Raw genomic sequence first — 102,515 nt, forward strand, 5'->3', positions numbered from 1 at the left:
TTCCGAAGGGGAAGGGGCGGGGCCTTTCGGAAGGGAAATGATTGGGGAGTTGTTGAAAAGGAGGCGTGTCCTAGTGGCAAGGTGGTGTGCTCTGAAGTGTTGTGCGGAGTCCGCGGGTAGGGGGAGGGGTCTGTTGTAAAGTGGGCGTGTTCTGTGGGATAGTACGCAAAGGCGGCTCTGGGGAAAGGGGCGTGTTCTCCGTGCAATGGACGGAATCTGACGGCAAATGGGCGGGACCTGAAGGTTAGCGACCGGGCAGCAAACAAGGGGAATGGATCTGAAACAAATGGGTGGAGCCTGAGCGCAAACGGGCGCGGCTTGAGGAATGTGGGCGGGGTCTTAGGGTCGGGGGAGGAGCCTGAGGAAGAGTCGGCTGAAACGGGCGTGGTGTCGACGTCTGCGCCTGCGCGCTGAGGGTGGAGGCGGGGCCGAACCGCCCACTTAACGGTCTCGTACCCCCGCCCCCTCCCGTCGCCTTCGCGATAAGGGGTGCAGGGGACGAAAAGGAAGAACCCCGTTTGCAATCGGGGAGATTTTTTTCCACTTTTCGGTGGTGGGAAAGAGAAGCTTGGTTGGGCGGGTGTTTGCCAGCACTTTACCTTCCTCCCCCTCCCTCATAACCCCCGTTCCGTCCTGTCCAAATCAAAGCGGAGGTGAGGACAGTAGAGAAAGTGAAGCGATCGAGAGAGAAAGTAACCGTCGTCTCTCGGCTGGTGGTGGGGGAGGGGAGGTCACGTGGGCCGGACGACAGGCCGCGCACGCTCCGTCGCAAAGGAGATCACGTGCTCTCGCTCGGTGCGCCGTCATCACCACCCCCCATCCCCACGAACAGCGTCGTGCGTGTGCCCCCCTCCCTCCGCCTCCCCGTTCCCCTTTTGGCGTCGCCTGTGCGTGCGCGCAGTCGCGTCTTGCGTCGCCGCGCACGTCACCTGCTTCGGTGGGGGCGGGGCAAACAGCGAGGGAGAGCGAGAGCGGAGGGAGCAAGATGGCGGCTGTCGCAGCAGCAGCAGCGGGAGGGCCGGCCGTGGCCGCTTCTTCTTCTTCTTCAGCAGCATCGTCTTCGTCGTCATCATCCACTACCTCCACCATTCCCAGCGGCTCGTCTTCCTCCCTGGCAGCTCTGGAGGCTGCGCTGGAGAAGAAGCTGCTGACGGTCACCAACACGATGGACGGCATCCAGGGCCTGTCGTCCTGGATCCTGGACAACAAGAAACACTACAGCTCCATCGTCAAGCACTGGATGAAGTGCATGAGGAAATGTGAGTGGCCTTGCTGGACATGCTGTCTACCTGCGCAGGGGCTCGTTGTCTTCTGTCACAAGCAGCGCCCATTTGTCCAGCCCAGCAAACTTTTATTTTTTTTTGCAATCCTCATTGGCGAGCATCTATCACGCTTGGGAGCAAGTGTTTTTATGGTATTCCATTCCTCTCCCAAATCCCCTTCCTCTCGCACTCCCCATCCCAGCCCCCAGTCAGTTTTTATTGCCCCTCAGCCACACAGTGACAATAAACCTAATTCTAATACTTCGCTCTGACTTGTAATTATTGCCCCCATTCAATTACTGCACCCACCCCCATTTAGTAATACACTCTCAAATTCAGTTATTATGCCTCCTTGTTTAGCTATTATGCTGCCAGAACCCCCCGCACACCAGTATGTGACCTCCCCAACCTGTTTCCCTCCTGCCTGATTACTCCCCTCCCTCTGAACCAGTGGTTATTTGCCCCCCCTCCCCATTACAGAGGTTATTCTTCACCCTGAACCAGTGGTTATTTGCCCCCCCTCCCCATTACAATGGTTATTCTTCACCCTGCCCCCCCCCTAACCAGTGGTTATTTGCCCCCCCCCATTACAGAGGTTATTCTTCACCCTGAACCAGTGGTTATTTGCCCCCCCCCCACCCCCCATTACAGAGGTTATTCTTCACCCTGAACCAGTGGTTATTTGCCCCCCCCACCCCCCATTACAGTGGTTATTCTTAACGCTGCCCCCCCCAACCAGTGGTTATTTGCCCCCCCCTCCACATCAAAATAGTTTGCAATTCTTACCACATCCACTCCTGAATTTAATAATCTGATTTCTGTAAGTACAGGCCAAAAGTACTTACCAGCCTATTCAAACCTACCTGAATTGATTTTGGGATGTTTGAGCTCTGGTCTCCCTGTTCCGTCCCCATTCTTCGCTCCACTCTCGGGCTTATTAAGTGGATGTGAAGGGACAGGTCAGGTTGAAAGACATCTCAATTTTCAGGAGTTATTTGAATTCTGCAATATTGATCATGTATGATGATATCGCGGGTGGTTAGCACTTCATGAAACTTTGTGTAGCTGTGTTTCAAGAAGGATGTGTCCTTGGTGTGCACAGGGTGAATAAATTGCAGTGGAAACAGTGCTTAGTAAGAAATCTGTTTCTGTGCTGGGATGTGCAGAACTCTCACTACAATGAGCACACTTGCAGTGTTGTTAGTTTGTAAACTGACTTGTGTTGCACAAGTACTTGCTGCCAAATAAGCTGTTTCTCAAGTTTTACAAGTTATATTGTTTTCTCCCTTTATATGAATTGTGTGTTGTGTTCTGTGAATATTGTGAGGCTGATCAACTCTAAGATGAAACTTGGAACTGTGGATGCTGAAGATCTGACAGAAAAACAAATTGGTGGAGCAACTCAGGCCTGGCAGTATAAGTGGAGAGGAAAAAATAGTTAGCGTTTTGAGTCCAGTTCTGAGGAACGGTCATTGGACCCAAAACGTCAACTGCGTTTTCTCCCCATGGATATGCCAGACGTACTGAGTTTCTCCTGCAATTTGCGTTTTGTTTTGTACTAGATGTACCAGGCTTGTGAAGTTGTGTGGGCGGGATGTCCTGTCGTTTATTTAACCGGGCATCACTGGCGCGTGACTTTAATGGTTTTGCTTTGTTGTTATGGCTGCAAGAGACCTGCATGTTGAGGGTTAAAAGCATTAAACCAGTTCAAAAGCACCTTCTAAGCTGTGCTCATGCTGCTATAAAATGATTTGCATGTTTGTAGGTTAGGGTGACATGTCCTCTGAGTCCCTATTCCCCGTGCAAGGTAGGCTAACCTTTTCGCTGCAACTTCAGACAGAGCAGCTCGATCTGATGTTACTCGTGTAGTATGTCAATCTTTCATGTACCTAGCCACACTGCAATTGAGGTGTTTTTAGCAGCTCTAGGCTGATTCTGTAATCTATCTTCGTTTCTTCAGAAGCAGCCCCATGTCAAAGACCGCAAGCTGCACACCCAGTTGAGAGTAGATGAAAACAGTTGAAGCTAAGATTTAAGGAAAACACAATGTGTTGTGAAACATTTGTGCTGGTGCCCTCTTTGGCACTTCGGAAACACCTGGTTTTAAAGTTGAAGAGTTGGTTGAAATTCACCTTTGGAGAGCACGTTTTGAGCTGGACCACCGGCACCGCTGGTGATGATGGGTGCGACTTGAGTTGAAAGAAGTTACTGTTCCATTGGTTTGATGTGTTACCAATGTGCTACGTGAGCCAATGTAAATATCAGTACGATGTAGTGCTGCAGATGGTTGCCATGGTTGTATACACAGAATTATGCACTATGGACAAATTGTAATGTGTAATGTGAGCACTTGGAGCAGAGTTCTCACTTGGGTCACTTTTTGTCACCTGAGGGAATTGAAGAAATCTCATTACAAGGATAGCGCAGTGGAAGGCTACAGTTGGCTTTAGTATCAAGGCTAAGGGAAGAGAAAAATTATTCAGTGATTACTGCTGATTAGGTGTCTGTGGGAACATTGTGCTCGGCTGTGATGCATCCCTTCATCTGAAGAGCATGTAAGCATTTCCTATCTAGGTGCATGTATCAAGTCCAGACTCTCGCTACTTATACCCCCAACTCGAAAGAGAGTCTTGCATTTCTGGAGCACCTCTTGCATCATTGGATGTCTGAAAGCACTTTACAGTGAATGAAGTACGGTTACTGTTAGAAATTTGAGGGGGATAAAGGGCAGCTGACTTGCGCACAGCAGATTCCAACAAACAATAGTGTGATAATCTGTTCATCAATATGTAATGTTAGTTGAGAGACAAATATCAGCCAGGACTCGAGGGAGCATTCCCTTGCACTCTTTGAAATAATGCTGTGGGACCTTTTACATCCAACTGAGGAGTTCTAATGCCTCATTTGAAACTGGCACCTCCAGCAAATCTGGCACTTGAGTCTTTGTCCTCAGGCCCTGGAGTGGGGCTTGATCCCACAACCCTGTAATTCCAAACTGTGTGCGCTACTGGCTGAGCCACAGCTGACACGTTGTGTCATTTGGGAGTAATGCAGGGGTCTGGAAGAACCCCAAGCCTTATCGAATAAATTGGGAATGTTCTCCGAAAAAGTAAAAGGAAGGAGACTCCTCTTTCTTTCAAAGAACACCCAGGTATGATGCACTATATGTCTTTTCTCTCTGATTTCTGTCCTTGGCTCCTGTTGTAGAAACTGGCTGCTGGCAATCTTTTTAACAAAGGTCGCAGTTGCCCTAAGCGCAAAGGAGTGTACGGCTGTTGTTAGGTTTGGATTGGCACCCTTCTCGTGCAGCCACACATCCCATTGCTAAACTAAAAGGACAAAGCTCTTTCCTGCAGAGAGTCTAATCTGTTTCGGTCCTTCCAAATGTAAAAAGCTTAGTGCGAGTGAGAACTCGGAGTTTGATTTCCAACAACTGGCAATTGTATCAGCTGTCAGCAAAATGCACGTTGGTACAAAACACAAAGATGACAGATTGGAAAGAATTTTTTTTCTTCAGTCATCACTATAATGTGTACACGACTGCACTGTGCAGCTCCAGAATGTGTGCAGAGCTTTTTTGCCAGTGTTAATGGAGAGAACTTTTGTTAAAATTGAACAATGTGGAGGAATCGGGGTGTGTAGGTTTCTTTTGAAGGTCTGACTCCACAGTCTTGTCTTCTAATTGACTTGGTTGTGTTTAATCTTTTTGAAACAGTGCATGCAGGTAGTGTGGCTACAAGTCATCTCTGCCTTTACTGATCTCTACAAGTTCCACGTTTGGTGGCATACTCGACTTTAAGGTCCTTGCTCTCATTTGCAAATTACTGCATACCTTCTCTCCAATGTATCTTTGCAGTCTTCTGTTCTAACTTGTCCTCAACCCATTAAACTCCATTACCAATGGCAAAACTTTGTCTTTGGATCTTAACTTTTTTTGCCAAACATGACTACGCATTGTCTCTTCAGCATCCTCAAAATTTATTCTTCCACTGCACGTTTGCCTATTCTACTCCTGCATTCGTGTAGTCAAATACTGACCCACCTTGTGATGAAAGCACAAAGTGCTGGAGAAACCAAGTTAAGATTTTACATACAATCTGACTGTTCTTCAGAATGGTTCTGAGACACAAGTTCGCGCACTGTGATTTCCTGCCATTGGCAGGGTTTGTATCCAACTTGAAAAGTTGACTCTTCCTTTCTCCATAGAAGTTTCTCCAGCATATTCTATCTTGTACCGTTCTTGTCCCGACCCAAAACGTCAGCTTTTCTGTTCCTCCAGCTCCACACTTTGTCCTCATTTCAGCTATCCATGTTATCACAAATCCCGTAAGCGAACGTATCAGTATGCCTGTCCGTCTGTGGAGAATTACTTGTATGGAAGTAGCCTGTTGTGCTCTTTGTTTGCACACTAATACTTGCTTTTTAAAAAATGTTATGCAGTTGGATTGAGACCAAATTGGTGTTTTGTTTGTCAGATTGGGCTTGATATTCTGGCCTTTTCTCCATGTGTGATTTCTGCTTTCAGGGGGGTGGTGCAAATTGAAAATATTGGGTGGAAAAGTATTCCGTAGCCTCGCCTTTCTCTTCAACTGTTTTGTTACAATGGCATTGTTTTTAGTTTGGGGTGGTTCTTAACTGTTTTGAGTTATTTTAAGTTCTTTGAGGAGATAACATGCAGGATATGAAGGAGAACTGGTGGATGTAACACATTTTGATTTCTGAAAGGCGTTCGATAAGGTGCTGTGCATAAGGCGGTCGGAAGTGGTACATTAGAATGGGTAGCAGACTGCCCAACTAATGGGAGCCAGAGAGGTGGATCATTTTCAGGATGGAAACCTGTAACTAGTGGAATGCCACTGGAATCTGTGCTAGAGTCACAGTCATTTGCATTTTACATTAATGACTTGGACAATGGAAGTAAATGTTCTATTGCCAAGTTTGCAGATGACAAAAATAGATGGGAAGGCAAGTAGTGAGGATGACATGGACTCTACAGAGAGATGAAATGAATGAGCAAAAACTTAGCAGATCAAAGTCAATATGCGAAATTAGAGGTTAGGCACTTTGGCAGGATTAGAATTGTCAGAATTGGCGGCACGGTGGCTCAATGGTTAGCACTGCTGCCTCACGGCGCCAGGGACCTGGGTTTGATTCCATCCTCGGGCAGCTGTTTGAGTGGAGTTTGCACATTCTCCCCATGTCTGTGGGTTTCCTGCGGGTGCTCTGGTTTCCCCCCACAGGTTAGGTGGATTGGCTGTGCTAAATTGCCCATGGTGTTCAGGGATGCGTAAATTAGGGGGTGGGATGCTCTTTGTGTCGGTGTGGACTTTTTGGGCCAAAGGGCCTGTTTCCACACTGTAGGGATTCTATGATAGAAGAGCTGAATACTTAAGTGTGGAAAAATTCCAGAAATCTGTTTTAGAGATGGATTTGGGAGCCCTCATGCTTGGACCACAAAAAGCTAGTATCAAAGTTCTGGTGATGGGAAAGGAAAATTCATTTCAAAGGAGAAAGAAAGGGAATAGAAACATAGAAAATAGATGCAGGAGTAGACTGTTCAGCCCATTGGTCCTGCACCACCATTCAACATGATCATGGCTGATCATGTATTTTTAGTATCCCATTTGTGCTTTCTGTCCAATACCTCTTGATCCCTTTAGCTGTAAGGGCCACTTTCAGCTCCCTAGTGAACTGGCCCCCAACACCTTCATGTGGGAAAGAATTCCACGGGTTCACAACTCTCCTGAATGGCTTAGATTGTGACCTCTAGTTCTGGACTTCGTTAGGGGCATTCTTTCTGCATCTAGCCTGTCCAGTCCCATCAGGATTTTCTATGCTTGTACATAGAGTAGAGAGGGCTTGATAAAACTATACAAGGCACTAGTTGGGTCACAGCTGGAATACTGTGAACGGTTTTGGCCCAATCATCTAAGGAAATGGGTGTTGGAGGTAGTCGAGACAAGGTCCTCTATATTGATTTCTGTTATGGAAGGATTTTCTTGTAAGTAGAGGTTGAATAAATTGGACCTGTGTTCATTAGAGTTTAGAAGAATGAGAGTTGACCTTATTGAAACATACAAGAACCTTTCGGGTGGGAATGCTGATAGTGTAGAGGTGGAAAGTCAAGAGTCTAGGACCAGACGTCATAATCTGTGTAAAGAGCCACTCCTTCAAGACGGATAAGAATTATGAATTTGTGGAATTCTTCTCTGCAATGGGCTGTAAAGGCTGGCTGGTTAATATATTCAAGGTTGCGATAGACATTGTCAATCATTAAAAGCACAAAGAATATGGGGAAGTGGCAGCAAAGTAGAGAATTATCAGATCAAACTTGCGTCCATTGAATAGGAGAGCAGACTGAATGGCTTCCTTCTGTTCCCGTGATGACCTTAAGGTCTTACAGATCTCATCCATAAACAAAATAGAATTTCATGGACAAGACAACCATTGTAGTTTTCCTTTCTAGTTTCTTCAAAGATGCCCAAATTGTTCAGATAGAAAATAGGAACAGGGGTAGGCCATTCAACTCTTTGAGCCTGCTTCACGTTTTCCATATATTTATGGTGTTACGCCAGAGGACATGTTGTATTGCATTATTCTGTCCCAAACAGCTCATTGCAAAATACTTTACTTCCACCACCCTGTAGACACACACCCAACCCCTCTCTCAACTGCTTGCACCTGTCCTTTTGCTTTTACGACCTGCAGTCTTTGAAACCTGAGTCTGATGTGCTTTGCTTCTGCCTTGTAGAAAAATACTGCCCTGTCAGTAAATATGTAGAACTTGAAGGAGACAACTGATTTTAATTGGTGAGGATACACAGAAAACGGGACATAATGCTTATTTTATGGAAAAACAGAATCCTTTTGCATCTATGCACCTAGAAATAGTGATAAAACAGCCGACAGTGTAGCAAGTTAATTTGATTTCTAGCTTGTTGCTGAGTTGCTCAGAGGATAAAAATGTAGGGTCGTGAGACTAATCATGTAATAAGGGGACAGAGGAAGATCAGTTGCCCCAATGTGCCTGTGTTGGAGGCAAGAGGATCTGAATATGAATAGGTAAGTCTTGCTTCGACTATACAAAACATTGGTTAAACTGCAGCTGGAGTACTGTGTGCAATTTTGGTTCCCTTGCCTCAAAAAAGGATATTATTGCCATAGAGAAAGTGTAATGAAGTTTCACCAGACTTGTCAAAAAGAAAGCAATGAACTGCAGTTGCTGGAAATCCAAATCAAAACAGAAATTGCTGGAGAAACTCAGAGTTTGGCAGCATCTGTTGGGAGAAAGGAGAGTTAATGCTTCTGGCCTAGTGACTCTTCTGAGTTTTCTCAGCAATTCCTGTTTTGCTTTCATCAGATTTAATACCTGGGACTGCAGGACTGACTGAAGAGAGATTGCGAAAACTGTCTTTGTATTCTGTAGAGTTTTGAAGAATGAGAGATGAACTCAGTGAAATGGGCAAAATACTTAAGGGTTGGACAGGGTAGTTGCAGGTAAGACTTTTCCCCTGACTTGGTCTCAAACTGGGGTCACAATCAAAAGGGGAGGCCACTGAGTACAGAGAAACCTTTTCTGCTGTTCCCAGAGGACTATTGTTTTAACCTACTATTCCATAATTTGTCTGACAACCTTATATATTTATCCTCTGAGCAACCCCACAACAATCTAGAAATTAACAAATCAACTTGCTGCGCTGTCTGCAGTTTCATCACTGTTTCCAGATACATAGGTGCAACAAAATCCTCTTATCCTATAAAAGAAGACAACAACTGTCTCGTCTCTTGATTATGTTTAGAGCAGAATTTCGAAATACCAGTGACATGAAGAAATAGGGGGACAGTGTGGAAGGATCACTTTGAGGAAGTTTTTGAGAATTCCTGAACTGGTTGCTAGGTTGAGGAGTGGCCTCTCGCTCAGGATTTGAAGGAAGATGCTGAGTTGGAAATTATGGGAAAGGATTACTTCCACTCTTATGGTGACTTTATATTGGCTGAAAGAACTGCGAATATTGCAAATCAGAGACAAAATCAGAAATTGGTGGAAAAGCAGGTCTGATGGTGTCTGTGGAGAGAATCAGAGTTAAACGTTCTTGGTTGACTGATCCTTCCTCAGAATGGTCACTCAACCTGAAACATTAATTCTGTTGACTTTTTATAATTGTGTGGTAATTTTATCATAGTTCTAGAAGTTTGTCACATCTAATAATTTTAAGAATGAGATGAGGAGGAATTTCTTCTGCGGGTTGAGTGTCTTTGGAATCCCGTGCTGCACCTGCAGAGATCTTGTACATATTTAAGGCTGAGATAGAATCTTGATTTGTAATGGAATTGAGGGTTATGGGAAAAAACACAAGAAATTGGCCATGAGTGTTTTAGATCAACCATGATCCTATTGAATGACGAACTGAACGGCCTACTCGATTTCCTATTTCCTATAGCTTTAACATCATCCTCGTTCCCAGGCCAGTTTTGAATACCCCCCTTCAAATAAAAAGCTACTTAGCTGACATGAGCTAACTGTAATTGGCTGAGAATTGAACTGGGGCTTACTCAGTTGCTGCTTTATCAACTGGGCCACTAGTGTTTATTTTCAGTTTTTTAAAAAAATACTTCTGACAAACTGTCTGGTGTAGGGACGGTCAGGTTCTTAACCTTGACCAACTTACTCAGAGCATCGTAAGTTTGAAAACTGGAGATGAGAGCTCAGACAAGTGTATTTAGCTCCAATATTGGAACATTTTCACCGTAATCTCTACCGTTCTTTCAAAAGATGAATAGGTAAATGAACTGTATGATGTTACACCCTCTATTGTAGATGAGAACTGTCCAGGCTTGACCCAGGGACTGTAGGAGATAGCTGACCTTATGATGAAAGTGTCTTGTTCTTGGACAAGATTTTGGGGGAAATTGAGGCTCCGCATTGCTGTTAGAAACTAGGTTAGTTAAACTGGGATCGGTATTGACCATAGTGCTCGCCATGGTAACCAAATGCATTGCCTACTACCCAGGTTCCAAAGTGAGGAATATCCACATGAAGATATGCTGTGTAGCAACTAATCACATGTAGTTGTGCTGACATGAGCCACCTGCCTCCAGGAAAATTGTGGGAAGGGCGAATTATGTGATGTGGTAACACAGTAAATGATGTCACAACATTTCCCTTTAGGGAAGGAAACTGCACTCCTTACTTGGCTTGGACTACATACAACTCCAGACCCACAGCAATGTGGATGATTCTTAATTGTCCTCTGGATGGGCAATAAATGCTGGCCTAGCTAGCAATGCCCTCACCCTGTGAATAAATTTATAAAAAGTAGTAGGCAGTGGGAAGTATTAAATACAGTTTAGGTGAGAAAATGAATCATGACCTCAGGATAAAGTTGATTTCTGAAAGCCATTCAGCATGTGTTCAATGTACGCCAATGGCATTTACCCATAAAAATGCACAAATTAGACCTGTGGTGGCTCTGGAGTCATCTAGACTCGCACCCACTCCATGGATTCTGCCTGACTTGCTGTGATTTCCAGCATTTTGTTTTTGTTTTAAATACGGATTCTAGTAACTGCAGTGATTTCCTCCTAGATATGTGGCAAAGTTGAGTCTGCCTTCACCTACACCTCTGCTGCTGTACTGTGGCTTACTGTGACATTTTGCAGATAAGTTGATATGGTGAAATAGACAATAGTTAAACCCAGTGAAGTTTATTTTGTCATATTCTGATGTTTCGTGAGAATTCTTTATTCTTTCCTAACTTCCTGAAGCCAGATCTCCCAAGGTATTGCATATTCTTTGACTTTCATGTGTGGGTGACTTTGCTGCTTAATTGTGCAGGTTTTTCAAAAAGTCTGATCCTGTGCTGAATGCACATCAATTTTCCAGCAGGTGTCACTGGAAAACTGTTATATTTTTGTTTCATTCACTATCAAGATTATTTGTACCACCCCAGTCACTGTCCTTGGGCATAACAAGGTGTAGAGCTGGATGAACACAGCAGGCCAGGCAGCATCAGAGGAGCAGGAAAGCTGACGTTTCAGGCCTAGACCCTTCTTCAGAAAATGAATCATAGACGTGAAGAAGTGTCTAGAAGCATCAGCTTTCCTGCTTCTCTGCTGCTTGGCCTGCTGTTCATCCAGCTCTACACATTGTTATCTCCGACTCTGCAGCATCACTGTTCTTGGGGAGGTGAAGTAAGATGGAATGGCTGTGATTGGAACTGAAACCTCCTGACTTGCGTAGTCCAATACCACATTGTGTGGTACTTTCACTTAGGTTAGAGCAGTGTTTCCTTGACTTTTGAAAGTTGTCATGACCCTTCTGAGAGTTGGAGGAGGTGCAGATGTTACAGAAAGAGAGAACTGTGGAAGTCAGCAGTAGGAAAGAACTGCTGGTGTGGGTGGAGCAAGTACTTACTCAAGCAAAAATGGATTTGTAACTTGATCAGAGCTCCAGCGTGGCTGTTGCTGACCCTACTCACTTGAGGTGCTGGACCCACACTTTGGGAAGCCCTGCTGTAGAGTTTGGGCAGTTACTGATAGTTAGTCTTGCACAGCAATTACATTTTTATTGTGACTGTATTTTTTCGACTAGTGAAAAGAGAATCCTGAAAATTTGTAGGACCTGGGAAGTGAGGGAGATGTTATGAGTATGTTAAAAGGCCAATGTCAAAAGTAGAATGAATTGCATTGTATCTGATGTTAGGTGTTCTGCATCAGCTGTTTGCACTCAAACAGCAACAGCATATTTTACATACCATTTCCTTCTCACATCTTTTGTTTCTCTGCAGTGTTCAGATACGAACAGACCATGCTATTTTTGGTGGTTTGTACTAAGACTTTTGCAGCTAGTAAATTTCCCTGGCTTAAGTGCTTCTCGGGTGTTGCCTACTTAAATTCCAGTTCCACTTTTAAAATTGGGGTGAATTTTCCAATTTCTTTCTGGTATGCCCTGAGGGAAATTTTATAGTCCATCCCTTGCCTGCTAGGCTGTTTCAAGATGCCACTGATGGCGAATATCCCAGGCTGAGGGCCTTGAAAACAATGGAGTATATGCATAATATTACATCTCCCCACCATGGACCACCCCCCCCACCGTCTCTCTCTCTCTCTCGCTTGCTCTCTCCACCCCACCCCCACACTCCATGATTCTTTTGCAGTTGTCCTTTGCTCCTTTCCTCTGCTGGGTAAGATCTCATAGTATTTAAGCACCCTTTGGTACCTCACTTCAGAAAGCTGTTTTCCTTGTGTGGGCCTGGACTGGCTGCTCAATGGCTGGGCAGGGTTGGAGTTTCCTGTTCAGTCTTGTCCTTTCTTCCTTCGCCCATGCATTCCTGTCTCCTGCAGGATAGTGAGTAGTTGGGAATGAACCAATTGTTCTTCCTTAAGCCAAGAGCAATAATGCTGATATCATGGCCTCGGGTGATATCAAGTAATTTGTCAAGACTGGTGGTTGAATCACGTCTTCCTGATCAAACAGACTGGGCCATTGGAAGAACGAGTATGATCATTTTCAAGTCTTTATAACCTGTTCTTGGTGTAATTGAAATTTTGAATTTCAGTTTGCCACATAACTGCATAAGCTGTGAATAGAATTGTTGATACTAAGTGTTGCTGATAGTGCTGTCTTACCGTAAAATGTTAAATTTCTGTTTTATTTATAAATAGAAACTGAAGGGTCCTTTTGTTCGATTGCGTTGGTAACAGTGATAGCGGTGGGAGAGCTCGAGTGAATATATTTAGCCATAGTTACAGAAGGGTAGTTAGTTGCAGTTAAATATATCTTCCAACTCAAAATCAGGAGCTTTTTATCTCGAGGAATGCACGTGGTCATTTGTTTTCAGCCACTTTGTGGTTGTTGAAGCCAATGTCTCTGCTCTGGGTTTCTGCGTCTACAAGCCCTATCTTTATTAAAATCAGCTGTAAGGAGTACTGAAGTGTTTTTCTTTCCCTCGTAAACGTTGACGTTCTGCATCTTTGAGGCAACAACATTGCTCTTTGGAACCTTAGCTTCCAATTGGAAAACCGACATATCATTGCTGTTTTTTAGTTTTAAGACATTGTGGATGGGTAACAATAAATTGGGGTTTGGATTATTTAAGAATCTGGATTTTGAACAAATTTAAAGCTAGAACAAAATTACTGAATTGGAGAAATTGTGATAGCAACTCTCTAATCCATGCTCATTGCTATTAAGTTTGAATGTATTTTAGGTATTGATTTGGGATTGCTATTACAGCCAGTATATCTCAGCAGTTCCATTGCTAGGATGAGGTTTCTCCCCGCCTGTTTGAACAGAATAGCTTACACAGCAGATTAGCTCAGAAAAGGAGGCAATTCCTTCAGTCTGCCAACAGTCCCAGTGCCAGTTTTGAGGGTGTGGGACTGTGAGCCTCTTTGTTATACTCCACCTTCTTGGTGGTGTTTTTGTCAGATCCTGGATGAAAAAGGAACTGACAGATCAGATGCTGAGTTCTGAAGCCCACAATAAAGTTGGAGGTCTCATTTGTGATTGGAACAAGGGAAGCCAGCGAGTTTACATTATTTGTTGCAGTTCCCAGTGGAAAAATTGCCATGTGAATGAAATCACCTAAAGACAGACTGAACTGCTAGCAGAATTTGTGAAGACTCACCATTTTAGTGCTTATCTATGAATTCAGAGCAGCAGTAGTCGACTGATCCTTAAAGCCCGTTTCATCATTCAGCAAAATCATAGCACATCTGATGAGTTGATAATCCTCAGATAACCTTTCACCCCTTTGTTTTCGCCCTTTCATCGTCTATCTACAGGTAGTTCTGCTATAACACATTTCATCTATGCAAATTGGCTGAATGCGATTGATGAATTGTGGACGCTGTTTGGATAGCGTGAACTTTCTGCTCTACTGGTATAGCGATTTCCCTATAACACAATTTTCTATGGTGATTTTCCCATGGTGTGATTTTCTGTAAACCTTCTCTGAATTGCTTCCAATGCACCGACACCCATCCTTGAATAATGAGACCAAACCACGCACAGTACTCTAGATGTGACCCTACCAATGCCTTGTGTAACGTAGGGATAACCACCTACTTTGGGTATTCAATTCCACTTGCAGTAAGCAATAACATTTCTCTTAGATTTCCAAATTGTTTGTTGTACTGTGTACTAGTCTTGTGAAACTCACGCACTTTGAGAAACAGATCTGAGTTATGGGACCTCTCACCGTTTAGCTAACATGTTTGGTTGTTTTTTGTCATTATTGCTGCTGATTCCCATTTGCCCACGTTATATTCCATTTGTCAAATTTTTCCCACTTAACATACCTGTATTCCTTCATGACCTTCTCATGTTGTCTTCACAACTTGCTTTCCTGACTCTGTCTCTCTCTGTATACGACCTGCCCCTTCGTCCAAGTCGTTTCTATAAATGGTAAAAAGTTGAGCCCCAGTTTTAATCCATGACATGACACTTTCTACATAGTCATAGAGACAGTAACAGACCTTTGGTTAAACCAGTCCATGCAGAACATAATCCCAAACTAGAAGGGTCCCACCTGCCTGCTCCTGACTTATATCCCTTCAACCTTTCCTATTCATGTATCTATCCAAATGTCTTTTAAATGTTGTAATTGTGCCCACGTCCATCATTTCCTCAGGAAGTTCATTATGCACACAATCTACTCTCTGTAAAACAAAAAAAAACTCGTGTCTTTTTTAAATCTCCTTCCACCTGAAAAATGTGCCTCCCCAATATTGAAATCCCCATCCAGGGAAAATGCACTCCTCATTATTTTATAATGTGAGCCATTTATGCCTGCTGTCCACTTCCTGTTACCTCAGCTAATCATTTTTCCATGCCAATATGTTAATCCTACACCATGAGTTTTATTTTGATTTTTTTTGGAAATCTAAATACAGTGCATCCATCGGTTCCCATTCATCCACACCTCAAGTTTCTTCAAAATACTCTTGCTTAAACACACTACCCCTATCACAAACCACGTTGACACTGCCTGATGACTTCTTTTTCTTCATGTCCTGCTGTGAGTTTTAAATAACTTCTAACATTTCCTCATGACCAATATTAAGCCAACTGGCTTGTTGTCCTAGTTATTGTCACCCTCTTTTTCTGAGTAAAGGAGTTGAATTCATTATTTCCCAATTTGATGGCACCTTCCCTGACTCTTGGGATTTTTGGAAACTTAGAACCAATACATCAACTATCTGTCAAACCACTTCTTTTCTATGCTGATGTCCATCAGGATTTTTTCACCTGCAGCTCCAACTGTTTGCTCAGTGTAACCTCCTTGGTAATTGTGATTTTAAGTTCTTCCCTCCCTTCTATTCCCTTATTTACACCTATTTCTAGAATGTCACTTGGATTCTTACAGTGGAGACCAATGTAAAATAACTGTTCAGTTCATCTGCCATCTCCTTATTTTCTATTATTAATTCCCCAGAATTGCTCTGACCAACATTCACTCTAACTTTTTTGTTTTTTAAATTTCTGTAGCAGTTTTGCCAATCTGTTTTTATCATTGTAGCTCGCTTTCGTTAATCCAATTTGTCTCTCCTTCCAGTCTTTTGATCATTCTTTATTTAAATAATCTATCCAATCTTCTGACCAACCTCCCATCTTTGTGCATCGTATGCTATTTCGTCTCTTCCTTGAACTCAAACTTGGTATTGCTTAATCGCACACTCAAGATTTATGTTCTGTTTTTGTCTTGTATTTTTCAAGGCTAATCATGGTGCCTTAGATTGTCAGGCTTGGTACTTTTTAATATTTTGCATCTATGGGGCAGTATGCATTCCTTGGAATTATCAACAAAGCCTTCAGCGTGGCTTTCTTTGTTCTACTCGGGGTCATGTTTTCTGATTCAGATATTAGTACCAGTTGTGACTCAGCTGTCTACCTGGCACTCTGCCAGGTGGCACACTGGTTTAGAAGGTCCAGAAACTAAATTTGGGTCTGTTTTTCCTGACGTCTACATGGGGTAATTTGAAATGTGGGTAATTAGTTGGGGGTTGGTCAGTTCAGGTGGTTGGGTGACTGGTTTACGATGCAGAGTGATGCCAGCACTGCAGGTTCAGTTTCATCCTGGCTGAGGTCACCAGGAAGATCCTGCCTTCTCAATCCTACCTGCGGTAACCCTCGGGTAAAACTCTCTGCCAGTTGTCTCTCGAATGAGAGAGCAGCCCTATGTCTGTTGGGACTTTGGTCACTAGTAATTGTGTAGTTGTCAAGATCGGAACCTTCCCCACCAACTTTGCTGCATCCTGTTAAGTGTAGAGTTGAATCTAGGATAACCCTATGATGGGTTCCCTAGAGTACTTTATCCCCCTGTCGTTACGGGCAATGAAATAATGGATATCTGGAATAAGACAACAGAGACTTAAGCAGATACTAGTGGTGCTGTGTTTGAAGTAGAGTGCAATGTCAAGGATTTTCTCTAAGTTTTAAACTAAAGTGGTAGGAATCGGATGAAAACATACCTTAAAGTATGGTCCTGCTGGAACTTTGCCCTGGATCATACCAAACTCCTCAAAACCCGAACTGCACTCATCCACAGTACTCTGTCACACTCCTGATTTGTAGATGGTTGAAAGACTTTGGTAAGTCAGGAAGTGAGACATTTGCTGCTGAGTACCCAGCCTCCAAGCTGCCCTTGTAGCCACAGTGCTTACATTCAGTTTAGCATCTGGTCAGTGGTAATCCCTTGTGGTGAGGCCATTGAGCAGATTCAATACAATTCAGTGTGAAGAGGAGGTGTTTAGCTTTTCTCTTATTGGGGATGGTCATTGCCCGGCACTTGTTCATATGACACTTATTTGCCGCTTATCAGAGCGAGTTTGAATGCTGACTTCCTGTGCCACTTGCTGTTACGGCCTGCTGAATTTAAAGTGTTACAAATGAAACTCACCAATGAATATCCTAACCTGTTTGTTGTGACGTTGCTTTTTTTTCTTAACGTTCTCGTGTTTACACTTTGTTATCTCCTCACCAGTTGTGATTTGTTGAACAATTTCCAGGTCTTGGAATTGCAGAAGACTTAATGTGACAGCATAAAGCTATATTGAAACATTAAAATCCCTTAAGATTCAAAAGATTGAAGACACAAGTCTCACTTCAAGAATTGAGTGTACTTCATTCTGGGCTGAGATTCTCATATTGTACTTAGGGGATGTTGAAATATCAGGGAAGTTCTCCTTTGGATTAGGTGGCTGTGTTGTGCTGGTTTATGTGGATCATGTAGCAATATTTTGAGCAGGACAGAGTTCTTCTCATCAGGAATGCAGTTCTCGTGGAGATTCACTAGATTGACTCCAAAGGTGATGGGTTTGTGTATTGAGGAGAGATTATTCATTTTGAAGAATGAGAGGAGATCTATTTGGGCAATTGGCAAAATAAAGCGTAGAGTGGATGTTGTCCCTTGTACACATTTTAGAGTGAGAGGTCATAGTTTTAAGCTTAAGGGAAAGCAGGTTAAGAGAAATTGCTTCCCTCAAAATGGTGTTCCTGATTGTGGTGGAAGCTGGGACACTGAATAACTTTGAGGAGATGGATTTTTGAGTGATGTGTTCATGATTGATGGGTTGATGCCTAGTTGAGATCAGCCACTATTGTGTGAAATAGTGGAGCAGGGCTGGGGACTAAATTGCCTACTCCTAGCTCTGATCCTGGATGGAATTTCTCTCTAAACTAAAAACCAATGAACTTATCCCTCTTTACTGTTATTTGTGAGATCTCACTTGAACTGCAGTAGTCTCTGCACTTCAGAGTAGTGATGTCAGGTACTTTGTAATAGTTCTGAAACGTGATAAAGTGCTGTGTAAATTTATGTTTGCTTTTTGTTGAATGAGCTACAGATTGGTGATATTTCTCTTTTGTAGTATGTAAACATAACGTACTTCATTGGCTGCAAAACACTTTGAAACATCCCGAGCTTGTGTCGCTGTATTCCTACCTGACCGAGGAGCTGTTCGCTCATTAGAGAGAGGTGACTGGTGGTGGTTTAAACTGACGGTTACCATGCCTCAGGCGAGGGGAGAGGTTGACAAGGAGAGTCCTTCACGGTAACCTCAGCCTTAGTACGTGAATTGCTGTTGGCATCACTCTGCATCACAAACCAACTGACTCCCTCACTTGTGAAGGAGCGCTGTCTAAATGCAGGACTTCCTTTTATGCCCTTGAAGATTATAAAATAAATTTTCTTAGAGCAGTTCTATGAAGGAAATCATTTTCGTGGCTCTAGGATCTAGTTTCAGAAAGAGAGAGGAAACCACAAGCTTGCACCCACTCCTCAACTTCAAATTTCCTGCCCCCTTCATTTTGTATTTTAAAATTTCTACATACCTTTCAAGGTGATTGTCCAAGTACATCAATAATCCACAGCTCTAAATGGCTTTGTTTGCTAGTGGATAGAATGGTTATCTCAGACTTTCGAACAGTTTTACAAGACCTTGATTTTGATATCAAAGTAGAAATTGTTGGAAAAGTACAGCATGTCTGGTAGCATCGGTGGCGAAAAAACAGTTAACATTTTGGATTCAGTGACCCTTCTTCAGAAACATTAAGTCTGCTTTCTTTCCACAGATACTGCTGAATTTTTCCAGCAAATTTGTGTTTCTAATTTCCAGTCTCCGCAGTTCTTTTCTGCTTTGGTATCATTCATCCATGCACTACCTTCAGAACACAGTTGCCAAATAAGATTGATTTTGAGTTGTGGGTTGCTGGCTTTACTTTGTATCTAGTTAATATTAATTTTTAAAACAATGGCATGTGCAGAAGGCTATTCTGTGGAACACCATCTGTATTGGAAAAGGAGGAGATATATCTGAATATAGTTATTTGGTGATGTTAAGCTTGGTCGTTATAAACGTTTAGGCCTAGGAAAAAATTGAGTTGAATAATTTTGGGCCAGGGAAAGGATAAAAGCGCTCTGGGCCAGAAACATGATTTTGGGAAGCAGACACGTGTTGGGTGAGAGACGGAATTAAAAGTGATGAAAGACAGGCAGAGGAATGTGAATGACGAGATTCAAGAGTAACCTTACATTGGAAATCCCTGTGGAGCTTGTCGCAAAGATAAATAATTTTGTTCTGTAGATGGGGCACTTCAAACTATTGATGTCACTTCTTGGTAAACAGAACCAGTGTTAGTGGGAAACGGAGAAATTTTATGGAGCTCACAGAATCACACTCGAATGAGTTTCAGTTTTGCTTCTGTGGGGTCCAGATCATGTGTGGAATGAACTTCCTGAGGAACTCGTGGATGCAAGTGCAATTGTGAAGTTTGAGACATTTGGATAAGTACTTAAATAGATAAAGTAAAACAGTAATGTGAATATTCATTGCATAGCATTCTATGACACATAGCCCGCACTATGAGCAGGAATATTTCAGCTTCACTGTATTTTCACAAGAGCTCACTTTCACAGTATATTTTAATATATTTCTATATGTTTGCTTGTATAATGATTCCAGTTGATGGGATTACTGGACAAATCAGATCCCAGAATGAAACCTGGCTTGATTGACCATAAGTTTTCATTTTTGCAGCTATTTACTGTTATGGTTAGTTGCTTTACACAAAGCTGACGGTGTTCTTTGACAAAGAACACAAGTTTGTTACACAAAAGGAAAAAAAGCAAAGCTATGTATAATACCGTTTAGAAAGATCCAACTAAAATTAGTAAAACAAGTTTGAACTTGCTTCCCAGCAATGTCCTTTTGTAGATGGTCAATCCTGGAGAAATATTATTCCAATTGCAGATCTTAAATTTCTCACTTAATTCTCTTGGTCCATTTGGCCCTTCGAATTGCTGCAACAGTTTTATGACCTCTTTCCAGCCCTGAAGCTGCTTTTCAGTTGTGTCAGCTTGAAAACTTCTATACAACTTCTCACAGCTTGGAGACTTCACAAACTAAACCTGTTCATTAGAACTGAATACTTGATTCTTCTCGACTGAGTTCCTAATTCTACTAAACCAAAGTCAAACTGAACTAATGGCCCCCTGGTCTATTTTATCGGAATGTTGTAAACTCGGCAGTCCTAATATTTAATCAGTTAACACCATCCACCAGGCACGGAACTGAATACAGTGCTTTCTTGGAATTTGTCTTTAGATCACTTCTGTAACTGACTTCCTAATCTTTCTTTTGGTGCAAAATGTTATATTTCACAACTGAAATAAAAATCCAAATTTCCAAATGGTGATACATATTACACACCATTATCACACTTTGATCTATCACTATTATATGGTGCCATGCGCTAAGAAGAGGGAAGATCAGCCTGGTTTCTTGCCCTTTTTATAATCTTGATTTAGTTGTAGATGTTGGATGAAGACAGAATCATGTCTGAAATAAGAGTAAATTAGATGTTAAGTTCCCTCGTGAAACAAAATAATCACTTCACTTTTACTTGGGTGCATTGACACTCAATGGAGATCGTAAGAATTTATTTAAAAGAAAATCGTGATCAGTAAGGTGAATTTTGCTCTGGTGTTTCTTTCATGAAAGACTTTTAAGAAATGTGACAAAGTGATGTTTATGTTTCCATAGCCATGGAAAGGGAAAGGAGCAGTTACCAGGGGAAGATATTTAGCTGGGGTAAAGGAATCTATGATGCTATCAGGCAGGAGTTGGCAAGTACAGATTGGGAGCAATTGTTCCACAGAAAGGGCACAGCAAACATGTGGAGGCTGTTTAAGGAGCAGTTGTTGCGAGTGATGTATAAATTTGTTCCTCTGAGACAGGTAAGAAGGGGTAAGATTAAGAAGCCTTGGGTGATGGGAACAGAGGTGCTTCTTGTTAAAAAGAAAAAGGCAACGTACGTCAGGTGGAGGAAGCAAGAGTCTCGCACAGCTTTAGAGGATTACAGGCTTGTTCGGAAGGAGCTCAGAAGTGGACTGAGGAGGGCCAGGAGGGGGCATGAAAAAGGCTTGGCAGGAAGGATTAGGGAGAACCTGAAGGCATTTTACTCATACATGAGGAATAAGAGAATGATCAGGGAGAAGGTAGGGCCGATCAGGGATAGCGTAGGGAACTTATGCGTGGAGTCTGAGCAGGTAGGGGAAGCCCTAAATGAGTTTTTTGCTTCGGTTTTCACTAAGGAAAGGGACCTTGTTGTGAACGAGAACTTTGAGGAGCAGAAAAACAGGCTTGAACAGATCAAGATTGAGGAAGTTGATGTGCTGAAAATTTTGGCAAACATTAAGAATGATAAGTCCCCAGGGCCAGACCAGATTTATCCTAGGTTGCTCCAGGAAGCGAGAAAGGAGGTTGCTAAGCCACTGGCGAAGATCTTTGCTTCCTCACTCTCCACGGGAGTCGTACTGGAAGATTGGAGGGAGGCAAATGTTGTTCCTCTTTTCAAGAAAGGGAATAGGGAAATCCCTGGAAATTACAGACCAGTCAGTCTTACATCTGTGGTCAGCAAGGTTTTGGAAAGAATTCTGAGGGATAGGATTTATGACTATGTGGAAAAGCATAGCGTGATTAAAGGGAGTCAGCATGGCTTTGTGAGGGGCAGGTCATGCCTTACAAATCTTATTGAGTTCTTTGTGGAGGTCACGAGACAGGTTGACGAGGGTCGAGCAGTGGATGTGGTGTACATGGACTTCAGCAAGGCATTTGATAAGGTTCCCCATGGCAGGCTCATTCATAAAGTCAGGAGGTATGGGATACAGGGTGATTTGGCTGTCTGGATTCAGAATTGGTTGGCTGACAGGAGGCAGAGAGTGGCTGTAGATGGTAAGTATTCTGCCTGGAGGTCAGTGCTGAGTGGTGTCCCACAGGGCTCTGTTCTTGGGCCTCTGCTCTTTGTAGTTTTTATAAATGACTTGGATGAGGAGGTTGAGGGGTGGGTTAGTATGTTTGCTGATGACACAAAGGTTGGAGGTGCCGTTGATAGTATCGAGGGCTATTGCTGGTTTCAGCGAGACATTGACAGTATGCAGAGCTGCCACCCAGGTTGATAGTGCTATTAAAGGGGCTTACGGTGTGTTAGGTTTTATTGGTAGGAGGAATTGAGTTCCAGAGCCGTGATGTCATGCTGCAACTGTACAAAACGTTCGTGCGGCCTCGTTTGGAATACTGCGTGCAGTTCTGATCACCCCATTATAGGAAGGATGTGGAAGCATTGGAAAAGGTGGAGACGAAATTTACCAGGATGTTGCCTGGTCTGGAGCGCAGGCCCTATTAAGAAAGGCTGAGGGACTTGGGTCTGTTCTCTTTGGAGAGGAGGACGCTAAGAGGGGATTTAACAGAGACATATAAGATGATCAGAGGATTAGATAGGGTGGACAGTGAGAGTCTTTTTCTGAGGATGATGACTTCAGCTTGTACAAGGGGGCATAGCTACAAATTGAGGGCTGATAGAGAGTGGTAAGGGTGTGGAATGCCCTGCCTGCCAATGTAGTTAACTCAGCCACATTAGGGACATTTAAACAGTCCTTGGATAAGCATATGGATAATGATGGGATAGTGTAGGGGTAGGGGCTTAGATTAGTTCTCAGGTCGGCGCAACATCGAGGGCCAAGGGCCTGTTCTGCGCTGTATTGTTCTATGTTCCTTTAGCGAATGAGGAAAACTGAACCCACAAGAAACTGGCCAACACATAGAACATAGAAAAGTACAGCACAGTACAGGCCCTTCGGCCCACGATGTTGTGCCGTGGAATAATCCTAATCCAAAAATAAAATAACCTAACCTACATTCCCCTCAATTCGCTGCTGTCCATCTGCATGTCCAGCAGTCGCTTAAATGTCACTAATGACTCTGCTTCCACGACTACCACTGGCAAACTATTCCATGCGCTCACAACTCTCTGGGTGAAGAACCTCCCTCTGACGTCTCCTCTATACCTTCCTCCTAACACCTTAAACTATGACCTCCCCGTGGCAGTCAGTCCTGCCCTGGGTAAAAGTCTCTGGCTATCGACTCTATCCATGCCTCTCATTACCTAGTACACTTCGATCAGGTCACCTCTCTTCCTCCTTCTCTCCAGAGTGAAAAGTCCAAGCTCAGTCAACCTCTCCTCGTAAGACAAGCCCTCCAGTCCAGGCAGCATCCTGGTAAACCTCCTTTCAACCTCTCCAAAGCCTCCACATCTTTCCTATAATAGGGCAACCAGAACTGGACTCAATATTCCAAGTGTGGTCTCACCAGGGTTTTGTAGAGCTGCAGCATAACCTCGCAGCTCTTTTAAACTCGATCCCCCTGTTAATGAAAGCCAAAACACCACATGCTTTCTTGACAACCTTATCCACTTGGGCGGCAACTTTGAGGGAACTATGCACTTGAACACCAAGATCCCGCTGTTCCTCCACACTGCCGAGAATCCTGCCTTTAATCCTATATTCAGCATTTAATTTCGACCTTCCAAAATGCATCATTTCACATTTATCCAAGTTGAACTCCATCTGCTATGTAAGCCCCTTTAATAGCACTATCAACCTGGGTGGCAACTTTCAGGGATCAATGTACATGGACACCAAGATCCCTCTGCACATCCACACTACCAAGAATCTTTCCATTGACCCGGTGTTCTGCCTTCCTGTTATTCCTCCCAAAGTGAATCACCTCACGTTTATCCGTATTAAACTCCACTTGCCACCTTTCAGCCCAGTTCTGCAGTTTATCCAAGTCTCCCTGCAACATTCTTCCACACTGTCCACCACTCCACTGACTTTAGTGTCATCTGCAAACTTACTAACCCATCCACCAATGCCTGCGTCCAAGTCATTTTATAAAAATGACAAACGGCAGTGATCCCAAAACAGCTCTTTGAGGCACACCACTAGTGACCTGACTCCAGGCTGAATATTTTCCATCAACCACCACTCGTTGCCTTCTTACAGAAAGTCAGTTTCTAATCCAAACTGCTAAATCTCCCTCAATCCCGTGCCTCGGTATTTTTCTCCAATAGCCTACCATGTGGGACCTTATCAAAGTCTTTACTGAAGTCCGTGTACACCACGTCAACTGCCCTACCCTCATCCACATGCTTGGTCACCTTCTCAAAAAGCTGAGGTTTGTGAGACACGACCTGCCCTTGACGAATCCATGCTGACTATCTCCAATCAAATTGTTGCTTGCTAGATGATTTTAAATCCTATCTCTTGTAATCCTTTCCAATTGGTAGATTCATATTCTTACAGCACCTAAAAAGGCCTTTTGCCCATCATGAGAGTGTTGCTCGTTAGCACTTGGTGTTAGAGCTGTACAGCATGGAAACAGGCCCTTCAGCCCAACTCGTCCACGCCGAGCAGATACCCTAAATTAATCTTGTCCCATTTGCCAGCAATTGGCCCATATCCCCCTCACACCCTTGCTGTTCATAAACCCATTCAGATACCTTTTAGAGCTTATAAATTCTCTACAAAAGGCTCACCTTTCTGCATTTAGCCCTTAGCCTTGTATCCTCCCATGGTTCAGATGGTCATCTAAATACCCCTTGTATGTTGTGATGGTTCCCACCTCTACCACATTATTAAGCAGTGAGTTCCAGACATGTCTCACCTTATGTATGAAAAACCACTTCCTTTTTAATCCTGTCAAAACCTGCATCCCTGGTCATACACTGCACCCCCCCCCCACCACACGCACGCACGCACACACACAATATAACATGTGGAATGGTTTCTTCGTAGCTACCCTATCTATGCCCCTCATAAATTTGTGCACCATAACAAGATACTGCCCCCCCCCCTGCCAAAGCTATCTTTGCTCTAAGAAAGTAACCATAATACTGTAAGACATAGGAGAAATTAGGCTATTCGTTCCCTTCAGTCTGCACCACCATTCAACCATGGCTGATGTGTTTCTCAACCCCTTTCTGCCTGTAACCTTTCATCCCCTTGACAATCAAGAATCCTAGTCACTCTGCATACTGAAACTTCCCGACCTGGACAACATCCTGATGGATCTCCTTTACACCCTTTCCAGTGCAATCTCATCCTTCCTACTATGCTTGGACCAGATCTACATGCAGTATTTCAGCTGTGGTCCAACTGATCTGGCATTGAACTTAAGACCAGTTCTGTTCTACGGTTGTGTTAAAATTAAACAAGATACTACGGATGCTGCGGATCTGAACCTGCTGGTCGGGTGTTAAGTGGCCTAGCAGTCGCAGCATCTTCTAGTAAATTGAGTTAATGGCCCAGAACCTACAACTCTACTAACTGCCCCTTCAAACTTGTGACATGAGAGGGTTGAAGTTGAATTAAATTATCGCACATTATTACTCAGCACAAAACATTTGTGTTGTTTCCATACAGCAAGTGACTTCTTTATGACAAGCTGTTGACAAATGAAAGAGAATGTATTTTTGCTTAACACCCTTGGTAGACCATTAAGTGGTGAAATATTTTAAATGCAAATGTACTGTTTTCCAAACACGACCTAAAATTCGTTCGTCAAGAGCATCAATTCAGATCTTTAGCACCAAGCAAGTAGCTTTCTTCAGCCATGTTCACTGATCTCACCAAACATAGCCTCTGGTTGAATGAGAATTCGGGCTGAAAACAAATACTAGAAACCACAATGGGTCAGGGAGACAAAGCAAACTAATGTTTCGAGTCGAGATGATTGTTCAGAATTCTGATGAAGAGCCACCTAGACTCGAAACGTTTTCAGTGTGGATTGCAGTGTTTTTCAGTAATTTACTTCTAGAATAAGAATTCAGATTGTGCCATAAATTGCTATTTTTTTTATATAGGCGAGTCATTCTCATGGCCTGACAATGCGTTAGGGTGTCGTCCTACAGGAGCTGATAGGATCTTTGTGACTGTGCTCAGCATTTTTACGTCTTTTTTGCTCACCTTGACTGAGTTCTGACATCATCTAGTTTGACTTAACTTAAAGCCTTGAACTCCATTTACCCACTGCATCACTAAGTGTTCTACTGTGTGAATAACAAAAAGCTTATTCAGGTACACCAAGTAATTAACGAGGCTAATGGGATGCTGTCCATAATGAGCAGAATTGAACAATAAAGGTGTAATGCTTTAACTTTGTAGGGCTTGTCATCTTGAAATGAGTGTGGAGCTTGGCCATCTTTATTGAACAGTGAAGGCAGCTCAGAAGGTTTACAAGATTGATGCTTCGAATGAGTAGGTCATCTTGTGAGGAAAAGTTGAACGGACTGGACTTCTTTGTACTGGAGTTCCGGAGAATGAAGGGTGACAATTGAAAATGATCAGTTCCTGACCAGTCTTCACAAGATAGGCATGAAAAGCATGTTTTCTGCTGTTGGTGAACCCTGAACTAAGGTGGATGGTTTTTAAAAGTAAAATAAAATTAAAGATCGCCTTTTTAAGGCAGATAGGACTCTTTCTGTTAAATGGCTGTGCAACATTTGAACACTCTGCCTCCAAAGGTAGTGGAGACAGTTGTTGAAGGTTCTTGAGACAGAAATAAATCATTTCTTGAAAGGTAGAAGAATTGCATTATCGAGCGGTGGACAGCGATGTGAAATTCAAAACGCTAACAGGGGAGCCATGGTGAAGCAGCCTCAAGGAGCTGAATGGCCTCTTCTTGCTTCTAATTTCTGTTTGCATGGGTCATCAATACAAAACAGTGACTAACAAACCTAATCTGGAATCCTAGTTGGGAATGTGGCATTCGGAGCACAAACAAATCAACTTGACCTTTATTGAATAGCAGAACAGGCTTGAGGGGCCAGTTAGACCCCTCTTTCTCCTAATTGAAATGTTCGATTTGGAGTTTCTTCGTTGACCGTTGATTTGCTGATCAAAGTATGTGTTATGGTGGAAAATATTATCCTTGCAAAGTATTGGGATGCAGTTTTCAGTGTCAAAAAAAAAGCTGGCTTTTGGATCTGAGAACTAGAATTCGTCACAATGCAAACATGGTATGAAAGGTCTGCTGATTGACTAATAACCCTCCATTTTACATGTATTTTAGATAACTGAGGTTTTGCACATAAAGCCTGATAAGTGAGCATCTCTGCTTTGGCAATCACTGCCTGACGAAAATACACAGGCTGCTGCAGTATTGAACATACACAGCAAGATACAAATTCAGTCTGTACATTGAGTTAATAGGTGTCACCTTGAACAGCGGTACAGGTTATATGTAGCTTTTGTTTATCTGCGCTTTTGGAGTAGAAAATTCAGCTTGCATTCCTCCTGTTGTGTTTCCAGTGGGAATGTGAGCGTATGTACCTCTAGGTTTTGGTGCAGGGCAGGGATTGGTCTGAAAAGAAGTGTACTTTGTGGTAAAGCGGCCAGGTGGCACTGGCCCTGCAGGTTACTTGGGTGAGATTACCACTGGGTGACCTGTATCTGCATGTCCATGTGGTTTGGCAGAAGGAGAGGAGAAACTGAGCAGAGAAAACCTTTTACTGCTTAAAAACAAAGGGTCTCCCATTTAAAATAAGTCAGGAAAAAATCTCATGTCTCTGGAGCTGTCTTCCTTGAAAGGCAGTGAGAACAGAGCCTTTCAGTACTTATAACACAGAGGTGGGTGGATTCTTGCTGTGCAAGAGGGTACCCAGGAGTGTGGAGCAGTCAGATCAACCATGACATTATTGAATGGCTGACATCTTCCAGGGGCTAAATAGCCTGCTAATCCTTTCATTTGTGGCTGGTTTCCAGGTTGAATTTCACAAAGTTGATTCAGGATTTTTCATTATAATGTCAAGGGGAATCTAGTTTGTTTGGATTACATCATTTTGACACCTATATGGTTTGAGCAGCAAGTGCACACAAAAGTCATGTTTTGTATTTAACACAACCTTGTCTCCTGCAGAACTGATATGAATGAGTAATTTGTCGTCACTGAGTCAACAAAATGATAGTTTAATTGGAGAGAACATGCTTGGAACATAAAGCAATTATTGCCATTGTAAAATAAATTGTTTCCTGACTGCAGACCCATTGTTGCATTTACAGATTCTCAAGCAAAGTGAATGGTTTCTTCCCTGGCCAAAAGCATGAAATTATTTAAGGTGGATGAAGCAGGGAATAATTGTCCTGGAACTGATGTGCATTTGCGTTTCAGCCTACTGTAGTTGTTTAGCATTCTGTATGTTCAGTATAAATTTATTTGCCATGTTAGTGTAACACAACTGTCCTTCAACTTGCCTTGTGTGGTATGCGTCTTTCTAATGCTTGTGAATTAATCACAATAAGTTGATTTGCCCCTGTAAATCCTCTAAATTGTTGCTGCTTGGATCAAAATGCTGTCTTTGAACACGATCCTGCTTTGGGAGAATACAGTTTAAATCTTCTGGTATGTCATCAGTTCAAGTTGTGAGAAAATACAAGTCTCACTTCAGTAAAAACTGACAATTAAGTGACAACATTAACGTTCGCATTTTGAGGTTGTTTGGTGTATTAATTGGACCCTCTGGTTCCCCCCACCGGATCCCCTATTGGTGTTGGTCTTAATTTTGCTGTCTGGCTAAGCTAATGAAATTAATTAAGACCGGGGGGCGGGGGGGTCCTTGTGTGGGGCAGTGGTTAGTGGTGTCCCTTACCCTGGACAGGGAGGCCCGGATTCATTTCCCACCTGCTCCAGAGGTGCGTAATAACATCTCTGAACAGGTTGATTTAGGAAAAAGACTGTAGTTGTTAACTCCACAGTTCCTACTACACTGGCTAGCTCTCGAAACCAATTACGTGGTGTCTGGGCATGAGATAAACCAGGAGATTATAGCCAGTAGAGGAGCCAAAGCAGTGAATGAGTTTTAAAAATCTTTTAGCGATTTAAGAGAAAGTGATAATAATGCAATAAAGTTATTTTTGGCACGTGGAAGATGTTCTTGTGGTTTTTCCTCTGACTGTCCAGTTGACGCTGTTTGGACTGTAGGTATTGCTTTGGAGGGGGGTTTGTAGCATTTTCAGATGAAGGCAACTGTTAGAGATGTGGTTAATGAGGTCTTGTGGCAGTGCATTTGTGACTGAGTGTAAGCATCGCGGACTCCTAAGCAAAATGCAGCTCGTATTGGTGGGAATCTTACTCTGCACTTGAGCACTCCCAAATTGCCCGTAATCTAAAGCTGTCTTTTAACCCACTAACGCCCAAGGCGTGGACCCGGGGCATATGCTGCCTATAATTTCCAACAAGTGTGTCAATCTTGACTGCCACTGCTTTGAGGCGGAGTGACAACAGCCGCTGCCCATCACAGATGTGGTGCTGCTGGTGTGTTCACACTGATTATACCCACTGCTTCTCATTATACATGCTTCTGAGGAACCTTGGGTCAGTGAGGATTTCCTTCCTACTCAGCAACCACTTTTACTCGTACCACTGCCCGGACTGAATCAGTGTGAGAAGCTGCAGGGTGTTGGCTGTCCCTTTGTACACTAAAAGGTGGAACAGTCAGCATAGGGAGCCTGGTGACATGGGCTGCATGTACTCTTGATAATTCCTGAAGCCTGTTATGGCTGGCTGATATCACCTGGAGCCGTCTCCTCCTGCACCAGTCACCATTTTGCTGTTTAGAGTAACCCTGCCAATCTAACAAACTTGCTGACCTAAACTGAAAACCCCATTCTGTTCACATCCTTCACCTATTTCATCCTGATTTGGATATTGCAGTCCTAGAGGAAGGGTGTGTTTATTGCTTTTAATTTGCAGTGTAAAAAATTCTAAACCAGATCTCTGAATACGCACAACTTGCAAGACGTATGTGATCGTTGGAACATTGATTTGCGTGTGGTCTGACGTGAGACTGAAATTCTGTTTAACAGGAAGTGAAAAGTTTGTGCTATGAGGAGAGATTGAGCACATTATGCTTGTACTTGCTAGAGTTTAGAAGAATGCGAGGCGATCTAGTTGAGGTATACAGGTGGCTAAACAGGGTTGACAAACTAGACATGGGGTGGATGATCCCCGTGGGGCACTGTAAAACACGAAGTCATTAAATTTAGAATAAGAGGTAGCAGAATTAAAACAGATGAGTTTTTCTGCTGAAGGGCTGTGTGTCTGTGGAATTCGCTAGCCTTGAGCATGGTGGATGCTGGAACACTGAATAAATTTAAGCAGGGGATTGGCAGATTTTTAATGAGTAATGGGTTGAAGGGTTATAGAGAGTGGGCAGGAAAGTGGAGATAAGGCCAAGATGAAATCAGCTGTGATTGTATCAAATGGCAGGGCAGGCAAGGGAGGCAGACAAAAGATGGGGAATTATAGACCGGTTGGCTTAACCTCTGTAGTGGGGAAAAATGCTCGAGTCTGTCAGCGAACAAGTAGCAAGGCATCTGTTTAGAAATTGCTCCGTTGGGCAGACGCAGCATGGGTTCATGAAGGGCAGGTCATGCTTGACAAATCTTTTGGAATTCTGTGAAGACATTACATAGAATGGTGCACAAGGTGGACAATGGGGACCCAGTGGATGTGGTGTACCTAGACTTCCAAGAGGCCTTCGACAAGAGGCTGCTGCATAAGGTAAGGATCCATGCTCTCCTTACTTGAGAAAGGATGTACTGAGCACTGGAAGGAGTACAGAGGAGGTTCACTAGGTTGATTCCAGAGTTGAGGGGGCTGGCTAATGAGGAGAGACTGAGTGGGTTGGGATTATATTCATTGGAATTCAGAAGATTGAGGGGGGAAATCTTATAGAAACATATAAAATTATGAAGGAATAGATAAGATCGAAGTAGCGAGGATGTTTCCACTGGCAGGTGAAGCTAGGACAAGAGGGCATGGCCTTAAGATTAGAGGGAGCAGATTTAGGAATGAATTGAGAAGGAACTTCTTCACCCAGCGGATTGTTAATCTGTAGAATTCCTTGCCCAGTGAAGTAGTTGATGTTACTTCAGTCAACTTTTTTAAAGCTAAGGTATTTTTCTTTTTGAATAATAAAGGAATTAAAGGATACGGTGAGAGCGAGGGTAAGTGGATCTGAGTCCACAGAAAGATCAGCCATGATCTTAGTGAATGGCGGAGCAGGCTCGAGGGCCTGGACGGCCTACTCCTGCTCCTAGTTCTTATGTTCTTAGGAAGTGCTGGAAATGCAGCAGATCAGACAGTACTCTGTGGAAATGCTGGGTAAATTCATGTCTCAAAAAAATCTCTTGACATTCACTCCATGACGTTCTTTTTTTTTCTTTATGCTTACTTTTTAACTTTGCTTTAATTCCCTCATGGGGCTTGGCCAGCATTTATTGCCCATCCCTTGTTGCTCTTGTGAAGGTGGTGGTGAATTACCTCTTTGAAATGCTGAGGTCCATGCACTGTAGGTAGGCTTACAATACCGTTGGGGAGGGAGTTCCAGGATTTTGAGCCAGCAGCAGTTAAGGAGCAGTGATATATTTCCAAGTCAGGATGGTGAGTAGCTTGAAGGGAACTTACAAGTGGTTGGAGTTCTCACTGACCTGCTGCCCTTGCTCCTCTAGATGGAAGAGGATGTGGTTTTGTAAGGTGCTGTCTGAGAGTCTTGGGTGAATTCCTGCAGCTGCATCTTCTAAGATTGTACACACTGCAGTACTGCGAGTAAGTAGTGGAGGGAGTGGATGTGAATGTGGTGCCAATCAAGTGGGCTGCTTTGTTCTGAATGGTGTCAAACTTCTTGTGTTGTTGGAGCTAGTGTCTTCCAGGCATGTGAAAAGCAGTTTTTCTTATAAACAGTATGTGTAAACAAATTCAGTTCTATCAAAAGGCAATCTGAAATGTTAATTTTATCCTTATCTGTAGAGAGAGTGTGTCCAGTATTCTAGAGAACAAAGTGTGGAGCTGGATGAACACAGCAGGCCAAGCAGCATCTCAGGAGCACACAAGCTGACGTTTCGGGCCAAGACCCTTCATCAGAGAGGGTCTTGGCCCGAAACGTCAGCTTTTGTGCTCCTGAGATGCTGCTTGGCCTGCTGTGTTCATCCAGCTCCACACTTGGTTCTCTCGGATTCTCCAGCATCCGCAGTTCCCATTATCTGTGTCCAGTATTCTGTTTGTATTTCAAGACTTGTAGCATCTGCCTTAGGTCATTTTACATAAACATAAACTGAAGGCAATAAGCATTCTACAGTTGTATTCTAACTTGCCATAAGTAGTTTTGCCTTGCTTGGTGGATCATAGCTTGATTTCAAAGCCCTATCTTTAGTTATGTATAGTTAAGTTTTCATATGTATGGTGCAGCCTGGTGAAATTGCGGGTTTGTTTCTGCATGTGGGCCTACCCAGGTGTGATAATAAGCCTTTTTTCCCCTGCACCCCACCTGAGCAGTGTACTTATGTGGGTCTTAGTCAGGTTTAACCAGAGCACAATGTGCTGTTTGTTCCAACAGTATAACTACTGGTTGAAGTTGGAGATGAAGCATTACACCAACTGTGCTTCACCATCATTGATGTTAAATAGTTTCCAGCTGATGATTGCCTGGAGCTGTCATGGTCAGTGATATATATATCACCATTTGCATGCCACTTTGCATCCGTATTTCTTTGAACTCCTGTTCATGACTGTAGGTTCCTATCTACTGGAATTATGTGCTTCCTTCTGCCTGACAAGAGAAAGCAAGGTAAATGCTGAAGGAGGCAAGACTTCCATGTAAACAAAAGGCCTCCATTAAGATCAAAGTCTAATAACATTACTTTGCTGTCATTCGTTCCTTGTAAGAGCTGATTCGCAGCTGCCCAAGATAATGTGATATAAATCAGGAACTCGTGGTGAAGTGTAATATCACATCTGAATGGGCCTTGATCCAAGATGGTGCTTATTTGGTTTACATTGGAAAAATTTGAGTATGGTGTAATGTCGAAACAACAAGCAGTCTGGGAATATTTGGGTCATTGGCTTAATATGACACTAAATAAATCAATTATTTATTGAACTATCGAACAAGTTTTTAAATCCCCTTCTAAGTCTTCAAGCAATACCATAAATCACTGTTCACCAGCTACTTTCTAGAACTTTACTTGTACTGACCTATATCCTGCTGTTAAGTGCACATTAATGGCTTAATGAGTTCCTGCTCTGTCATGGATTCAGTACAGGACTTTAGTTTCCAGATACCACTTCCACAAATGTCTTTGCTAAATTTGAGTTTTTCACCTTGTAAACTCTTGTGTGTAAATCTGCATCTGGTGTATTTCTACATGACATGTTTCAGGATGCTACAAATCTTACCACAGGCAACTCCTTTGCACTGGTTTCTGCAATTAGTGTGTACCACCCAAACAATGTGGCTTTAATTTTAGAAACAGATTACAATTTGAAGTGAGCAAAAATGATTTGCAGTTTGTTTTGTTCTGAATTTCTGATGGGCAAATCCAGTTTTGTAATAACCGACCTGCAGTGTTCCTCCAGCTCTATAATGTGTTGTCTGTGACTCCAGCATCTGCAGTTCTTGCTCTCTCTGATGTTTTGAAATTAATCAGTTAAGGGATTACAACTTGTTCTTCATCTCCATTTTTTTTAAAGCTGCATTTTGACTTAAACATATAACGCAATAGATAAAATCGTTACATCTCAGCCCCACTATTCCTGGTGTTGTCACAAAAGTTTAAATTTTTTAAGAAACAAAATTTCTCCAACTTTGCCCTTTTGATCCAGGTTGACAGCATGAGCCAGTTTTCTGTATTTAACAATAATTCCTATTTATTGCAAATAAATAGACTGTAGCTCCAGGTAACAATGATGAACCATTGGCATATAACTCTACTGGTTAAAACTGTAACCCCTTTTATAAACTGTCTATATATACATGCCGACAGACGGGGAAAAATATGGATGCTTTGGACAGACGGAAAACTGGGATAGCAGTTCAGTGGTCGCTGAGATGATTCTTCTATAGAATAGAACACTGCTTCTCAGTTTTCCTTCTCCAGATGCTTTAACTGGTTTGCAGCAGGCACAGGGTGACTGGTTCACACTTACAAGTCAGAGACCTTTCGTTACTTAGAAGCCACAGCTCACAGCAACTGCGGAAGGAAGAATCATCTGGTTATCTTCAGGCTTGAAGTCGGTTTTGATGCAGAGAACAGAGCGCTCCTGAGCTAGTGAAGATCTGAAGGCTGCTCACAGCCCCAAGTTGTTCAGCTACCCAGGAATTAAACACTCAGTTGCTGGTAAACAGAAGACCTTTGTCATTGATAAGTGTTCACTAGTCGAGAAACGCATCAGCTACTCATTTGCAGCTGAATCTCTCTTTGTATATACCCTTTGGTTCCTGTTCATCTGCAAACTACACTTCAGTTACTGCTTGGGCAACAGCTATGTAAATGGCACTTACAATCAGCATCAGGTTAAGGTGCTTTTAAAACATGCAGTAATCCTTCAACAACCCTTGTTTTTAAAATTTTTCCATTTCAATCTACAATCAAAAACGCAGAAAAATAGGCACAATTTACAATAGCAGGCGCAGGTTTAGAAATTTAGGCCATCCCTTGCGTGAGGTGGTGGGTGTTGGGGTAGTGTGAAAATCGTTTTGGCAGTGTATACTGTGTTTCACCCTGGGAAACTCTGAGCCTGCACTGGTCTGGTTTTACTTTCAGAAAGAAAGGAGGAGAACGCTCCTCCCATCTATATTAACAGAGCTGAGTCGAGAGGGAGGACAGCATTGGGTTCCTTGGAGTGACGATAGCTGACCACCTGTCTTGGACTTTCCCCAGAGTCACGATGATCAAGAAGGCACAGCAACGCCTCTTCTTCCTCAGGAAGCTCAGGAAATTTGGCATGTCCATAAGGATCCTCACCAACAACTGTAGATGCGCCCCTGAAAATATACTGTAGGGTGTGCAATGGCTTGGTATGGCACCTGCTCTGCCCAGGACCGTAAGAAACTACAGAAGGTTACATGCATGGCCCAGACCATCAGAGAAGCCAACCTCTCGTCAATGGACTCCATTTACGCTGCTTGGTGTTGCGGAAAGGCGGCCACATTATCAAAGGACCATTGTGCCTCGGTAATGATCTTGTAAGCTTCAGGCAGAAGATCCAGAAGCCCGAGTGCACATGTCCAGCAGGATCAGGAACAGCTTCTTCCTGGCCATTATTAGACTGATGAATGGGCTCTCTCTTGCTAACGTTGATCTCGCCTAGTACTCACCCTGTGTAATGTAACTTGCATCCCTTTAAGTTTGCTTACAACCTATGATCTGCCTATACTGCTCGTAAACAGCTTTTCACTGCACGTCAGTACACGTAACATTAATCAATCAACTTTCCTGAATTCTGCCATAACTCCGTATTATGTCCCACCCACCCCTGTCCTGTGGAAAAAGTTGTTGCGTGTTAATATATTTTTCACTCTTCTTGCATTTACTGTTGGATCACAGAATTTTGAGGTTGTGATTTGCATAATGGTGTTAGAAATAGCAATCCCCACATGCCCCAAACTCTCCTGTGACCTCCAGGTCTCCATTTTAGATTTTTAAATGTTGACGTTTTAAAATAAAACTCTTTTTTTCTGTGTCCCTTTTAGCCCACTTTTCTTCTTCACATCTCAACTACCCAGGCAAGAAGCTGCTTATTGTATGCTAAACAGCAGCTTAAAGGGCTGTAAAACCATTTAAAATCATTTGGGGAAACAATAATAGCAATAATTATATATTAGTAATAACTCACAACCATTCAGCCAGCATCAAAGAGCTAATTATAACTAGAGATAATGGCAACTGCAGATGCTGGAGATTCCAAGTTAATAAAATGTGAGGCTGGATGAACACAGCAGGCCCAGCAGCATCTCAGGAGCACAAAAGCTGACGTTTCGGGCCTAGACCCTTTTAGCTTGAGTTACAGTGATCACTACTCCTACAGTTAGCGTGGCCCATCCACCCTAAACTGCACATCTTTGGACTGTGCGGGAGGAAACCAGAGCACCCTACAGGAGCCCACACAGACATGGGGCGAATATGCAAACTCTACACACAGTCACCTGAGCTGGAATTGAACCTGTGTCCCTGGCACTGTGAGGCAGCAGTGCTAAACACTGAGTCACCGTGCCTTCCAGTTCACACTGTAATTTGAGCGACTGTTCCATGTCTTGAAGCTGGTAGATTTTGAGTTCAAAGCTGCTGTCAAAACAGGTACCTGTAAGTTCTTGCCTCTAAGTGTGCTCATTATGGCAGAGCTGTCACAAGTGACTTTGTGCCCCTTTCACATGGTGCAGACTATCTAATTTTTTTAATCTAGAAAAGCAGCCTTTATGTTTTGTTCTTGTTTTACGCAGGGTTCCAAACCTTCATTTTGATGCAATATTCCTTTTTCTTCTTCTAGATATTGGTGATCAGGGCACCTTTTTTGCAGTGTTTAAAATAAGCAGTGATCTATGAAGAGTGATCATGCCTAAAGTCAGTGGTGTATTTTAATGTTGTCATAACTGGGGATACACTGAAAGGACGTTGGAAGTAGGTTCAGCAATAGCATTTCAGAGGAAATTGGGTGGCAACTTGAAGAGAAAACATTCTCAGAGCTATGAGGAAAGAAAGGGAGTGGGCTTTATTGGACACTTCTTTACAACAGCATACGCCAGCCTGTGTGCTGCATGGCTCTTTGGAATGTGTTCTGGGTTTTTGAAGCATTAGGTGAAAAGCTTCGTGATGCAATCCATAATCATGTGAACCCAAAACAAAAATAGGAATTTGGCAACACTTGGAAATTTAAGGGAATAAATAACTACCTGAGGACCACTTGCAAGGAATGCAATAAGAACAGCTGAGCAGCTTGCATAGTCACCATATTGACTGCAGTTATTGCCGTGGGATTGCTCTTTTTTAGTAAGCCATTTCCACGGGAGGCTCAAGTTAGAATCATGTGCAAAGATAAACTGTAATCAGTTATTATTGGGAGCAGTAGGAATAAGGTGTGAAACAAGTATGTCAGGGTAATGAAGTAAAGTCACCATAGTTCCAGTCTCTAATTAGAGAGTAGTGACTGGTGTTGAATTTAACCTGAGGGTGAAGCGGGAGGCAGAGAAGCCAGGACCTTCATTTAAAGGAGTGGTGTTGGAGTATGAGTGGGGAAGCCTGACTGCAACTGTACAAGGTGCTGAGGAGAACACATCTGGAAGAACATCAGAGCAGGTTCACTAATGTTCCTTGGTAAGGAGGGATTATTTTACGGACAAAAGCTAAACAGGTTGGGACTCTGTTCACTTGAGTTTGGAAAATGAGAGATGATCTCATTGAAACATGAGATTCTTAAGGGGCTTGACAGAGTAAATGCTGAGATATTTCCCCTGATGGAACAATCTAGGACCAGAGGGCATTGTCTCAGTACAGGTGTGCCAATTTAAGACTGAGATGAGAGGAATTTCTTCTCCGAGTTGTGTGTTTGGAACTCCTTGCCATAGAGCTATGGTGGCAGCGTCCTTCTGTAAATTTAAGGCTGAGATAGATGATTCTTGTTCAGTTGGGAATCGGTGTTTCTGGGGAGAATTCAGCAAAGTGGACGGAACGAGTACCAGATCAGCTGTGATCCGATTGAATGGTGGAGCAGGCTCGAGAGGCTAATCAGCCTACTCCCATTCCTACATCATATGGTCTTATGGTAACCTCAGTCAGTGTGAATTGAACCCATGCTGTTGATGTCACTTGGCATCGTAAACCAGTTACCTAGTCAAATTCTGCCAGAGTTTTTATATGGCTCTGTAAACTGTTAGTTTGAAAACAATAGCAAAACTTGCTTTAGATCTAAACATAATAAATTTTGTACATCTAATCCAGGGTTCTGAAAACTCCAGATCTTTATTACCTGTGCCATCGGCCATTTGTGTTTTGCACTGCTGCTGATTTTCTTCAATGTAAGAGCTTTTGGTTTTGGTAATTTAGGATCCTGTTGTCTGCTGCTCAACTTAACAGGGTATTTTCACAAATTAACTAGGCTTTCTGTTTTCTCTTTAGCCTCAATTCCTCATCGACTGAATCTTTTCTATGTTGCCAATGATGTTATTCAAAACTGCAAAAGGAAGAACGCAATTATTTTTCGAGATGCGTTTTCAGAGGTTCTGATTGAAGCCGGCACTTTGGTGAGGTAGGTCACGCAACTCTTTCCAAAGGGTAACTTTTAATATCAACATTATTGACCTAGAAGTGTCTGCCCATGAGGGTGTGGAAGTGGATTCCAAAAGAATATTGGACTGGCACTTGAAGAAAACCAGGTCTGCAGTGCTCCATGGATTGAGCAGGGGAGCAAGAGTAATTATGCTACTCGTCTGAGTACCAACATGGACTCAGCAGAACAACCAGCTCCTGTGCCATCTATCACTCATTTTGCTTGATTGAGTGTGCTGTGTACTCCGTTCCTCCTTGTTTTTTGTGTGAACAGCTGCCTGCAGTTTTAAGAAATAATTTTGTAATGAGATTTATCCGCTTTTCTATTATCCTGTAAGTGTTGAGTATGACCTGGATGTAATTTTGGGGAAAACTAACCAACCTTCACCTCAATCATCCATCCACCTTCCCTCTGCACTTCACATCATCTCTATTTATACATCCCCCATGTGTAAGTTTCTAAGCAGTGATAGGGAGGTGCTTCATAGGCTGTGGTTATTTTCCTTGGAGTGTCAACGGGAGTGGAGGGTGCATGGACAAGTTGAATAGCCAAGGTCTTTTCCCTAGGATAGGGGTGTTCGTAACTAGAGAGCCTCGGAGTAAGGTGACAGGGGAAAGATTTAAGAGAGACCCAAAGGCAACTTTTTCAGGCAGCAGATGGTGTGTGTATGGAATGAGCTGCCAGAGGAAGTGGTGGAGGCTGATACAATTACAACATTTAAAAGGCATCTGGATGGAGATATAAATAGGAAGGGTTTACAGGCATATGTGCCAAATATCTGGTCAACATGGACGAGTTGGACCGAAGATTGTTTCTGTGCTGTATATCTCTCTGGCTGTGTAATGTTGGTAAGCTGCGTAACTGTTGGGGGCATCATCAGGAAATCGACTTCAAGTGATACATGACTTCTATATGTGCTCACTTTCACTTTGTGTCACTGTATAGGAATTAGTAAGAGAAAGCTTGAATACTCAGTCTTCCTTCTGCATGATGCTATCCCCACGCCAGTACTTAGTATCTGCCTGTCTCACCAGCACACTGTTGCAGTCTTTACTATTCACAATCGTAGAGTCATACAGCACAGAAACAGACCCTTTGGTTCAAATCACACATGCTGACCATAATCCCAAACTAAACCAGTCCCACCTGCCTGCTCCTGGCCCATATCCCTCTAAATCTTTCCTATTCGTATATCCAACCAAATGTCTTTTAAATGTTGTAATTGTACCTGCATCAACCACCTCATCAAGTTCATTCTGCACACGAACCACCCTCTGGTTAAAAAAAATTGCCTCATGTCTTTTAAAGATCTCTCTTCTCACCATAAAAGTGTGTCCCCTAGCCTTGAAATTCCCCATCTTGGGGAATAGACAACTACCATCAACTCTATCTGTACTTCTAATAGGCCACCTCTCAACCTCCTATGTTCCAGTGGGAAAAAAGCTCCAGCCTATCCAGCCCTTCTTAATAACTCAAACCTTCCATACCCAGCAACATCCTGGTAAAGCTCTTCTGAACCGTCTCCAGCTTGATAATATCTTTGCTATAATAGGGCAACCAGAACTGGACACAGCAGTTGCTATCTGCAATATGCTCAGCAGCAGCATGCCAAACATGCCTCGCTGGCATTTCCCTGCACTCCAGTTAATGTGACAGATCTGTGGGAGAATCATGAATTCCATGTTTCACACTGCACTACTCTGGACCGAACTGTGCCATTCCTTCAGTGTGAAAGAGTCATACATAGTTTTCCTGCTGGACAAGGAGTACAGTGGGCTCACAAACAGCTCAGGGCTATAGGGAATAAACGAGGTCTTGCCCATGTGTCCCAGAATCAGTGAAAATACAGAAGCACTGATGTCAGTGCCCAACTGCCTCATAATCTGCTAACTCAGCAGTGATGGGAGATTGCTCCTTCTTGGTTTATATGGCTTAGCATAGCCCTGGACCGTGTTGTTATTTGCTGAGAGAACCAAAGAGAACTCTGTGGTTTTATTTGGAATTAAATCGCCTTGGGAAAAGAGAAATTATTGTTTTAAAAAAAAAGTAATTGTTCTGAACGTTTTGTTTTGAAGTTTCAGTTGGGAACGGTTTCCAATATTTCAAAGTAAATTTTCTAATTATGTTAGCAGCTCATGCTTAAAATTTTAAGTCAGCTGAGCAAGAACAAAGTGGGACATTATAAACAGTAAATTGTTTCAGTGTTTGAAGTTTTCATAATCCCCTGCAATGACTGCTTGTTGATTTGACATTATTTTGTGTCCTGTGGGCAAGCTTTAAGCTTCTGTACCCTTGGCAGACAATGGTAACGTTACGAGGTGGCATTGTAATGAAATACTTTCACCCTGAAGGTGTTGAATTGTGATGTGCAATTTCCTTTCGTACCATTGCTGAATGGCTACTTGGTCAAGTCGTATTTAGGCTGCTGTTTTCTGTACACTTGTAGCTTGCACCCTTAAGGAGAGAAAAGTGGAGTGCAGCAAGATTTGAACTATTTACCATAATGCAGCTGTATCTCAGTTAAACTTGGTAGCATTGCATTTGGGTGAATTTCTAAACATTTTAAGCCAGTGAGTTTTGAGAAGATTTGTAGCTCAGGTTGAGGTTCCAGATGCGAGTTTGCTCGCTGAGCTGGAAGGTTCATTTTCAGACGTTTCGTCACCATTCTAGGTAACATCATCAGTGAGCCTCCGACGAAGCGCTGGTGTTATGTCCTGCTTGCTATTTATCTGGTTAGGTTTTCTTGGGTTGGTGATGTTATTTCCTGCGTTGATGTCATTTCCTGTTCTTTTAAGCCAGTCTGGTTGAATATGCATTTTCTGTAATTGCTATCTTTTGCCCTTAGTGATGGTAGCTTTGCTTTTCCTCCAGTAAGCTCAGTATTTTTCAGTTGAACTTCATAAATCCAAATAGCAATCATATTGTATTACGACAGGGAGAAAAAAAAATCACTATCTCAAGGAGTTTAAGGCAGAATGGGATTTATCAATTAGTTTAAAATTGGAATCCCAGTTGTTTGGGAGGCCAAGTATCATGAGAATGGGAGTATTTTGTGGAGGAGCTGAACTTGTTAAAATTAGGCTGGCTTTCTTCGACATGACAAGTTGAAATGTGTTTTGAGTATTAGTGTTGTCACTGAAATTTCAAGGAGATGTAATGACTGTGTGAGAAAATATCCTACAATAGCTATCAACTTTTCAGGCATTATGTCTGCAAAGGGCATTTAAAGCTGGACATCATAACTTGTGTATTACTGCGACGTCTGAAACCTGGGCATATGCCACCAACCATTTTGTGTGACTGGGTTAAGCTGCCATGCAGACACAAGCAGCCAACCCCTGTCCTGAAATAAACAGCACCCCACATGTCTGAATGTGCTTGTATGATCCTTTTAGCAGTAGAAATGCATTGCTGTGGTCCTGATTATTCATCCTCCCATTTGTTCAGCTCATGCAGCCACTGAAGCACTCTGGCGGTGGTGAGATTTGAACTCGTACATCGAGAGAGATTGGAGCCTCAATCCAGTGTGTTAGTCTGCTTGGGCACACTACCTGATGTTTGCTCATCTTGTGTATATATGGTCTTGTGTCGTAACGTAATCAGTTAATGCATTGAATGGTCCAGCATCAAGAAAGAAAAAGGTGTCTCTATCACTCCCTATGGCGTTACAGCTTGTGAAATGTCTACCAAGTGGAGACACAGTTCAAACGAAGGCTTTTGGAGTTCTAATAAATCAGAATACCACGTCATTATATTAAATGTTCACTCAAAGTAAAGCTATTGTGTTGATCATGAGGTGAATGATATACAATCTGTAAAAGGGCCATTAGCAATTTAATTTACTTTACATTTTCTAATAACATGATGTTTGGTGTATGTTTAAATGTTGTCACAGTAAGCCATCTTTGGTTAAATTACAATTGAGACATATGTTTACTTTTGCGTGTCATTATAAATGTGGTTGAAAGCTGGCAATGGTGTGATTAAAGTTTAGGATTTCCTGTGTAAAAGCTACCACTGTCCTGTCATATGATAGGTGTCATACCTTGAGCTGAATGATCTTCTTAATTTGTTGTGATGTCAATGATTCAAAGCAAGAAGGGTCAGCTTAAATCCTGTAACAGAGTAGAAATGGATCATGGAAACACCTTTTTTTATTTCTATATTGAACTGGTAAATGCATTGTGAAGTTTCATACCTGAATTCTTATCCTGTATTGAACTGGTGTGATTGGATAAACTTCTGCCCACTAATGCTAAACTGTTAGGTTGATTTTCAGGGGTTTGTGATCTCATTTACCGAATGCAGGCGGTCAACAAATTATTGTAATTTTCTAATCGTTTATTGAGAAGCAGCAGTTTGGATATGGTCCGTTAGTTAATTAAGCGAAGAAAGGAAATGCATGACCTGTGTCAGATGAGAACACTAGACTGGAACTTGATTCCCCTGGAATGTAGGAGGCTGACGGGTGACCTTTGTAGAGGTTTGTAAAATTATGAGGGCCATAGATAAGATGAATGACCAAGGTCTTTTTCCCAGGGTAGGGGAGTCTAAAACTAGAGAGCTTAGGTTTAAGATGAGTGGGGAAAGATTTAAAAGGGACCTGAGGGGCAACAGCTTCACACAGAGGGTTGTGTGTGTATGGAATAAGCTGCCAGAGGAAGTGGTGGAAGCTGCTACAATTACACCATTGAAAGGCATTTGGGCAGGTACATTAATAGTAAAAATGTAGAGGAATACGGGCGAAACCCAGGCAAATGGGTCTAGTCCAGTTCAGGAAACCTGGTTGGCATGAGTGAGTTGGGCTGAAGGGCCTGTTTCCATGCTGTATGATTTTACTGATCCAGGAGCCATTCTGTAGGATGGAGGACTGAAGGCAGCACTCTGCCGTGCACACCACCACCACTTACACACCCACCCACCCACCAGGTTTAGTTGTCTTCGCTGGTGGCCTCTGGTAGTTTTTGGTTTTGATAACAACAGCTTTTGTTCTTTCCTCAGGCTGACGAGGAGGAACTCCTAGCCTTCCCGCTAGGAGATGGTGTGGCTTGCCTCCTTGGATGGTCGTGTCCCTGTTAATAAAGTTTATTTTGAGTCCAGCCGTCAATGCTGTGTCAGTCTCCTGTATTTCCCCTCTGCCATGTGGAATAGCTACTGATAAGTCACATGTTGTGCATTTACCTGCCTCCACCTAAAGATTAGTTTTCATTTCTTCAAAGATCAAAAGCCACCTTAATTTTATTACACTGTTGATAATAGAATAGAAGACACCTGATAAACCTTTGTGAGTTAAGACCCTGATTGACCACCCCAGTGTTTTCATCTAGATTTGTTTATATTTGCAGAAGGCTTGTTATTAATTTGACACAGATGGGGGTCTCATGCTACACCGGAAATACCAAATATGGAACGTTGAGTTAACACAGGTTTTAAGGAGGCCCCTAATTCTCAGTTCTTCTTTATTGTTAACCAGCTACTCCATCACCCCCTCTTTCTGTCTGTGTCCAACTTGCATGTGGAGACCAGCAACCAGAAAGTCTCAACATGTGGTGTGCCATGTCTGCCCCCGACTCCTCCTTTCTGCTGAAAGGTCATCAAGCTAGTATAGTTGACCCTGTCTGTTCACTGCTGCCTGACCAGAGATTTCTCAGCGTTTGTTGTTGTAAAACATGCGTTAGATTAGGGAATGTCTCTGACTTTCCCACTCACGCTAGAGAATGAATTCTCCAGGTGACACAGCTGTCCTTGTTCTGGCTGACTCCAGCTACATGCTGTGATTGATTTATTACTGTCACATGTACTGAGATGTGGTGAAATGTGGTGTTTTACATGCTGTAAGGGCAGAGCATATTGTGCAAAGTGCATCGGCGTTGCAGAACACAGTGTTACAGCTGCAGAGAAGGTGCAGAGAGTGAGATCAGAATTAACATTTGAGAGGTCTTCTCCAAAATCTTTAACAGTGGGGAAGAAGCTGTTTGTACACATATTCAAACTTTTATATCTTCTGATTGACGTGAGGGTGGAAGAGAGTATAACCAGGGTGGGAGGGCTCTTTGATTATATTGGTTGTTTTGCTGGGGCAGTGGGAGGTATAAATGGAAGGTTGGTTTTCAAGCGGGACTGGGCTGCATTCACAACTCTCTGTAGTTTCTTGTGGTCTTGGGAAGTGCAGTTGCTGTAGCATGCTGTGATGCATCCGGATAGACTGCTTTCTGTGACGCAGCTCTAAAATTTGGTAGGAGTCCTTGTGGACGTGCCAGATTTCCTTACCATCTGAAGGAAGCAGAGATGTTGTGCTTGCTCGACTATTGTGTCGATGTGGATGGACCATGACTGACTGTTGTTGTCGTCAATTCCATACCATTTCTGCTGATTTTCCAAAATAAAATTGATGCTCTCGACATTTCCACCTCAGTACCATTGATGCAGACAGGGGCAATATGCAGAGATTGTTGTCTTTACACCATGCCATAAACATTCTCTTTCCTGTATTCTGTGTTGCTGTTTGAGATTCAACCTACAACAGTAGCATTGCCAACCTTGTAAATGGTTTCAGAGTAGAATTTGGGGCTGAATTATGCAGCCTTGTGGGGCATCAGTGTGAAGGAGGTGTTATCTTACTCATTGTCTATGGGTATTGTCAGGCAATTGGATCTAGTTACGGAGGGGAGCCAAGACCTAGGTCTCAGTTTGGAGATGAGTTTGTTTGGAGCTATGGCGGAACTGTGGTCAATAAGTAGCAATGTGATGTAGGTTTCCTTATTATCCAGATGTACCAGAGATGTGTGTAGGGCCAGGGAGATAGCATCTGCTGTTGCACTGGCAGGTCAATTACAAAGGATCAAGACAATTTGGGAGGCTGGAGTTGATGTGAGTCATGACTTATCTCTCGAAACAGTTCATAACTCTGGAGGTCAGAGCCACCAGGTGGTAGTTATTGAGGCAAGCCGCATGATTTTCCTTTGGCATTGGGATGATGGTCTTCTTGGAGCAAGTGGGCACTTTAGATCGTGGTGTTGGCAGATGTGCATGTGTGTCACTCAGTGCTACGTTTCATACTAAAGCAAATAAACACAACTTCTCGAGGAAACCTTTGTTCCCTTCTCCTGTAGAACATTGGCAAATGTTTGTAGGTGCAGGTTTCTTGGTCATTTTTTTTAGTCAGCAATGGGCATTGACTTGCAGAGTTCCTTTCAGAGGAAACGGGGGAGAATCCAACTAGTTTTGATCCTCGAGATAATAAGAACTGCAGATGCTGGAGTCAGAGATACCACAGTGTGGAGCTGGAGGAACACAACAGGCCAGACAGCGTCGGAGGAGCAGGAAAGTTGACGTTTCAGGTCGGGGCCCTTCTTCTCAGATGCTGCCTGGCTTGCTGTGTTCCTCCAGCTCCACACTGTTATCTCTAGTTTTGTTCCTGTCTTTGATTTTCTTTTTATAAAAGGTGAAGCAAGAAATTTGTGCCTTGATGTGTAGTTTTCTTAGTGTTACCTAAAATAGGGTCAAGTACCTACTGAAATTGGACCAAAAAGGTGTTAGCAATGCAAGCATGATTTGATTTGATTTTTAATTTGATTTACTATTGTCAGATGTACCTAGGTATAGTGAAAAGTTTTGCATGCAGTACAGGGCGACCATATCTTGCCAAGAGCATAAGAGTAATAGAATAGAACGAGGAATACATACTAGGCAACATCGAAAGAAAAAAAAACAAACTATTGTGTCTGGGTGGGTGTGTACCCTTGAACAGCACTGTAGCCTGAAGATAAAACAAGCCTTTAAGGATGATTTTAGGATGGTGAGACGCTGTTAGGAGGGAGGGGAAATAGTGAAAAGCCAGAGAATTGATCAGATAAGGCACTCTCTGTATTGATGTGTGATATGTTTCGGAGTTAATTTTATATGAATGATCATTAGGTGCAGTAATGTTAAAATAGACCAGAATGAGGAAACAAGGAGTAATCCATTTTTTGAAAAAAAAACCATGTACATTCTGGGGCTCCTGTTAGAGAGGAAAAACGTGCACCATTGGAGGAACACAGCAGGCCAAGCAGCATCAGAGGAGCAGGAAGGCTGACGTTTCGTGCCTAGACCCTTCTTCTGAAGGGTTAAGGCACGAAACGTCAGCCTTCCTGCTCCTCTGCTGCTTGGCCTGCTGTGTTCATTCAGCTCTGCACCTTGTTATCTCAGATTCTCCAGCATCTGTAATTCCTGTTATCTCTGAAACCATTGGAGGAAGCAGTGTCAAATAACAAACTTTACACCTTAATCAACTGCTAAGTGTAAAAAGCTAAAACACTCTGTGGTCCAAAGCCAGCAGCAATTCACAAAATTCCTCTTTTTGACTTTCCCTAGGGACCCTTCCATTCGGAAATCTGTGGAGCGAATATTCACGATATGGGAGCAGAGGAGTGTCTACCCAGAGGAGTTGATTGTGGATCTGCGAGCTGCTCTTGGTGAGGATAGTTTGTGTAATGGATAAAGACTGTGTACACAGTATTGATTGTAGGAATTGAGAGACTTTCTTTAAGCTGGAGCACACCAAGGTTATTGAGGTCCCTACAGCTGGTGTGTCTTAACAAAATACGTGTACTCCCTTTGTGCTGCTCCATCCCTCACCATGTCCCAGTCAAGGTTCCTGAAAAGTGACAGTGGAAGGCACGAGCTAGCTCAGGACATTGGCAAAGCAAGTATCTGATCAAGAAAGAAAGAAGCAACATACTACTGAACACCTGAACTCTCCTCTAGTTAACTGCGTACGCAGATGCTTTGCTTGGGCATGGTTCCAGCATGATCTGTACTTTGAGGATGTCCTAGTCCAAAGTTCCTTGCCTTTCGGGAATGACATGGTAGAATTGTAACACAGGGCTTTTGTCACTTGGAATTCATTCTACGTTAAAATTTCTAACCCTTCGGTTCCTGTTTGTTTGGAATGTGGGCTATCGGACTTGTGTCTGGAATGTAGATGGCAGTTTAAAGGCTGTATATGCCCCAGCTGATCTGTTGCTAGCTTGCCTGCAGTGCTCCTGTTAAAATGCATTAAAGTTCTCAAAGATCAGTACATGGAAATCTCTCTAATAATCTTGGGGATATTATAATCTGCCATTATTCTGAAACATTTCCTACCTCACTCTCAGCCCATCTGTGACTGAAAATATCACCAATGCCTTTTTTAACTCAACATTACACCCTTGCTCTCCAGCTGGGCTGTCATCCTCAACCCTTTGTAAACTTCGCCCTACCTTTGTAGCTTTATCATGGCCTGCCGCTTGCTTCCCTCCTCTAAGCTCTCCACTACTTTGACTGTGGCTTTTGGAAATTCCTCTCCTCCTCCTGTCCACTTCAGATGGTTACTAAAGTCTGTTCCCATGACTTTTAATTTAGGGGAAAATCCAAGCTATTGCAAGTTGCATATCTTCCCCAAAATACTGTTCTGTGAATTGCAAAATGCCTCCATTACCCTGGTACCTGCATATCTCATCACCCTTTTAGTGGACATGTATAATTTTTCCCTGAATTCCCTACCAATAAAAGGGCAGCCACAACTCTGGAGCAATTTCAACTATTTTTGTTTCATCCTCGAGGTGCAGATTCTGGCTGGGTAATGGTGCCACGACCCCTAACAACCCTTGAGTATCCCCAAGGGGCCATTCTTGCCTGAGCCCTGGAATATGGAGGTCTCCTTATCGTGGACCATTCTCATGTCCACATGTACGGCTTCCTGTTTGGGGCAAGTTTTCTCCCCTCTTCCTTGCGCGCACACACCCTGAAGGCAGCTTTAATCTGCAATTATCAATGAAATTGCCTACGTCAACCCTGAGCAGGGATCAGACCTGTGAGACAGACTTGGTTGGTCCTGCCCTCAGTCTCTTCAACCCATCCCTTGTCAAGACACCGTTGTTTTTGACAACGTTTGTAGTTTTGAAATTTTGAGAGAAAGGAGATATTGAGCACTGTGTATTTGTAGGACAGCAGAGGGCTTTCAGCTGAACAGAATCACCTGGACTCAGTTTGCATCGAGCACCACTTTGGCCAAATGATGTGCACCATGACCCACAGACTGGACAATCTCAGCTCCCTGAATTTCCCAGTGTGACAATCAGTCGATCTTGTTCAGGGAAAGTGCTGAGCAGAGACAAAGCATACTTCCCACCCAACAAAGAGGAGCAGTTGAAGACCACCGTGTGCAGCTTTTGCCCATCAGCAGGGGAGTAGGCTTAATTTACAGGTGAATGGATATGGGTGGCCAGGAGAATGGACTCCTAATTTTACCAATCTTCAGTTAAAACCGTTTAATGAGGCCAGATGCTTTACACCAAATGCTTTTATTAGTTGGCACTTCCCTTATGAACAAATGCAAATAAACCATATCACCGTGCAGTCTGGAGCAATTGTTGCAAAGGCTTCAGACAAAGCAATCTGGAAATTCACTATTTTTCACTTGTTTCCATTCATTTTAGTGGGACGAAAGCCAGCTGAATTTGCAAAAGTGAAAACAGGTATGGAACAAATTTTGGGCAGTGGGGAAGGTGTGTTCAGAATTATTCACTTAATCTTTTGTGACTATCAAACGATATCCTGCTTGTCCTGTCCTCAGTTTTACTGCTGATGAACAGAAGTGTGTTAAAATCAGCGTACTGCTGATCATGTGCTTCTGTTTGTGACAGTGGTAGGGTTAGTGAAGGATCTGTTTAAATCTATTCGATCCTTTGGCTGTGAATAGGGAGTCAAGTATTTAGGTCTGATATTCATGCCCCGTGCTTGTCCAATGGGGTGGGTTATCAAGCTTTGTAAAGACGTGGATGTACTCTTGGAATCCATTGCACTAATGCCTGAAAGACGTGGTTAGCTGGCGAAGGAAAGCGTTTACCTCCATGTTTTATTTTGGAAAATCAGCAGAAATGGTATGGAATTGACAGCTCTAAACTCGGTGCTTATTATTGACAACCCCCAAGACCAGAGCCCCTCTGGCTTTTGGGTGCCTCTGGGTACCATTCTTGAATACATAGCGTTGTATATGGTTTTGAGGAATGTAGGATGGGGGTTGACGGGCGTGTTGTAAGTGCGGAGGGCTGGGGGTTGCTTGCACATGAAGAGAGACACAACCTCTTCCTCTTGGGTCAGGTTTGCTCGGCACTGGAGCAGGGAAGCTGGTTTAACACTGTTCCTCCTCCATCATAATTTGGACCTAATTGCAACGCAGCCATTGTTTCCTTGGGTTTAGACCAGGAATCTTGAATCTGAATCCCTCTGTGAAACTGTGGCTATTTTTGGCACTTTGCTAATGCCAAGAAAAGTGTGTCATTGCCAAAGCTGTGCTATAGATGTAGCTTCAGGTAGCTATCGTAGACAATTTACAGGCACTTTGGAGCCCTGAGACAAAACCCACTATCTGTTACTTCCATCAAAAGTTTGCATTGTGACTTCTTTCTCGTGATTTTTGGTTGTCAGTGTTTCTTACTGCAGACACGATGTGATGGACAGTGTGTGACCTGCGTACTAAACGATAAAGGCTTGTAATGTTAGACGTGCCCATCTTTTGGATTAGCTGAGATCATAGTGGTGGCCCTGCAGAGTTGTGCACTGGTCACACTGATTCCGTTTTCTGTTCCTTTTCAGTGAGCGATAAGACACGTGTCGTGGTGAAATCCAAGATACTTGCTGAATTTAGGGTGAGTGCTTCAGCTTTTCATTTTCTTCCCCCTCCTACCCCTTGTCTCCCAGCTGCTGGTATACAGGTTCCATGCAGGGTGCTTGCCACTGATGCTGCATGTTCCCAATGTGCAAACCCAGATAGCCTGTGCCAGGGAGAGGGGCATTACAGCTGAGCCCTGATCAGAAACCCTCCCAATATACTTGGCTGTTGTGGTGTGGGGTTTCTGAGCAATCACTGGGGGAGCAGTCGGAGTGACCTGGTTTATTTATCCTGTCCCCCTGTCCAGTGGTGAAGAGCTGGACTCGGGGTCCTTCCCACTGCTCAGCCTCACGCTCGTTTTCAGAGTTGGAACGTGGCACTATCCTGGTCTGTCTAGTTCAGTGTATCTCCCGGAATAGCACAATTATTCACTTGGTCAAGTGTTTTTAAGTGTCTTGCAAGGGAATTTGTTCTTTTAATTTTAGTTTTATTTTCTTTTCTGTTTTAAGCATTGGACACTGACACCTCTCACCTTGATGTGAGTTCAACAGAGCCTTTAGTTTTCAAGAAAATAGTTACAAGTAGAAACTAACAGTGGATTTTATACTTGTACTTCTACTCGATCATTGAAGTGCATTCTTACTGATGGTGAAATTACTACTTTGTTGTAAAGACTTTAGGAGGAGACCTGACCTGTACATTACTCCACACCCACTGCTATGCATGACTTCCCCCTGAAATGGCCACTCAGTTGTGATTGACTTGCCCACATCTGATCAAGGACAAGTTAGGAATGATCAATAAGTGCTGGTCTTGCTAATGATGCTCACAAACCAGGGTGATTACTTTTTTAAATACTTCCCTGCTTCTTCCCATATCCTTGATAACAGAAATAAATTGATTGAAATTGTGCCTTGGAGGGTTGGTGGCAAGTGCTCATGTGTTCCTCACTCTCTCTCTCTCTCTCCCCTCAACCCCCTTCTCCTCCGGAACTACAACTTGACTCAGCTTCGTGGGTGCCAACAGCTTCTTAGTCTTAACTTACGTTGACACGTGAGCCCAGACAATGTTTACAGGCTGTTCACAACTACAAATTTTTCCTGCCTTTATCCCATGGTGCTCATGAGCATTGTTCTAACAAGAACAAAAACTGTCTGACCTGTCTGACAGTTCACCGAGACAAGTTATTGAACTCTGTTTCTTGCATTGGCTGAGTGGAAGTAGTTTAAGGGAGAGCCTTTTAACCTGCATTGCGCAGGACCAATCGTACTGGCCGCTGAATCAAAAAAAAGTGCCACAGTTATTGTAGCTTGTTGGCAGGACTGTTTTATCCCTCTGCACCATCAGTGTCATTATCCTTACATGGAAGCCAGGATCATTCGCAAAACCTCCTGCTCATCCTGAGTGATTTGGTGGATCGTTTCAGAGAGTTAAGAGGCAACCATATTGCTGAGAGCCTGCAGCCACAGGTAGGCTAGGCAGGGTAGGGGGGCAAGATTCCTTTCCCCAAAGGACATATCCTAGGTGGATTTCTCCCCCCAGTCGATGCTGGTTGTCATGGTCACTATCCCTGAAACTAGCTTTCAAGTCCAGATTTATCGATTGAATTCAAATTCCAGCAGCTGCCATACTGGGATGTGAACCCATGCCCTGGAATTTTAGCTCTGGTGTCTGGATTACTTGTCCAGTGATGATGACAAAACAGGGAAGCAAAACGGTCAGAAACAAATTGAACTTGTATAGCATCTTTTCAAAATGTTCCAAAGTGTTTTACAGCCATTGCAGTATATACGTTGTAATGTAGCAGATACAGTCACTGAACTGTGCAGCCACTTTACGCTGCGTAGAGTTTCTTTAAGTATATACAATCTTTTAAAAGGCAGCACTGGCCTTATTGGTGAAGAATTTTGTTTGCCATTCTGCACACAACTTGTTCCCACAATAAGCGACATGATGGAGTCATATTGCCCAGAAACAGACCCTTCAGTCCAACTAATCCATTCTGACCATATTCCCAAACTAAACTAGTCTCACTTGCCTGCTCCTGGCCCACGTCTCTGCAAGCCTTTCCTCGTCTCAAAATTATCCAGATGTCTTCTAAATATTGTAATTGTGTACCCACACCTACCACTTCTTCAGGAAGTACATTCCACATGCAAGCTACGCTTTTTTTTTATATTGCCCCTTAGGCCATTTTCAAATCTCGCTCTCACCTTCAAAATGTGCCCTTTAATCTTGAAATTCCCCCCTATCCTAGGGAAAAGACAACTATCATTAACCCTATTGATACCTCTCTTTGTTTTATAAACTTCTATCAGGTTGCCTCTCAACCTCCTGTGCTCTGGTAAATGATGTCCCAGCCTATCCAACATTTCTTCATAACTCTAGCCTTCCATACCCAGCAACATCCTGGTAAATCTCTTCTGAACTATCTCTGTCTTAACAATATCCTTCCTATTACTGGGCGACCAGAACTGAACACAGTGCTCTAGTAGAGGCTGTACAACTTCAACATGATGTCCCAACTCCTGAATTCAAAGGGCTGAGCAGTGAAGCCAAGCATGCCAAATGCCTTTTTAACTACCCTTTCTGTGTTGAAATTGGTGGGTGTTTGAGGGGTATTTACCCCTGCACCGTGGAGAGAACTCCCCCGCCAGTGTTACGACCTTGTTCCTGCCTGTTGGAGGGTACGCATGGCCGTGGTTTATCATTGTCATTATCCCCTGCAGAGCAGCTGTGGCGCAGTCTGGATTTTACAGTCAAATTTGAACCTGCAACTTTGGCTTAGAAATGAGTGCTGCCGTCAGCTATAGCTGCCATACGTGGGGAGAAAAATACAAACTTGGTGTCTTGTTTTCATCAGCAGCTTGCATTTACCTTTGCAGTTTGTTTCGCTGTTGTATTGTAGTATTTAGTGTTAATTACTAGAGGGGCTTGTTTTGGGAACCACCATCTTCACAGAATCTGACTTGCACGCCTCTTTCTTTTTTTTCCTGCTACAGCCACAGGCACTCATTGACCAGCTGGGGTCCTACAAGCAGGCGGAGGATGAGAGAGAGTTCAAGGAGAAGCAGCTTGGGACCCTCCGCGTTGACGTCTGCAGCACAGAGACATTGAAGCGGTTGAAAGGTAGAGTGCAGAAATGGACATGCAGTAAATGAATGTAATGCATACTTGTTGGACACTGGAGAGGGGTTTTGAGCCTTACTTTTATCACCAGCTTACATGCATGCCCTTCTTTTGATTTTACGTAAGTAGGAGTAGGACCTTGGTCCCTGTAGCCTGCCACGCCGTTCAATAAAATCATGGCCGATTTTACCCAGGGCACAATTCCTCTTGTGTGCCAACTCCTCATTGCCCTCAACTCCCTAATATTTCAATAATCTCATCTTTCAGTGCATTCTGGGATAGAGAATTCCAGCTGTTCACAACAGCCAATGGAAGAAGAAACTTCTTTGTCCCTCATGTATTTTATAAATTTTCTCCTCCCACCTTAAAATATGCCTTCTAGTCTTGAAAGCCCCCACCCTAGCTTAAAGACACATGTCATTCACCTTATCAGTACTACTCATGATTTTATAAAACTCTATAAGGGCACCCCTCAACCTCCTGTGTGCCAGTGGAAAATGCCCCGGGCTGTCCAGTCTCTCCTTATAACTCAAACCGTCCATTCCTGGCAAATCCTTTCTGAACCGTCTCCAGTTTAACAGTATCCATCCTATAACAGGGTGACCAGAATTGGATACAGTCCTCCAGAAGAGGCCTCAGCCATGTTCTGTACAACCTCAGCATGAAGTTCTCAACTCTAATGAATAAAGCCTAATCTGTTCAGCCATTCTTTAGAAGTCAGCTGCTTCATTTCAAGAATCAACCTAGTGGACCTCTTTTGAACGGGCTCTAATGTCAGCATATTCTTTCTTAAATCCAGAGACCAAAACTGTACCTAGTACTCTAGGTGCGTTGTCATCGACACCCCTACTGTAATATCAAGACTTCCCTATTTATAAAATCCAATCCCTGAGAAAAAGGCCAAAATCCCATTTGCTTTCTCATAACTTTCTGCACACACATGCTAACATGTTGTTTTCATCCATTAGAACACCCAGATCCGTCCATGTTTCACTATTTAGAAGTCTCTCTCTGTATGTAAATAATAATCTGCCTTTTGATTATTGCTACTTGAGTGCATGACATCACATTTTCCTCCCTTAAACTGCATATGTTCAGTGATACAGCCTGTATAACATTCTGGGAAGAGAATTCCAGCCATTCACAACAGACTATGGGAGAAGAAACTCCTTTATCCCTCATGTCTTTTATAAATTTTCTCCTCTCACCTTAAAAATATCCCCCTAGTCTTGAAATCCCTGATCCTAGGAAAAGAAGCACACTGCCATTGTGTGCAGTTCTGGTCAGCAGGGTAACAAAGGGATGTGGATACTTTGGACAGGGTGCAGCAGGATGTTGCCTGATATGGGGTATTTTAGCAAAGAAAGGTTCAATAAACTGGGTTTGTTTTCACTGGTATGCAGGAGGTTGAGGAGTGACCTGATAGAAGTTTATAACATTGTGAATGTCATGGACAGTGTTGAAAATATAAGGCTTTCTTCTCTCCTCCTCCACCGCCCCCCCCAAAAAAAAACAGGATGGGGAGGTCAGTTACTAGGGGCACAGGTTCAGTGTGCAAGGTGGGGGGCGGGAGCGGTGGCAGCATTAAAAAGAGATGTACGAGGCAAGTTTTTCCACACAAAGGGTGGCAAGTGCCTGGAATGCATTGCTAGAGGTGGTGGTGGAAGCAGACACATAGCAGCATACAAGAAGCACCTGGACAAATATGTGACTAGGAAGGGAATGGAGGGATACAGATCCTGTAAGTGAAGACAGCTTTAGTATGAAAGGGCAAAATGTGCTGGTGCAGGCTTGGAGGGCCACAGGACCTGTTCCTGTGCTGGATTGTTCCTTGTTCATGAGCAACAAATCTATATCTCCTTGCAGATTGCTTGTGTCCTCCTCATAACATCTTTTTGTAATGCTAACAAATATAGACATTAGACTCTGCCCTCGTTTTCAAATCCTAAATGTATAGTTGATAGTAGAGGCCCTAGGACAGAGCCTTATGACATTCCACAAATGTCATCATTCTAACCCGAAAAAGCCCAATCATGCATAAAGCGCCCACATACTGCAGCTGCAACGCATCGCTGATCCAGCTGTCTCTATTCAATTTAATGAATATATACGTTAAACATTTTAAAAGTAATTTTTCTCACTATACTCTTCAGCTGTAATAACATATCATGACTTAAACCACTTGGCTCATCTAAAAGACCACCAGACACCTACCTGTGATATTGGAGTTCAGCTCTGACACGTGAAAACTGATTGGGGTGGTTCTCTGTCTCTTTTTTTTTCCCCCCTGGCCTCCTGCCAGTTTCACGTAGGTCTGCTCTCGCAGTAATCTTCACAAGTGATGCTGACCTACTGCATGCTCCTCCGAGTCTGTCCAATGGATTGTCTCCTTTCACATTTCTCATGGTGTTGAGTGCAGTGGGATATGGTGCTACCCAGTGGTTGCAACCTGCAATTACAGTGCCGCTCAGAACTCCTTTTGAAGAATTGCAGTGATGCTATGTTTAATATTACTTCAGGACTACAGAATGATTCACAGTCTGTGTAGTATTGTGGAGTGAAGACTGTGTTAGAATGACAGTAAGTACAGGCCCTGCTAATAGTGCACATCCCATAATTGAATTTTTTTTCAAAATGGCACTAGCTGAGGAAGGCTGCTTCGCCAACAGTATCTAACCCTGTAAACTCGGCAAGGTACATTGGGAACACCTCCCGTTGCCAGTTTCCCTCCAAGCCACACACCGTTCTGACTTGGAAATAACAGGAAATTCTGAAGAACGGTCACAGAATTCTGCCTTCTGCCCACAGATGCTGCCAGTTTTTCCAGCATCTGCAGTTTTTTTGGAAATTATTCAGCTGTTCCTTCAATGTCACTGGATCAAAATCTTGGAATTTCCTCCCAAGTGATACTGTGGGTCTACCAACAACAAATGAGCTGCAGAGTTGTGAGAACAGAACCTATTGTTTTCTTTCCCAAGGTCAATCTGATGAGCAATATGTGCTGGCCTGGCCAATGATGCCCACGCCCTTTGAACAAATTTTTAAAAAAAGGCAAGACTATTGATAGTTTAGTAAACAACATGACCAAAAGTCACAACAGTACATAGTTTAGGGACAGCAAAATAGACATCTGTGATATTTTAATGCTACTTTCTACAGCTTTTTAAAATATACGTAGGTACTTGGGATTTGTTTGCTCTCATCCTCTCTTGTGTGTTGTTGGGATTGTCTTGAACCCATCAGTGAGATTTTCTGACATAGCTTTGGCAAGAGAAAGTGCTCATTCGTTACGTTCCCCCCCTTCGATCCAGATTTGATAACTGTATCTCCGCTTCATAATAGTTTGTCCAACCTGCTTTTGTTAAATCTCGCTGGGGTTTCCTTGCTCCAGGCCTCCCCACTACTGATAACTTGTTAAGATACAGGAAGACTTCATTCTTTCAATTTCTGTAGATCGTGCAGGTGGCAAGCGCTTTTCCAAAGACTTTGAAGAATCCAGCTCCAAGTTGGAAGACTTCTGCGCCGAGCTCGAGAGGGAGGTGAAGAAGACCCCACCCTTAATCGAAGCACTTGAAAATGCAGAGATCTTTTATGAAGCTCAGTACAAGGAGGTGAAGATTGTAGCAAATGTAAGTGTGTTACAGACTGGGGATAGACACTGCATTTCTAACTGTGTTACCAGAGAGTTCCCTGCAAACATTTCTCCTGACACCTATATAATTTCCCACTTAGGCTATTTCTTTTCCATCGTTTTTGCCCCTGCTAGTTTATCCTGTAACTCTTCGCGTCTTCTGTGCAAATGTTAGCTCTGCCTTACTTCAAAGGTTTGTACTTTTAATTTGAAAGCCAAATGCTGCAGATCTGAGAGAAACAGAAGATACTGGAAATACTCAGCAGGTCAGGCAGCCTCAGTTCTTTTATTTATTCATTAATGGGATGAGGACGTCGCTGGCTGGCCAGCATTTATTGCCCATCCTGAATTGCCAGGCCAGTTAAGAGTCAACCACATTGCAGTGGGTTTGGCTTAGGGTTAGGATTACATGTAGGGCAGATCCAGTAAGGATGGCAGTTTCCTTCCCAAAAGGAGATTAGTGAACAGGTGGGTTTTTCGTGTCAATTGACAGTGGATTCATGATCATGATTAGATTGTTAATTCCAGATATTTTCCTGAAGTCGAAGTTGAGCACGAGAGAAACAGGGCTAACATTCTGGGTCAGAGGCAGGTGTGAATGAGAGTGAAAAGAGTGCACACAAGTGGGGCCACTGATTAGGGCGAAATGTAGAAGAGTTGACATAAGCACAGAAGGTTGTAAGGTACCTTACCAAATGAAGTGTTGAACTTTGTCAGAATGCTACAGGAGGCCTCAGACAGGGAGGTCATTGGAAGAGAGTAAGGGGAGAGTTGAAATGCCAGGCAAACTGAAACTTGGAACTAAGAAGCTGGAGGTGTTGGAACTGGCAAAGGATGGCCACATACACGCTAATTCTGACACCTTCCCCACTCCCTCTATTGCACAACCATGGTACTGTTCCCCTTGTCCTCCCCTTGTGTCCCACTAGCATGGACTGATTTGTAATTCTGAGTATCTCCAGTTTTAGTCACTGTTGCCTTCCGCTGCATTCTCACAGGCGTACAAGACATTTGCAAACAGAGTTAACAACCTGAAGAAGAAGCTGGACCAGCTGAAGACCACACTGCCAGATCCGGATGAGTCTCCCATTCCGTCTCCCAGCATGGATGCTCCATCGCCGACTGGCTCGGAGTCTCCCGTGCGGCCGGTTGAGGAGCCTGTGGTGGAGCTGAAGAAGCTGGAGGAGAGCCCGGGGCCTCTGACTCCAGATGCCTCAGGTGATAACTGTGACGTGGAGGACATGGAACTCTCAGATGACGAAGCTGTGGGAGCAGCGAACATCATAGGTACCAGGCTTGGAAAGGAGCAGTCAGTTGTGCTTCCTAACGCAGGGGATTACAGAGCCACCATACATGACTTGGGGGCTTTTGGCCCCAACCAGACAGCCCTAGTGTTCGTACCCCACGGGATCCTCCTCCCATCCCATCTCCTGCCTCTTAATCACATCTTTTTCTCTTTCTTTTTTATTCCTATGTAGTGTCCTTTTAGAAACATTTGAGCTTTTTACCTCCTGCGATGGTAAACTCCGCGTACTAACCGCTCTTTCAGTCAGAGATTTTCTTTATTCACCCTCTGCCTGGGTCACATCTTATCAATAAGGATGAGGTACCTGGTTTTATATTTCCACAGGTAGAAAGACACACTTTCATCTATTCTCTACCCATTCAGGATTTTAAAGCTGCCTGTTGGGCTAACTTGCAGTTTTCTCTTTTCTGAAGCGAGATCACCACCCGACCTGTTTACTCTTTCCCAGTAGCTGCAATAGAATCGGCATAGAAAGAGGCCATTCAGCCCATTGAGCCTGCACTGACTGTCCGAAAAGCATCCCACCCCGACCCAGGCCCCTACACCCTCAATTTCCCATGGCTAACCCATTTAGCCGGTACATACCAAGTCACTACAGACAATTTAGCACTTCTAAATTCTCCCTGACCCGCATGCCTTTGGACTGTAGTAGGAAACCGGAGCACCTGGGGGAAACCTGGAGGCAGACAGGGGGAGAATGTCTGTGTAGAGTTTGCGCAGCCACCTGAGGGTGGAATGGGCCCCGGACTTGGCACTACAAAGCAGGTATAGTAGCCACTGTGCCACAGTACTCCCACGCTCTCCCCCCCCCCCCCCCCCCCCCCCCCCCGCCCCAACCAAAAGTCCTGGAATATTTCAATTCAGGTGCATTCTTGTAAATCATCTTTATTGGACTGAATCCAGCACTGCTGGAATCTTCTCGAAGCATGGGAACAGGAACTGTGCACAGTTATCAAAGGGCAATCTGACCAGGGTCCTGTGCAAGTTTACAAGAACCTGAATTAAGTACCATAACCCCACAAAAGAAATCTGCACTTTGTCAGCATTTTCAGCTGCTTTTATTAACCATCATCACTTCTTTTTTTTCTAATTTTCTCATGGGATGTTGGAATCACTGGCTAGGCCAGCATTTATTTTCCATCCCTAATTGCCCAGAGGGCTGTTACAGCTCAGTCACACGTAGACCAGACCAGGTAAGGACAGCAGATTTCCTTCACTAAAGGACATTTAGTGTTTTTACAAATGTCATTGTTGGCTACGTGGTCACCAAGGTCTAGCTTTAAGTTTTTGTCACATTCAGGTTTCACTGCCTGGTCGGTTTCAAGCCCATCTTACCAGAACAATAACCTAGGTTTCTAAGTTGCTATCTAGTGATAGTGTCATTAGGTCACCGCCTTCCCTTTCGCCATCTGTTCACCAGGAATTTTGTACGATTATTTTATTCCATTTGAATTGTTTTTTTTAAAGTCCTTAACATTTAAATGTAAGATTTGAAGTTTTAGAAGAAAATGTTCCCCTTGCTGTCTGCACTGACTGATAGCCGCCTTCTCTCCTTTAGGAGCCGAAAAGGCTATGGATACTGTAAATCAGAAACAAAGACAGGAATTGCTAAAAAAGCTCAACAGGTCTGGCAGCATCCGTGGAGAGAAATCAGTTAATGTTTCTGGTCGAGTGACCCTTCATTGGAACACTTCTGAGGAAGGCTGACTTGACCTGAAACATTGAGTCTGATTTTTCCTCACAGATGCTGCCAGACCTCCTGAGTTTTTCTAGCAATTTCTGCTTCTGTTTCTCTCCTTTAGATCTGGGGTTCTGTTCCCTCGGTCAGGCAACCCTCCAATACCTTGACCCGAATGGGTCTCCTTTGGCATAGACATCTGCTGTCCCCACAGTGGGAGATGCCACAGGCCCGACTTTATCGTCTCTGGTTAGCCTTATGTCCCAGGAAGAGCCGTTTCACTGAAATGGGGATTCTGGAATAGTGATGGGATACAGAAGTTCTTTGTAGTGTGCTTAGCACTACTCCGAGCTAAGCCTGTTCATGTGGTAAAAGGTCAGAAATCACATGACACCAGGTTATAGTCCAACAGGTTTATTTGAAGACACAGCTTTTGGAGTCTCACTCCTCCTTCAAGCTTGTGTCTTCAGACAAACCTATGGGGCTATAACCTGGTGGTGTGTGATGTTTGACCTTGCCCACCCCAGTCCAACATCAGCACCTCCACATTGTGGTACAGAACAAGAATTCAATCTAGTATCATCCCAGCACCATGTGGTGTGTTTGCTTCACTTCACTTTGAGACAAACTGTTGCTTTGACACATAACTCTCAGAAGTCAAGCTGGAACTTTTCTGGTTATTGAGAATACAGCTGAGTGTGGAAACTGTTACATTATCTCAGCTGATGGATCAGTTAGAGTGTTATCTTTAGCTTCTGGACCGGCTAAGACCAGTATGGGGGTCTTTGAAAGAGTTCACACTCTTCATTTCATTCCTCTTAGAAATTGGATAAATGCCTGACTGGCTGGGATGGGTTTGGATCGATTTGTGCTCTCGCATGACATTTTAATTTTTAGCATTCTGGGTGCTTGAGGAAAACGTTAAAATGAATGGGAAGGGAGGAAATTTGTAGATAAGTGTACTGTTTGGGGCAAACATGATTCTAACTTATTTCTCCTTTCTTCCTCTCTCTCTATTCCCCCCCCCACCCCACTCTCTAATCCCCCCCCTCCTCCCCCGTGCGCTCGTGCTCTCTCTTTCTCTTTCTCTCTCTCACGCTCGCGCGCTCTTTCTCTCTCTCTCGCGCTCGCTCTCTCTCGCGCTCGCTCTCTCTCGCGCTCGCTCTCTCTCGCGCTCGCTCTCTCTCGCGCTCGCTCTCTCTCGCGCTCGCTCTCTCTCGCGCTCGCTCTCTCTCGCGCTCGCTCTCTCTCGCGCTCGCTCTCTCTCTCTCTCTCGCGCTCGCTCTCTCTCTCTCTCTCGCGCTCGCTCTCTCTCTCTCTCTCTCGCGCTCTCTCTCTCTCTCTCGCGCTCTCTCTCTCTCTCTCGCGCTCGCTCTCTCTCTCTCTCTCGCGCTCGCTCTCTCTCTCTCTCGCGCTCGCTCTCTCTCTCTCTCGCGCTCGCTCTCTCGCGCTCGCTCTCGCGCTCGCTCTCGCGCTCGCTCTCGCGCTCGCTCTCGCGCTCGCTCTCGCTCTCTCTCTCGCTCTCTCTCTCGCTCTCTCTCGCTCTCTCTCGCTCTCTCTCGCGCGCTCTCGCTCGCTCTCTCTCGCGCGCTCTCGCTCGCTCTCTCTCGCGCGCTCTCGCTCGCTCTCTCTCGCGCGCTCTCGCTCGCTCTCTCTCGCGCGCTCTCGCTCGCTCTCTCTCGCGCGCTCTCGCTCGCTCTCTCTCGCGCGCTCTCGCTCGCTCTCTCTCGCTCTCTCTCGCTCGCTCTCGCTCGCTCTCTCTCGCTCTCGCGCGCTCTCGCTCGCTCTCGCTCGCTCTCTCTCGCGCGCTCTCGCTCGCTCTCGCTCGCTCTCTCTCGCGCGCTCTCGCTCGCTCTCGCTCGCTCTCTCTCGCGCGCTCTCGCTCGCTCTCTCTCGCGCGCTCTCGCTCGCTCTCTCTCGCGCGCTCTCGCTCGCTCTCTCTCGCGCGCTCTCGCTCGCTCTCTCTCGCGCGCTCTCGCTCGCTCTCTCTCGCGCGCTCTCGCTCGCTCGCTCTCGCGCGCTCTCGCTCGCTCTCGCGCGCTCTCGCTCGCTCTCGCGCGCTCTCGCTCGCTCTCTCTCGCGCGCTCTCGCTCGCTCTCTCTCGCGCGCTCTCGCTCGCGCTCTCTCGCGCGCTCTCGCTCGCTCGCGCGCTCTCGCTCGCTCTCTCTCGCGCGCTCTCGCTCGCTCTCTCTCGCGCGCTCTCGCTCGCTCTCTCTCGCTCGCTCTCTCTCGCGCGCTCTCGCTCGCTCTCTCTCGCGCGCTCTCGCTCGCTCTCTCTCGCGCGCTCTCGCGCGCTCTCGCTCGCTCTCTCTCGCGCGCTCTCGCTCGCTCTCTCTCGCGCGCTCTCGCTCGCTCTCTCTCGCGCGCTCTCGCTCGCTCTCTCTCGCGCGCTCTCGCTCGCTCTCTCTCGCGCGCTCTCGCTCGCTCTCTCTCGCGCGCTCTCGCTCGCTCTCTCTCGCGCGCTCTCGCTCGCTCTCTCTCGCGCTCGCGCCCTCAACTTGTTGTTCTTTAGCAGTAGAGAATGAGGAGAGAAAGGAGGAATCCAGTCCAGGCACGGCAGTGGCAGTGAGCGCGAGCCCCCAACCAGAAAAGGCGTCGACCCCGGTGGAGACCCCGCAGGCAAAGAGCAGCACTGTAACACCGCCGCTGGCCCTGCCAAATCTGGCAAATATAGACTTGGGCAAAATCAGCTCCATCCTTAGTAGCCTGACCACTGTCATGAAAAACACAGGTGAGGAATGCAGGGGCCTGCCAGTGGCTGGTTTGTGTATAAATCACTTCACAGGTTGGGTTCTAGCATTTTCTTGTGCAAATAGGTGTGAATAATTTAACTGAGTGGAAGGCTGCTGGTGTCTGACAGCTTGACTCAGCTCCTTGCCCCTACCAGATGTTCATCACCCTTTGCCCAGTTCTAGGACTTTGAGCAAATGTTCCAAGATAGTTCAACAGCGCAGCTGTCACCAAAACGTACTTCAGATGAGACTTTTGAAATGTCGCCCTGCTTGGGAATCACCAGTCTTTTCTGATGATTCATCATCACTGTTGAAGATTCCATCGTGCCTCCCTCTCTGAATAATTCAGCCTTGGCTCGCACCACTGGAGATGCACAGCCAGTTGATCCGTTTTTATTATTTGGGGGAGCATGTTTTGTGAAAAGTGACAACACCTTTTGAATGTGAAGCTGTTTGGAGAGGTTTTTTTGAGAGTTATGAAATGATGCTAAATGAGTTCAAGTCTTTGCCAGAACTGAACGTAAGTAGTACTCAGACCCTTGATCAAAGCTTTCTGTCTTGATACTCATCAGGACATTTTTCAAGAATGCCAATTCAGGGGAGAAAGCGAGCTGTGTTGGAGTATAAATGCAAGTTTTCATGGAGCAGAATTGATATTCTTGTGTGAAATGTCTGGATGAGTGCAACGCGGAAGCATCAACAAAATTTTTGTTTCTTATCTTTCAAGAATGTCTCTGTCTCTGTCTCTTTCTCCTAGCATTTGTTTTTCCGGAGTCAGGAGGAGAAATTCATTTGGTTATTTGTGCACTTGAAAAGCAAAGTATCCCCGAAGTGAGGTTTTGCCATCCTGTAGGAAGCAGATACCCTAATGTAGCATGGATCAGGTCCTCAGTCTCTGAGGGAGTGCACAGAAAGATTGACTTTGGAAACTGTCATATTGTGGTGCTCTCATCTGAGGTAGCACCTGTGACATATCACTGGGACAAAGTCGAGGGAGCTTTACTCTGCGTTTAACAATGGATGAGCCACGTCCGAATGTTGCTGCTTGCATGTTATTTATTTATGTTTTTTGGAGCGTTTTCTCCCCCCTCTTTTTATTAGATGTAAATGGGCATCCATGTCTTTACTTTCTGTATGTATCAGTGTAGCCAGTGTCTTACAGCAAGTCAGTCCCTGGAGGTTGTGAGATAAGCAGCGTACTATTTAATGACATTGAACATAGGGCAAGCACCATAGTGTTTACAGGCTAGGGCTGTTGTTCTGAGCATGCATGTACACATGAACCACCCTGTCCTGGAAGTATATTGCTGTTCCCAGGTCACAACCCTGGAACTGTATCCCTAATGGTATTTTAGCAGCTAGCTTGTTGGTCTCGGAGTATGATTCTCATTGCTTATGCATCCTGTACAGTTATATACAAGGCATCCTGAGAGTTTAGATCATGTACATAACTTAGCTTTGGAGTGGTGTCAAGTGTTGTTTAGGCCACACCAGGAGTATTGTGTGCAGTTCTGACAGAATGTGATTGTACTGGACGGAGTGCAGAGGTGATTCACCAGAATGCCAGCTGGGCTGGGTGGGGAGGAAAATGGATAGAAGTGTACAAGATGATGAGGGACGGACACCAGAGTGGGGACACAGGCACTTTTTTCCATTAGTAGAAAGGATGTTACCCAGGACACACGGATCTGAGCTAAGGGTTAGAAAACTAGGATGGGAGATGACTCTTTTTCACCCAGTGTGCAGCTACCTGAAAAGGTGGTTGACTCAAATTCTCGTAACATTTGAGCAATATTTGGATATTTACTTGCGTTGGCATAACCTCCAGGGCTGTGGGCCTAGAGCTGGGAATGGGATTAATTTCTCAGGTTTTTGTTGACTGGCACAGACATGATGAACCACCTGGCCTCCTGTACTGTAAGTGTTTGTTATATATTTACGCAAATTGGATGATTTTATTTTCAACCCTTTTTTGGTCTTTCAAAGCACTCAAATTGCAGTGAAGCAACGTTTGTGTTTTAACTTCTTTGCTTCTGCATCAGATTGCTGAGCTTGGCTATGGGTGACCTTGTCAGATTTTCCTTTTCTCTCCCCTCTGTCTCCAGTCAGCCCAGCAGTTGGTCAGGCACCTGTGCTTGCGGTAACGTCAGCGGCTCCTGCTGGGGCGCAACTGAATAGTGGCCTCAAGGCCCCCACTCAGAAGCCTTCTCAAGCCACTCCCAATCCTCTGGCGAGCATCCTGTCAAAAGTTGAATTAACACCAGAGAGCATCCTGTCAGCACTCAGCAAGACACAGGGGCCCTCTGCTCCAGCTCTGCAAGGTAAACTAGGGAACCGTACAAAATCTGCCTGAGCAGACCCTGATTCCGTACTCGGTACCCTGGTCTTTCAGATCAATCACTTGGAATCCAGGCCAACCCTGGCCACCTGTAGATTATTTTTCTAAAGCTCAAAATTCCAACTCAATTGCTTATTGCATCTTTACCTACTTCTAATTCCTCCATTTCCAGGGCCTCTGTCTGCTTAATGACAGTTCACAGGTTTTTATCCACCTCTTCATTATCACCTTCTTGTTATCTCATTCACTTTATTTCGCTGCCCTCTAATTCTTTGCAAACTCAGTCATTCCCTGCACTACGGGCCTTGACACTTCTCGATTTAGTAAAAGGAAGAAAGGAGTTTTCCGCATTGTGAACTTAAAACTCTGCTGTAAATGTGGTTTTCAGCTTGGTTTTCTTCCCCAGTGTGTCAAGGTTAGTGTGTTTGAGTGTAGGTCCATGCTGGTTGGACCTGCTTTACCTGTTCTTCAGCCAGTTGTGCTGCCTGTTGTCAGATATCCATGAGATGCTGCTTAAGAATGTTTCTTAAACCCTAACACCAGGAAATCTGGTGCGAGTGAGCTCCTTCAGCACTTAGAGTTGCTTGTTGCAGTCTGCAGCACATCTGCTCACCTGCACTCGCCTTAGAGCCCCATGAGGGCTTTGCTCCCGCTCAATTCTAAAATGCCCTGTGTCATGCTTTCTGTTACCTTGCAGACTTTTGACAATTCTGATGCTCTCCCCACCTTCCGTGAGCCTGAGCTCTTCCATGACTGTCACCAAGTTGTGTTCGTCTGTCAGCCTCATTGACTTCCAGGCCAGCAGTGCCCCCAGTTGCACATTCTCAACCTTGACTTGAAATTACTGCATGACTTTGCCATTCCCTATCTGAGCTACCTCTACCTGTAACCTTTTCCAAAGCTGCACACTCCTCCTGTACGTCCTGGACTCCCCTCATCCAACCACCAGCTAGCCTGGCCGTAAGCGGTGGAGTTTCCTCCTAAAGTTCCTCTGCCCGTATCATCTCCCTCTCCTGATCTAAGACATTCCTTAAAGTCTACCTCTTTGCACCAAGATATACAATCCTCTTTGACTTAAATAAAACCAAGAACTGCGGATGCTGGAGATTTGTAACAAACGACTCTCAACTACAACCCGAGGTACAGATCTTCGTTAAAACATTAAATACAACAAACAAAAACAAACTGAAATTACTGGAGAAATCGAATAGGTCTAGCAGCATCTATGAGAAAGAGTTAACATTTCAAGTCCTCCAGATGCCCTTTGACTTGTTGGTTTTGTTTGATTTGTTTTTTGGCTAAATCGTCTCCTGAGAAGCCCCTTGGATATTTTGCTTTGATAAAAGACTGTGCATTAATGCAGTCTTCGTTCTCTTGACTCCACTGTGTCTTCCACTTCTCTTACTCCTCCCCACTGCACAGCCGTCAAGTTTCCAAAACCACCTGACATCTTCCCACCTTCACAACCACCTCAAAGTTTAAATGCCTGTTCAAATTTTCATTTAAATCTAGGCCTCCCATTTCTTATGGAGAACTGCAGAGTGCTTTTACTGAAGTGAAGCTATAGTCTAAGCGAATGTTGTTAATATGAGAACCAAAATTAACAAAAGGGCTAAGTGTATATTTTATGAACAGAACTTGAACCAATTGTCCACGTGTGTCAGGTGAAAAGTTTAAAATTAGTGGATGGTTGTACAAAAAATGTACTGAAATATCTTTTTTTCTCTCTTCCCCCACCCCTGTCCTGATACTAGGTCTCTCGTCATTGCTTCAGAGTGTGACAGGAAACACTTCTGTCCCATCCAGTAGTGCAAGTTCAAACATTTCTACTCCAGCAGTGACCAATGTCACCAGTCCAATAGACAAAGGTGTTCCCATTATTAATGCCAGTGCTCAGCCTTTGATCCAAGGGCTTACTGGCTGCTCTCCAAATTCGCCCGCGTCTGAAGTTTCCTCTGGCTCTTCGGTGAACTCAGCCCCGGTAAACCACAGCCCTGCTCTGTCCACTGCCAGCCTGAAGGCCCCTGCCAACACTACAGTGCTCGAGAGCTCCCTGCGTGGCACCACCTCCGGATCAAGGGGAGGCTTGACTGGCCAGAAGGCATCAGCAGAGGTGGTGGCAGCTGAAACCGAGGCAGAGCCGTCCTCGCCATCGAGCCTGGAGATGAAAATTCACAACTTCTTGAAGGTCAACCCGGGCTTTAAGGCTTTGGACCTTAATATCCCTCTGCTGAGCAACCTGGGTTCTGGTGATTCGAAGAGCCTACTGCCACCGTCAGACGCTAGTCGTAACCCTGGTGGCGCCATGCTGGATAACCAGGATGGTACACCTGTCCGAGATGAGCGAGGCGGGACTCCGACCCAAGATGAAATAATGGATAAGCCAACAACCCCAGGCACGATTGATCCAATGTCCTTGCTGTCTAAGTTAATCAGCCCACCCTCCTCTTCAACCAGCAGCACAATCTCCCCCCCACTTTCCCTCCCACAAAACAGAGATTCTGTTTACTCAGAGATTTCCAACACAGTGCCTTCTTACCAAAGCAGTTCTTCATACAGCCGTGGAAGGAGTCCATTCCCTTCCTCTTTCAAACCCTCTGAAATGTGGGAGCAGTCTTCTCCCCACAGGGATTCCCCTCCTGAACAGTTTTACTCAGGTGAATCCTGCACTGATTTTGACTATGCCAGGCCACCGCCTTCAGTTTCCAGCTTGGTGAATCAACCCCCAAAATCCATTCTCAAGTCAAATAAGCCAGCAGATCAGAGTCCCAATGAATACCAGTCTGTTTCCACCAGTTACAGTCGTTTGAAGTCTGTGCTCTCCAAGCCTATGAAGTCTATTCTTAAGAAGCAGGAACCTTATGGAAGCAGATCAAATAGCAGGGGTGGGTATGGAGATGACGATCAGGGGGTTGAGAATGAGAACCTGTCTTCACCTGGTCAAAACAATCCATTCTTCCTCTCGGAGTCTAACAACATTATACTGCAGCCCTCCTTCTCAGATATGTCTCGCACAGGATCACTTCCGAAAGCATTCTCTGACTCTCTCTGTTCTGCCCCAGCCCGCCAGTCGTCTTCCACGCAAAGTACCGGTCCTTATAGCCGCACACCAGTCACCAACATTGAGAAAGCTGTGTCACTAGGCTCCCCTGTCTCTGCCACTTCCACCATAGAGTTTAAAAACATGCTCAAAAACGCCTCTCGCAGGCCTACTGATGAGAAGCCTTTAGAGAGCCCCATTAGTCCAGCTCCGCCAGGAGGCGTGAACGAGAAAGGGAGCCTGTCAGTCTTTGGGCAGTCTGGGATTGCGGAGACTGGGGACGAAGAGCAGCATTGTATAGAGACTCACATATCCACATCTGAATTATCCAAAAGCATAGAGGAGAGAGGAGCCCCCATTGAAACACTAGGTTCCAGTACCCCGTCAGCAGGAAGGCTGATGTTTGGAGAGCCTATTCAGACTCTGGACTCTAGCCGAGGGTCAGGCAGAGGCAATATGAGTCATGGGAGAGGGGGCACCAGGAGCAGTTGGTTTGAGCAAAGTGAAAACATTTCAGACTTTGAAGACGAATCGTCCTCCCTTGATGTCTCTGAGATGACTCAAGGTATTCCTCCCAGTTTTAGAAGTCAGTTCGAAGACCACAGACTCCAGTTCCCTGACACTTCAAACAGCTTTAGGTCCAGCAGCTTTAGTGGCCCCTTTGAGAGGCAAACCCAGCAAATCGGACTCACGCCAGGGTCACTGCACGATCGTGTTGGGCCACCCCCTGTTCCAAGCCGCGACCACGTTGGGCACCCCCCTGGTCCGCCACCAGATCATATACTAGCCCCGTGCCCCCCACAAGATCACATTGGACCTCCCCCTCCTCCTGTACCCTTGCGAGATATTGGACTGCCGCCTGTGCCCCCGCGAGATCACCTGAGTCTACCCCCAGGTCCGCCTCCTGTCTCACATGACCATCTCGGGCCTCCTGGCCCCCCACAGGAGCATGGCACTGTAGCAGGTTCCCTCCGAGAGCATGCTTCGTTCTCTGGTACCCCTCAGGATCACAGTGGTCCACCACCTGGTTCTACCCATGAGAAAATCGGACCACCGCGGGATCATGCTGGGCAGGCCCCTGGGACTTCTGTTGACCACATTGGGCCCCCCTCTGGCCCTCCCCCTGACCACTTTGGTCCTGGTTTGCCACCTGGTCCCCCTCCACGGGATCATCTTGGCCCGCCACCCCTGGACCACCTCGGACCCCCACCTGGTCCCCCTGTTCCACCACCTGGACCCCCTCCACGGGATCACCTGGTCCCACCTCCTGGACCCCCTCCAATTCCCCCTCCAGGTCCTCCACCTGGCCCCCCTCCACGGGACGTTCTGGGACCACCACCAGGCACGCTTCCACAAGATCACTTGGTTCCACCTCCTGGCCCCCCTCCTAGGGATCCACTCGTACCACCTCCTGTTCCCCCACCTCAAGATGTCCTTGGTCCATTACCTGGATCTCCTAGAGACCTCCTTGGCCCATTAGCTGGGCCCCCAAGAGAGCTCCTAGGCCTACTCCCGTGCCCTCCAAGTGACTTCCTTGGCTTAACTAACAGGCCTCCAGTGCAGAGGTCTCCGAGGGATTACTATAGTCAACCCTTCACACCCCAGCGAGACTACAGTAATCCTGGTAGATTCTTCCAGAGAGACTTCAGAGGGTCCTTCAGGCCTCGAGAATCTTTTCAAAGCGGAAAGCGACCCAACCTGCCGTTTGGAAGCCCCCCCTTTTCCACGGCTCCAAAGCGACCCTATATGCCGCCTCGGTACTGAAGCAGACCGGAATGTTTCTGTGTTGGAGACTACGTGAAAACTCATCTCTGACCCTTGCTTGCCAAGCAGCTCTGGTGGTTGTAGTGGCAAGGGTTTGGTGTGGCGCTTTATCTTGGCCGTTGACTTGTCTTTTGTGACCTTGTCTGTTTGCCCTCCTTCCTCACTTCCTGTTTTCCCACTCTGCCCCTCCCCACCCCCAAAGCTGACCTGCTGTGCTAGGTCGGAGGTGTATGTAAGGTTAAATGTTTCACTACAGCGTCGTTACAAACTACTGCACAACAAGTTTTCGTCAGAGGAGCTTGGAAACTTCCGTGATGCATAGAAATCCTACTCGGAGCTATAGACCCATTTACTTTTACACAAAGTAAAACTTTTATATTGCTGCAAAGATCGTCATGAGTACAGTCTTAAGATGCTGTAACCTCTGTCCAAACCCTTTGCTATTTTGTGTTCTTGTTTTTTTTAAAGTTACAGTTTTACTACTTGTACCAGTTGTGGAGGAAAAAAGTGTGGTTAAATGCAAATGGCGGATGTTTCTGTCGTCATTGAAAGCGTTTGCAAGTGATCCCCTGGCCTCGCCTCCCATAGTCAAATTTCAGGGCTAGACTAATCAACGCTGACACTTCATTGTTTCCGAGTCAGCGTGACGAGCACCGCTTCATAGAGAGTTGTGTGTTTCCTGCATCAGACACCTTCTGGAGGCAAATGTGGCTAGTCAGTGTGAGTGTTAATTGTACAGTCCATTCCTGGCTAATTGAGGACGACCCTGTGTCAGTGGCTCGGTTTTTTTCTCTCTGTAAATGACAAGTGTGTATCGATTCAGCTCCTTGGCTGAAGGTTGAGATCAGCCCATGTGTGGATTGTGCAGTGCTTTGAGGGAGGACGTTTCTCCTTTTACCTCAACCCCCCCTTGTTTCAAAAGAAATGTCAAACCTTCCCCTGTTTCTCCCACTAACCTGTCTTTTTCTCCAGAGCAGCTCCGTCAGCCACAAGGATGGAGTGTCTTCCCCTTGGCAATGCCAGCACTGCGCATAAGGTGCCAAGGAGAGGGCAGCCAAAGCTGGTGTTGGAATGTGAAGCACACAGTCCCTTGGTGTCCATTCCAGATGTGAGAATGGTGGAAGATGCTCCATCTAATAACCTGGCTGAGAACTTCCTGAGACTCCAAACAATCGGAAGTGTGAAGATTTAAAAAAAAACACTTAGTGGGCAGGACTGGAACCTGTGGACTGTGCAACGGGCACAGTTTGAAGCTGTTAAGAGATGTAGTGTTTCTAATGGCAGTGCAGTTAAAGAAACCAATTCATTTGTTTATCTACAAAACAAAATGGTGAATCTTTGGAATAAACCTTGCTCTGTTGTTTTACAAGCTCTTTATAACAGGCCGATCAGCCGGCGATGTGATAGGAGGCTGTGTAAAACCTAATTGCCCACAGCTTGTTCAAAAGTATTTTGAATATTCCTATCCCACTGATCAGCTGCTAAAGTTGCCTATTGTGCTAATTGCCTTTTTCTGTGACTCTTTCTGTACCAGTCACTGTTTTGTCAAACTTAACAAGCTTGGTCTGGTGAAGCACCTGGCCGAATAACACTTATTCCTCTTTATATGATTTATAAAGAGACATGGGGGAAGTCGGGGTCTAGAGGGTGGGTGGGGAGGTAGGGGAATGGTGTAGAGAACCAACCGCAAGCAGTGACTGGAACAGCTTTGTAAAACACTTGTGTCCAGCCTGTTGCAGAACATGTCTTTATTTTATTGAAGGTGATGTTTGAAGAATTAAAATGAATCGAGCTGGATTCAGTGTAACTGGACTTAGTTCCATACAGTCTAGTTCATGCTGATAATGAACACTTGAATGACTGTTAGTAACTGAGTTTTTTTTGGGGGGGGGACAAAAATCAACACCCACACACACACGCGCGCACACACACACACACATACTCTCTCTTTACTCTCAGATGAAATGTACAATGTTGTATGTAGCAAGAACGAAGAAAAAAAACTTTTTTGTTTCCTGAATTAAAAAGTGAAGATCAAGTTCTCCATTTATTTTTCTGAAGAGTTTGTAAGCATTTAGCAATTTTTATTAATTCGACATAAAATTTGGATGCAGTGTCAAGTTTAAGCTGTGAAGATTCCTTTCAAGTTAGCTACAACTGTACTGATCTGTCACACCTCCTCCGTAACGCTGTTCTTACATGTGAATGTAATTTCGGTGCAGGGGAAGGGTATAACTTTATAGATCCAGTGGTTTTTAGACCGAACCGTACTTCTGTAAATATGTCGTCTAGTTAATGCATTTAGATTAAGATGTCTTCACTATCTGTGTTAGAAACAGTCAAACTGAGTGAAAGTTTTGCCTGCTTTTAGAGAGACAACTGAAATGCTTTTGGAAATGACCTGTAATTACTTTAATAAAAAGAAAGTCTAATTTTTTTTTGGAAATGAATAAGGATTCAGCATTTTGCCACAAACCATGAACCTTGAACATTACTCAATTGGGAAGGGGCTGGCGAAATCTGTTTTCTAAAGATCTGTATAAATTTGCTGTTGTGTGCATTTGGCTCAAATGTTGTAGATTTTTTTTTCTTCCCTACCTAATGTACAGATACATTATTAAAACTGACATGTGAGGCAACCTGGCACATCTTAAAATGGCATACTATGTTCCCAGTCCATGTGTTGTGACATTGACTTGCAGCCTTGTCTTGAATATGGACACATCAGCCCTCACTGCAAGTCGGTGATTTATTGACCAGAATCTCTGCAGCTGCTCCTCCAAGTGACAGTACAACATACTGTCTGTGTTGAGGGTAAAGCATAATGTTCTAATGCCCCCAATTGTGCATATGCTGTCAAGCGACATGCAGTACTGGTCACCCACGATTAAGCTATGTAAAATGTGTTTAACTGCCATTCAGCTGGCAGGCAGAAGAAGCTTGACAATGTCAAGGTGCTACAGCTGAAAAAACTTCAATTTAAAAGAGAGGATATGCCATGACTTGAGAGTCTAAGCACTGTAAGATCGGTTTCTCAAAGCACTTTGCTGGAGCTGTGGTCGTGGATTTGAACCATCACAGTCGTGTCACTGTGACATTTCTTGTTTGTAGGAATCACTGAAAGTCCTGGAATGAGAACTAGAGTCCTGCCTCAGGTGGGCAAGGGCGGTGAATAGCTGAACCTATATTTTAGTCTGTTCCCTGGGGAATGCAGTATGCTGTAATCACTTTATGCAGTGAGACTCCCAAGGACTTCCTGCTTTATAAGAAGCCTGGAGTCATCTATGTTAACCTACTGAAAACAGGCCTAAATGACTAGAGTGGGTGTGGGCATTACCAGGTTGACTGTGTGTGTAACTATTGCACATCTCTAGGGGTGATACCTCCTAAAGTCTACATTCATTAAGTGTTGCCCATGGAAGTGCTTTACTGAAATTTCATGCTGCTACAAATGTTTCTCACATCTGGCTGCTTCAACAACTGCTGCATAACAGCACTGTGAACATTAGCTGCTAAAACAATTGTACAGAAGAAAGGTTGACCTAATCGCCTTCTGTGGTTGGCTTTCTTACAGAAATAAAGAAGAAATTTCTGAATATTTGAATCTGAGGAATGTCTTTCCCAAGGAGCCAGTGCAGAACCAAAATTGAGGATTGTTGGCCTTGCCATTTCCTTTCAAAGCCTTTCAGTTTAGTGTACAGAATTTGACTGGCCAATTTAAAAAGTGCTCATTATTCTGCCTGAAATGTGACATGCTGTCAGTTTCTGCTGACAAAGGAATGGAATTCATGTACTGGTATTCTTGAACAACCTAGTGCTTAGGCATACCTTCTCTGCTTCACCACCACCACCTATAAATCCCTACAAAAGTCCTCTAAGGGTACCTATTGCCTTGATAGATGTTTGTGAAAGTTGCCTGCTTCATTCACCTCCTTTTGCCCACTCCCATTATTTGGTAGCTGACTGCAAAATTTTTTTATCTCCCTCCCCCAACCCCACCATACTGAAATTTTGCTTTGCAGTTTTGGATCAAAATTCTCTGATCAATTCATGCAAATGTGAACAAGAAGCAGGCAGCAACACCTGGGCTTACTGCTGGCCATTCCTCTGTTGCAGAAAACTTTTGTAAATGCTTCACAACTGCCTTTCTGGGCATTCGGTTTTACCAACCTTGGCTTTAGGATCAATGGGGAAGCTGTGACCATCTGGTTTGCAGTCCCCTTCGGTACAAAGGTTGAGTGTGTTCTTTAGAAGTTTTTCATGTCCGTAATTTTTATTTATATCCTTGGTACGGTCACTTCTCTCTGTTTCTGAGCTAGCCCCTCATTCTGGGTATAGTAGGAATCCTTCATATCTAGGAGGCTGTCATTTGGAATACACTCAAAACATCAGTACTTTCTTGGCTTATGGGGAAGATTTTGGACTGTTCCAAGAAACTGATTTGATCCAGTTACGTTGATCATCTGTTCGCTGTTCCTATCAAACTTGTAAATACAAGTTGATGTATAGAGGTGTCATACCTCAAACATTGTCAGTTTCCTATCTTTATGATCTTATAAAAGATCAATTATCTATATTCTGAGAATATATGTTAGCGATTCCATCCATATTGGAGGAATGCACTACTTGAGAAAGTTTGTTCACTTCCCTTGGACAATACACCTTGGTATCTCACCAAGGGTGCATGTGTTGCCCAGCTTCAGAGCTGTGGTGAAGGAAGATTGAAAGACATTTTGGTACTAAGCCTGAATTGTGGTTACCTATCCCCACCTTATAAAATATGGAAAGCTGGAGTTATGAATTCAGTTTTTTGTGGATGAAGCCCTTCAGGCTAAATTTTGAAAGGAGCCATGGAGGTAAGTAATCTGTGGATTGATCAGAAGAAGCTTGGCAATGTACTACAGCTGAAGGAAGACCTCCAATTCATCAAGTCTAAAGGGCAAGCCGTGACTTGAGACTCTAAGCACAGTGTGATCGGTTTCTTAAAGGTGGTTAGCTGGAGTAGATTTGAACCTACACGATCATGTCACAACTTTTCTTGAGGCCTCAAGTATTTATTAAGGACCATATACAAATATTTTGCTACCCCTTTAAGTGGTGGATGTATCCTGTTTTCCTTATGGATAGCTTGTTCAGTGTCCAAATTGACTAAGAAGAAGATGTTTGAAGTAGAATGATTCTAAATAATCAATGTAACAGCCAGGACCTGTTTGGAGGTTGGAAATTGAGCATGAATTATTCCTAATTCATAAAATATTCACCCTGTTAAACTTACTGGGCTTGAATTTTTTTTAAAAAAGGGTCCCTATTGGTATCATCTCAAGGCAAGTGCTTATCTCTGCAAAAGCTGACCCAGTACCAGCTGCTATAGAATTTCCATGCTGAGAAATAGCTCCTCTTCTTTAAGCTTCACATCTCAGATTGATGAGGGCTTACTCTGAAACCCTTGCCCAAACCTGCCTTCAAAGCCATGCTCATGACTTCATTGAAACATCTGAGATAGTACAAGCTTACAAAAATGACTGCACCGTCATACCAACATGGAAACAACTATAAAACAAGTGCAGTTACATTATGGTTTGAAGACCCCAGCAAAATCCCTGCAACCTATTGGTCAAAGGAGTTCTTTGTGTTGATGCTTGAGACTCAAGAATTCAATCGAAGCCTTGGAGGGTTGTTATCCAAGAGGGGAAAAGCAATTATACTTACTCCCATCTCGTGTCAATGAAGAATCCTGTTGAAACTTTCACCAGTTTTGCAGATTTGTTCCTTCAGTCTCTCAAATCCAGCAATGTGTTTATTTTTTGTGGTTGCTTGAGGGGATATACCAACAGCGGAACATAATCTTGTGTGTTTGACCCTGTATGCATCCATTGGCACTCTGCCTTGACTTTTAAAGAAAATCATTGGCAAATTATTTCCAAACAACTTAAAATTTACTACTACTACTAATACTGAAGGGGCATTCAGATTGTAGAGTGAATGGCCGGTGAGTGCTGTTTTGGATCCTGCAACAAAATGACAAACAGAAACTAATGTACAAAGTTGGACTTGTACCTTAAGTCAGACATTCCATTCCTGACAAGGATAAGAAAGGCCAAAACTCTTTTCAGTTTTGTTGCTATTGTATCATTCTAGTGCCATCAGTGAAACTTGCCCTTTTGAAGGTAGGTCCTTGCCCTCGAAACTGCTTTGATTTAGAAGTGAATTGCTACATTGGATCTGGCATTGAAAAGAGTTTTCCAGCAACATGAGAATGGCAAACTGCAAAGTTCTAAACTTATTCCATCCCCCCACCCCAGATTTTATAAAATATCTCTAAAGCAGTCTATATTTAAAATCCAGTTTAAGTAGTCACCTGTGATTTCAGAGTTTTAGACTTGTTTACCCGATCCTGACTGGAGCTAGTATTCCAGGAAAGATTTTTCAGAACCCAGTGAGAATGACTTACAGAACTTCTCTATCAAGACTGTGAAAATGAATCAGTGAAATTCACTCCCCCAGACTGTGGTGGATACTGCTTCATTGAATAAATTTAAGGAGGGGGTAGACAGACTTTTAATTAGCAATGGGGTGAAGAGTTATGGAGCACAGACAAGAAAATGGACTTGAGGCTGTGATAAGGTCAGCCACGATCATATCAAATGGTGGAGCCAGCTCGAGGAGCTGATTTGCCTGTTCCAATTTCTCAACATCCTTATGTTTGTTCTATTAAGGCTTACAGCTACAACAGGACATAATGTCCAGTCTCACATTCCATCTTTGTAACATGACTGTGTAGATAAATAGAGGCACAGTGATCTCTTCACCTCCCTGTTTTAAGTATGCCCTTCTGTCAGACAAATAAATAGGAGCAGCAGGATCTCTCAACAATGGCTCACAAAATTGGTTTCTTACCTTACTAAATTTCCAGTCAATTTTGAATTAAGAGTTGCTTCAGAAATACTTTGTGCAGTAATGACTATCTTACCATTAGTGCAGATGTGTGAGACAGCAGTGCTAGTTAGCATGTTGTCTTGGCAAAACTTCATTTTTTAAAATAGGGTGAGGTTCAGAGCAAAGACCTTAGAACTGGTTACAGCTGGTGTGATTTCCTTCCTATAATCTATTTGTCTTTCTTTAAATCATTAAAACAAAATGGGTGTTTCTTAATTGCACATAGATGTTAGTGTTGAAACTTTGGATATTACTACTGAAAACGTGTAAAATGCTTGAAGCATTCAGTTTCTTTTATATTCCCAAATCGGCCTCCATTTCAATAATTGATGTGGTGGTCCAAATTTGAAGAGATGGCAGGATTTATCGTAGGAAAATGACCATGGTACAGATATTTTGAAAGTCTGCAGTTTCTGGGTGGTTGCTTAAGGCTCCCTTTTAGTCAAACCTACCTGTGGGGAATGTTGACAACTGTTAGTTCTAACAAGTGTGTAAAAGCATGACAGTGAGCAGTTTGCTTCTCAATCACTTCAAAGCCTTAAAGTCTTGTTATTTTGCTCTGGCTGAAAGTAACCATTACAATAATTCTTAAAACCATACTGACTGCCCAACTCTTGCAGTAGTTCATCTGAAATTTTAAAAGGCTTTGGAAAAAAGTGAAGGTAGAGGATTTGTATCGGATTTTTTTTCTTGTTCCTTGTTCAACTTGAATAAAGAGATTAAAGCAAACTGATATCACTTCCAAGTGCCTGTGCTTCAATGTGTGCAGCATTCCCTTCTGTGCAATTATTCTGACAAGATGTTTTCTTCAGTCTAAAGTACAGGGAAACCTGTTTGCAAGCCCACCAGCCAATAACATTCTTGCTCATGAAGAAATGAATGGAGATTTGGGTCACACACCCTTCAAACTCTTTCTTTGCCAGCTTGGAAATTCTAAGCTTGGATCACTGGCCTTTTTCTCTGCATCAGTGCTATGACTTGCATCTGCTTTTCATAGTTGATATCATCCCACATTGGTTGAGGCTGCCATGGAAGATTCTCCTTCCCAATCTCGCCTGAAGTGTGCTGACCCTTGGTAAACCGGTGCCAGCTGTGTGTCTCTAATTGGAGAGCAGCTCTATGGTCTGGTAAGACTATGGGAAACTTGTTAACTCTGTCATCTGTAGAGTTGACAGAGGTTGAAGTTCTTCATCTTTTGACAGTAAGATTTACTGGCCAGTGCTGTTACTCATGTACTTTGATCAGTCTATAGTCTTTGTTTTGTAACTGCTGATTCTTACCTGGCGTGTAGTATTGCATCATGGATTCCCAGTATAGACAGTTGTGTTTCTCAATCACAATTACCCTATTCTTTCCTACCAGGAAGAATATATGAGAGAATTGGTGGCATTGGTTATGTGAACTTCCTCTTGTGTGATGTTAGAATTCTACCAAAATCTGGAGGTGTACTTCACATATCATGCAAGATTATGAATGCTTTTGGGAGGAAGCACTTTTTAGGAATTGTGAATTGTTGCTTAACACATTGTAAACATTAATGAGGTTTTAAGTATGTAAGGTGGCTCAGAATCCATAGACAATTCATTGGAGACCCCGATAGGTCGAAGATCGAAATGTACCACTTGACAGTTGTAGTTGTGTGGAAGGTACAAGCTGTGTTGTCAAGTCTGCTGTTCAAGAGTTTCAGTCCAGTTGTTGTATAACATGAAAATTGGATGCTTTGGAGAGAGGAGAGAAACTTTTAGTTGCCAGGCAGTGGTAGACCACAGAAGCTGAAATTGTCCTTACCTATCTCCTCCCATGAGCTCGCATTAAGAAACACACTATCAGTTCAGGCCAACTTCATTCCCAGAAAACTGAAATATTTATGGATTTTGTGTTTTTTTTTCAGTGTTGGTTTGCATTGAATTGTAAAATGATTGCATTTAAAGCTTTATCCTGGGAGTAAATGGCAGCAATTTTGAAGCCAGGACTAAGAATTTCTCGGCAGACATGCTGTTAACAGATTGGGAAACACTTCCTATCTGTGTTATTTCTGAAAGATCTAAAAAGATAGCAGTTGGAAAAAATGTCCTTTGTTTACAAAGGAAATCAATTAGGAGCTGTTACTGCTGATCATAGTTGTAAACATTTGCTGTTATTAGTGAACAGAGGAACAACACTTAAGGGTAGAGGAAAGGTGTTCTACCCAATATGCTATCTTTTAAGGAAGACTAAGAATTATATTGTTACCCTCACCCCTCCAGGGCATTGCATTCAATAGGAAAGGTACCTGTGAACAAATGTAAGGAATTACAAGTGGATCTAGTGAAACACTATTGTATTTCTTGTGTGAAAATAGTCCATTTTAATCCCAATTTGGGAATTAAATCTACAGTGAGCTAAACGCACAGTCCTCCTGTGTTCAGCTGTGTTGAGGAAACACTCTTGACCTTCCCTCCCATGCCCACCCCCACCACATCTTTCATTTTTGTTCTCTCCAATACCTCTGTTTTTTTTTATTGTTTTTTTTTTGTTTTGCCCTCTGTCGTCCTTCTCTGGCACCTTTCTAAGGCGCCACTGGTTCCTGTGGCAGTGTTGCAACTTCCTTGCTTCTGGGCCAGAAGTGGGCATGGATAACCCAGGGCTGGTTTAACTGGCCTGCCTGTGAACAACTGCGCACAGCAGCCTGGCCCCTTGGGTCAGCAGAATGTGGGCACAATGTGTTTACTGTTCAAGGGCCCTTCGTTCATCCGAGAAGAGTCCATTTTATATCTGCCAGAAGAAAGAAATGAGAATTTCACCTGATCTGTGGAATACCTCATATTGCTGATAATATAAATTAGATGTAGTTAATGCAGTAATGTCAAAGCCCAATTCAGGCAATGGTCCCATTGGCTCATTTATTGCCCTTCATTTTAAGGGCCTTGTGTATTAGGTTAACCTAAGGTTTGAGTGTCTCTTGTGGAGACGTGGGTTCAAGTCCCACCTGCACTGGAGATGTGTCATAACAGGTATTTTGAAAATATTTTAATTTGAAGTTTATGACGTACAGGGGCACGGATTTGTGTTTAATGACTCTCCATTGTACTGTCAAGTAACTGCTCCCTGAGTTTTTGTGATCACTTTTCAGGAAAACAAAATTCCACGTATCCAGCCAAAAAGCAGGAGAGTAGTGAACACCACAAGTGTCTCGGAGGGTCAACCTGCTGAGTACTTTCTGCGTTCCCCGTTACTATGTAGCATGTGCCGGTGTTGGACAGGGGTGGACAAGCTCGGAAGTCACACACCAGGTTATAGTCCAACAAGTTTATTTGGAATCACAAGCTTTCGAAGCCCTGCTCCTTCATAAGGTGAAACCTAACAAAGGAGATGCACTAAGCTTGTGATTTCAAATAACCTGGTGTCGACTATAACCTGGTGTCCTGCGACTTCTAACTGTACCAAAGTCGTCGTAGTAATAGTTGAATTTTTAAAAAATCTCAAGTCCTCCGCATTTCTTGTTCTGCATCATGAAAGTTGTGCGACTGCACCCAAACTTTGAAATTTTATTAGTTTTTAAAAATTTATATTGTCTTTTGTTTTAATGATATCCTGTAGTCTCAATTGAAAATGCATCCAGTACTGAAATTTACACTGGCTGCAAAACTGTTTATCATTTGGAGTTGAGAGCGAGTTAATCAAAAATAAAAGGATGTTGTTAACCTTTGTTTTCCTTGCAGTTGCAAAGTAAGAGCTACACGGCATTTGGAGAATGTTCAGAGTTTGTAATTGTCACTTTAATGAAGGAATCCCATTGCTGGTTGGAATTTGAAAGGCGGAGGGTGGGGGAGTGAAATTTAATATTATTAAGGAATTGCTATAAGGACTGGGGCCATTTACCTGACCCGCATGTCCTCTGTAGCAGTCAACACTGCATTGTTCATATGGCTGCGAATGTTTACTTGTAACAAAAATCAAACTGCATGTCATTCATTTTGAGTATGTCAGGGGTTGATGTTAGATTGAGGTAGTAACTCTGTTCTCACACTGAAATAAAATTTATTTTTGTACATACTTGGGCAAATGATGTGTGTTTATATTCAGGGTAACAAGAGAGTATGAACTTTTTGTTTGCATGTTTTTGCTGAAGGTTATCCAACTTTTCTGTGAGTTCGTAGCTTTCTGCTGGTGGCTGGTAACTGACCTTTGTAAATGTTGCTATCTGCCTCCCACATCACCCTGCTTGTTCTGGGACTAGCAATAATGCCAAAAGGATGTGGGTGGCCAAATAAAAGGCCATTTGGGCCATCGATATGATGTTAGCCCTTTGCAAATCAACCATGCGTTCTGCTTCTCTCTGCTCCAAGTCCAGCTCTTTAACCACAGTGAGATTGCAAACAGTTGGAAGGATGCCAGATGAGGTGCACATGTATGGGATTTTAAGGGAATTAAGTGGACGGGTGCGATTATATGTAAACAAAATCAGATTCTGTTGCTTTTCTTTTTGCTAGAATTATCTGAACAGAGTGGAGCAAGTTTATTTGAAAATTCTTTGCACTTGTAAATTGGCTGTCTTTTAAGACTAACAAATGACTGCTTCTGTTTGCAACTGAATTAGTTATGACTTTGGAATTCTGATCACCAAGCCTCAAATTTCGGAAGACGGGATGCAGTGACCGAGAGTGGTAAGTTATTCCTCTTTTTGTGTTTGCTTGAGATCTTCAATATTTTGTCCTTGTCTTGCATGCAGACGATTGATTTGATGATTTTCCAAGCTTGTGGTCTAACTAGCCATCCCAAGAAACAGAACATTGAAAAGTAAAATTCTCTGTTGGTGAGACATTGCAAGTGTCGATTGTCCACTCTGACCTCCGCCCTTAAGGATGGGATGCTGAGCCACCGCTTTCATATTCTTTAGCCCAGGTCCCAGTGTTAAATGGGAAATTGTGGTAGCTCAGAACCTGCTGATAATAAGGCATATCTTGTTGAAGTCTGTCTTCTCGTTCCCATCAGGACATTTTGCAAGAACACCATTTTAAGACCAAAACCATTATTTATATGCTGCATAAGAGGAGCATGCTAATTGGTTAGATGATGAGGATGGGTTAGGATGATCTTTGATGTGATTTATTATTGTCACATGTACTCAGATACAGTGAAAGCTTTTGTTTGGCGGACAGCACAGGCAGATCACGCACAGATTCCCTACAGTGCAGAAAGAGGCCATTTAGCGCATTGAGTCTACACTGAGCCTCCAAACAGCACACCCAAGCCTATCCCCGTAACCCTGCGTTTCCTGTGGCCAATCCACCCTAACCTGCACGTCCCTGGGCACTACGGGACAATTTAGCACGGCCAACCCACCCTAACCCGCACATCCCTGGGCACTACGGGACAATTTAGCACAGCCAATCCCACCCTAACCCGCACATCGTTGGACTGTGGGAGGAAACTGGAGCACCTGGAGGAAACCCACGCAGACACGATGTTGGGGACAATACGCAAACTGCACCCAGACAGTTGACTGAGGCTGGAATCCAAGTCTGGGTCCCTAATGCTAGGAGGCAGTAGTGCTAACCACTGAGCCACAATGACACCCCCAAATTAGTGAATTTGGGTAATAGAACGGAGCAAGGAATACATTGTTATGGCTGCAGAGAAGGTGCACAAAGAGTGACATTAACATTTAAAATGTGAGGGGTCCATTCCGAAGTCTCATAACAGTGGGGAAGACAATTGTTGTCAGCGTCCCTACCCCTTTGCCTGAAGGTCAGGGTTCAAGTTCCAGCCAAGAACATAAGACGAGGGGCAGAATTGTTGGCCCGTTGTCTGTGTCTTGGGGGCGGCTTGGGTGGGCGGATGGCAATTGCAATTGTCCCCAGGCATTCACATGTACCACGATGAATTTCCCTGGAACAGTGTCAGCGTTGGCAAGTAGCGTCTGTAACTCCTGTAGACCAGCACTGACCCCTTGGGCTTCCCAAAAACATTGGCCCAAGGCAGCTTTTGAAAGTAAGTGCCCAATGAACACTCTCAGCTAGAAAGCTGGATTTGGGGTCTGCACAGTTGGCATTGGCACCCCTGTCTGTGAGGCACGGAAAAGAACCTTCACAGGTCCTGAGAGCTGCTGAAGGATGTAACCTGTGCTGTGACTCTCCAGGATTGCATGAAGCTTGGGCCAAGGTCCAAAGGGAGCCCAAGAATACAAGGAACTCCCCCAGCAACATCCAGCCTTCAGGTGAAAGGGAGAACACTAAAAATGAAACTGCGGCATGCGGTGATTGATCTGGAATAGCACAACTTCCCAAGGTCAAAGATTAAATGCCTCCTACAAATGAAGCAGGGATTAGGCAGTATATGCACTTGTAATGCAACCGTTGTATGTACACTTACAATTCTCTGGCACGAGGTTATCAGCCCGAACCTTGCTACAAATGCTGAGTTGCCATTGCTGTGACACCTCCCCAACAACATTTGACTGTGCCTATTATGAATGCCCGCTGCAGAATTCATAATTTGGGTACCCCTGACAGAAAGTGAGGGGGATGATGTAGTCAGGTCTCTCTGTCTTAATCTAAACCTTGCTATTTTCTTGACCTACATCTCAATTCAGATGGAAGCCTGCCAGTGAAGTGGAAATTGTGCTTTATCCCTCTCAAATGAAGCTTACTGACTGGTCAGTTACTAAACTCGCTGCACCCCCTGGTGTTGCAGATGCTCCCAGTACATTTGGATATTTCTGAATATCTTGTTGCAAGCTGTGAGAGAACTCTGGAGAGCGGTGGGACTCACCAGTAGATCCCCAGAGAAGAATTTGGGTATTTTTCTATCAAACTGTCCAGACATATTATGGCACACAGCTAGGACTTGAAGCCCAGGCCTTCCAGCTCAGCGATGGGGACATTACCACTGCTCCACAAGAGCCCCAACTCCTGGTATATTGGTGTTTTGATAATTAGCATTAATTAGAAACATGTACTATAGACCAGGCCATTTCCTAACCTGCACATGTCTGGACAATATGGGTAATTTAGCACGGCCAATCCACCCTAACCTGCACAACTTTGGACTGTGGGAGGAAACCAGAGCACCCAGAGGACACCCACACAGACACGGGGACAACATACAGACTCCACACAGATAGTCGCCCGAGTGTGGGATAGAACTCCGGTCCCTGGCTCTGTGGGGCAGCATTGTTAACCACTGAGCCACATAAAGAAGGAATTGGGAATTACTTTTGGAAAACTTAACAGAATAATAGATACAGTAACTTTTACTAATTAACTGATCCAATACAGTAACATCTCCTTGGCAAAAGGCAAATTCAGAAAACAGATTGTGTAACATCCAGCTCCCACAGCAGGAAGAAAACTCCCAGGTTTTGGCTGTGACTGAGAGAGGAGAAAAATGGCTTTCACCTCTTCAAGGCCAGCAGCGACTGCAGTAGCCCAAGAGGAAAGCCATCAAGAGAAAACTGAGTATAGCAGGAGAGATTTACTGCAGATTCCACCCTTCTGAGACCCCAGCAACAACGGCTGGAAGCTAAAACTCCAAATCTTGTTTCAGTGGGTGGGAGCTTGACAACACCCAGCCAAGCTGCTACTATTGTTTCAACTTTTAAACCAATAAAAACTGAAGGCTTCACAAGCTGTTTATTTTCTTTCAGACTGCTTGTCACCTCTCATTCATTCTCTGTTTTAACAAAGTCATGCAGGGGCTCATTGGTTGGCACTGCTGCCTCGCAACACTAGGGACCCAGACTCAATTCTAGCCTCATGTGACTGTGTGGAGTTTGCACATTCTCTCCCCCTCCCCCAACCCCGTGTCTGCATGGGTTTCCTCTGCGTGCTCCGATTTCCTCCCACATCCAAAGATTTGCAGGTTAGGGTGGATTGGTCGTGCAAAATTGTCCCGTAGTGCCCAGGGATGTGCGGGTTAGGGTGGGATTGGCCGTGCTAAATTGTCCCGTAGTGCCCAGGGACGTGCGGGTTAGGGTGGGTTGGCTGCGCTAAATTGTCCCGTAGTGCCCAGGGACGTGCGGGTTAGGGTGGGTTGGCCGCGCTAAATTGTCCCGTAGTGCCCAGGGACGTGCGGGTTAGGGTGGGTTGGCCGCGCTAAATTGTCCCGTAGTGCCCAGGGACGTGCGGGTTAGGGTGGGTTGGCCGCGCTAAATTGTCCCGTAGTGCCCAGGGACGTGCGGGTTAGGGTGGGTTGGCCGCGCTAAATTGTCCCGTAGTGCCCAGGGACGTGCGGGTTAGGGTGGATTGGCCGTGCTAAATTGCCCCGTAGTGCCCAGGGACGTGTGGGTTAGGGTGGGTTGGCCATGCTAAATTGTCCCGTAGTGCTCAGGGATGAGCGGGTTAGGGTGGGTTGGCCGCGCTAAATTGTCCCGTAGTGCCCAGGGATGTGCGGGTTAGGGTGGGTTGGCCGTGCTAAGTTGTCCTGTAGTGCCCAGGGATGAGCGGGTTAGGGTGGGTTGGCTGTGGGAAATGCAGGGTTGCGAAGTTAGAGTAAGAGGTTGAATCTGGATGGGATGCTCTTTGTTGGTGTGGGGCAGGGGACGGTGGAAGGTGTTGAGGGTGCTGTTAGTATGGGCTTCTTGGGCCAAATGGCCTGTTTCCACACTGCAGGGATTCTATGAAAGAAACTAGGACAAAATAACTTCTCAAAGCCACAGTTCTGTCACAAGCACAATGCAACTGACTTTTAGCTACATGATGCATCAGTCAACCATAGAGACATTTTTGTTTAACTTCCATGGACGTACATGGAATAGTGTAGGTTAGATGGGCTTGAGATCGGTATGACAGATCGGCACAACATCGAGGGCTGAAGGGCCTGTACTGTGCTGTAATGTTCTAAGTAATCTGCACCTTTTCAGTGATTTCCAAAACACTTCCCTTTGGAACCTTGTGTCCTGCAAAAATGCAGCTTTTACATTGATTAGCTTCCTAGGAATGTGACCCTAAAATGGCCAACTACAGCTTCGGGATTCCTTTCCCTGTAGGAGGAGAATCCAATCTCGCTTCAGAAGCTAGGGCCTGGCTCTAGCCTTGTACTCTGTGAGCGAGCACTGAGGGGGAGGCGATGGCCTGCCTCGTGCTATTATCACTGGACTGTTAATCCAGAGATCCTGATAATATTCTGGGGTTCAAATCCAAAGTTCAAATCCCACCACGGCAGATGGTAGAATATGAATTCAACAAATTTCTGGAATTAAGGGTCTAATGATGACTATTGTCAATTGTTGGGGAGAAAAAACCCATCTGGTTCACTCGCATCCTTCAGGGGTGGAAACCGCCATCCTTACCTGGTCGGGCCTACTTGTGACTTCAGACCCATAGCAATGTGGCTGACTCTTAATTGCCCTCTGGGACAATAAATGCTGCCTGGCCAGCGACACCCTCATCCTGTGAATGAATAAAACATAAAATTTTCTCTGATAGATAGAAATTTGTTGTTACTTGTATTTATGAAAATACAGTGAAATGTGTGTAAGATGTCACTACAGAAGTGGTGCCATTTCATCACACAAATTATAACCTTTTAAGAGGAAGAGACGAAGTTAGGACCATTTTTATTCATTCCTTGGTTTCACAAACCAGCCACTGCTGAGGATCAGGGGCCTCCTGAAACTGCTGAGGACCTGGCTGGAGGAGTCAGGGGGACACGTTGAAACCGCTGAGAGAAGGTGATGGTCTGGTGGTATTACTGCTGGACTGTTGATCCAGAGACCCGGATAACGCTCTCCGAAGCCAGGTTCGAATCCCGCCACAGCAGGTTGTGGAATTCAAATTCAATGAAAAATATCCGGAGTTAAGAGTCTAACGATGCTTGTGAAACCCATCTGGCTCACTAATACCCTTTAGGGAAGGAAACTCCTTACCTGGTCTGGCATATATGGGACTCCAGACCCACAGCCAAGGTGGTTGGCTCTCAACTTCCCCCTCTGGGCAATAAATGTTGGCCTGGCCAGTGATGCCCTCATTCCATGAATGAATTAAAATAAAGGACTATGGGGTGGGGGACTGCCAAAGACTTGAGGCCCATCAAAACTGCTGTGAACCAGGATCTGTGAAGACCAGGAGGGACCATCCAAGCTGCTGAAGACGAAGGGAGTGTGGCTCGGCGGGGGGAGCTGTGGAAAGCATCAGGGAGTAAGGGGCCTCTTGAAACTGCTGAGAATGGGGTCCCATTCAAAACGCTGAGGACTGGCTTCTGTCTGATTATGAGAACCAGGGAGCCTCTTGAAACTGCCAGGAACTGGGAGGGACTATTGAAACTGCTGAGGACCGAGATGGGGCTGTTGTCCGACTGAAACTGTCACATCTCAGCCGCAGAAAGGAGAGAAGTTGAATTTGATACAAAAGGTGAAATTGAGAGATACCAAAAAATAGAGGACGTGGCTGGTCAGCTGAAAGGCCGGGAGCCCAAACACTCCCTAACCTGCCATCTCCACCATCTTGCTGTCTAATTCTCTGTGCTATGTGTTCCCGGGTGATAATTCACCAAATTCTTTTCAATAATTTATCTTCTTTTGTTTGGCTTTGCCTCTGGAAAAGAAATTCGATTCATCTTCTAATGTGCTCATGGCCATTAAAGTTTCTCAATTGCAAAGGGGTTCCAGTGATTTCTGTAACCTGTTTTCTCAGTGATAACGGGAACTGCAGATGCTGGAGAATCCAAGATAATAAAGTGTGAGGCTGGATGAACACAGCAGGCCAAGCAGCATCTCAGGAGCACAAAAGCTGACGTTTTGGGCCTAGACCCTTCATCAGAGAGGGGGATGGGGAGAGGGAACTGGAATAAATAGGGAGAGGGGGGGAGGCGGACTGAAGATGGAGAGAAAAGAAGATAGGTGGAGGGGAGAGTATAGGTGGGGAGGTAGGGAGGGGATAGGTCAGGCCAGGGAAGATGGACAGGTCAAGGAGGTGGGATGAGGTTAATAGGTAGGAAATGGAGGTGCGGCTTGGGGTGGAAGGAAGGGATGGGTGAGAGGAAGAACAGGTTAGGGAGGCAGAGACAGGCTGGGCTGGTTTTGGGATGCAGTGGGGGGAAGGGGAGCTTTTGAAGCTGGTGAAGTCTACATTGATGCCAATTGACATCAATAGGGTGGTCAAAAAGGCATATGGCATGCTTTCCTTTATTGGGCGGGGTATTGAGTACAAGAGTTGGCAGGTCATGTTGCAGTTGTATAGGACTTTGGTTCGGCCACATTTGGAGTACTGTGTTCAGTTCTGGTCGCCATATTACCAAAAGGATGTGGATGCTTTGGAGAGGGTGCAGACGAGGTTCACCAGGATGTTGCCTGGTATGGAGGGTGATAGCTATGAAGAGAGGTTGAGTAGATTAGGATTATTTTCATTAGAAAGATGGAGATTGAGGGGGAACTGATTGAGGTCTACAAAATCATGAGGGGTATAGACAGGGTGGATAGCAAAAAGCTTTTTCCCAGACTGGGGGACTCAATTACTAGGGGTCATGAGTTCAAAGTGAGAGGAGGAAAGTTTAAGGGAGATATGCGTGGAACGTTCTTTACACAGAGGGTGGTGGGTGTCTGGAATGCGTTGCCAGACACGTTAGCATCTTTTAAGATATATTTGGACAGGTACATGGATGGGCAGGGAGCAAATGCACACAGACCGTTAGAAAATAGATGACAGGTTAGACAGAGGATCTTGATCAGTGCAGACTTGGAGGGCCGAAGGGCCTGTTCCTGTGCTGTAGGTTTCTTTGATACCATTGGGCTGCAGGGTTCCCAAGCGGAATAGGAGTTGCTGTTCCTGCAACCTTCGGGTGGCATCATTGTGGTACTGCAGGAGGCCCGTCCCCTCCCCCCACTCCATCCCAAAACCAGCCCAGCTCGGCCCCGCTTCCCTAACCTGTTCTTCCTCTCACCCATCCCTTCCTCCCACCCCAAGCCGCACCTCCATCTCCTACCTACTAACCTCATCCCGCCTCCTTGACCTGTCCGTCTTCCCTGGACTGACCTATCCCCTCCCTACCTCCCCACCTACTCTCCTCTCCACCTATCTTCTCCTCTATCCATCTTCGGTCCGCCTCCCCCTCTCTCCCTCTTTATTCCAGAACCCTCACCGCATCCCCCTCTCTGATGAAGGGTCTTGGCCTGAAACGTCAGCTTTTGTGCTCCTGAGATGCTGCTTGGCCTGCTGTGTTCATCCAGCTCCACACTTTATTAACCTGTTTTCTCATTGTCCTCCTTTTCAAACCGAGGTTGGTTATAGGTGCTTTGGCTGGAAGGCTGGTTTGCGATGTTGTGTGATGCCAACAAAGTGGGTTCAATTTCCATCACTGGCTGAAGTTAATGTGAAGGTCTCTCCTTCTCAATCTCTCCTCTTGCCTGAGGTATGGTGGCCCTCACATTAAACCACCACCAGTCCTCTCTTATCTCTTTCTCTCTCTGATGAGAGAGCAGCCCCTTTTAGTCTAACTACAACTCGCCCTCCCTATCTCGGCCTGTCTCCATGATCTCCACCCCCTAGGATACTTCTGCAAGTGGTGTGATCTTTCCTCAGGGCCGTGTTCACACTCCGGTCCACCTTTGGAATCCATGCCACATTTTCTGGCCTTTTATGTCTTGTCCTGTTCTTCCAGACCATGGTGTACCTCCTCAACTTGCATATTTAGCTGAGGTTCAAACTTTTCCAGTGGCTTCCATCATTCAGTGGCCTCTTCAAGAATTTATGTGCCTTTCAACACCAGCTTTTGCTGGGTTTCTTTCTGGGGCAGTTGGCGAATTATCCCAGATCTCTGTTCTGCCTTCTCCATGTGGAGTTTGCTGTGCATCTGTCCTGGTCGAGATCAAACATGGTGTATGTGAAATGATGGAGCCTTGTCAGTTCTCGTAACTTGTTCAGATTGTGTCAGTGCCAATTAAACTCAAGAAATGCACCTCCTCTTTCCTTACCTGAACTTTTCCACTCTCTTCTGCTTTCTCTATTCTAACTGTGCCATGTCGTCTGGATTATAATTTATTTCTGGTAATGTTAAACCACCTGAACCTACTCTGAAACCACAGTCTTTAGAAGCTGCCCATGTCCCTGCCTCCGGAGGGTCCCAGTGCTTCCCCATTGGCCCTCCGTGCTTGGAACGGCAGTAAGTTTTATTCCAAAGTTGGCTGACAGATGAATATTGACAAGGCTGAGAGTTAATAGCGATTGGCAAGGTTCTTATGGGGAACAGCAATCCCAGCTCTCCTTCCATTGATGTCGATGGGATCTTACACAGCCACCCAAGATGTCCCCATTGGTCTAACGTCTTCCCTGAATCACTTTTTCCTCAACAAATGGTGGAAGTCCATTCTGTGGCAGAAGGAGTACCTGAGGCTGCAACTACTAGGTTTTGGAGTGAGTTGTTGAATGACTGGTAACTAGCTCCCCCGTCCCTCTGGCTAACCAGGTACCGCCCCCCACCTTGGGCTTGGCCTACATCGGACTCAGAGGGCTATGGGTTAAAGACTCCACAGCAGGGAACTAAGGACAAAAGCAGATTTACTGTTCCAGTGCTGCACTGAGGGAGATTGGCACTAAAACTCTGACGGTGCCCACTTCCTCAGCACTGACAACAGTTTTCCGCTCCTTTGTCACTGACCCTCTGACAGTGCGTCGCTCCCTCGGTGCTGACCCTCTGACAGTGCGTCGCTCCCTCGGTGCTGACCCTAGGACAGTGCCCGCTCCCTCGGTGCTGACCCTAGGACAGTGCCCGCTCCCTCGGTGCTGACCCTCTGACAGTGCGTCGCTCCCTCGGTGCTGACCCTAGGACAGTGCCCGCTCCCTCGGTGCTGACCCTAGGACAGTGCCCGCTCCCTCGGTGCTGACCCTAGGACAGTGCCCGCTCCCTCGGTGCTGACCCTAGGACAGTGCCCGCTGCCTCGGTACTGACCCTAGGACAGTGCCCGCTGCCTCGGTGCTGACCCTAGGACAGTGCCCGCTGCCTCGGTGCTGACCCTAGGACAGTGCCCGCTCCCTCGGTGCTGACCCTAGGACAGTGCCCGCTGCCTCGGTGCTGACCCTAGGACAGTGCCCGCTGCCTCGGTGCTGACCCTAGGACAGTGCCCGCTGCCTCGGTGCTGACCCTAGGACAGTGCCCGCTCCCTCGGTGCTGACCCTAGGACAGTGCCCGCTCCCTCGGTGCTGACCCTAGGACAGTGCCCGCTCCCTCGGTGCTGACCCTAGGACAGTGCCCGCTCCCTCGGTGCTGACCCTAGGACAGTGCCCGCTCCCTCGGTGCTGACCCTAGGACAGTGCATCTCTCCCCCGGTGCTGACCCTATGACAGTGCCCGCTCCCTCGGTGCTGACCCTAGGACAGTGCCCGCTCCCTCGGTGCTGACCCTAGGACAGTGCCCGCTGCCTCGGTGCTGACCCTAGGACAGTGCCCGCTCCCTCGGTGCTGACCCTAGGACAGTGCCCGCTCCCTCGGTGCTGACCCTAGGACAGTGCCCGCTGCCTCGGTGCTGACCCTAGGACAGTGCCCGCTCCCTCGGTGCTGACCCTAGGACAGTGCCCGCTCCCTCGGTGCTGACCCTAGGACAGTGCCCGCTCCCTCGGTGCTGACCCTAGGACAGTGCCCGCTGCCTCGGTGCTGACCCTAGGACAGTGCCCGCTGCCTCGGTGCTGACCCTAGGACAGTGCCCGCTCCCTCGGTGCTGACCCTCTGACAGTGCGTCGCTCCCTCGGTGCTGACCCTCTGACAGTGCGTCGCTCCCTCGGTGCTGACCCTCTGACAGTGCGTCGCTCCCTCGGTGCTGACCCTCTGACAGTGCGTCGCTCCCTCGGTGCTGACCCTCTGACAGTGCGTCGCTCCCTCGGTGCTGACCCTATGACAGTGCGTCTCTCCCCCGGTGCTGACCCTATGACAGTGCCCGCTCCCTCGGTGCTGACCCTAGGACAGTGCCCGCTCCCTCGGTGCTGACCCTAGGACAGTGCCCGCTCCCTCGGTGCTGACCCTAGGACAGTGCCCGCTGCCTCGGTGCTGACCCTAGGACAGTGCCCGCTCCCTCGGTGCTGACCCTAGGACAGTGCCCGCTCCCTCGGTGCTGACCCTAGAACAGTGCCCGCTCCCTCGGTGCTGACCCTAGGACAGTGCCCGCTCCCTCGGTGCTGACCCTAGGACAGTGCCCGCTCCCTCGGTGCTGACCCTAGGACAGTGCCCGCTCCCTCGGTGCTGACCCTAGGACAGTGCCCGCTCCCTCGGTGCTGACCCTAGGACAGTGCCCGCTCCCTCGGTGCTGACCCTAGGACAGTGCCCGCTGCCTCGGTGCTGACCCTAGGACAGTGCCCGCTGCCTCGGTGCTGACCCTAGGACAGTGCCCGCTGCCTCGGTGCTGACCCTAGGACAGTGCCCGCTGCCTCGGTGCTGACCCTAGGACAGTGCCCGCTCCCTCGGTGCTGACCCTAGGACAGTGCCCGCTCCCTCGGTGCTGACCCTAGGACAGTGCCCGCTCCCTCGGTGCTGACCCTCTGACAGTGCGTCGCTCCCTCGGTGCTGACCCTCTGACAGTGCGTCGCTCCCTCGGTGCTGACCCTAGGACAGTGCCCGCTCCCTCGGTGCTGACCCTAGGACAGTGCCCGCTCCCTCGGTGCTGACCCTCTGACAGTGCGTCGCTCCCTCGGTGCTGACCCTAGGACAGTGCCCGCTCCCTCGGTGCTGACCCTAGGACAGTGCCCGCTCCCTCGGTGCTGACCCTAGGACAGTGCCCGCTCCCTCGGTGCTGACCCTAGGACAGTGCCCGCTGCCTCGGTGCTGACCCTAGGACAGTGCCCGCTGCCTCGGTGCTGACCCTAGGACAGTGCCCGCTCCCTCGGTGCTGACTCTAGGACAGTGCCCGCTCCCTCGGTGCTGACCCTAGGACAGTGCCCGCTGCCTCGGTGCTGACCCTAGGACAGTGCCCGCTGCCTCGGTGCTGACCCTAGGACAGTGCCCGCTGCCTCGGTGCTGACCCTAGGACAGTGCCCGCTCCCTCGGTGCTGACCCTAGGACAGTGCCCGCTCCCTCGGTGCTGACCCTAGGACAGTGCCCGCTCCCTCGGTGCTGACCCTAGGACAGTGCCCGCTCCCTCGGTGCTGACCCTAGGACAGTGCCCGCTCCCTCGGTGCTGACCCTAGGACAGTGCCCGCTCCCTCGGTGCTGACCCTAGGACAGTGCCCGCTCCCTCGGTGCTGACCCTAGGACAGTGCGTCTCTCCCCCGGTGCTGACCCTATGACAGTGCCCGCTCCCTCGGTGCTGACCCTAGGACAGTGCCCGCTCCCTCGGTGCTGACCCTAGGACAGTGCCCGCTCCCTCGGTGCTGACCCTAGGACAGTGCCCGCTCCCTCGGTGCTGACCCTAGGACAGTGCCCGCTGCCTCGGTGCTGACCCTAGGACAGTGCCCGCTCCCTCGGTGCTGACCCTAGGACAGTGCCCGCTCCCTCGGTGCTGACCCTAGGACAGTGCCCGCTCCCTCGGTGCTGACCCTAGGACAGTGCCCGCTCCCTCGGTGCTGACCCTAGGACAGTGCCCGCTGCCTCGGTGCTGACCCTAGGACAGTGCCCGCTGCCTCGGTGCTGACCCTAGGACAGTGCCCGCTCCCTCGGTGCTGACCCTAGGACAGTGCCCGCTCCCTCGGTGCTGACCCTAGGACAGTGCCCGCTCCCTCGGTGCTGACCCTCTGACAGTGCGTCGCTCCCTCGGTGCTGACCCTCTGACAGTGCGTCGCTCCCTCGGTGCTGACCCTATGACAGTGCGTCTCTCCCCCGGTGCTGACCCTATGACAGTGCCCGCTCCCTCGGTGCTGACCCTAGGACAGTGCCCGCTCCCTCGGTGCTGACCCTAGGACAGTGCCCGCTCCCTCGGTGCTGACCCTAGGACAGTGCCCGCTGCCTCGGTGCTGACCCTAGGACAGTGCCCGCTCCCTCGGTGCTGACCCTAGAACAGTGCCCGCTCCCTCGGTGCTGACCCTAGGACAGTGCCCGCTCCCTCGGTGCTGACCCTAGGACAGTGCCCGCTGCCTCGGTGCTGACCCTAGGACAGTGCCCGCTGCCTCGGTGCTGACCCTAGGACAGTGCCCGCTGCCTCGGTGCTGACCCTAGGACAGTGCCCGCTGCCTCGGTGCTGACCCTAGGACAGTGCCCGCTCCCTCGGTGCTGACCCTAGGACAGTGCCCGCTCCCTCGGTGCTGACCCTAGGACAGTGCCCGCTCCCTCGGTGCTGACCCTCTGACAGTGCGTCGCTCCCTCGGTGCTGACCCTCTGACAGTGCGTCGCTCCCTCGGTGCTGACCCTAGGACAGTGCCCGCTCCCTCGGTGCTGACCCTAGGACAGTGCCCGCTCCCTCGGTGCTGACCCTAGGACAGTGCCCGCTCCCTCGGTGCTGACCCTCTGACAGTGCGTCGCTCCCTCGGTGCTGACCCTAGGACAGTGCCCGCTCCCTCGGTGCTGACCCTAGGACAGTGCCCGCTCCCTCGGTGCTGACCCTAGGACAGTGCCCGCTCCCTCGGTGCTGACCCTAGGACAGTGCCCGCTGCCTCGGTGCTGACCCTAGGACAGTGCCCGCTGCCTCGGTGCTGACCCTAGGACAGTGCCCGCTGCCTCGGTGCTGACCCTAGGACAGTGCCCGCTGCCTCGGTGCTGACCCTAGGACAGTGCCCGCTCCCTCGGTGCTGACCCTAGGACAGTGCCCGCTCCCTCGGTGCTGACCCTAGGACAGTGCCCGCTCCCTCGGTGCTGACCCTCTGACAGTGCGTCGCTCCCTCGGTGCTGACCCTCTGACAGTGCGTCGCTCCCTCGGTGCTGACCCTAGGACAGTGCCCGCTCCCTCGGTGCTGACCCTAGGACAGTGCCCGCTCCCTCGGTGCTGACCCTAGGACAGTGCCCGCTCCCTCGGTGCTGACCCTCTGACAGTGCGTCGCTCCCTCGGTGCTGACCCTAGGACAGTGCCCGCTCCCTCGGTGCTGACCCTAGGACAGTGCCCGCTCCCTCGGTGCTGACCCTAGGACAGTGCCCGCTCCCTCGGTGCTGACCCTCTGACAGTGCGTCGCTCCCTCGGTGCTGACCCTCTGACAGTGCGTCGCTCCCTCGGTGCTGACCCTAGGACAGTGCCCGCTCCCTCGGTGCTGACCCTAGGACAGTGCCCGCTCCCTCGGTGCTGACCCTAGGACAGTGCCCGCTCCCTCGGTGCTGACCCTAGGACAGTGCGTCGCTCCCTCGGTGCTGACCCTAGGACAGTGCCCGCTCCCTCGGTGCTGACCCTAGGACAGTGCCCGCTCCCTCGGTGCTGACCCTAGGACAGTGCGTCGCTCCCTCGGTGCTGACCCTAGGACAGTGCCCGCTCCCTCGGTGCTGACCCTAGGACAGTGCCCGCTCCCTCGGTGCTGACCCTAGGACAGTGCCCGCTCCCTCGGTGCTGACCCTAGGACAGTGCCCGCTGCCTCGGTGCTGACCCTAGGACAGTGCCCGCTGCCTATGTACTGATGCCTTGTGTGAATGCTGGATTGAATTTGCTGGGGGTGGATTTTTGAACTGACAACAGACAATGGCACTAAACAGTAGCAGGGGGGAAAGACCCGGTCAGAGAGACTGTCCCTGGACAATCAGTGACTCCTGCTAAAACAGAACATGTTGGAGAAGCTCAGCAGGGTCACTGCGGGGAACATTTTGTCTCAGGACCAGAAAGTGTGAACTTCCTGTGTCAGTGCAGACCCAGCCAGGACCTGGGCAAAGCTGAGCTGGTTCCAGGTTCCCAGTTTTCCTTCTGTTTGGCCGCTTTACAGCGAAGGAATAATTCTGAAACCGAAATACAGCCTGTGAGCTTGGCGCTGCGGAGGGGGGGGGAGATATTCGCCCTCTCCTGCCCCACTTCCGGATTTAAACCCGGAAGCTGTCTCCGCACATGACGTGACACACCTCTAGCCAATCAGAGGCTCTGACGCCCCATTTGCTACATCGCCGGAGCCAATCGGAGCTGGGCGGTGTGTCCCGCGGCACTGTCATGGCCGCGCCCAGGAAGGTGATGTGAAGTAGGGCTGAGTAGCAAGACAGAGGGCACTGTGGGTCTGAGCGGGGGGAGTGTGCGGTGGGCACTGTGGGTCTGAGCAGGGGGTGTGCGGTGGGCACTGTGGGTCTGAGCGGGGGGGGTGTGCAGTGGGCACTGTGGGTCTGAGCAGGGGGTGTGCGGTGGGCACTGTGGGTCTGAGCGGGGGGAGTGTGCAGTGGGCACTGTGGGTCTGAGTGGGGGGTGTGCAGTGGGCACTGTGGGTCTGAGTGGGGGGAGTGTGCAGTGGGCACTGTGGGTCTGAGCTGGCGGACAGTGGGCACTGTGGGTCTGAGCGGGGGGAGTGTGCAGTGGGCACTGTGGGTCTGAGCTGGCGGACAGTGGGCACTGTGGGTCTGAGCGGGGGGGTGTGCGGTGGGCACTGTGGGTCTGAGCAGGGGGTGTGCGGTGGGCACTGTGGGTCTGAGCGGGGGGAGTGTGCAGTGGGCACTGTGGGTCTGAGCTGGCGGACAGTGGGCACTGTGGGTCTGAGCGGGGGGGTGTGCGGTGGGCACTGTGGGTCTGAGCGGGGGGAGTGTGCAGTGGGCACTGTGGGTCTGAGCGGGGGGTGTGCAGTGGGCACTGTGGATCTGAGCGGGGGGGGGTGTGCAGTGGGCACTGTGGGTCTGAGCGGGGGGGGTGTGCAGTGGGCACTGTGGGTCTGAGCGGGGGGGTGTGCAGTGGGCACTGTGGGTCTGAGCTGGCGGACAGTGGGCACTGAGGATCTGAGTAGGAAGGTAGTTATCACTCTGGGCCTGAGCCGAAGGGGCAGTGATCACTGTATCCAAGAGGGTGGACAGGGGCTCCTAGAGCTGAGCAGGATGTCTGTGATTGCTAGAAGCCTGTCTGCCCGGTGCCCGGTACTGAATCACTTCCCCGCTGCCTGCCAGCCTCGCCTGAAAAGCTCTCAGGTCTGTTCATCTGCTCCTCCAAAGTAAATGCTCATGTGACTGTCTTGAGTGGAAATGCTGTATTGCATCTGAAAGCTGCAAGCAATCTAAATCCCTCACCCACCTCCTGCAGTCTTTACAAAATGTTCTTTTACTGTCCTTACTGTGCTAGCTGCTGATAATGTTGGATACGGTGCTGGGGAGGGGAATGCAGTTTCTAAAAGTCACAAATGGCACTCTGAAAAATCTTTTGGGAATGTTATTTCTTCATTTATTCATGGTATGTGAGCATAGCAGACTGAGCTGCTGCATTTCCCCATGTGGTGTAGGCACATCCCGCACAATGTCCCCGAGGTAGGGAATTCCAGGGCTTTGACGCTGAAGGAACAGCGGTAATACTTCCAACTTGGGACGGTGAGTGGCTCAGAAAGGAACTGGCAGGGTGGTGGTGTTCCCACGTAACTGCTGCCCTCGGCGTTCCATGGTTTGACAGGGGCTGTCGGTGAGGCTGTAGGGTGTGTGTGGGGGGTTGGGTGCAATGGCAGCAATCTGTGCCAGGGAGGGGCACCTGAAACTACGAGATCGCGTGCTGTGAGATCTCCTGGAATATATCCCACCAGAATTGGCAGCCAGTGTTCTGTCTGTTTAAAAGGTGCCCCCAGCAATGGGATGAATGGTGTCAGGAAAGAAAAAGATTGTGACACCCCTTTTGGAGGCAACAAGGGGGTATTTCGGGAGGGGTCTGGGTTCTGCTGCCTGTAACATGGAGCTTACAGGATGCAGGAAACCTGTCACCTTGCCCCTCCCTTTCTGTTACACACTCGTATAGAACATAGAACATTACAGCGCAGTACAGGCCCTTCGGCCCTCGATGTTGTGCCGACCTGTGAAACCAATTCGAAGCCCATCCAGCCTACACTATTCCGTTGTCATCCGTATGTTTATCCAATGACCATTTAAATGCCCTTTAAAGTTGACGAGTCTACTACTGTTGCAGGCAGGGCATTCCACGGCCTTACTACTCTCTGAGTAAAGAAACTACCTCTGACATCTGTCCTATATCTATCACCCCTCAATTTAAAGCTATGCCCCCTCGTGCTAGCCATCCTCATCCGAGGGAAAAGGCGCTCACTGTCCACCCTATCTAATCCTCTGATCATCTTCTACGTCTCTATTAAGTCGCCTCTCAACCTTCTTCTCTAATGAAAACAGCCTCAAGTCCCTCAGCCTTTCCTCATAAGACCTTCCCTCCATACCAGGCAACATCCTGGTAAATCTCTTCTAAACCCTCTCCAGCTTAATAATATCCTTCCTATAATAGGGTGACCAGAACTGTTCACAGTGCTCCAGAAGAAGCCTCATCAATGTCCTGTACGACCCCAGCATGACGCCCCTCAAACTCCTATCCTCAAAGGTCTGAACAATGAAGGCAAGAGTGCTGAACACTGCCTTAAACACCCTGTCTATGTATGGTGCAAAGTCAGAGAATTATGTACCTCAACCCCTAGGGGTCTCTGCTCCACAGCATTCCCCAGGGACTGACCGCAAACTGTGTAAGTCCTGCCCTTGTTTTGCCAAAATGCAACACCTCACGTTTCCCAGATTGAACTTCATCTGCCGTTCCTCAGCCCAACTCATCAAGATCTCTTTGTAATCTTAGACAACCTTCTTCACTTTCTCCTATGCCACCACTTTTGGATGTTCTCATTTTTTTTAAACAATGCCAGCTAATATCTTCCGTTGCAAATGTCTACAGTATCAACAAATGTCCATTGACACTCCAGGAGGCCATGAACACTTGCTTTCTGACACACACTGGTCTACAATGATGATAGTTTCGGAAATACTGACCTAATTAATTTGGTCAGTCCCTTCACTACCACCTTCAAGCTGCTACCCATCCCGACTTGGACGTATATCATTGTTCCTCCAATGTTCCTGGGTCAAATCTGAGAATTCCCTCCCTAAGAGCATTGTGGGTCCACCTGAAGCAGCAGTTCAAGAAAGCAGCTCACCACCAGCTTCTCAAGCGGAAACTAGGGACAGGTACTAAATATTGGCTCAGCCAGCGACACCCGTGTCCCACAAATGAATGAAAAGAAAATCTAACACCCATGTGCCACTGGTTTAAAATCTACTCTCTTTAAAAGAACGAAAAATATATCAAAGCACACTACTTTCAACACAGGCACCGTCCCAGCCCCTTTTAAAGCAGTGCATTTCAAATTGCTTGTAACAGTGTCCTTTTGTTTCCGTTTTGGCAGAGCACGATCGAAGTTATACCTGTAAACAAGAATGCGGGCAAACGAGAGAGAAAATGCTCTGAGGATGGCAGTGATGCCCAGGTAAGGGGGCCTGTGTTAGGATGATAGAAAATAACCCTTGAGCTGTTCTTTCCCCCCTTCTTGATCCCAGCTGATGTTCGTACTGAACAAGTCCAATACCAAACCAAAATGCCTGCTTGATGGATCGAATTTTGGTTTTTAATGAGGTGGTCTTCCACCGAAATACAAACACCTTAACAACAAGACACTCATTCGTTTCTCAAACAAAATGAAAGATAAAGTTCAATAAAATATAGAGTTGAAATTTATTGTCACATGTGCTCAAGTACAGGGGAGTACAATGAAAAGCGGACAGAGTTGCCCTTCTAGGGACCTAGTACCCAGGGACAAAGTCTTGGGTACAAGATCACATCTATAGGGCTAAACAGTGGCTTCAATTCCCAGTCTTAAGAATCTGTTAGCCTCCCCCTTGAGTTTTCCTAGTAGTGAGTATAGACTTTCTCAGCTTCAAATGGGCCCTTCGGGGTTTTGACCAATCACTTCTGGTCTGGAACTTTACTTCAATTTAATTTAATTTAAATCTGTTCCTTAACCATTCAAAACTCTCCGCCTTCTTTCAGAGCAGCTTAACTTTACCCTTTAAAAGGGGTCCCCTTGTGGCATAGTGGTAGTATCCCTGCCCCTAGACCGTGAGGCCCAGGTTCAAGTCCCACCTGCTCCAGAGGTGTGTAATAACATCTCTGAACTGGTTGATTTGAAAAATAGGTTCAATTTAAAAAACAATTTCTGCAAATCAGTCTCCAACCATCTAAGCCAAAAATCCAATGTTGATGAAAACATGTTACTGGACATTAACCCTGCTTTCTCACTGCACAGGTGCTGCCGGATCAGCTGAGTTTCTCCAGTGGTGTCTCATTGCTATCTGCTTTTCCCACTTGGAAAGGGTCCACCAATGAAAACAGAACTCCATGCATGGCAGGAGTTCTCTCCCTGTTTATTAGAAAGAAATCGCTAGTCCTACAGGGGTATTTAAAACTGAATCGTTCATGGACACGGTGAATGCACACATGCCACTAGTTGAGAATCCAGATTCCAAAGTAAATGATGTTGAAACACTGGGAAGTCTCACCTCTTCTGTAAAACGATGCAGCCTGAAATGAGTCCCTTCAGCCCATCACTGTGTTACTGCTATCTCTTTGGCCAAGCTGTTCTGTTTGTCTGCTGGTTTTGAGTGGGACAGTGTCTGTTCTTGAGCTCGCTGAGGGAGTTCTGTTCTTTCTCACTCGTCCAGGGAAAGTCCTGGCCCCGGTATGTTGTGGAACGCCTACGACGGTTTGAGAAACTGAAGAGTGATCACGAAGAGATGTTGAGGGAGAGGATTTTACGAGAGAGCCGACCGATTGAGGTCAGGCTGCCGGGTGGGAAGAGCGTGGAGGGCCAATCATGGAAAACCAGCCCGTACCACATCGCCAGGGCGATCAGGTCAGAATGTTGCAGTGTTTCTACAATGCCCGTTCAGGCCGTCTACTCCATGCCTTGTTCCTGCTCCATACAAGGCTCCTCACACCCACCCCTCAGTCTCCCCAAATGCCCCCCCGCACCATTCCATTCCTTTCACCAGTGGGATTGAGCCCTCCCCCACTGACCCACCTACTCCCGGCAGGAACGATTTCCCCCACCCCCTTCTCCAAAGGGAGTGAATCCCCCATTCTCACCCCCCAACATTCCCTGCAGGAGCGAGCCCACCCCCCCCCCAATTCTCCCCATCCCACTCTCCAAAGGGAGTGAGTCTCCCATTCTCCTGCCCGCACACCCCTCCCGCCCCCAGTGGGAGCAAGTCCCCATTCATCCTCCATTCCCACTGCACACTGCCCCCTTGTTGCAACAGAGTCATAGCTCTGAAAGGGATAGGCCCGCCATAGAGCTGGCACAGGGCCGAATGGCCGTGCTGCCTGGTTTGAAGCTGCCCCGTCATGCCAGCAGGTAAAGGATTTAATAGCCCTCCCACTCACTCTGGTATCCTTGTTCTTGTTGGGTTCGGGGTGCTCAGCTGCAGCGTGTCGGAGAGTGCCATCGTTGCCCGTGTTAACGGTGAGCTCTGGGACCTCCTGCGCCCCCTGGAGGCCGACTCATCAGTGGAGCTGCTGGAGTTCGACAATGAGGGAGCTAAAGCGGTGAGTAAGGGGTTAAAGCAGAAACCCAAGGGGTTTAATTGTTCATACAGTGTGTGGGGGAGGGGTTGGGTGATGCTGGTGAAGGATCTTCAGTGGGGAGAGAACGGCCTGAACGTGTGTGTGTACGTGTGTGTGTGTGCATGTGCGTATGTGTATAAACACATGTCTGTGTATGCGTGTGTAAACGGGTAGAGTTCAAGTTGCAAAGTTATAGAATATCAGCCCCCCTTTTTGTTTCTTTGCCATTTCTTAAAAGCTAAGTGCATCAGATAAATGGTTGCTTTCTACCGACTCCTGGTCACTATGTTATAGGGAGGGTGCGATTGTGCTAGAGAGGGTGCAGAGCACATTTACCAGGATGTTGCCTGGTCCGGAGGGTCAGAGCAACGAGGGCCAACGGGAAAGAAATGACGTGGCAGCAGCATAGGTTGTAGGGGGACATCACTGGGCACAGGCAACCTGATTGCTGCCTAGCTCTCTCGCTCTGGTGACCTTCCGGCATCACCCTCTCTCCTTTTTCCTTACAAACATCCTCTCCTCCTCCTCCTTTGCCACAGGTATTTTGGCATTCCAGTGCCCACCTGCTCGGTGCTGCCATGGAGCATCTGTACGGGGGCTTGCTGTGCCGTGGACCCCCCACAGAATACGGCTTCTTCTATGACATCTTCATGAATGGCAGGTGAGTGAGGTTGGCTTTGGACTGGCGCAGAGTGGAAGGGCCGAAGGGCCCCGTCTCTATCCCTGTGTCACATGCCTCTGCAGTAGATCGGAGAAGCGTGGGAACTGGTGGAGGATTTGAAGGCGGAGGGGGCTTAGCGGGGCTGCTGGGCCCAGTAGTAGGATGGAGAAAGTGTGGAATGAGGTAGGGATCGAACTTCAGGCTCTGCAAGTTACCGGGACAGTGACGAGAAGCTGAACAATCAGTGCCAAGCCGAGGGTATTGGACCTGAAACAATGAGGTTGCAGTTCACATTAAAATTGGCAGGTACGATGCTCTGCGTATCATAGACACAGTTGCAATCCAACCTGGGAACTAAATATGCGAAGATACAGGTCCTGCCGAAGGTATAGGCAGAGGTGGCAAGGTTGGCTTGTCAGGAATGAAATTAAATCGATAGTGAAACATGATATAGAGTCGAAACTGCAGGGGTAGATTTGAGGAACCAACGTTGTTGATTTAGTGGACGGTAAGAAGACTAACTAAAGGTTACAAAGAGATCTTGCCTTTGTTGGTCAGTGCATTGAGAATAGGAGGTGGGAGGGTCATGTTGCAGCTGTCCAGGACACTGGTGAGGCCACTTTTGGAATATTGCATTCAATTCTGGTCTCCCTGCGATAGGAAGGATGTTGTGAAATTTGAAAGGGTTTAGAAAAGACTTAGAAGCATATTGCCAGGGCTGGAGGGTTTGAGTGACAGGGAGAGACTGGGACTATTTTCCCCAGAGCATTGGACGCTGAGGGGGTGACCATATAGAGGTTTATAAACTTATGAGGGGCGTGGATAGGGTCAGTAGTGGCTATCTGTTTCCTGGGATGGGAGATTTCAAGCTAAGGGGGGACAAATTTTTAAGGTAGAGGAGAGAGATTTTTAAAAGACACAAGAGGCAAGTTTTTTTACACAGAGGGTGGTTTGTGTGTGGAATAAAAGTGTTGGATGTGGGTACAGTTACAATGTCTAAAAGATATTTGGATAAGTACAGGAATAGGAAAGCTTTGGAGGGATATGGGCCACAAGCAGGCAGGTGGGACTAGTTCAGTTTGGGATTATGTTTGATATGGACTGGTTG

At 46.0% G+C, this 102,515-nt stretch overlaps 2 protein-coding genes across 6 annotated transcripts in view; both read left to right on the forward strand.

The window, feature by feature from the left end:
* The first annotated feature begins 492 nt into the window (after positions 1–492).
* LOC125449763 (regulation of nuclear pre-mRNA domain-containing protein 2-like) lies at positions 493–71,886 on the forward strand. 5 transcript variants are annotated; one of them, XM_048525646.2, is made up of 11 exons: positions 493–1,259; positions 38,051–38,180; positions 46,557–46,657; positions 48,662–48,700; positions 49,821–49,873; positions 52,839–52,965; positions 56,419–56,594; positions 57,595–57,883; positions 62,093–62,311; positions 64,418–64,633; positions 66,405–71,886. In XM_048525646.2, the coding sequence occupies exons 1-11, from the start codon at positions 986–988 to the stop codon at positions 69,452–69,454; spliced, it is 4,674 nt and encodes a 1,557-aa protein (XP_048381603.2). In that variant the 5' UTR covers positions 493–985; the 3' UTR covers positions 69,455–71,886. The 5 variants fall into 5 exon arrangements, with proteins under 5 accessions (XP_048381603.2, XP_048381604.2, XP_048381606.2 ...); XM_048525647.2 differs by having other exon boundaries at positions 62,096–62,311; XM_048525649.2 differs by lacking the exon at positions 64,418–64,633.
* A 24,152-nt stretch (positions 71,887–96,038) lies between these two features.
* LOC125449736 (uncharacterized) overlaps positions 96,039–102,515 on the forward strand; it is a 14,283-nt gene continuing 7,806 nt past the window's right edge. The window contains exons 1-6 of the mRNA XM_059642972.1: positions 96,039–96,290; positions 98,534–98,614; positions 99,846–100,036; positions 100,605–100,728; positions 101,286–101,407; positions 101,595–101,713. Coding sequence (XP_059498955.1) covers positions 96,201–96,290; positions 98,534–98,614; positions 99,846–100,036; positions 100,605–100,728; positions 101,286–101,407; positions 101,595–101,713 — 727 coding nt within the window. The 5' untranslated portion in view covers positions 96,039–96,200. The remainder of the gene's footprint in view (positions 96,291–98,533; positions 98,615–99,845; positions 100,037–100,604; positions 100,729–101,285; positions 101,408–101,594; positions 101,714–102,515) is intronic.

This window comes from Stegostoma tigrinum, chromosome 47, assembly GCF_030684315.1.
Source record: "Stegostoma tigrinum isolate sSteTig4 chromosome 47, sSteTig4.hap1, whole genome shotgun sequence".
NCBI lineage: Eukaryota > Metazoa > Chordata > Chondrichthyes > Orectolobiformes > Stegostomatidae > Stegostoma > Stegostoma tigrinum.

Bases quoted from the DNA above. Each gene is read 5' to 3' on its own strand.
- LOC125449763 (XM_048525646.2), top strand. From the start codon at position 986: ATGGCGGCTGTCGCAGCAGCAGCAGCGGGAGGGCCGGCCGTGGCCGCT. The intron at 57,884-62,092 runs GTACCAGGCTTG...GTTGTTCTTTAG, and splicing joins GGGAGCAGCGAACATCATAG to CAGTAGAGAATGAGGAGAGA. The intron at 64,634-66,404 runs GTAAACTAGGGA...TCCTGATACTAG, and splicing joins CTCTGCTCCAGCTCTGCAAG to GTCTCTCGTCATTGCTTCAG.